General features: G+C 34.6%; 8 protein-coding genes and 1 pseudogene across 14 annotated transcripts; 6 read left to right on the top strand and 3 right to left on the bottom strand.

The window, feature by feature from the left end:
- The first annotated feature begins 9250 nt into the window (after positions 1-9250).
- Positions 9251-32969, top strand: LOC125849217 (rho GTPase-activating protein 7-like). Of its 5 annotated transcripts, none has more exons than XM_049529276.1 (22): positions 9251-9611; positions 13020-13056; positions 16405-16481; positions 20018-20088; positions 20160-20238; positions 20854-20998; positions 21115-21234; positions 21644-21721; positions 22664-22719; positions 22823-22892; positions 23404-23491; positions 24997-25240; positions 25403-25624; positions 26820-27149; positions 27708-27757; positions 28734-28794; positions 28882-28965; positions 29395-29508; positions 29594-29760; positions 30893-30962; positions 31884-32084; positions 32516-32969. In XM_049529276.1, the coding sequence occupies exons 1-22, from the start codon at positions 9558-9560 to the stop codon at positions 32699-32701; spliced, it is 2604 nt and encodes an 867-aa protein (XP_049385233.1). In that variant the 5' UTR covers positions 9251-9557; the 3' UTR covers positions 32702-32969. The 5 variants fall into 5 exon arrangements, with proteins under 5 accessions (XP_049385233.1, XP_049385239.1, XP_049385216.1 ...); XM_049529282.1 differs by having other exon boundaries at positions 9254-9611; positions 32519-32969; XM_049529259.1 differs by having other exon boundaries at positions 9254-9611; positions 29594-29763.
- Positions 32970-34482: 1513 nt separating this feature from the next.
- On the top strand, positions 34483-39468 carry LOC125849325 (uncharacterized). Of its 2 annotated transcripts, XM_049529404.1 has the most exons (3): positions 34483-34631; positions 38297-38957; positions 39050-39468. In XM_049529404.1, the coding sequence occupies exons 2-3, from the start codon at positions 38363-38365 to the stop codon at positions 39190-39192; spliced, it is 738 nt and encodes a 245-aa protein (XP_049385361.1). In that variant the 5' UTR covers positions 34483-34631; positions 38297-38362; the 3' UTR covers positions 39193-39468. The 2 variants fall into 2 exon arrangements, with proteins under 2 accessions (XP_049385361.1, XP_049385355.1); XM_049529398.1 differs by lacking the exon at positions 34483-34631 and having other exon boundaries at positions 38244-38957; positions 39050-39467.
- Positions 39469-42536: 3068 nt separating this feature from the next.
- Positions 42537-48619, top strand: LOC125849271 (non-specific phospholipase C2). Its single transcript, XM_049529329.1, has 5 exons — positions 42537-43099; positions 44217-44547; positions 45298-45621; positions 47846-48025; positions 48184-48619. The coding sequence occupies exons 1-5, from the start codon at positions 42629-42631 to the stop codon at positions 48489-48491; spliced, it is 1614 nt and encodes a 537-aa protein (XP_049385286.1). The 5' UTR covers positions 42537-42628; the 3' UTR covers positions 48492-48619.
- On the bottom strand, positions 48475-54693 carry LOC125849207 (TMV resistance protein N-like). Its single transcript, XM_049529251.1, has 5 exons — positions 54172-54693; positions 52887-53964; positions 51093-51368; positions 48800-50987; positions 48475-48705 (listed from the first exon to the last, which is right to left on the bottom strand). Exons 1-4 carry the CDS (start codon positions 54681-54683, stop codon positions 48933-48935), a joined length of 3921 nt encoding a protein of 1306 aa, XP_049385208.1. The 5' UTR covers positions 54684-54693; the 3' UTR covers positions 48475-48705; positions 48800-48932.
- Positions 54694-55245: 552 nt separating this feature from the next.
- Positions 55246-58264, bottom strand: LOC125849315 (uncharacterized). Its single transcript, XM_049529386.1, has 4 exons — positions 58110-58264; positions 57374-57510; positions 56573-56677; positions 55246-55802 (listed from the first exon to the last, which is right to left on the bottom strand). The coding sequence occupies exons 1-4, from the start codon at positions 58185-58187 to the stop codon at positions 55382-55384; spliced, it is 741 nt and encodes a 246-aa protein (XP_049385343.1). The 5' UTR covers positions 58188-58264; the 3' UTR covers positions 55246-55381.
- Positions 58265-71645: 13381 nt separating this feature from the next.
- On the bottom strand, positions 71646-73452 carry LOC125859632 (uncharacterized; annotated as a pseudogene).
- Positions 73453-83903: 10451 nt separating this feature from the next.
- Positions 83904-89994, top strand: LOC125847629 (signal peptide peptidase-like). Its single transcript, XM_049527271.1, has 12 exons — positions 83904-84018; positions 84460-84558; positions 85969-86084; positions 86172-86323; positions 86435-86520; positions 86846-86973; positions 87819-87869; positions 88368-88454; positions 88567-88636; positions 88790-88926; positions 89043-89120; positions 89746-89994. The coding sequence occupies exons 2-12, from the start codon at positions 84519-84521 to the stop codon at positions 89818-89820; spliced, it is 1020 nt and encodes a 339-aa protein (XP_049383228.1). The 5' UTR covers positions 83904-84018; positions 84460-84518; the 3' UTR covers positions 89821-89994.
- A 2150-nt stretch (positions 89995-92144) lies between these two features.
- Positions 92145-99803, top strand: LOC125853317 (L-ascorbate oxidase-like). 2 transcript variants are annotated; one of them, XM_049532989.1, is made up of 6 exons: positions 92146-92434; positions 93835-93927; positions 94913-95116; positions 96136-96330; positions 97890-98260; positions 99108-99802. In XM_049532989.1, exons 1-6 carry the CDS (start codon positions 92174-92176, stop codon positions 99697-99699), a joined length of 1716 nt encoding a protein of 571 aa, XP_049388946.1. In that variant the 5' UTR covers positions 92146-92173; the 3' UTR covers positions 99700-99802. The 2 variants fall into 2 exon arrangements, with proteins under 2 accessions (XP_049388947.1, XP_049388946.1); XM_049532990.1 differs by lacking the exon at positions 96136-96330 and having other exon boundaries at positions 92145-92434; positions 99108-99803.
- Positions 99804-103254: 3451 nt separating this feature from the next.
- On the top strand, positions 103255-111332 carry LOC125870277 (COP9 signalosome complex subunit 2-like). Its single transcript, XM_049550678.1, has 12 exons — positions 103255-103387; positions 103492-103584; positions 104463-104541; positions 105180-105420; positions 105527-105601; positions 105683-105817; positions 106893-107080; positions 110026-110094; positions 110208-110298; positions 110402-110536; positions 110837-110949; positions 111035-111332. The coding sequence occupies exons 1-12, from the start codon at positions 103378-103380 to the stop codon at positions 111123-111125; spliced, it is 1320 nt and encodes a 439-aa protein (XP_049406635.1). The 5' UTR covers positions 103255-103377; the 3' UTR covers positions 111126-111332.
- Positions 111333-111961: the final 629 nt, after the last annotated feature.

Raw genomic sequence — 111961 nt, 5'->3', positions numbered from 1 at the left:
TTGATCTTTTAACACACCAAATCAAACTTTGGACAGGAAAAAATAGTTTCAACAATATTTTTGCAAGATTAGATTAAAAAAAAACAGCAATTAAAGATTATAGCCCTCCCAAAAAAGGATAAAATATTGATTGAAAATATGAATATGTATATTTTAATGTAATAAAAAAAATTAATTAAAATTTTTATAATGGATATTTAAAATAGTTTCTCTATAAAATAATTTTGATATTAAAAGTACATTGAAGTTTGTCTTTTTTCATAATTTGACTCTTGAAAAAGATTAGTCAAACATGATTTATTTATCAAAAGTACTTTTCAAATGACTTAGCTAAACAATTTTTTATTTTTTATTTTAAAAACACTATTTTGAAAAATTAATTTAAAAAAACGCTTCTAAATTAAGCAGTTTGACTAGCAATGCCAGACAAGACTCTAAAATATTTATTAAAAAAAGGGGAATGGGTTTTAAGATTTAAGGAAGAATCAACCCTTCAAACTTTTCAAATAAACTTAAGTGGATAACGACTTTATGACATTTAATTAGTCAAAATGGACATAAATGATCTACTAAATGCGTAATTAATTGAGCAAGAGTAACAACCAAAGCACAAGTGGATCAATTAATATTTATAAATACTACTTCTGTGCATTTTTATTTGTCACTATCCGGCTTGATATATCCATTAAGAAAATAATTATTGATATTACTATACTATAGTATTATTATTGTTAAAAGTGACAAGTAAAATGAAAATATGTTTTAAAAATAAATGACAAGTAAAAATGAACGGAGAGAGTCATATTATTATAAAAAATCAATAAAACATAAATCTAATTTTATAGTACTAGTTTTTTAAAACAACATTTATATCTAGAAGCAACAGTCTTATAATTCACACACTATTAATGTAATATGGTGGATAGATGTTCCTTTCTTAATTAGAGATTTTGGGTTTGAGCTTCGAAATATAAAAAACATCATGATCCTACAAGATGTAAATTCAAAATAAAGTCCAATAACGTATGTTGGACACCTAATGAAAAAATAACTATTTTTACTCTAAAATACATTATACATATTTATGTAGTAGTAGATCATTTCTTTTTCATTTTTGCGCAAATCTAATGTGATGAGGTTCATCAAGATGTTTAATTAATGTATTTTTGGTCATTGATAGTTAATTTTTTACTCAAAATAGTTATAAAATATATATAAATATTACTGTCATTCAAAATAATAAAACTATAACTAAAGAATATGAATTTTAAACTAAAGATTAACTAACACAAATCATATAATTTCCAAAAAATTGTACACTAATTAAATTAAAAAATAATTTTTAAATATTTTTCTTTAAAAATATCTTTAATAAAGCAGATACGTCGACGGAGACCCGTAATGCACATCATAAATTAATTGCTCATTTGAGTTGGATTTGAGAGGAAAACATACCACAAAGAATAAACCATGAGTCAGATGCCAAACAGCAGTCAATGTCAGTTCCACTTTGTGGACCATAGGGTCCCCCACCCCACCCCACCTCACACTATTTACTCCAATAGTATTAAATTCTTTAAAGGAAAATGGTAAAAAAAAAACTTTCTTTTTTTATAATAAAAATATTTTAATTTTATCATTCTTTATACTTTGTTGATCATTCTCATTCACAAATCGTCTTTATATTTTCTCTTCAAGACTAATGAAGTTTAATATAATGTATAATAGAGGGTATTTCAATTTGGGTTTAGCAAATATCAAAATAATTTTAAATTGTAAAAATGAAACGGATAAACATAAGACCTTATTAACTTTAGGAAAATGAACTAGGCTTACTATACCAGAGCAAGTGAAACTCACTACTCGTCACTCGACATACAATAACAGTATAACATATTCTGTGGAATTTCACAAGTGAGGTCTAAGAAGGATTGAATGTAAGCAAACCTGATTACTACCTCATGAAGATATAAAGACTGTTTTCGAAAAATCATCTGCTCAAGTGTAACAAATTCAAGTGGCAGGTACATAGAAGACTGAGACATTGTCAAAAACATAGCAAGTAACAACATAATGGTAAAATAATCGAAATATCAACACAAACACTACAATAATACTAGTATAATGACACCCAGTGATGTGATTTAGTGGTCAATGAAATAGTTGAAAATTTCGATGTCTTGAGTTCAAAATTCAATGGATACAATAAACACTAAGTAATTCTTTCCTTTTATTCGGACACCACGATCTTCCCATCTACTCGGACACCACAATCAACGACAATGACAAATATATCCCTCTAGACAAAACGAACACTATATTACTAGATGTCTCGTAAAAAAGCCTTAACCCTCTATCTCAATATACATACATAACTCCCTCGAGACAAAACAACACTATAATATTAAACGTCTCGTAACAAACCTTAACCTTCTATCTCAATATGTGTCTTTCACATGGCCAAACGTCTAGTAACATACCATACCCCCCCTCCCCCCACACACCCACCCCATACACACACCTTAAACCACCAAAGCAACTAACGTGGTCTCCACTCTCCCCCTACCCCACTTTCCTCTGTTCACTCACATTTTCCCTCCAATGTCTCTCTCTCTCTCTGCAATGAATATACAGAGCAAGTCACGGCCAAAAGTAGGTAAAAAGCAATCAAATAAATAACAAAAAATTACATAAAATTAGTATCAGTTTCCATAAAATAATTACTTCTCCTAACATGTACTTTACTACTATTACAATCTACGCCACTTAATCAAAAATCCACCCACCCCCGGATGAACAAGAAAACAAAAGTAACAAGACAATACTGTACAGAGGAGCAAATAGCCCTTTCTTTGTGTGTAGCAAAACCCTAAACTTTNGCTTTGCAACTCCTAGTCAAAGTACTAGGACACGGAGTATTATGCGATCAGGGAGTTCATCCAAATCTACCATGAGAAAACACGGTGATGGCCGCCCTGCAAAATCCAATGACCAATCTGTTCAAGATTCAGGCAAAAGTTGTCGTAGTGCATTGACCTCTTCAGGATCATTCGATCACTCTCGAGATCAAAAATCAAAGAAGAAAAGGAAAACTGATGGTTGAAGTGCTGCCCCAAGTGTTCTAAATCGAATTGTTTTTGGTTAAAGAATCTCTTTCTAGCTGCTCTAGAACGCGTTAAACATTCAGCCATGAACTCGAGCACGACATTAGTTTCTCTCTTATGTTTAGTTGTAGAACAAATGTATGAGATTTTTTGCGCCATAGCTTGTGTGCCTTGTTAACAATACATGGATAAGCATAGAATTGTTCTTTTAACACACCAAATCAAACTTTGGACAGGAAAAAATAGTTTCTAACAATATTTTTGCAAGATTAGAAAGAAAAGAAAAACAGCAAATTAAGATTTTAGCCCACCCAAAAAGGGTATAATAATTTCATTTTTAAAAAAATAATTAAAGTTTTTATAATAGATATTTAAAATAGTTTCTTTCTATAAAATAATTTTAATATTAAAAGTACATTGATATTTGTGCTTTTTCATAATTTGACTCTTAAAAAAGATTAGTCAACCACAATTTACTTATCAAAAACACTTTTTAAATAAATTAGTCAAACACAAATTATTTTTTAAAAAAATACACTTTTCTGAAATTTTTTTTTTTTTAAAAAAAACGCTTCTAAAATAAGCAGTTTGATCAACAATGCCAAATAGATTCTAAAATATTTATTAAAAAAAGGGAATGGTTTTTTAGATTTAAGGAAGAATCAACCCTTCAAACTTTTCAAATAAACTTAGGTGGATAACGACTTTATGACATTTAATTAGTCAAAATGGACATAAATGATTTACTAAATGCGTAATTAATTGAGCAAGAGTAACAACCAAAGCACAAGTGGAGCAATTAATATTTATAAATACTACTTCCGTGCATTTTTATTTGCCACTGTCCGACTTGATATATCCATTAAGAAAATAATTATTGATATAGATATTTTACCATACTATAGTATTGTTATTGTTAAAAGTGACAAGTAAAATGAAAATTTATTTTAAGAATAAATGACAAGTAAAAATGAACGGAGGGAGTCATATTATTATAAAACAGTAAAACATAAATCTAATTTTATAGTACTAGTTTTTTAAAACAATATTTTATATGTAGAAGCAACAGTCTTATAATTCACACACTATTAATGTAATATGGTGGATACATGTTTCATTCTTAATTAGAGATTTTGGGTTCGAGCTTCGAAATATAAAAAACTTCATGATCCTACAAGATGTAAATTCAAAATAAAGTCCAATACGTATACTGGACACCTAATGAAAAAATAAACTATTTTCTTTTGAAAGGACGGAGAATAAAAAGAAATGAAAAAAAGTGAAAATCAAAACCTCAAGTGAAATGCAAAATGTTTTTCCATTTCTTTTTGTTTTTGTTTTTAAAGGTATATAAATAGAATAACGAATAAAGTTATTGTCATATTATCTGAAATTCATGAGTTTGAACTATGAAAATAATCTTTTGTAGAAATATAAAACAAAACTATATATAATAAATCTTTATTATTCAACCGTTCTTCAAATCCTAAGCATTCATAACAAAAGTTTAATACATCAAACTGTCCTCTCAATATAAACTAGTTACGAAGACTTCGTATTGTGCACATGTTCAATATTTGTTCACAAATTTATTTTAAAGTGATATTATTTAAATGATATTAAATCATCTCATTAAGTGTAAAATAAATATTTGAAAAATATTATTGATATTGATAATTTTTAAACGGTATTGATTAAATGATTTTAAATTTTACTCTAAAATACATTATACATATTTATGTAGTAGTAGATCATCTCTTTTTTTTTTTGCGCAAATCTAATGTGATGAGGTTCATTAAGATATCTAATTAATGTATTTTTGGTCATTGATAATTGATTTTTTACTCAAAAAAGTTACAAAATATATACAAATATTACTGTCATTCAAAATAATAAAACTAAAGAATATGAATTTAAATTAAAGGTCATAACTAACACGTAACACCCTGACTTTCTGAAACGTCTAAACTTACTCGTATCTCCGTGGAAAGACAAGGAGGGTGGGTAATAAATTAAGAATGATGTGGTATGTCCTATTTTAAGTGTTCAAGTGTTGCATCTCAAGTTTTGAAGTTAGGTAAGTGGCAAAATAAAAGTTGGCGGAAGTTATCGTAAGTTCCTTCTTAAAGATTTCTCTGAAATTTGGGTCAAATGTCTTGGAGGTTTTCTCCCAATCTATAAAGAGTTATGGGGCCCACAAACTATCGAATCGAAGGTCTACGAGTCTAGTTTCCAACGCATCAAACCGTTTGTTCATACGACTTCAGAATAGAGAGATATTCGCGTTTTCGTAGGACTGCGCAAGCAAACACGTGAGGTGGGGCCCTAGGTCGGTGGAAAGTTGTATATATCTTCTTCTTCGAGTTTTTTCTTCATTTTAAGCTAAATATACAGAGAAAACATAGAAATCCATTTCTAGGATCAAGTGAAGTATAGATTTTCTCGAATTAAGTCCTTGACGAAAGTTGTTCTACGCGTTGGGCTCATCATCGTGGTATAATTTGTTTTATCGATTGCGTAGTATATCACACTTTAGTGTTGGGACAACAGGGGTTTGAATATATTTGAAGGTTTTGAGGTGAATTACGAACCTAAGATCGAGGTAAGACCCTTCTTTCATTGACTCTAGCTTTTATAAGCAGCAAATAGCAATTTGTGACGAAAATACATATCTTTTATTGTATTGTCATGGTATCTTTTATTTTGTGTGTTGATTATGGTCCTACCCTGTTGTAGTATCGAGGGAGTTATGAGTAAAAGTCGTTAGCCACGTGAATTTAGCGAAAAATGTATGTTAAGGTTATTCCCTACTTACGACATGTTCCTTAATATACTTGTAGTGTTATTGTTGATTATTAGCTGCTCAAGTTGATCTAATCATAGGGGTGGGCATAAACACCGAAAAACCGAAAAATCGAACCGAACCGAATTATTTTGGTAATTCGGTTTCGGTATTTCGATTTTCGGTTCGGTATTCGGTATATGGTTTTGTATTTTTGGGTATTTCGGTTCGGTATTTCGGTTTACCGAAATATATTAAATTATAATATATATTAATATTATATTAATTATTAATATTTAAAAATAAATATTATAATTTAAAATTAAAAACAAAAGTTTGTCTTTTCAAACTTTTCAACTTTACAAACCCACTTCCCAAAAGGCAAAAATTACCGTTCCCATTTCCCACGTCTAGTCGTCTACAGACTATAGCAGCGTCGACCGTTCTGGCGACCAGCAGCACGCAGTAGTTGCCAATCGACCAACAGGCAGCCGTAGCACAACAACGACAGGTAAATTTCAATGTTATAACAATGCTAAATTTCAATGTTAACGACAATTAATTATTTTGAATCATACAATAATTTGAAAAACATAGTAAAATAAGCAAAAAGAAATAAACATAAATAAAATAAACAAAAAATTACAAAATTTTAAAAAGCCCACTAAGCAGGCCCATAACAAAAAACCGAATTAACAAAAACTGAACCGAAATAATAAAAACCGAACCGAACTGAATTATTTCGGTTCGGTGTTCGGTACACGTTGTACAAGAACCAAAAAAACCGAAAAAAAAACTGAAACCGAACCCGAACCGAAATACCGAATGCCCAGCCCTATCTAATCCTCCCTTGTCGGGATTCTTATTTATTTAGTAGTGTCCCTATGTTGGACACGACTTAGAGGCTATTTGTACAGGTTGCTTATAACTAGATTGCTCGCTTTTAACGATTTGATTGTTATTGTTGCCCTTGAGGCTATTGTGGTTAGCTGCAGGAATGTGATTTATGCCTAGAAGGGCTATGTTTTGCCTACGGGGCCATATGGATAACTAAAAGGGCTATATGTTGCCTAAGGAGCTATATTGATGCCTAGTAGGGCTATGAGTTGCCTACAGGGCTATATTGACGCGTAAGAAGGCTATGCGCTTTCTACATGTCTCTGTTGTTGCCTAAGAGGGCTATGAGTTGTCTATAAGCTATGTTGATACCTAAGAGAACCATGTGCTGCTATGGGGCTATATTAATGCCTAAGAGGGCTATGTGATTGCCTACAGGGCTAAGGGACTATCGATAGGGGTATATAGACTGATTAGCACCTTCTGGGCTTATGGGGGCCTGAGTAGGTGGTCTTGTGTGCTGTTTGTACCTGTTGAGCTTATGGGGGCTCTGTTAGGTTGTTGCTTTATTATTCTTGATAAATTTTGATTTATGAACAGGTCAGTACACTTATCTTATCTTTGATTTATTTATCGGATTATTCCAGTATATTAAGATACTTGATCATAGCCTATTGCCTTTCATACTCTGTACATTATTTTGTACTGACGCCCCATTGCCTGGGGGCGCTGCATTCATGCATGCAGGTCCTGACAGATGACTGAGTAGACCTCCTTAGCAGCAGGATTGACTTCTTTTCCGTTGGCTAGTCCCTTTCCTCCGGAGCTACCAATGTTTGGAGGTTTGTTAGATTTTGTTGTACATATTTTTATGGGTAGGCTGGGGCGGCCCTGTCCCGCCAATCGTTAATACTCTTAGAGGCTTGCAGACTAGTGTGTGGGATTTATAACTACATTATGGCCACGCTGGCCTAGTTTTGTTGGTTTGCTAAAGCTTGCTGGTTGTGTGATGCGTTGTCTTGTTATATGCATGCTTTCAGTTTTGGTATAGAGATCATGGTGGCCTTGACGGCCCAATCAGGACTTCTGTGCTAGTTGACAATTTCTTTATATGAATTCTTGGGAGTAGCTGTAGATCTGTTGACAGGGGCCTTGCCGGCCGAGGGCTTAGTTTTAAGCCGAGATATATTTGTTTGTTTTCTTAATTGCATATGACTGCCATGCGCTGGTAACAAATGGTTCAGCAGGGTTGGCTCGGGCCTGGGTTTTGGCATTAGGAGTTAGTTGCGCCCCCTTGAGTTTGGGGCGTGACATAACACAAATCCTATAGTTTCAAAAAAATTGTACACTAATAAATTTATATTTTTTACTTTTGATTTTAAAAAAAAATTATTTAGGGGTATATATGATTTTTCTAGCAAATTTCAAGGTATATTTTAATTTTTTTCAGACATAATTTTTTTTTTGACTTTTTGATTATCATTATTTGAGTTTCTTATTCTTATTTTAATTTTTCTTTCATTCCTTAGTGTAAAAAAAAAAATTTAAAACTATTTTTTCATGGCTATATTATAATTTAAAAACTATTTTTTTCGGATATATTGTAATTTAGTTTTTGTATTTGAAGAAAAAAATTGGGTCATCTATAATAAATTTTATAAGAATATTAACAAAACTTAAATAAATTTGACCATCAAAATAATAAATCTAAATTAGTCATTGAAACAAAAAAATTTACAAAAAATAATAATATATGTTTGAGGAGGATTAAATATACACATATGGGATTATATTTTTTTAAAAATAATTAAAAAAATTAAACTAAAATTAATTTTTTCACTTCCGTTAGAGGAAAATGGTATATGTGAGTCATTTGTATAACAATAGGTGTGTATATGAGCCACTTTCATAACAAGAGATATATCAGCTCTTAATAACCAAGGTGAGGGATATATCAGACTCTTTCCCTAAATTAATTGCAAATTTAAGTTGGATTTGTGAGGAAAACATACCACAAAGAATAAATCATGAGTCATATGCCAAACAACAGTCAATGTCAGTTCCACTTTGTGGACCATAGGGTCCCCCACGCCACCACACCCCACCTCACACTATTTACTCCAATATTAAATTCTTTAAAGGAAAGCGGTAAAAAAACACCTTAACCCTCTATCTCAATATACATACATAACTCCCTCAAGACAAAACAACACTATAATATTAAACGTCTCGTAATAAACCTTAACCTTTTATCTCAATATGTGTCTTTCACATGGCCAAACGTCTAGTAACATATCATACCCCCCTCCCCCCACACACCCACCCCATACACACACCTTAAACCACCAAAGCAACTAACGTGGTCTCCACTCTCCCCCTACCCCACTTTCCTCTGTTCACTCACATTTTCCCTCCAATGTCTCTCTCTCTCTCTGCAATGAATATACAGAGCAAGTCACGGCCAAAAGTAGGTAAAAAGCAATCAAATAAATAACAAAAAATTACATAAAATTAGTATCAGTTTCCATAAAATAATTACTTCTCCTAACATGTACTTTACTACTATTACAATCTACGCCACTTAATCAAAAATCCACCCACCCCCGGATGAACAAGAAAACAAAAGTAACAAGACAATACTGTACAGAGCAGCAAATAGCCCTTTCTTTGTGTGTAGCAAAACCCTAAACTTTATTTTTTTTCAGATCTCTTCTGATTCATCAGTTATTTGAGTTATTTTCTTGATCTGAGACGACCCTATTTTCTTGATTTTACTGTTTTATGGTGCAATGTTTATGTTCTTTGCTTTAGTTTATTGAACCCCAAGAAGGGAAATGTCTGCTTCACTTGCTGCATTTGAGCGTCCAAGAATTGGTTCTTCTTCTGCGGTAAAGTTCTATTCTTTTTGCTTTTACTTATTTGTCTATAGGAAATATCAGTAAGTTCTGTGTACGCTCTACCGTCCTCGGACCTCACAATGGGTATATTGTTGTTGTTGTAGTATTTGCCTATCTTGTTTTGTTTGTTGGAAATGTAAGAAGTTTGGGAAAAAAAAGGAGAAATTTTGGGGCCATTTGTGATGTCAATGATAGTCAAATGAGCTCTGGACCTCACTTGTGGGATAACAATGGTTATGTTGTTGTTGTATTTGTCTATATTGTTTTGATGGGTTTTGTTTGTTGGAAATGTAAGAAGTTTGAAATAAAGGAGAGATTTTGGGGTCATTGTGATGTCAATGATAGTCAAATGAGGTAGGGGTAAGTTCTCTATATACTCTAAGTCTACCCTCCGGACCTCACTTGTGGGAGTATATTGTTGTTGTTGTTGTATTTGTCTATCTTGTTTTGCTGGGTTTTGTTTGTTGGAAATGTAAGAAGTTTGAAAAAGGAGAAATTTTGGGGTCATTGTGTAGTCAATGATAGTCTAATGAGGAAAAAATTGTTCTTTTGTTGGGGTTGTACTTGTTTAACTCAATATGAAGATTAAGAAAGGGAAAATTTGGGGTCAAATGATTTTCATTCAGAAAGATTAGTTCTTTAATTTGGGTTATACTAGATTTACTCAAGAGATTGTTCTTGGTCAAACTGTGATTAATAGGTAACTATAGCTAAATCTCAGAACTAATTGGGATGGATTACATGAATCTTAAATATCAAGTATGCTCCATTGGGCCATCTCATCTCAGTACTAAAGTAAATTGTCTTTTAAGGCCTAAGGGAAACTAGTGACGAACAAGTGATTTCTTTTTTGCATTTCTTATATGCCAAACACCGGAGAGAGAGAACAGTGTGCGATTCGTTTTTGTTTTTTTAAATTTACACCTTGTCTACATCTGTCTCTTTTTGGTATAGGTATTTTCTATTAGGACTGAAAGTTATGGATTTATACCTCTGTTATCAGCCTGGAAGTCTACTACGTGGTATAGACATCAAAAGCTAACTTATGCCAGGATATTCTTCCATTAATATGTTGGGGTTTTCCACTTTATCCAATGGGAAATTTGGAGTGTGAGCAACGCAATTTTTGTCGTAGTCAGAAATAACTTTTGGTATAGACTTTTTGCATGAAACTTGATATTTGGCAAGTAGAATTTCCATATGCTTGTAGTTTATCTGATGGAGTGTAATTTGTGATGTCAAAGTAGATAGCAGAGTTTCAAAATCTACTTGAAATGCTCTAAATAAACAAACCTTACTGGTAAAGAGACAGGTTTCTTCTATCTGAAATGTTTAGCTCTTTTCTATTTTTGGTGTAAACATGAATATCCTCATGAAGATGAGGATATCCCTAGTATGCTGGAGTCCTTAAGGAGTTCATAGGAAAACAGCAACACTTTTGTATTTCTGATTGTAAGTATTACTGGAATACGNAGATAGCAGAGTTTCAAAATCTACTTGAAATGCTCTAAAAAAACAAACCTTTCTGGTAAAGAGACAGGTTTCTTGTAGATGTGTGCTAGAAAGCAGTGGATGATTCTCAGTAAAGAGTTACACTGTAAGTTGCTTTTAGAGAGAAAATGGGGTTTCCATCATGTGTTGGTTTAGATCCCTAGTGTGCCAAGAAAAGTTTGTATTTGCTTGATTGGTGGTTAGGGGTGTGATTCTAATGGCTGAAACTTGAGGAAAGGGAGGATCACATATATTAGCTGGTGCTTTATGTGTAACACTCCATAGAGGATATGGATCATCCCTTACTACATTGCTAGGTAGAATCATGTTTGTGGTGGGAGATTTTAGGATGGTACTGGATATGATGCACCATGTCGAGTACTGTGAAGTAGGTACTATTTAGTTGGCCTGTCCAAGTGCACTTAAAGTCAACTACAACTAGAAGGCATACCAATCTTGCTACCAACAAATCTTTGACTTTGAATGTGAAAAGTTCCTAATAGGCTAGAGGACTGAAGAGAGGGCACCGGGCATGAGATATTGCTCCAGTAACACTTATGTGGATAGTATGGTGGAAGAGTAATGGAGGTTTTGAAGGGAAATAATTTGATTATGTATACGAGGTGTATCATCAATTTCAATGTCTCTTGGTGTACCTATGCAGCACTCATTCTACTTTGTGGAGAATGCTGTCTTATGGAAGCTTCTCTACTTTTTGGTACCTCTTGTATGCGCTGTAGTCTTAACGCTGTCCTAAAACCATAAAAAGTCCATGTTTTCTATTGTTGGAGGCTTGGAGCTCATCCACTTAGGTTACATATGATCCATGTGTGTCGTTTATAAGTAATTAAATGGTATACCTCTATACCATCTTGTGTATCTCTTCTAGTTGTGAATCTCATTTACCTATTTCGCTACCAAATGCTCCCATCATATGAACATGGATCCCCTTGTCATATATCACCCGTGCTTTCAAAAGATTTGGCTTTGTTACTGGTAGCAAGGACGGATCATTTGACTAGTGATGTGCAGTGCCTTTGCTATTTCTATGACTTTCTTTTTTTTTGAACTTGGTAACTTTGTATTATATCACAAAACAGTACATGGGTCGTACTATAACCTTATATACAAGTNCATATGAACATGGATCCCCTTGTCATATATGACCCGTGCTTTCAAAAGATTTGGCTTTGTTACTGCTAGCAAGGACGGATCATTTGACTAGTGCTGTGCAGTGCCTTTGCTATTTCTATGACCTTCTTGAGAGAAAGGTTTGCGCTCATGAGGGCATTGCAGCAAAACAACTATGGAGATGAGATCTTTTTGTTTCAGCAATTCTGTAGCTGAATTCTTCTTTTGATCACCAAGTTCTTATATCTGTTAATGGTCATTAAGCTAAGTCTTTGGTTGTATGGAGTTGTTCTTAACGGGATTCTATTGTTTCCTTGGTTGTTTATTCATGTTGTTATTCTTTTTCTACTGTTCTTAATTTATTATCATCCTTCGTCTCGTCTTTATTCTTGACAGGATACAATATTTTTTTAATGACCGGGAAATTTCACTGTTTTAGTTTAGAAACTTAGGGATGGTGGACCTAATCCCTCTATCCTCTGAAATGCTAGGGTCTTTCCTCTTGAGGTCACAAATTTCTCTTGTACGTAATGGTTTCATCTAGAAACAAAATGGAGCAAAAGAATTACTTCTGTTTAGATCTAGAATTTCCTACAGTATGAAGAACTTCAAAGTCACTTTGTGGTGTCATTATTGAAGCCTATAAACAAAATATCTCCTTTATTATTCATGTCTCTAACCATATTTTCTCCAAAAAGTTTGTTACATGCAAATGCTTCTAATTTTCCTTTACTTTTTTTCTTGCTCTTAAGATTTTAATTATGTAATAATCTGCAGGTTTTCAAGAGTGGACCACTATTCATCTCTTCCAAAGGTCAGTAGAGATGTTTTTAATTTCCTTAAGACCTTATAATTGGATATTATGGTCCCTGATGATTTGTCATGCTCTAGCTTACACAAGAACTCCGAACATTGTCAAACTTTTACTTGCTAGATTGGTCATGCTCTAGCTTACACAAGTAACTCAGAACATTGTCAAACTTTTACTTGCTAGACTGGACTTTTAGGTTTAATGAAGGGCACGCTTTTTATGTTTACCCCATCTCTTTTGGATCCAATATTGGAAGAACAGTTTGTTGTTAGCAGATAATTAGAAGGATGCTGGTCATGACCATGATAACATTTGAATAATTAATTGATGGGATCAGACATCATAGAACATTAAGATCCAGTGGTCTTTGACCTACTAAGTATTTATACACAACGGTAGAACTACTAATTCCTTGAATGAAAGGATGACGAGAACACAGTTCAATCCAAATTGTAGAAGAGGAAATATATTCTTCTGAGATACACCCATGAGAGCTAATGTTGAAGAATTACTATCTTAAAGGAGAAAAGATTTTGAAAATACTTAGTTGATGAGTTGAAAATATTCTCTCCCAAGATAGTTGCAGGAGTAGTGCTGGCAAAATAAGCCCATATTTTAATGAGTAAAATTTGGGCTTCAATGCATATTTGACCCATAAGAATGTGTTATTATGGGAATTTGAGGGATCATATAGGGTGTGTTTAATATGCAGATGTTTTCTAGTTTTCTCTTGTCTGGTTGACTTAAATGTTTTCCAAATGGACTTATTTTCCTCCAATTTAGGGAAAATTACTTCCCTATATAAAGTAAGAAAAATATTTTCTGGACCTGGACCCGGAGCCGGGACACAACACCGACACGAGACCCAATTTTCTACCCCAACTCAGAACCCTGACACAACCCAGGTCCGACTCCAAACATGACCCAAACTCTGGACTCAACTTGGAAACCGACCCGGGACTTTACCCTCAACCCCAACCTCGGTTTGAAATTTGACTCCCAACCTCGATTCAGGAATTGACCTGAGATCTGACCAGGAACCCGGCTCTCAACCCCAACCCAGGTATCTGTGGGACCCGGCTCTTGATCCAAACCAAGAACAGACCCAAGACTTGACCCGAGACCTGATTTTGACCCCAGCCTGACCAGGGACCCAAAACCCAAACCCGACAGCCAATCCCGACCCAATCCAAACTCCTTGACTACCTATTGCTCTTGTCGGGTAGCATGTCGGTGATGATGGACTATGCTGAATATATATATGGTACACAGTGGTTGATGTTAGTGACAATCAAAGGCATGTCTAGTTGTGCCTTTGAACATAAAAAAATAAGACACTAAAGCATGGGACTATTCCCCTTTAGCACACAAGTGGGTGATATGGTAGAGAAAAGGCAGGACCTTTTAAGGGGCAATGAACACTTTTTGTATAGATAAGAACATGGTTTCTGTTCCAATTTAATTTTTGGTGAATCCATCATGCTCTAGTTAGTGAAGATGATTAGGTACTTTTTTTCTCTGGAGAATTAGTTTTTATGTAGTTCTCTACTTTTATATACCTCCTGTATACCCGGATTTACCCCTGCATATAAATAATATCCTTACCTTATCAAAAATATTCTTGGTTGAGATGTTCTATCAAAAGTTACTAAGATGAGTAGACTATTTTTCTCAAAACATTAAGGATACTAGGGCTCCGAGAAAGATTTGCTTTAGCTGGCTAGCAGCTAGATGTTAGCCTTTTAGTCGAGGACTTAAGGAGCCAAAGGATAACATATGCTAACTCTGCCATCCTCTTGCAGTTGAAGAAGTTATTCACATCTGCATCCTCTTATATTTATATACAAATAAGACCAGGTCGAAAATATGGTCTTCCTTTTTCTTTTTCCCCTATAGTCAAATCTGGTGCCCACCAACTGGCAGTGGATTGGATGGCGTCGTTGGTTTGATTTATCTATTTATTGTCCTTGAGCAGTACTTGTCCACCTTGCTGATACTCTTTGGACTGAAAGTAAAAAGCAAAAACTATTTTATTTTTATATCAAAAAGGAAATAAGAGAAATCAAAAGAATGCCTGAGTACTGTAATTGGCTTAGGGGTTTTGGGTTGGTTATGATTAAGAATTAGGTTCAATGGATGATGGGTAGGAGGATGAAGACAATATGGAAGTCGATAGAAGATGTGTAGTTTCCTCAGTTTGGGAAGAAAAGCTTCCTGATGCTGCTTGATCATAGAAAGCGGAAACATTGGCCTTTTGTGATTAATGAAATATTTACTTGATGAAAAAAAAAAGACCAAAAACCCCATTCATACTTCAGAATGTGTATTTATTAGTAATGAATCCTGAAATAGCTGCTGCATTGAAGGAAATAATAATTTTTTTGGGGATAGGGAACTATAATTAGATACATAATTTTATCTTCTCAATAAAAAGAAAAGCACATTCTCAGTTTCTCACATAAACAAAAATGGGGGTAGGGGGATGAAGAAGGAGAAGAGCAAGTGAAAATAATTGTATTTTGTGAGGAGCAGTGGCGGAGGGAGGATTTTCATCAAGGGGGTTAAAAAAAAAATTAATCACGTAAATAATATCCACAAATAAACGGGTCGAATCGGATATAAACGGGTCGGATTAACCGGTCGAATCAAGAAGAAAGGGGTTTTTTAATATTTGACTTTATAATTAGGGATTAAACTAATAAATCCTAAATTCCCAATCAGCGTTTTAATTTTTTGGAACTATACATTGCTTTCTGATTGCATTATTATTTAAAAAAAAATAAATTAAAACGCTTGAAATATAAGCTGATAAAAGAAATGCCTCTGCCCGGATTCGAACGCGCGACCTCGCGTGCAGTAAAGCAAATTCCTGAACCCCCAACGCCACTGAGCTACGCCTTTGGTGTATGTTCAGGGGGTCCAATAGTATTTATATATACATATATTAAAAATTTAATCTTATATATATAGTGTAATTTTTCGACGAAGGGGGTTCGGATGAACCCCCTTCGTTCAACGTAAATCCGCCCCTGGTGAGGAGGGAAAAATTATTTGGAAGGGAACAATGCCTGCAATGGTTATTCATTCTATTCCCCCATGTGCCTATGATAGATTGGTCTTTTTGACTTACCTTTAATTTAGGCAAAAGTTTGTCCCATGCTCTACAACTTTCTGATTCTCTGTAATTGATAGAATTCTTCTGTTCTTTTATTCATTTCTTCAATCTGAATTTTCTTTTATTATTTAGACTCGTATCCCAACAAAAGAAATTCCAAAGAGCAACTAACTACATGAAGAAGTTCTAAATGTTGGTTGTTGATGGTGTAAAGTGGATTTTTTAACTTCCTGCAGGACTAGGTTGGAAGTCTTGGAAAAAGCGCTGGTTCATCCTTACACGCACATCTTTGGTCTTCTTCAAGCATGATCCGGTTAGTATCTTTTATCCCGATACTGACTTTTATTTAATGGAAAATCACATTGAACTTACTCTTCACTACCCCATTCAAACTTTGTACACAAACAAGTTGTTGAAGTTAGAGCGACTTTTGTCTTATGATGTTCATATCTATGACCATTTGTTACCTACAAGATTCCAATAATTATATACGGTTGGTATGCCATTTAGTGGAGGTCATATTTTGTGTGAAATTATCTGCTTTTATGTACTGCTTCTGTACGGGATGCTCTATTTAGATCAATAAAATGTATTAATGTATAGAAGTTATCAGTTTGGGATTGCAGCGTAGTTGATCAAAGAAATATATATGAACAGTTGGTGTTTCCAGCATTGATGGCGGCACACGATTTATTTAGATCAATCATCAAGAGATGGTTTCTTTTTGTACAAGTTCAAGACAATGTTGATACTTGTTTGATTTATTTCTTCTAAAAGAGTAACAACAAGAAAGTTCATTAATTAATCTAGAGACTACATAACGTGAAGTAGGATTTCATTAATTTAAGGATTTCCAGATCTCTCCATTTTGTATTATTTTTCTTTTTTTTAGCGGCTGAAAAATTAACTATCCTAAGAGGCATCAAGAAGTATCATTTTTTTTAATTGAAAATACTTTGATACTTGACTTAATAGAAAACTCTTGTTAAGAGATGATGGAAATGTCAATTGCATGGCTTCAAGATTTCTTCCTGATTTTGTTTCTTATAGTTGAGGGATAATTATCCTTGCACAAGCTATTAAGGGATATAGTCCTCTTAAAGTTGTAACAGCAAAGCTATAAGGTGACGGCTTTTCCCATGACCTACTTAGAACTACCATTTAGGGGAAAGGTTGAAGATAGAGATTTATGGAATCACCTGACAAGGTGGAAAAAGGTTGGGTGGATTAAATATGCAATATGTCCAAGGGAGAGAATTATTTTTGTGAAATCCATTTTACCTAAAATAATCAACATATTACATGGTTCTTGTTCTGTATGCCAAGCAGTACCAAATAAGTTGGAGAAATTGATATGGCACTTGTGGGGGGATGAAAAAGAGGGGAATAAATATTTTCAGAAAAAGAAGAAGAGGGGGATAAAAAGTATCATTTGGTTGATTAGATGAGGAGATACTTCTTGTGCAATGTAGAGGAGGGGAATAAAAGGTAGCATCTTTGGTTCAACGGAAGACAATAGAGGCCTCAATGAATGGGTGTTGGACTGCTGGGATTCGACAATTGTCAACATTCTGCTTGGCATTATGTAGGCAATAGTTATGAAGATTTTCCTATGAGGAGATTGTATTACCTAGAGGATATAACTCCTTAATGTGGATTAGCATTGATTGGTTGTTCTCAAAAGAGGTAATGAATCCTTTTGGAGTTGGTTCATGGAAGGATATTACGATGGGAAGAGATAATTTTTCACAATACAAGGTATTCAGAATGGATAATGGATAATGGCAGGAGAATTCAATTCGCAAGAATCACCTCTAGAGGATCATTTCCTTTAGGTTTTTAAAATTGGTTTCACAGGGAATCATATCCTCTAGGTGTAGAGTGATAAATAACAGGAATACTATAAAGTTGCCAGTTCCAAAAAAAAAACCAAATAGTAGGAATACTATGATATTTGACTNACTGTTTCACATGGTTACTAGCAAAGGAAGCAGTGCTGACACAAGAGAATATAAATAAGAGGAAGTTCCAACTATGCTCAAGATGCTATTTGTGTGAGGAACAGGCAGAGACAGTCAATCATCTCTTTTTGCATTGCAAATGGCCAGATCAATTATGGAGAATATTCAGCAGCCTTAGAAAGATCACTTGGGTGAAACCAAGAAACATAGTACAACTCCTAAATTGTTGGATCAATATTGGCAATACTACAATTAAGGAGGAGAGAGATGGAGGATTGTCCTAGCTTGTATATGGTGGACAGTGTGGAAAGAAAGGAATCAAAGATGTTTTGAGGGCAAGAAGAACAATTTGCAGAATTTCAAGATGAATTGTATAGCTCTTTATTATTTTTGGTGTAAACAGAAAGTCTTGGTACAGGCAGAAGAACTTTTTGATGTTTTAGACTATTTGGGACAAAGAGCACAGATGGAGTCAGGGTTTGGGCTTGGGACTTCCATGTTGGAGGTCTCAAGTTCGAAATCCCTTGCCAGCGAAAGCAAGGGGTTTGCCTTCTGGGTCGAGCTCGTCGCACCGGGCTTGCCTAGTGCGGGTTACCTCTCCTATGTGGTTTGCGAGCTATTGCATAGGAGCGGGGGTTTTACCCTATGCGCACCCAAAGAGTAGCGGCTGCGGATTTCCCTTGTCATAAAAAAAAAAGTATCATTTGGTTGATTAGATGAGGAGATACTTCTTGTGCGATGTAGAGGAGGGGAATAAAAGGTAGCATCTTTGGTTCAACGGAAGATAATAGAGGCCTCAATGAATGGGTGCTGGACTGCTGGGATTCGACAATTGTCAACATTCTGCTTGGCATTATGTAGGCAATAGTTATGAAGATTTTCCTATGAGGAGATTGTATTACCTAGAGGATATAACTCCTTAATGTGGATTAGCATTGATTGGTTGTTCTCAAAAGAGGTAATGAATCCTTTTGGAGTTGGTTCATGGAAGGATATTACGATGGGAAGAGATAATTTTTCACAATACAAGGTATTCAGAATGGATAATGGATAATGGCAGGAGAATTCAATTCGCAAGAATCACCTCTAGAGGATCATTTCCTTTAGGTTTTTAAAATTGGTTTCACAGGGAATCATATCCTCTAGGTGTAGAGTGATAAATAACAGGAATACTATAAAGTTGCCAGTTCCAAAAAAAAAACCAAATAGTAGGAATACTATGATATTTGACTACTAACGATAAAAGACCAAGGATTACTTCATTAAAAAAAGGAGAGAAAACCAAGGGATCTCGTGGGGCATTACTTCTAGGAGGGCTATACAGGAGGTGGAAGGGATTATGGAACACTGGGAGGAAGGAGGACCAAACTGTGAGGTCTTATTACACTGTGGAAGAAGGAGGAACACTGTGGAGTCCAAAACCTCACAGTTTGGTCCTGCTTCTTTTTCCTTTCTTTCTCGGAATCAAGTGATTCAAGTTCAAATACCAATTCCATCTGAATAGTTCTATTTTAATGTTTTTGTCCTCTCTTGTGGATGTGAGTGACCTTGATGTATTGAATCCATAACATCTCTTTATCATTGTCAATCTATCAAATGGATTTCCAAAAACACGGAGAGCCGAAGAAGTTCGAGATACAATATGCTGAAGGATCACACTTAATTTTGTCAACTAGTAGTCGAGTTTTGATTTTACTCGCATGTCATCTAATTATTTTTTCTATTGATTTGTTCACTTTTAGCTTGTTGAGACTCTCTTAAACTTTTGGTGGTTAGTTACCATGTCTTATTTTGTCTCTGTGTACTTGATTATCAAGTTTCTACTAATTACAAATGTCAAGTTTGAATTTCTGTACATAAATGCTTACAGTTAATGCTCCTCATGTAGAGCACACTTCCTCAGCGAGGTGGTGAAGTGAATCTAACTTTGGGGGGAATTGACTTGAATAATTCAGGGAGGTAATACACACATCATATTCTGGTCATCTAATTTGTGTGTGTCTTTCTGCTAACAACTGCTTGCTGTTCAGTGTTGTTGTCAGAGAAGATAAAAAGCTATTGACTGTACTGTTTCCAGATGGACGCGATGGACGAGCTTTTACACTTAAGGTGCTTCTACCTCTCTATCTCCCCTTGATTGAACCCCCTCCAACCCACCACCACACACACACACACACACCCACCCACCGACACACACATTCTTCTACATTAAAAAATGTTCTCAGAAACTCAGAACTTGTGATGTATCTGAGAAATGACCCAGTTGCTAGCAGAATAGGTCTCTCATCATATCTTTCTATTCATTTGAGTTTTTTATAAGCCTCTTTGGGTAGTTTTGTATCAGTAATTCAGTATGTGTTGTAATCCATACTTCATAATCTGAGCATTGAATTTGCTAATCATAGCAGTGCTGCCGAGACAATATTAAATAATTATTTTTCTGAAACTATTTTTGATGAGGCATCTTTTTTTTCTTTTTAAATTGGTATCCTTTCTTTCTTTTAATCAGTAATTGGTGAGGCATCTTATCTTCTTGTATTGACAAATAACTCATTTTATATGTGTAGAATTGTTCCACTGACAATAAATGTATATGGAATCTCCCTACACCCACACCCAAAAAAAAAGAAGAAGCAATCTTGTTGAATATTTAATATTTATACATGCACCTCAGTCACACGTCAATTGAATTTTCTCTACTAAGCCCCAAGCTTTCTACTGTAGGCAGAGACATCAGAGGATTTGTATGAGTGGAAGACTGCGCTTGAGCATGCTCTTGCACAAGCGCCTAGTGCTGCTTTGGTGATGGGTCAGGATGGCATTTTCCGGAATGACGCTAGTGATTCCTTTGAAGGGTCTTTCCACCAATGTTAGTGCACTCTTTACTGTTATCTGCCAAGACTTATTGAGTTTCATCTTCAATGAGCAGATGAACATTGATCTGTTCAATTTTCATTATTTTTAAGCAGTTTACTTTTCATTCAGGGAAGGATAAACACCCTGTTAAATCTTTTGTTGTTGGGAGACCAATTCTGCTTGCCTTAGAAGATATAGATGGAGGCCCTTCCTTTCTTGAGAAGGCACTGAAATTTCTTGAGAAGTATGGTAAGCCCACCCTTGATCCATTGTGAAGGCCTTTGGTGTAGGTTACACAGTGACATTATTGCGTGACCTTTTTGGTTATTTTAGTATTATTTAATATCATTTAAGCACAACAACCATCTGTCTTTCTGGAATCATAGCTAGTTTTCTTCAATTGCTGTTACATTTATGGTCTAGCTTCCTTTTTATAGTAAGAAAACTTTCTAATTAGGAAGAAAGAAGAATGATCCAAGGACAAATTTTAACTGATGGAAAGGTGGATGATCTTAGAATTACATTGAATTTGTTAAGAAATTCCTCCTCTGCTGTAAGGCGTGTGCATTGTTGTCCTTACTGAAGATGCTGAATGGGTGCCAGAGATAATTAGATTCTGTTTTAATTGAATCTGGCTATAAATTTTCTGTTTTCGCAGGTACCAAGGTCGAAGGTATATTACGGCAGTCTGCAGATGTCGAGGAAGTGGAGCGGAGGGTAAAAGAATATGAAGAAGGTAAATTTTTTGTTTGATGAATGACATCTTCCTTATATTGAAACATTTGGAAGAAAGCTTGTATGTTGTCTGATGCTATTTTTTTTCTTCACATGGGAAGAATTGAAATATCTAATGGCTTGGCATGTTTAGATGGAATATTGTACCCAATGCATCTTGATTCCATAATTCCCGTTGAGAATATTGAATATAGTAGTTCTATAGTCTTAACTTTTGTATATGAGCAAACACAATCTCTCTCTTGTAACATTTGTTTTTCTGCATCTTCTTGAAGCTTTTTAAAATGAATATCCCTTTCTTTATCAAATAAAAATTGTGTTTACTAGTTAGAATCAATTAATCAGATACTATAATTATGCAGTGTTGAATTCTTTCCTAGTTAGAATATGATTTGCAAGCTATTGCATAGGAGCAGGGGTTTTACCCTGTGCGCACCTAAAGGGTAGCGGCTGCGAGTTTCCCTTGTCATAAAAATAAATAAAAAATAAAAAAATGTGTTTGTACTAAAAACAAACTTTTGTTCGTCCTTCATGTCCATTTCTGGTTTCTTGTGGTTAAATGTTGATCCAGATCTAGTTTTAGCCAAGCTTCGCAGAAGTAAAAAAAAAACACTAGCCTGCCGCTTTCCTTTGGTTGAAAACATGCCACAAGAGACAGTCAGAGAGGCTGAAGTTTACTTGTTTTCTTGATACCTTTTTCTTGTTTTATTTCCATGCAATGCTGACTTGCTATAGACATATTAAAGTGTGATTCACTTACTATCCTTTTCTTTCCTTTCTTTTCCTATCCTGTCTTTGGTGTTTTAGAAATATGGTCTGGCTAACTGCTACACTGTCGGAGAACATGAACTAAGAATTTGTAGGGGTTTATTATGTGCCCTCAGCCCTGCTGTTTTAGAATAAACATATTTTCTATTGCTAATCCATGTCAAACTGTTTGAAGGCAAAACTGAATTTGGTCCCGGAGAGGATGCTCATGTAATTGGTGACTGTGTTAAGGTATTGGTCTGATGAACTTATTACTTGTTTGACCCTGTCACCTCATTCTGTTGTTGAATATCTTAATTCTCTTTAATTATGCTTGGAGCTACCTTTTATGCAGCATGTGCTTCGTGAGCTTCCCTCATCTCCTGTTCCTGCTTCCTGCTGTACTGCTCTGTTGGAAGCTTATAGTAAGTAAATTTGCCAACATTTGTTAAGAGATTTTTACAATTATTTCTCAGAGTAGTTAAGTGCTTGTTACTTTGCGGTTATTTCTAACAACCATCACAGCTCCCTTCCTGATGTTTCTAGTAGTTTTTTTTCCACAATTTTGCTTGTTTTCTTATTGTCTACTGTATAGATCCGATGAATAGAGTGCCTTAATAAATAGTTCAAATTTCTTGGGCTTCCAATTATCAAAGGCTAAAGGTTTTGAAGTAGTTAAATTTGAGAAATTTAAGATTTTATTGAAGTTCTTGGAACTTTGAGAGGAACTTAATTCATCTCTTTCTTTGTCAGTCGTATAAAGTCTCAAGATATGAAATTATCTGTTGGTCCATTTGTTGGTCACCAGAACTATTTCTGTTCATTATGGTTACATGTGCTACTTGCTTGTATTTAGTTAACATTCTTCAGTTTAGTCAGGTAAAACTTAAACAAATCAGTTTTCTAACTTCTAGTGTTTCTCTTTTTGGCCCAAAGAAATTGATCGAAAGGAAGCCCGAGTTAATGCTATGCGCTCTGCCATTCTCGAAACATTTCCTGATCCAAATAGGCGCTTATTACAGAGGTATACTCTTTTAGTGATCTGCTGATATGGTTGTGTATTTCTGTTTTGATCCTTTGTTTTTATTTTTTGTTACTATCTTTTATGTGGCCGATGATGTTTTACTAGGTGAAAAGTTGTTTATGATATATAATGGATCTGTTTTGGCAATTGAATGCTTACAATCTCTTTGTTTTATCGGAACAGTTATAGAAAATATGTAATGCTGAGTGGATCGTCTGTAATTCCCTGATTTCTTGGCCAAATAAATCCTTGGAAATCTTACTGATTTGTTAATGTCACAAGAAACAAAAAATTATTTGGATATATCAGTATTGTTTGCTGAGCAATTGTTTCTGCCTGTTGTCCATTAACTTTTTATTGAGACAGACTGTATTTTATCTGGATTTAAAATTGTTATGGTTTGCTGGACAACGGTTTCATTGTCTGTCCATTAATTTTTAGTTAAGACATTAGTTTAATCATTGCCAAAATGTCAAGAAAAATAAATGGAAAAACAAGAAGGATCTACATTTCAGGCCCTTGATTTGCTTCCATATGTTAAATGTGTGTGGGTGGACGAAAAACTTTCTTTCGTATAGCGGTTTTTCATGTAGCACCATATTCGTGTGATGTGATGCACCATTGTAATGATTAATTAATTCTTTTTGTCTAAAATGAACTTCATTTATCTGAAACTTAATTGGAGAAAGTGGGGAACTGAATGAAATTGAATTCTAGAGGAGCAGATGATAGTAAGGTGTCAGAAAGTACAGTTTTATATATTTTCATGAACATCTTTCTGGAGGTTTATAAAATAATAAATATACTAAATTATGGTACAAAACAATAGGCAAAATTAAAGAAAGTACAGTTGTCATCTATACTTCCAAAATTGAATAGGGATTCCTGTGTACTATTGTGAACTGACTGAGGAATCTCTATATTCTTCAAAAGAGCTATTTGATGGTTAAAGCTCATCAGTTGACTATTATTTATCTCAGAAGGACAAAGTTGATCTACTTGATTATCATGTTCTGTTTGTGTTTGGCCTGTTATTGGTGGTAGAAAAATTAATTACCCCAAAACAAAGTGTGGAGTTATACATCCGTGTTGGTCACTACGCAACTATAAACCTGCCCTTTCCCCTTTCTCCAAATGTTTCACCCAATTTATGCACCTCACTGGTTTATGCTGGACTGCCCTCTGTGTCTCTATTTGCAATTATCCTGATGAGAGGTGGTTAATCCCTGGGGTTATTCTGGCCAATCTTAGATATTTCATTTAACTGCCATGTTGTATGTCCATTTTGCAAACTTTTCAAGCAAGAAGATTAGTTATGAGAGGAGACGCTCTTTAAATCCTCAGTTTTATAGTAATACACTTCAGATCTGTACATTGTTTTAGTTTCCTCTGTCTTAATTTGAGGAAGATGAACTTTGTAGGCAAATGTTAATATTTTTTGTTTTTTGTTTAATTAAAAGAAACCTATCATTTTGCCAACCTTACCTGTGAAGTTGCTAGTGCAGAATTCTGAAGATGATGCATACAATTTCTTCACATCATTCTGAAAATCGGATGACACCATCTGCTGTTGCTGCTTGTATGGCACCATTACTTTTAAGGCCTCTTTTAGCTGGCGAATGTGAGTTGGAGGATGATTTTGACTTCAATGGTGACAATTCTGCTCAGCTTCTTGCTGCTGCTAATGCAGCCAATAATGCCCAGGCTATCATTACAACCCTTCTCGAGGAGTATGAGAATATTTTCGATGTAAGTCGCTCAATCCTTGATGAAAAGAAAAACAGTGAAAATCTTTTAAGATTATCTCTTTCATCTTTTTCCCTTGATTTACTTTTGTTGGTTTTAGCTTGGTCAATCCTACAACAATGTGTATCGGTGGATGTGCTTAGCTATTCGTTGTGTTTCTTACAGGATGATAATCTACATAGGTGCTCTATTTCAGCGGATTCTCAAATTGGACATAGTGGGAGTGAAGAATCATCAGATAATGAAAATATGGATATGAAGGACAATGGTTATCATGATGCTGAAAATGAGGTTGACCCAGATACCGATGATGATTGTGATCGCATATTGAGTGGTAAATTAAGCGAAAGCAGTGGTTCCGCTGCCAGTGATCTTTATGATTATAAGGTTCTCTCTTGTTCCCTTCATTCTCATGGCTAAAGATTATGTGTCTTCCATTTGTCGTATTCCTATTTTTCCTTTTTAGTCTTAATAGTCTGTTTGTTACTTGAGCTGGGGGTCTTTCAGAAAACAGCCTTTCTACCTCCATAAGGTAGAGGTAAGGTCTGTATACACTATACACCTACACTCCCCAGACCTCACCTTGTGGGATTACACTGGGTATGTTGTTGTTGTTGTAGTTGTATAGTCTGTTTGTCCAAGCTTTTGAGAAGTCAACAACAACATACCAGTGTAATCCCACTAAGTGGAGTTTGGGGAGAGTGGTTTAACATAGTCAATCCTACAACAATGTGTATCGGTGGACGTGCTTAGCTATTCGTTGTGCTTTCTTACAGGATGATAATCTACATAGGCTACTCAAACCTAACCCCTATCTTGTGAAGGCAGAGATGCTGTTTTCAAAGGACCCCTGTTCCTTCTGAAACAGTACTTACTCCCTTATTACCCAAAGCAGGGGTCAAGACAAAAGGGACAAGAGATTTAGAAGAATGTTCCCCAATAGAACCCAGGGAAACCCCCTTTCTAGAGCCAACAGTCACACCGATCCCGTCTCCACCTACCCCAAGCAACTAAAACCTGTTAATATGGCTACTGTAAATATGGCTTTTAGCACTGCCTTTTTGCTAATGGAATATAACTCTGTTTCCTTTTAAAAAATAATAATTTATCACCAGTTCGGCGATTGTAAAACTGTCCTCTAAATAACTTTTGAAGTTCTCTCTCTCCTATTTTTTTTTCATTTGACAAAAGTCACTTGTTTTTGTGATGACTCAATTTGAGTTGTTATGGAACATAATCTGAGGTTACAACTACATTTTTCTTAGTAGATTAAGTGTCATCATTGATTACTTCTAAACTTCCTGCGAAGTAGTCATGTTATGGGACTATATTTCAAAAGGGTGACAATCTGAACAAAATGTAATGGCAGTGTGTCCATTATTACTCCTTAATCATGTACGCATGAAAAATAACTCCATAATAAGTTGGTAGAAACTCAGAGAAAGTTACTTTGATATTTGTGTCATCTGGCCTTGTAATTGTTAAATTTCTTAGATGGACTATGAGGAATTTAGAACCCCTATAGTCTCTGTGTGCTATGTTCTGTGAGTATTTATTTGCATTGTGTTGATTTTCTGCACAGGGGGTTGGAGGGAATGACTCAGATATTGGATCTCCAAGAGATGGTTGTTTACAAGGAGTGAAATTGAAACCAAAAGTGGACCCTCAGCCACTTGCAGGCTCTAATGTCCCATTGCATGAACAATTGGAAAGACGTGGAAATGAGATAAACGCTTTTCGCGAATTAGCTGTTACTGAGTCTCAGCGATCCATGGGTGAGATACTCTCATCTATGGATCCTGGGCCACCCCTGGGTGTCCCTGTACCTGATTCTGGCATAGAGAAACCGAGTGGCAAGCTAACACCTTCAAACCAGAATGCCAAAAGGTCAACATTTTGGGGGAGAAGCAATGTGAGTGTTAGCATTTATTTGTGAACTTCATTTTCCGATGAATACACTATGTTCTTAGTGCAAAATATGAGGCATTAATTCCATGATTGCAATTAGAATGTTGATTTTTATTGCATAAAGTATTCAGGAGCAGGTACCGTTTTATTCATGCTAGGATTGATGTGAAAAATCCACAGATTTTCTCATGTCTAGAATAGCCTACACTAGATCCTATAAGTTTGAACTGTGACTTCATTTTGATAGAGCTGGTGATTAGGATATGTAAGATGGGTTAGCATACCTGTACTCATTTCTTGTGGACATAATGGTGACAACAGCGTAATGTGCTTGCTGATTAAGATGGGATTGTCATTCATAAACATTATTATCTGTGGAAAACACATCAGTACCCTCGTCATCTGTGAAGAGTTGAGATTAAATTGGATAAGATCATTGAATATATACATCTGCTTCTGTATCTATTATAACAAATATAAATAGGATAACTTGTCTGCTTCAATAGATGTATCATGATTGCTGAATAAGGAATCTAATCCTCTGATTGTTACTTTTGCACAGGGTAGAAGTACTCCATCAACAGAATCAATTGATTCTTCTGGAGAGGAAGAGTAAGGCTTCTTCTCTCTCCTGGTATTTAGAGACTTATTTTAGAATTTGAGTTGATTGAAATGACTCCATCTTGATTGAAGAAGAATTATGAACGGGTGTCTCTATGGTACCAAAAAGGATTTTAAATTCTTTTATATCTAGATGGTTTAATTATCAATAAATTGTATATCTTGTTTTAGGTCAAAGTTGGGAGAAAGACAAGATTCTGTGATGTGGGAGCGGTAGATTGGTGATTGGTCAAGTAGTAATAAATGATAATACCTTAAATAGTTGTGTAGCTGAATTTAGACCAGTCTTTTGTCCTTCAACTAAACTAGTAGAAGGAAGATACTAATAAATAGTCAAGTTCAGGGTGGGGGTGAGGCAAGGTGATTATGACAATGCAAAGTTTTGGTGTGCTCTGAATTAAATGTGCCAAGTTTAGGGAGGTTTTAGGTATTCTTCCTATCAAAAAATTATGATCTCTAATCTAATGAAACAAAAGGAGGGGGACATTGTGCGATTAAAATAATGCTTTTATTTAAATGAAATGTTTGTGCAAGTAGGCATCTTTTTACTTGTTATATCGTGCTATTTGGAAATTGCTGCATTGGTTTGTCAGTGTACCAATGCCATCTGATGTCAGCACCTACTATTTTTGCAAATATGCATATTATGCTTGTATCCTGCTAGCTGACAATTTCTGCATTGATATTTCATTGACTCAATGCTCATCTATTTCTCTGTGCCGTTCAATTTAAATTTTGTTTTCTTTTGATTTGTATCCTCTCTGTAATTCAACACTAGAAGAGACAATGCTTCAGGTAAGTTGGAGTGACACTAAATTTCCTGTTTCAAAGCTTGTTTGTGGGTTATAAACTTTAGAAGATGGCCTCTATGAATGAGTTTTTGGGCAAAGTACATTGTTAGTTTCACCTTGTTTCATCCTTTTGTCATTCGAAGTCTCTAAGATGGGCCTTTTTGACATGTCAACAGGCTTGCTATACAGAGACTTGAGATAACAAAAAATGACTTGCGCCATAGGATTGCGAAGGAGGTATAGATCCCAGTTTGTGTTTTATTTTATAATTCATGAGTTTCATTCTCTTCTTTGCTAAGTCCATTTACTTTTAACCTGTGTTAGGCAAGAGGAAATGCGATTCTACAAGCAAGCCTGGAGAGACGAAAACAAGCTTTGCACGAGCGTCGCTTGGCCCTTGAACAAGATGTATGAGAGTAATTACTCCCTGATAAGACCACAAAGTGTTGTCCATTTAAGCTAATTTATTTATTCTCTCTTTAATAATGTAGCAACTACAAAACTCAATTGCATTGCATGATTCCTTATAACCTATTACTTCTTTTCCTTTCTATATATGCATATCAATTGTAATTTTCAAAAAATCTTTTTTCCCTTATTTTATGTGGTTAGTTGGCTGCTGTTGACTAATATCCCTACTAATCATCTGTTTCTTCTCTACTTTGTCCAAGTTTTCATCTTTTGGTCACAACTGTAAATATAGCTGGTTTTGCTACTCTAGTATGATTCCTAATTCTTCTTAAGATGTGTTCTGCACTTTGTAGGCTGAAGTTTTTGCACTCACAAGTTCACACTTTTTTTTGGTAAATTATTAAACCACATGTAACTTTTATGAAGGTGGCTAGACTACAAGAACAGTTACAAGCTGAGAGAGACTTGAGAGCTGCACTAGAAGTTGGTTTGAGCATGTCTTCTGGACAGTTGTCAGGTTCTCGTGCTATGGATTCCAAGGTTGTAGTGATGATCTAGTAACTGTTGGCATTTTCCTTCCCATTGATTTGCTCTATTTCTAATAAGGCATTTTACTTTTATGAAGACTAGGGCTGAGCTTGAAGAAATAGCCCTTGCGGAAGCAGATGTGGCTAGATTAAAGCAGAAGGTTGCTGAGTTGCACAATCAACTTAATCAGCAACGGCAGCATCATTATGGCTCATTAGCTGATGCTTGTGATCGTTATCAAAATGGGCCAAACCATAATTCTCAGTTGTGAGTGTAATTTCAGTTTTTTTGTACTTTTTCAAGTGTCCTTGTTTCAATTTCAAGTGCTTCTTAGTGGCATGCAAATGCAATAATTGAGAAGATATTGTTGTTTATAACTGACTAGAAGAGAATTCCATTTTGATCATGGGCTGTTCCATTTTATCATGTCAACATGACTATCTAAACTATAAATCAAATTTTAATTCCAGCACCAAGTGTTTCCCAAGCTAATGATATCTTTTCTTATTCCTTGTTATAACCAGAAAACCACTTGAACCATTGCAACTGCTAGTGATGCTGCCAATAATTGATTGTCATGATAGCTCTTGGTAAATCAGTAGGAAAAGGATAAGAAAAAGATTTTTTAGGGCATAAAAATTAAGAACCAATACACCCCACCCTTCCTAGACCCCACTTGTGGGATTGCACTGGGTATGTTGTAGAAATAAAGAATCAATATGTCCCAGTGAGAAATAAAGATGCGGGAGAGTACTATTAAGATGCGCAACATTCTTGTCTTACACAAAGCCCTTATTATATGCATACTTTCCACAGTACCAAGTACTTAATTTTCAATGTGCGACACTAAGCGTAGTGATATATATCATATCTGACAGTCCCTGTATGTGAAAATATAGGATTGCTTCGTACTTGATGATTAGCTTCAATTCTAAATACTCTCAAGTACTGCATTTTGACGTACTTGATGTCATTCTATCGTAGTAAATTTGACTGAGAAGTGCTTGTCTTATAACGTACAGGTCTTAATAAGTTTTAATTATGTAGTCTAGTGGTGGATGTTGTGGGTTTTCAATTTCTAGCTACTCAACACACATTGGGTATGCCATAAGCACAAGCAGACATATGTTTTTTCTAAGATGTACATTTATCTCTGCATTGTTATTTCTTTATCTACATGAAATATTCAAGGCTTTCATATATAGCAGCTGATTTTTTTTTTTCTGTTTTTTTGTTGTACGGCATTCATGTTAAGAGTACACAGATGCACTGTCCCTTTCCAAAGAGAACGACGGAAGTGATCCTAGATGGAGCATTGCATGCACTTTCCGTTTCTTTGAATATTTATATTTTGATTAAGTTCTCTTTACTTACCAAGTGTATTCTCCGTCTGTAGGAAATATTACCAGCAAGATTTTGACACGACACTCGCTTTCTGTAATCATGAAAGAAGACAAAGAAATGAGGTAATTTTGTCCTCCTGTATATATTGGGTTTTATATAAAGCATATAAGTGGTCATGCATTTTGTATTAACAATTTTGGCCTTTACACATTTCTTTTCGAATTATGTCTCCGTGGTAAAAGTCAAACATGCAGCATCCTCTTTGGTTTTGCACATTCTTGGTCATGCTGTCAGTGATGTGTTTTTGAGCTATTAAGTTGCGTATTATTGTATTTTTTTCATACTGTATATCCCTTAATGACTTCTTTCTCTTTCTCCCCTCCCTGTTATGCTGGTCTTTATTCCTTTTTAGTTCTATTGTGTGATCAAGTGCCATTGTCTGAATTGTCAAGACTATGTTTTGTTTTTGTAGTCTTGTGTGGAGAGACTGCTTTTTGTGAATAGATTCCTTTGCCCTTTATCTTACTTTTTATATAATTTGTGAGCTAATTCAAAAGATCTTCTTCCCTTGATTCCTGCTTCAAAAGTTCAATACTTTTACCGCTAAACGTGATGGCTTATCAGAAGAAAAGATGAAAGTGGATTTATGTAAATGAATGCAGTCTTAAACCTCATCCATATCATCCAGGGAGCATGCTATAATTTTTTTCTGAGATTTCAATTCTTGGTTTTTCATTTGGAATTTGCAGAAAACTGAAAGGGTTTTAAGATATTGAAAGAGTTGTTATGACTGAGCTCTACGAACTTGAAACATGTGAATGTTTTTCTGACTAATTTATTTATTCTTGAAAGAAAAGAGAAGTAGATGCAAATTATGATGTTTTAGATGCTGGAAGTTGCGAGATTTTCTTTCATTTATAAAGAAGTTAAATTAAATGCAAACGTTCTAGATTCTAGGCTGTGGAGTTGTAAATTGATTTGTTGATTCTATGTTTGTAGTTTATAGAATTTTCTCATATGGTGATCGTTCCAAAACGATGCAGGAATTGCTGGGATCAGATTTGAGGAATATGAAAGGACAAGTACTGACATCCACCTCTGGTATTAGGCAGCCTGCTCGGAAACAACTCCGAGAGACAAGCTTAAGTGATTCTAAGAGTACTGAAGCATCAACAGGTCGGTCTGTGGGTGAATGCGATGCTGTTGATTCTTCCCCCCTGCATCCCACTTCAAAGGCCACTGAGGTAACAAGTGAAAACTTCATCTTTTTGTTCTCACACAAAAGCATGCATGAGTGGGCACACGAAGGCTCCAACACATCAGCACATATGGATGACCCCACTGATGTAGAGATAATACATCACAATTTTGCTAGATCATTTCTATAGATGGTAGCTTGTGCTCACCTCGACTTGACTGTTCCACACCTCACTAGTATAAGTATCGGGTAATTTTGTTCACCAAGGCTTAGGTAGAGATTTGAACCCTGGTTTCCCATGGTTTACACCCATAAATGCCACTTTAGCCAAATTTGGACCACGATTTGCTTGTATCACTTTTCAATTTCGCCGTATGAGAATAGTAGAAATATACACCATAGAGTTGACACTTCTTTTAAGATGAAGTTAGTACATCTGCTGAAATGTTTTGTGTGGTCTTTTGACCATTATTTTAGCAGGTTATGGATTATACACGACACCCTTCGGCTGCATCTTCCACTTTGGTTGAACTAACAACACGTCTCGACTTCTTCAAGGAAAGACGCTCTCAGCTGATGGAACAACTCCATAACCTTGACCTAAACTATGGATCAACATCTCATCAACCTATGTACAAATCTTCATCTCCTCCATGGAACTAATTGCAAAACGGAAGCTGCAACACTCCCCATCATCTGTATATCCTTTGTGTATTATAGCGTATAGGTTTCTCACGTACTGTATTACTTCGAGGTATCGTTATTGTACTCATCTCTGCCCTTTCTGTTTTGGTTGTATTGTTGTTGTCTCTGTCTTGTTAGTGATCTCATTAATTCTGAAATTCATACTGTAACATAATAAAATGTATATTATTGTGTTGTCTAATAGACAAAGCACCTTTGCTGTGTGCAGTTGGAAATTTTTCATGTATATTTGATGTTAGTAATTTTGTTGAGGTTGTGATTGGTCTGAAGGGTGGATCACAGACATTATTTCTCGGTTATAAAAAAAAGTAATTTTGTCGAGGCATGTCATGTTACTTGGTACTTTGGAGCTCAGGTAATTGTCATAAAACCAATGGAAGCACCAAAATTGAGCTTAAACAAACTATTGTCATACATATTTCGGAAAATTCATGAATTTATACACAAAAATTGAGATAATCTTAAATTTCTATCTGTGATACAAACTTGAAAAAGTGACTGTTATGGTTGGTTACACATTGTAGTAAATTCATGGATTAGTACATACAAAAAATTGAAAATAAGAGAGGTCTGTTTTTGAAAAATTAATGGATTAGTAATTTTCAATTTTTGATTTGGGATACAAACTCCAAAATAAGAGAGGTATGTTTTTGAAAAATTAATGAGTATTATTTGATAGGTCATAATAATGAGCACATAAAATTTGGGCTCAAACATAGTCGATCACATATATTTTAGAAAAGTTATGGTTTTATACACATGAATTATCAAAGATATTTCTGAAATTCTTTTTTGTAACACATAAAGTCCTAAATAGCGTGGTCAATATATTGTCTCCAATGGATCCATAAAATTTAAGCTCAAACAAAGCTGGCCACAACATTACAAAAAATTGAGATAATCTAGAAGTCTTATTTTGTAACACAAACTTCAAAAAAAGTGACGTCCGTCTTTTGAAAACAATGAATATTCATTTAATAAGTCATCATCAATGGAGCAACAATATTTATGAACAAACAGAGACGATCACACAAATTTGGGAAAAATAATTCTCTAATACACTCGAAAAATTGAGATAATCCTAAATTCCTAGTTCGTAACATAAATTTCAAAAAAACGATATGCATCTTTCGAGGTCGTAATCAATGGATGCACAAAATTTAAGCTCAAACATAATCGATCACACATATTCTAAAAAATCATGAATTAATACATACGAAAAATTAAGATAATTCCAAATTCTTAATTTGTGATAAAGGATAATTACTATAAAGTGTATTGAAGTGTGCCAATACAATATATTTTGCTTGTAACATATACAATGTTCTATTCTCTTACACAAATATAATATATATGCTATATTTTGTAAATATACAAACAACATAATACATAAACATGACTCTTAATTTGAATTGAGCGGATAACTATGCCCTTCACTTTGTATGTGCACAAATAGATACTTAAACTTGTATAAATTGAACCAGTAAACATACATATCCTACCTGACATAGTACACATACGACGAATTCGTCTATTTATTTAATTTTATACAAATTTAAGTATTTATTTGTGCATACTCAAAACTAAAGGTAATATGTTATCAACTAATGTCAAGTTAAGAGTCGTACCATGCTATATACAAGCTATTGCTATATTTTGTAAATAGAGGTCAAATTATTGTATTTATGAAAATTTTCCTTTACAAAGTCAGTGGGTAGGACAAGTGTCAAGGAAGTAGAAGCTTCAAAATCTCATCTGAGCGTCACATGTTCCCATAATCACGCCAACAAATTCCAACCAAAGAAATTCTCAAAGAAAACTCCCTTTCCCTTTCTCTCTTTCTGCAACACATGAACTCATTTTTGTGCTAATCAATGAAGGTTTTTAGGTACTTTTCTCTTTCTCTCTCAATTAGAGTGATTCTTGTTTTTCCTTACTTAATCCTCTTTTGGGTATTCAAATTGTAAAGTTTCTTGCTTTATGGTTTACTATTCAGTTTCACTGCAAATTCTGTGTCTTTATAGTAAATGGTATTCAACTTTTATGTTGTGTTATTGAATTTATATGTTATTTTGGGATGTGGGTTTTACTGATTCTTGATTGGCGGTGAGGCGGTGGGTACTGAGAGAAGAGGAGGAGGAGGTAAATGGGGGAAAAAGAAACCTTCTTTTGGGTATTAAAATTGTAAAGTTTCTTGTTTTATGGTTTACTATTCAGTTTCACTGCCAATTCTGTGTCTTTATCGTGAATGGTATTCAACTTTTTTGTTTTTTTGTGTTGTGTTATTGAATTTGTATGTTGTTTTTGGGATGTGGGTTTTACTGACTCTTGATTGGCGGTGAGATGGTGGGTACTGGGAGAAGAGGAGGAGGAGGGAAATGGGAAAAAGAAACCTTCTTTTGGGTATAAAAAATGTTAAGTTTCTTGTTTTATGGTTTATAATTCAGTTTCACTGGAAATTCTGTGTCTTTATAATAATGGTATTCAACTTTTATGTTTTTTTTTGTGTTGTGTTGTAGAATTTGTNAGGAGGAGGAGGGAAATGGGAAAAATAAACCTTCTTTTGGGTATAAAAAACATTAAGTTTCTTGTTTTATGGTTTATAATTCAGTTTCACTGGAAATTCTGTGTCTTTATAATAATGGTATTCAACTTTTATGTTTTTTTTTGTGTTGTGTTGTAGAATTTGTATGCTATTTTGGGATGTGGGTTTTACTGATTCTTGATTGGTGGTGAGGCAGTGAGGTGGTGAGTACTGGGAGAGGAGGAGGAGGGGGGAAATGGAAGAAAGAGTTTTATTTTTTCTTAAATAAATTTAGATAATAGAAATATAAGAACAGAAAGACCCATATAGGCAAATTTTGTTTGTCCTGTACGCAGAGCCAATTCGAACCCATTCCGTGGAAAATTACGTTGTTTATTAATGTTGCTCTGACTCTTCAAACATGTTGATGCGTGCGTGTCGGATAATCCAAAAGTAGTGGTACTACTTGTGTGTAAATTTCTCAAAGTATAGCCAGTTACAAGCCTGGATAAAAGATAAGGGTTGTGGTACTAGTATAATAATAACCTAATTGTGATGATCCTCTAAATGGTGAATACATCAGACGTATCCACTTAAGCAGCAAAGTGGAATGGATATGGAGGGTTCTCTTTTGCCTGTTAGTAGAACAAAAATAGAGTATTCATATTCCTATCCCAAGCAATTTGGATTTAAGCATAGTTGATTGTTTAGTCATTTGACTTGTCAGAAAGTATGTTGTTTTCTTCTTGAATAACCAAGAAAACCGTTGCACCTAGATTTGAAACTCGGTGGATAATTGATCTTCCACTTTATCATTGTCCACTTAAATACACACTAATGAACGGGGGAAGATTCAAACTTGTGACATGCATGTACCACACAACTTGTGCGATACGATCATGTTATTGAATCAAATCCCTAGGGCGCTAGCCAAAAGTAAGTTCTTAAGAAGGTTAAAGTCCTAACCAAGGTATACATTGTTGAGAAAAAAAAAGTAATTTGGTCTTCTCATTACGAATACATTGTTTTCTCACTAGATGTACAGTGCGAAAGCAAGATGTTGAGTCTTCTCATTAGTCATTACGAATACATTGTTTTCTCACTAGATGTACATAGCGAGAAATGTTGAAGAGAAGCCTATGCAACAATTGGATTTCTTGAGGGATAATAGTTGTCTGAATAGCTATTGAGTTAATCTTTCCTCATTGCAGGGAGAATGGTGTAATAAGATGTGAAATAAAAGATGCGTCTTTGGAGCTTCTCAATGTCCTAGAATAGGGTATGCCTTTATCATTCTTTTGGCAAATCTCCAACTAGAAGTTATTTGATCATGTTACCCTTCGGGGTGGCCCAGTGGTTTGGGCTTGCGACTTCCATGTTGGAGGTCTCAAGTTCGAAACCCCTTGCCAGCGAAAGCAAGGGGTTTTGCCTTCTGGGTCGAGCTCGTCTTGGTGCGGGCTACCTCTCCTATGTGGTTTGTGAGCTATTGCATAGGAGTGGGGGTTTTACCCTGTGCGCATCCAAAGGGTAGCGGCTGCGGGTTTCCTTTGCCATAAAAAAAGAGAAGAAGTTCTTTGATCATGTAAAGGCCTCCAAGAGTCTGATGGCAACGTAAATTTATTGCTACGTTCCAGATTAAACTTATTGGCTTTAATGTCACGTTCTTTGCTACAGACCTTGTCACTTATTCTATAGGATGACCACTTTATTATTTGATCTATTATCTTTCTATCTTCCTCTTCGATGGAAACACCTAGTTGGTGTCCCCTTTTTCCTATTCCTCATCACAGAAAATATCTGGGATACAAGCTTTAGAAATTCACCAAGGACCAAGTAGGGGATCTTACCCTACAATGCCCCATTTCTTACTAAGATTATGAGGGTGTTTGGACTGGCTTATTTTTAGGTGTTTTTGGCTTTTAAGCTCTTCTTAATTTTTAGAGGTGTTTGACAAAGTAGCACTTTACTTTAGGCTTAAAAAGTACAAAAAAAGCCAAATGTCAAAAGTAGGTAGCTACCTACTTTTGGCTTTTGACTTTTAAGTCACTTAAAAAAGTGTATCCAAACACCCCCTATATCCCTTTCTACACGAATGTGCGATTTGAATATGTGTGAGATCCGCGCTCCCACGTGTGTGTATAACTTTCATAGGCTAACATTTCTCTATACCTTACCTAGAAAAGATGACTTAAGCAAAACCTCCATCTCTCCGGAGCTGAAATTCACTGGTGGCTACTCACGTTATGCCTGTGCCCCTCCTCCCCCCTACAGGTCTTGTTTTTCTGTTTTGACTGGTTACTGATTGCCAATGAGTTAGGTGGTATTTGGACTCAGTTTCTGACCTCCTAATTTTGTGCACTCTCTTCTTCCAAAGAAACTGACATTTAAACAGTTGTATTCTGTTCTGCAGGAAGGTATATTTTTACACTGTATATGTGCTATGTGCAAAACTGCAAATGCTATGATAGTGTGATTTTAATGCACACAATATAGATAAATTGTCTACGATGAAATGGACAGTACTAGTTATCTAGTGCTTTTGACTTTTAAGATTTCCTTGGTCAACGCAATGGCAAAATATCTTCTTTATACTAGTCTGCTAGAAGGGGACAAATGATGTATTACTAAAATAGTAACAATCTTCACTCTCCAACCAAAGAGATAAAAGGAAGAAAGACAAAAACAAGGTCTCTTTTCCATATGAACAGGAACAACCTCCCCTTTTTTATGAGCTGGTTGACAATATATTGTCTTCTAGTTTGTTATTATAGCTGGTAATTAGCAACCAGGTTCATTCTTTTTGTCTTTTGAACCTCTTATACTGTTTTGTTCAAACTGTTTTGTTATGTGTTACTTGAGCCGGGGGGGGGNAACAACCTCTCTATCTCCACGAGGTAGGGGTAAGGTTTGCACACATTCTACCCTTCCAGACCCCACTTGTGGGAATACACTGGGTATGTTGTTCATTCTTTTTGAAAATTGTAACTAAAAATTATTGCTGCATTTGATGCAATGATGTGTGGATATAGGTCCTCTGATTGTACAAGTTCTGGTGGCTGAAGTTGTGTATCGGCAGTGGCTTCCATCATCTAGCAATGGATTTTTCATTTTTCGGTAATTTCCCGTGGTTCAAACCCCATTCTGCAAATGATATGGCATCAACAGTTGCATCTACTAGCACCCTAATGCAAACACCTAAACAAAATGCTCAGTTTGATGCTAAGTTTTGGAAATGGACTGTGTTTTCAGTCCTTCCTTGGGCTAAAGGAGCTGAGGGTAATATTCAAATGCCAACAACTGTCAACAAGACACTGAAAAGGCAACGTCCGTTTCGTGAAGGTGTAGACTCTCTAGCTCGGACGTCAACCATACGGTTTAGACCATATGTTTCTAAAGTTCCATGGCATACAGGTCCAAGAGCTTTTCTTTCTCAATTTTTCCCTCGATATGGTCATTACTGTGGACCAAACTGGTCAAGTGGAAAAGATGGAGGGTCACCAATTTGGGACAGAAGACCCATTGATTGGTTGGATTTTTGCTGCTATTGTCACGACATGGGCTATGATTCACATGATCAGGCTGAACTTCTCAAGGCAGACCTTGCATTCCTTGAGTGCTTGGAGAAGCCAAACATGAGTACGCGAGGAGATCCTCATTTAGCTCTACTTTACAAGACTATGTGCACATCAGGTGCAATAAATCGCTTCATAAAATTATTCTGTATCTACGTTATTCTCAACTATCGATGACTGATTTGGCAACTCCATTTGTTTTCAATGCAGGCCTCAGGAACATATTGATACCTTACAGACAACAACTTATTACCTTACAATCTAAGCAGCTATCTTTTGGATTTGGATGGCTCGGCGGTATCATGGAACCTGCAAAATGCTTGAAAGATCGCTTCGTATGGTTACAGAAGTAGGCATGTGAACAATCCCGCGCTTTCGTTATGGAAACAGAAGCAGATGCAATCTACATTTTAGAAAGGTGAAGATTGTGATGCAGAACCAGACATTTCTGGCAAGTATATTCCATAATGTCTTAGGATAAGATAGCTGTATATATGATAATTGGAAATCAATGAAACTGTAGGACTCCATTATGATCTAATTAGTGTGTAGCTATTCCACTGCTTGTATATTATTCTCAATTAACTTTGCATCAAGTGTAAATTATTTGCTATTTTATAGTAAAGAATGTTTGGATCTAGTGTATTTTTTTTGAAAAAATTAGACTTGTGGGCAAATCAAATACTAGATGAAAAAATTATATGGGGCAACCAAAAACATAGTAGGTATGATATAGTTCTAGTGACAGCATGGACACTGTCTATAGGAAACAGCATTGTCAATTTATCATTAGTCATCAATTAAGATCATCATCGCTAACCATCATTACTGCTATAATTATCAATCACTTCTACCATTGGGCATCATATTATATATTATTAGCCATCATTATTATTTACCAACATCATTAACTATCACTATCACTCACTATAATGATCAACTGTCATCATCACCATTAGCTATTACTCACATTCCACCATGAGTCAATATTATTTATAATTGGCATTTACAATCATTACTGTTAGCTATCACTTCCACGAATCCACTGTATAATCATTAAGAAATATTTTGTTGATTTTAAGTATTAAATTAATTTTATTTATAATTTTTAAATTAAATGAATTTGATATATTCAAGTATAATCTTAATTATTTAATATTCAAATCTTAATTAATACAACATTTTAACAATTTAGATGTTTATATAAATTTTAATACATATCTTAATATTTAAATATGTATTCAAATTTAATGTTTTAATTTTAACGAAAATTAATAGTCGAATGCCTTCATTTTGTTCTGGAATTCTTTTATTCCAAATAATTCTAATCTATCCTACATGAAATACCAAGAGAGAAAAAATAATATTTCTTTGACTACAATTTCTTTATATTTTCTTAAGCATTTTAATTGTAATAAGTTCTGAATTATTACAATTTTTCTTTTGTGTAGTTCTTGTCCCTTCTTGACTATGTAATAAATCTTGTTAATTGAAATATGATTTTGCACAAATAAAAAATTAGTACTCTGAAAGGCAAAACAAAGTAGAAGATCATGCAAAACATCTCATAGCCTGTGGCCCAATCTTGTCTCTATTACAGGTTAAAAAAACTCTTTTCACTAGGGCGGTTTAAAAATCGAACAGATCGATAAATTAAATTGGAAAAAGTATAATTGCTTTATTGTTATTAAATTATTGGATTGTATAAAAAAAATTTATCGGGTTATCCGATCTTGATTTTTTAATATTAGGTTATAAACTGATAACTCATTAAGACTATAATAGTTTACTACTTTACTCGTACATAAGTATTAAATATTAATCTCACATTATAATTTATTAGTTATTGTCTTTGTCCTTTCGCCTTCAATTCACACTTCACAGTGACTTTAAGTTCACAACTTCACATTATACAAAACATCGAAATCTAAAGCAAGAATCATATTCCTCTTAATCTCTTTTTGTGTTACACTTGTATAGTTCCTTTCATTTTAATTAGTATTTTTTTTTTATGAGAAGTTGTAAAACTACATTATTGTCTTTTCGCATCAAATTATTGGAGAAGTCATATATTTATTTTATAAGCATTTTCTTATTGGTTAAATCGAAAATCAAACCGTTAAATACCAAAATCGATAAATTAAAAATCAATAAAAAATATCTTATTGATTTAGCATAATTAAAAACTGAATAAACCGAACCGATAATATATAAAACTAGACCGAACCGATCAATTCGTACCCTTACTTTTCGCCTCTAAAAAATTTGGCCAAATAAGCTATGAATGTATTTTTCTCAAATATAGTACTTTGTGGATTTTTTTTTTTTTTTTTTAATTTATGAAAGATAACTTCTACTACTCCCTTAAAACATTTATTTGCTATGAAAAATTTGATTAAACACCTATTTTTTTTTAAAAAAAATACTCATTTTTTAAAGAAAATATAACACGTTTAACCTCTCAAAAACTTGGCCAAACAGATCGAGAGTGTAATCATACTTTTTATCCTATAATTCTATATTCAAAACTTGCAAAATGCTATTTCTCCATTCGTTAGTGAGATGCAAGCAATGGCAACCTCCATATGCTCTTTGATGTCACAATAACATTATATTACCCAAAATGAATGACATCAAGTGCACAACGTAAAGATCCAAGTGAGCTTTTCCCTAATATGTCTTTCTCACTAACATGCTAATTTAAATTGGGAGCCCGACTAATTCAGATTCGTGTCGCGTAAGATTTATTTGAGGGAAACGTTTTTTATCAAAGATTTTTTAATTTAAAATTTAATATGACGACTTCTAATTAAAAGAGCAGTAATCTCATCTGCTGCACCATATCTTTTGCTGATTACTTTAAATTATTGGTTATATTAAATTTGTATGATAGTTTTTTTTTTTGGAATTTGACATGGAAGATAATTTTTAAAATTGTCACATTTAAATGCACATGCCCATCCTTTGCCGAAAACCTTGAACCTCCCTAATTATTATCACTAGGTCAAACCATTCCCTTTTAATTAATTTCCCCTACATTAGCCTAATATATATATATAAAAGTAGCATTAAATTGTAGTAGTAAAAATCATTTTGGATTAAAGAATATAGGAGTATTTTTTTTCAAGTTTAGTTCATCTACGTGTTGAGGAGTCTCATGTCAGCTAATAAAAGATGAGTGGTCTCTTTATATAATTTTGGATAATCCTCGCGACCTCATAAACTAGCTTATTTCATTTCTTTACATAATATTAGAGTAGAGCTCATCACAATTTTTGTTTACTAATGTTAGGTGCTCGTATTGAATTGCCCTGGAGTAAATAAAGAAGATTACCTCCTTGATAGGAATTTTCTTTATTTTTGAATTTTAACTTCGGTTCAAAGCCAGAACATCTCTGTCATATTCACCAACTACACCTTTATAATGATAGACAAACATCATATCTTGATCCATCGATAGCAGAGACCTCAAGAAAATAGAGTGAATGACATTAACAATCGTTTTAAAAATAACGTTTTACTAGCCTGACAACTTAAAGCAAAGTCGAAATCCATTGCTGATTAATTAACGACCCACCAAGCTCTAAAAATATTACATCTTTATCCATATACCACACTATTTATAGTGATTACATTAAATAAGATATTTTGTGCTTCCCAATTAACAAAACAACAAAACAAACACACTCCAAATTCCCCACTCAGCGCCCACAACTCTCTATAAATTCCATCAATTCACTCATTTTCACGGACCACTTCTACACCCCCACCCCCAAAATCACACTCACAATGTCACCCAAAACCAAATCGCCGGCGACGAACACCGTCACCGTCGCCGGACTACTAATTCTCCTAATTCTACTATCGAACCACCACCATAACTGGACCGCTGCTGCTGCAACATCCTCCAGTAGCAGCAGTCCAATAAAGACGGTGGTGGTTCTGGTAATGGAGAACAGATCGTTCGACCACATGTTAGGTTGGATGAAGAAGCTGAATCCAGAAATCAATGGCGTCGATGGTTCGGAATCGAATCCGATTTCAACATCGGATCCGAAATCCCGTCGGATTTTCTTCGGAGATCAATCTCATTACGTCGATCCTGATCCTGGACATTCATTTCAAGCCATACGTGAACAGATTTTTGGATCAAATGAAAGTTCAAAAAAACCAGCACCGATGAATGGATTTGCTCAACAAGCTCTTTCAATGGATCCTAATATGCCTGATCAAGTCATGAATGGCTTCCAGCCTGAAATGGTAAGTATTCACTAGGCTATGTTACTCGGACTCTTCGAAAATATAGACGGATGCTTGTCAGAGTGCATTTTCGAAGAATTCGATATGGTGTGACAATATTTTTGAAGAGTCTTTGAGCAGCATAGTCCACTACTACTCTTACTTTAATTTTTTCGAGGGTTAATTCGATTAATTTTGACATTAAATTGGACTAGATAAACTCAATATTTTAAAAGTTAGAAATTCGAAATTATGGAATAATGAATTAAAATGGTTCATTGTTAATTTTTAAAAGTATTTAGGAAAGTACAATTACGAATAATCATTTATATCCTCAAATAGTTATAATGACTCTTTTTTTGTATGGTTGTTATTTGAGTTATAATGACTCTTTTTTGTATGGTTGTTATGTATAGTATATTGTATTGTTTTAGTAAATGACGAGGCCTGAATTTTCATTAAAGGGGTTTCAAAAATGAAGAAGACACATGAATTAACTAAAATAGATCTGACATTAATTACATATATATAAATTATTTAACTATATATAAATAATAGTATAATTTTTTATCGAAGAGGTTCATATGACCTGACCTCAAGGATTCTCGCCCATGATTTCAATTAATACAACATTTGAATAAATTATATAATTTATTATGGTTACATAATGTCATACCTAACAAATTAAAATATGAGATAGAACTATTCTTTTTTTTAAATCTTCGTATTCCAATTTAAGAGTCATTTTTGGGTGGAATCACCAAATGCGGATAAAAAAAAATTAGAACTTTCTAAAAATTGGGTTATATATGAACACGAAAGAGCATAATTTCGAATTGACGTTTGTATTATTATTATTATTATAATTATTATTTTTCAATTTATTGGTTAATAAATATGTTGTGTATGACACTTTCAAGAATGAATTGCTTCCAAATATGTACCAGACAATTGTTTTGTATTGTTCAAATTTCGAAAATGAAATCATTTTTTTTAACGTGAATTTGAATATGAAATCTTCAAATTAAACTCCTATTATGCATGTGGTTTTATATGAGAGGCACAAATTGAACCCGTGATCTTCTGATCACATGATTACCAATTACTTCAAAATTATTAACTGATGTTGTTGTTTCAGGTGTCAGTATACAAAACACTGGTATCGGAATTTGCGGTGTTCGACCGGTGGTTTGCATCGGTGCCGGCGTCGACTCAGCCGAATCGTCTCTACGTTCACTCCGGCACATCTCACGGCGCCACCTCAAACATCGCGTCGCTGTTAGCTAAAGGTTACCCACAGAGAACGATCTTCGAGAATCTCGACGACGCCGGAGTAAATTTTGGAATCTATTATCAGAATATTCCGGCGACTCTGTTTTACCTGAATTTGAGAAAGCTTAAGTACGTCGGAAAATTCCATCCTTATGATCTCACATTCAAAAGTGATGCTAAATCAGGAAAACTACCAGGTATGAATCCCAATTGTGAAAGTTCGTATTTTAATTTATGTGACATTTTTTTTTTTTTGAAATGTGATTTTTGATTAATTTTTTCAGTTAAATAAAATTAAATATACTTAATTTTTTAAAAGATTAAAGGGACAACGGACAAATATACCCCTGAACTATCGTAAATGATATGCAGATACCTTTCATCATATTTTTGGGACATTGGTGCCCCAACCGTTCAAAAACTGGAGCGTGTATACCCTTCACTCTAACGAAAGACTAACTAGGGACACGTGGTGCAATCTTATCCGTCGAGTCGGCGGATAAGATACTCGACGAATAAGATTATGACACGTGTTTGTTCGTTAGTATAAAGGGTATATATGTTCTAGTTTTTGGACAATAGGGGCATCAATGTCTCAAAAGTATGACATATGGTATCTGCATATCATTTATGATAGTTCAGAGATATATTTGGCCTTTTTCCCAAAATTAAATATTGTATGAAAATGTTACTATAAGTTAGCAAATTTCCTCGTATTAATATGTTTAAAAATATTGATTAAAATGTATATAGTTTCGGTCTTTTCACGTAATACAGATAATATTTTCACATTGAACATGCATTTTTAAGGGTTGGCAAGAATAATAATATCAATTATAAATTTTGTTAAAATATGAAATATTGGTTGGTAAATATGAAATGATTTTCGTGAAACTAATAATATTACTCGAAAAATTTATGATTAAACGAGGACTTCTTATTACCAGGATATGTTGTGGTAGAGCAGCGATACATGGACTCAAAATTAATTCCGGCTAACGATGATCATCCATCACATGATGTTTATCAAGGACAAATGTTCGTAAAGGAGGTGTACGAAACTCTAAGGGCAAGCCCACAGTGGAACCAAACCCTTTTCGTGATTACCTATGATGAGCACGGTGGGTTCTTCGATCACGTCCCTACACCTGTCACCGGGGTCCCTAGCCCGGATGGAATCGTAGGACCCGACCCGTTTGATTTCAAGTTCGATAGATTGGGGGTTCGAGTACCTACTATTATGATCTCTCCTTGGATTGAAAAAGGCACAGGTACGATCGCTTATTTTAATTTGTTTATCTAATTTTAACTTGATATGAAAATTTTAAAAATATAAATTTGTTTTCTTAAACTAATGATATGTGTAATACACCAAAATGTGTTTTGATCTCATATGAACTATGATTTTACTCATGTTATGTGAAAGTTGAGATTCAAGAGACATTCGTTATGAAATTGACTAAAAAAAAAGTAAAACAAACAAATTTAAATCGAGGGAGTAAAATTTATTGTGTTTACTGTCTTTTCCCTTCTATTTTATATAAAACCATTATTAATTTTTTTATACTATAAGATCATTTGTAATATGGTTGGTCGTACTAAATAGAATTAATAACATGAATAATAAGATAACAAAATTGTGGCAAGTAAGTTAGCTCTAGTGGTTGAGTATCTCTAGTCTCTGCCAGTAATTTCGTCCACGTTGAAGAATAAACGAAAATATTATAAATCCTCCTAATAAAATGAGGTGGGAAAAACGACTATACTATAATATGTTAAATTATATTGATGAAAATATTTTACCTCAACTCTAACTCAATAATTCAAAAAGAAGAAAAATATTAGAAATTTATAAACAAATACCTAATTAATAATTTTGGACTTTTAGATCTCATTGCATTATCAGAATAAAATATTAGCACTAAAATACACTACTAGAATATTGATTTTCTTAATTTACTTTTTTATAAACAGAATATTTAATCAATTTCCACTAAAAGAAGAGATAATTAGTCAAAAAGTGCACAATCCCGCCGTATTGTTAGTATGACATTTGAAGTCACTTGTTCCCATTTACATAATCCAACGTCTAAGTACTTTTAAGTTATTTTTTTTTCTTAATCATCTGATTTCAAGATTGGATTAATTAATTTAAATTCGTATTGGTAGGTTTTATGTTAGTAAAAAGAAAAAAATATTAGAAATTTTTCGATTTTCAAAATTCAAATCTGAAACTTGATTTCTTATGAAAGTGAAATAATCTTATTCATATGATCAAACATTTTCATCGAACCTTTTTGTAATAGTGTATAGATTATATAGGAAAAATTCTTTTGGCCAGAATGGTATTTTACCTATGTTATTTTATTTTTTTGAATATTTTTACTTTTTTAACTTTAAATACCTTTTAATTAAAAAATAGAAAAAAGATTAGTTTATTTTACAATAAAAAAATATTATACACTTTCTAAATTTTCTGACCAAATTTTCTGGCCATTTAGCATTACCCGATTATATATACTCAATATTTGGCAATAAATGAATGCTTATCTATGTGTCAACAAGTCACATTATCACTTGTTAGATAGCTCTACTTCACAAACTTTTATTAATGGTTTTGGACCCCAAAAAATAAAAATAAAAACTTCTATTAATGGAGTGTGAAATGCTTTTAATGAATCCAAAGTTAATTAATGTGCCCCTACATCCCACCTCTTGTGATGTTAACATGTGAAGACACAAATGATGAATTATTTAGGAAAAAGATGTGTGCAAAAGTAGACATTTTCACACTAGAAAGAGGACAACAATGTTGGTTTTGCCTCCACTTATCATTTTTTTAAATTTTATATTTCATGTCCCATCAATTTTATTAATGTCTATTTCTTCTTATAATTTGAAAAGAAGAAAAATAACTTCTTTGATTCCTTGGGTGTAAAAATGACATTTCTTCCTTGTATTTTCTTGAGGTATATCTTAACTGAGACATAAATTAGTACAATCAACTTTTTTATAACAATATCGTTTATTTCAACGTTTATTATAGCTAGTGAAAATTATTATTAAAAAATATATAATATAAATAAAATATCAAGTACATAGAAAACATATATAATTTGTTATAATGAAATGTAGTTAAAAGAGAAATATGAATCTACTTTATAGTTGTCACAATTGGTATATACATATATCAATTAGTTGCTTTGTAATTTTAATCATTGTTTGTTAGAAAGAAATAAAAAGACATTAATAATCTCTTTGACTTATGTCACACATAAATTTAAAAGCCAACATAAATAATTTCTTTGACTTATGTCACACATAACTAAAACCAACACAAATAATTTATTTGACTTATGTCACACATAACTAAAAACCAACACAAATACCTTTTCCTAGGGCGCGATCCTTCTCCGAACCTTGCTAATGCGGGATGCTACACATAAAAACTAACTCGAATTTGTAAATATGACAAACTATTTTATTTTTTTGCAGTTGTTCATGGTCCTAATGGCTCTCCGTTTCCAACGTCGGAATATGAACATTCATCAATTCCAGCAACAGTGAAGAAGATCTTTGATTTGCCATCACCTTTTCTTACTAAAAGAGATGCATGGGCTGGCACTTTTGAACACATTCTACATATTAGAAAGGAGCCTAGAACTGATTGCCCTGGTTAGTCACACTCTTCCTCGGAAAATTATATAGTCTACAGAGGTTACATGTTAGCTATACGAGTGTACATTTAGTTTTGCACACCCTTCGTCAAATTCCTGGTTCTATTGATGGTCTATGTTCTGTGTTCAACCTAACTTTGTGTACACTCTCCACAGAAAAACTTCCAACTCCAACAAAGATAAGAAAGGGAGAAGCAAATGAAGATAAAAACATAAGTGAATTCCAGGAAGAACTAGTGCAACTCGCCGCGGTTCTAAAAGGAGATCATCTCCTAACAAGTTATCCAGAAAAGATAGGCAAAGGAATGACTGTAAGAGAAGGGAAAGCTTACATGGAAGACGCGGTTAAACGCTTCTTTGAAGCTGGATTTGCTGCCAAGAAAATTGGTGTTGATGAAGAACAAATTATACAAATGAGGCCTTCACTCACTACAAGATCATCATCTCCTAATTTGCACCCTTAAGATATATGTAATCAAATGAAATAATGTACAAATATATCATACTCAAATATGGTATTATTGAAGCCATATTATGATGTAATTATATGGTTCAAAGGTGCAATATAATCAAAATTATTTGAGCTCGATCATTGGATTACTGGAAATAGTCTATGTTTGATCCATTTTCTTTGTCATCTGAGACGACTTACTAAGAGTTCCAGAGGCTTTCATTCATCTGCAATTTGTTTTTCGAGGCAGGTACTTGTTAGTAAATGTTGAATCTGATTATATATCGAAATGAAATGTAAAAAAAAGGAAGTATAGCATACCTAAGTTCTTTCGCGAATCTGTTTTTCAGACAGAGGAAATGAAACATGTGAGCTTCATAGGCAGTGTCACCATTTCTGTTCTCAAAGTACCTTCAAAGGCATCTTCATCTACCAACGATACTCAGTGATATCGTTATATCTGTGATACATCATTGCAACTGGCTTCATTGGTGACGGAGTCATGATGTTCACTATTGTTATATCTACTGCTCCTGATCCCAATGTAACGTTCTGTTGGTTCATCGTTATTTTCCCTCATCTGTAACAAGGTCTCAACAAGCTCAGGCTCATCTTTATACAACAAACGACATCCAGACTTCTTCAGTTCTCCAGAAAAACATAATGTAATGAGCCCATAGTCATTCGGTGTTTTCCCATTTGCATTAGATGTATTCCATAAGCTCGAAAAAGGTACCAAGAAATAATGAAGAGTAGGTTCAGCATCACATTCTGAATGATCAGATGATTCTGTCTCACATTCCGAATAATCAGAGTATGCTACATCACGTTTTGAACCGCGGGATAAGTTTAGTTTCAAGGTCATCCACGACAGCCCATCATCACATAACGGAATCAAGTGAGCTGTGATGTTAATTAGTTCACTAGAGTAACATACAGCAAATCCCAAGAAGTTATCCGGCACATACCAATTTTCAGGCAAATTGACAGATACAACACTTGCATCCATTCCTTGATGGTGGAACCAACTTGGGATCTTCTTCTCTGGATGATCAATCGTAAACACTCTAATTAGTGATAAGGAATCTGAAGCAGAGATATCATGCTTCAACGAAACGATCCTCTGAGACAAGGAACGTGGAAATGAACTATTCGAATTTAGATCACACATTACACTGTCTAACATGTGAATCTCTGATTCCACTTTCATGCTTCCGATGATCTTAGGATAACTTTCTAAACTAGAGCAACCCCATGTCCAGATACATTCAAGGGAATCGATGCATATACCTGGAAACCTCTTAAGGCGTTTACAGTTAGTCAAGAATAAGTTAGTGAGCTTTTCGAAAAATCCCAGGGAATGATGAACCTCTTCAAGACTCGTACAATCTATCAGATGCAAAAAATACAAATCAGGCATCAACATGAAGTCTGGCAACTCTTTAAGCCTCATGCAATTTGATACGTTCAAGTATTGAAGACCACCAAGTTGAGCTATGCTACGAGGCAAATGTTCAAAGTTATTTCCATCAAGATGCAAATTTTTCAAAGAGGATAAGGATCCAATGTCTTGTGGAAGTCCTCCATCTATTAGATTGCAACAACTGAGATCCAAAACTTCCAATGAGCGTAATCCGTTGTTCACCTGAGGGAACTCTTTAAGGTTAGGACAATCTGATAAGTGCAAGAGTCGAAGATCACCAAGTTGAGCTATGCTTCGAGGCAAATGTTCAAAACTATTTCCAGTGAGATACAACTTTTTCAAAGAGGATAATGATCCAATATCTTCCGGAAGTCCTCCATCTATTAGATTGCAGTAACCAAGATGCAAATCTTCCAATGAGTGTAACCCTTCATTCACTCGAGGGAACACAAAGAACACTCCATCTTTGAGGCCTACTTCTGAAGATTGTTTTGCAAAACTCAAGAACCTAAGCTTGTTCAAACGGACGATAGAAGATGGAGGTCGTGAAATTAGAGTGTATGTGGCATCAAGCTTCTCCAAGTTTAATAAATCACCTATCTCTTCTGGCAAGCTTTCAAGTTTCAAGCAGTACGACACATTTATCTCCACCAAGCTTTTCATCATGCAAATACTGTTCGGAAGAGATACAAGTTTTTTCATGAATTTTAAGTTCAGCTTGGTAATGTGAGTTAGGTACTGAATAGATGATGGTAGTTCCCTTATCCCAGACCTTTTCATCTTAATCTTCAACTCCGGCTTCATTCTTCCGAGGATTTCTGGAAATGTCTCTAAATTGTAGCAACTATGCAGATACAGATATTCAAGAGATTCCCCGCTAACACATGGAAACCTCTTTAGGAGTGTACAAGAACACAAATATAACAAATTGAGTTTTCTTGAACATCCGAGGGAATGGTGAATCTCTTCAAGATTACTACAATGTGATAGATTCAAATACTCCAAATTTGGCATCCCCGTGAAATCTGGTGTTCGCATCAGGTTTGTAGAGTAGCTGAGATCTAGCATCCTTAGAGACGGCAAATGCTGTTTAGAACACAGAAAGTATTCTTTTCATATCTTAAAACTCACTAACATGTTAAGATGTCTATCTATTAGAAAGAAAATGAAAATGCAATTTAGCTAGTGTACCTTTGTTCCAGTCCATAAATGACGCAACGCCAAACTGAACCGAAGATTAAGATGAACAAGCCTTTTGGGTTCAAAATTTTCTGGCAATGACTCCCAAGGATAGTGATAAAAGGCAAGCCAACGCAAGCTGTTGGGAAGGTACTCAATGGAATCAACATGTGTATGAAAGTCACGGATGTATAATATTCTAAGCCTTCTCATATTCTTCATGGCTTTTTCGCTAAAGGATAGTTTTTGAATATATTGTAGCCAGATTGCTTCCATTGCTTTTGTCCCCTGATAAAAGGATTATTAGTCTACAAAGTATAACTTCGAATGCTTGTATAAAATCTGCATGCCAGTATAACTACTTTCTCACTTCTCGCAATGTCAAATTTTGTCATGTTTTGTATTGTTTATTATTGCACTTGAAGTTCTTGAAGAGCCACAACAACAACATTCCCAGTGGGGTGAGGGTAGAGTGTAGAATGTACGCTGACCTTACCACTACCTTAGAGGTTGAGAGGCTGCTTCCGATAGACTCTCAGCTCAAGAAAAGACAGCCCAAAGCAGTATAGAGAAAGCAATAACAAAAATGAAGATAGTCATGAACAAATCATCCTAAATAGTAGTCATAACAAAATAAAAAGATAATCGAGGTGTAAAATAAAACCACAGATAAAAACCAAACCCAAAGGACAAGAAACTACAAGAGTAATACTACGATTTATAGTATGGCTAATAGTATAGAAGAATAAGTGAGACAACACCCAACTATCCGACTAACCTCCTACCCTAATATGTGTCCTTCATAACATCCTATCTAAGGTTATGTTCTCAATAAGCTGAAGTTGCATCATGTCTTGTCTAATCACCTCTCCCCAATACTTCTTCACCTACCTCTAAAGGTGTATAATATTAGTTTGGTCTTTCTGAAGAAATGTGTTACTTAAGAGAGATACTGTGTGAGACTATAAGTATAGAGAGGTCAAGAAGTTCATTTATGAACAAGAAGTTGATACCATAGCTATAGTACATAAAGTAAATAAGAAGTGTGCAGAGAAGATAATAAAATGAGTGGCCTCTGGATGTAGATGGACAACAAACTATACTAATACCAGATGCAGGATTGTGATATTATGGAATCCTAATGTCGTTAGTTATGATATACTTACTTTACATGAACAATTTATATGTGTTCTACTTAATCAGCCAGTCTACAAACTTCAACAACATAGCAGATCATGGAACAAAAATGGAAGTTGTGTGGGGCGTCAAGTTGAAATATGTGAAGCATGGGTTGAAAGTGCTCAATAATGTTGAAGCAAAAGTCATAAGAGATTAAGCGGAAACTATTCGACATTCAGAACCAAATTAATGAGGGATGGTAATAACCATAACATGATGGAAGCTGAGAGAAGGAGCTTAGAACATAGTTCAAAAAATGGGCTATAATTGAGGAAAGTATAGCAAGACAGAAATCAAGGTACCAATGGCTCAAACTTGGAGACTCTCACTCTAGTTTTTCTTTGCTAATAAGAAAAATAGGATTGCTCAGAATCTATGTTGCTCGGACTCTTCAAAAATGTCATCAGGTGAGTGTCGGATCATTCAAAAGTAGTGCATTTTTGGAGGATCCAACATGGGTGCGGCAGCAATTTTGGAGAGTCCGAGCAACTTAGCTCAGAATACTATTCAGGTCTTACTGGATACAAATGGCCACACTAGACTAATTTGTGGCTTAATAACATAAGATAAATGGATTTTGAATGAAAACTGGAAATATAATAGTATTGCATTGTTTAGTTTACTTACTGTATCGTTGACCATCACTTCTTCAAAATCTTCATCGTCCCATAATCTGCTAGCTTCTCCCGAATATTTTTGCATTTTCACCACATATTTACCCATCTCTTGTATCAAGTCATGCATTTGAATCGTATTATTTTCAGAAATGAACACGAGAGATTTGTCAATTAGGACACGCAACCCGATATTTGCTCCAGAATAACAGCTCTCAAGAATTTGCATGATGTGATCTTTTACTTTCCCTCGAAAGAAACATGCTATATCTAGAAATATATCTTGTTGTATGGTCTCCAGTCTATCATAGCTAATTCTAAGCTTCTCAACGATTTCCGAATTGGAGTTGTTTTTCATTTCCTCTATAGCACTTCTCCACTCAGTTATGTCCCTCTTATGTAAGAAAGAACCCCACACTTTCAGGGCTAAAGGAAGGCCTTTAGCATGACGTACAACCTCCAACGAAAGCTTCTCAAAACGTTCATCGGGATCTTCTTCTTTGAAAGCATATTGATTGAACAATTTAATAGCGTGACAGTCAACTAGTGTAGACACTTCATATACTACATCATTCTTCCCAATCAAATGCTTATCTCTAGTTGTTGCAATAATTCGACTTCCGTCACCAAACCAACTAGGATTCCCTGCTAGGTAATCCAAATGGTCTCTGTGATCTATGTCATCAAGCACAACTAAAACCTTCTTAAAAGGAAGTCTACGAGCTATCATGTGCTTTCCGTCCTCCTTATTATTCACGTAATTATCTTTTTCCCTTAACAGCTCCGAGAGAAGGATATTTTGCAAAGAATGCATTCCACATTTGTTTTCTTTAATATCCTCAATGAAACAAGAAGCTTCAAACTGATACGAGAGTGTGTCAAAAATTGCCCTTGCTATTGTCGTTTTACCAATCCCCCCCATGCCCCAGATCCCCACAATACGAACATCATTGATTTCAAGCTTTAGTTGGGATTTCACTTCCTCTAAATGAATGTTTATTCCCACAACATCTCGCAAATAAGATACTGAAGTCTTGCATAATTTGGACGAAACTTGGTTAACAATTAGTTGAATATTCTCTGATTCAACCCTACATAAATAAGAAGATTAATTGTAGATAAGAATAAGAAATTCAAGTATTTCATACTATATATAAGTGAGCATAAAGATGATACACTTGAACTAATTTGTATATGACTCGTAGGATGTGTGTGTCTATTTATTATACACACGAAAAGACTATTGAGGTCAAGTTAAAGAGCACGTTTATGTATTATGTCAATTTTATTGTACTCACCCTTGGCGTATGTCATGTCCTTTCAGATCTGCTGCCTCACATAGAGCAGTTCTCCATCTTTTCACCTTCTGCATTCCTTCAACATCATCCTTAAACTGCAATTCATATTTGGCAAAAGATTCTGCAAAACTATCACTTTGGTATCGAACATGTGATGGATCCACATCATAGAAGACCGGTATGACTGTTTTTCCATTTTCATCTTTGTAGCATTCCATGATCTTCACTAGTTCATTCAAGCACCACCTTGATGTAGCATAATTCTTTGAGAAAACTATGAGGGCAACTTGAGACTCCTTGATAGCTTTCAAGAGTTCTTCTGAGATAGAATCGCCGTGCTCTAGCCTTTTATCATCTTGAAAGGTCAATATTCCCTTGTTTTTCAAACCTTGGTACAAGTGACTCGTAAAGGTTTTGCGAGTATCTTTACCTCTAAAACTTAAAAACACATCATACTTCCATCGAAGAGAGTATTGTGAATTACTCACAAAAGAAGAAGAAGAAGATGCCATGGATTTAGTAAATTTGAGCTGATGAACAAAGAATTGTACAGTTATGTGATGTGCTTTTAAAAGAACTAAATTATTGGTATTGAACCAGTCAACTGATACATTTTTTTTTTTATTTTTTATTTGTGCAAGTGGAAAATGAAAACAAAAGTGGGTCCACAAATAGAAGGGATTGTGACTTTTCTAAAATTTTAGAAGAATAAGCTTTCTATCATTTTACCTTTTATCACCTCTTTTGCTCTCAAGAACATTAACAATTACAACTTTGATTCCAGAACTTGCCATTCAAAGTTGTAGCTGGAACGTGTTCATATATTCAATAGAATTGACAAAAACATTTCAGAAGTACAAAAACAATACTGTTAAGAGTCGAAAAGCTACGCAGAACAAACTCAATATAGCAACACAAACACCAGAAATGCTAAATCCTCCAGTCATGTTATACCTCATTCCAACCATGGAAGAATCAAACGAAAATAGTCACCTAACAATGTACATATAATGGTGGAAATAAGAGACCTTGCTTCCCATTTGGCATAATTTTTTCTCTGAGAGATATTAACAGGCATAAAATGGTTCATGCCATCTAGTAAACTCATCATCTAAACGGTGGGCACTACTCTACAAATGGAAGGAACTAGAGATATTGTACAGTGGTGATTCACTATGTCATGATCTTCAAGGTTAGAGATGGAGCAAACTCATATCCGACCCAGCCTCACTAAATGCGACTGGTGCTTTTCAGCAGCTGCCTTATCAGCAGCTTCACGCTTGAGTGCCCTCTTTGCACGCCGACCAACAGTTCCTTTAGGAACAGCAGTCTCATTCTTCGTAGTCTGGCGTGATGATCCAGCACCTGAGTCATGGGAGTTTGGTGGATGAGCAGGACTTGCTTCTTGCCTTCCTGCCCTGACATAACCATTATCGCCCCATCTCCTGTTGCCTATGCGGAGACTTGGTGAACTAGTAAAATGGTCGTCTTCTAGCTCTTCATCATCCTCATAATATGCATAGAGGAAATCCATGTAATCATCGACTTCTTGTTTTTCCTCCACAAAGGGTTTGAACCATGATGCTCTCAGTAGAAGGCAGACACTCTCCTCAAACATGTAGTCCTGGATACTGTTGAAACAATGTATCATTTCTTAGGATAAAAATAACCAACCACAACTATGGGGATGTTTTCAAGAGCAAAACAACACAAAATAAACAAGGAAAAGACGATGCCAGACAAGATTTTGGTCCTCAATGCAACCCGATAACATGCTTTTGACAAACAAACCCTATTCTTCCAAGGACAATATAGATCTCTATTGCAAGGAATCTATCAAGAATTACCTATTTAGGTGACGTCAAATTAGATATTCAGAGGTCAATTGGATGCATCTCTAGGAACTTAGTAATACCAACAATGGTCAGAATCTTTAGAAGTCAGCTTGTGGCATATACATAACATGGAATTTGCAATAAAATCAAGTAGTGCTGAGGATCTCTCTAGATCAAATTCTTTATACTGCCCTTTCCAGGTTGCACCACAATTGACAAAAAAAAAAAGAGACAACATTAACCACAGCCCACCTTTACTGGTCTAGTTTACCAAGGCAATAAATACAGCTCCACGACCTCTTACAAAAATCAACCGGATAATTAATTAGATCATTATGTTAGTGAAGTGAATAAGACAATCATAAATAACCTGTCAACATAACAAACAGATCAAGAAAAGAAGTCAAAAATACTTAAATCCCTCCTCAGAGAATTATGCACATGGTTTTATACTTACTAGTAAAAGTGCAACTAAGGATGTACATTAAATACCACATATGCCACATTATTAGCATCATCTTGAATCACATTTACTAAAAGAAAGTTAAACCAAAATAATCAGCTACCTTCCATCAAGGGAGCGATGGATGTGGAGAAATTCAAATGGATGTTTACACTGAGGGCATGTTGGTTCCTTTTTGTAGGTTGCCCACCGAAGGATGCATGTCACACTGCACCAAAGTAAGGTTCAGTCAAGCTGAAAATAACAATGCATAATCGTTTGAAAGCTAACAAAACTAGCACAGATCAATGCAATTGATGCACAAAAGTCAATCATAAATGATAACTAAAACGAATCCCGCAAGAGCAATAAATAGGCTATTATTAATACAACTAATGAAACAAAAAATTCTTCCGGGTGAGAAGATTGAGCATAGAATTGCCACACGTAGCGAATTTCCTTTCTTTCCTTCTTGTATTCACCCAACATAGAAAAGCAAAAATTCCCCTGCAGCAATAAAACAGAATAATGCCAACAAAGTTTATTCCTTCTTCACCCCGCTGATGGAGAGGTGCTTCTGAGGGATTCGATATCACTGGCATGTGAGTTTCTTTTCTTTATAGTTCATTTGCCATTTATTTACAGTCATATTGATAACCTATAACAAAAAAACGACAAGCTATCTTTCTTGATAGTTCGGAACCAAATGTAAGTGATTTGTTCACCTAAATAGTAAACTGGATGAATCCTATCAGAGGCATGCGGATCATATTGCAGGAGATAACGAACAAGACGTAGGATAATTAGCTCGGAACCAACTTTAAGTGATCGAAATTATCCAAAACAGTAAATTGGATATAATTCTATCATGGGAGTGATGATCAAAATGGCAGTAAATAATTGGAGATTGGTTCTATGTACATACCAGTAAGCATGCTCGCAACCTTTTACAAGAGCAGTTTCTTGGAGCACTATCTTATTCAAACATATGGCACAGACACCATGATAATTGTTCTCACAATCAACTTGGTACCTTTCCTCAGAATTGCTCTTCATTTCAGTCTGAAACAAAAATCCACATCAATCAGCTTAACCTGTATCGTCTAATCAAATAACACAGCAGTAAGCCTGTACAACCGAAAGATTATATTCAATTCGTCAAATGATGAAAAGCAACGCTACACAGGCCATAATCATGTACCAGGATGGGAACAAGAAGAAAAATTACCCTAAAGACTTAACTGGAGAGGCAACTTTACAAGTTAAGCCAAGAAATGGAGTTAATAATATGTACAAATAAAGTATCTTGAACCCATTAAGCAGCAAAAAAAAAAAAAAACTAGGGTTCAAAATCCACAAACCTAAAATCTTGAATTTGTCTCTAAAATCAAATCCAGCTAACACCCAAATCAATTAAACCTCTATAAAAACACTAAACAAGAAAAAACTACAGCAAACACATATTACTTTCAATGAAAGCCAATTAATCGCAACTCTTAAACAACATTCAAGATACAAGATTGTTTCCAAGGCTCGAACCCATCACCTCTTGATCATTTAACATTAACTCTACCAGTTATAAGGCAAAGAAACTGAATTAATATGTATAAATTTGCAACAGGATAGATAGATCTTGAATGTTGAAGAAAACCCATAATTACCTGTTCTCCAATAGACAGGTCCTGAATGTTGTTCAAGAGTTCTTGCCCCTCAATCTCAAGCTCGACAAGGGTAGACATGGCCTAAAGATGGAAAAAAGAGAGGATAAAGGTAGTATACACCAATGTTTATATAGGGCTCACCCACCCGCCGCCTTCACCCTATGCCGCGTTAAAAGAGAGGGAAAAAGAATGACATTTTGAAATATTCTGGATTACTCATGTATAGATAGATGACTTTATTAAAATCGATGAGAAAAAATGATCTAGTGTTTTTATTTCTAATTTCGAGGATATGATTCTAGATAGGAGGAGGTTGATGGCACGTTAAGGGTAGAAAATTTTAGCTTTTGGGTTGACTTTGGTCAACATTCGAGGTTTCGAATGCTTTGATAGAAATTTCAAGAGTTTCATTGGATTTGGGAGATGAATTTTAGGCCTAGGTGAGATTTTAGTTGAATTTTTAGAGGTCTTGAGCTTGATTTGACATTTTTAAGTGTTATGTTCATTTCTTGTGATTTTCACGAGTTCTGGGTCAAGGAAACCTCAGATTCGTGTTTTGATGGTTCCATTGAGTTCGAAATGTCGAGTGTAGTCAAATTTCACATATGATTTGTGTGTACGGGATTCTGAACGAATTCTGAGGGTCATTTCAATGTTTTTGTGTTGACTGATTTTACTGAGGTCTGGGTTCTGATGCATATTGCAATCGCGAGAGAGGGCTCACTTTGGCTAGGCTTGCGATAGCGAGGTCTGATTCGCTTTTGCGAAGGTTTAATTTTCTTTGACCTTTGTGATCGCGAAGGGCCTATTCACGATCGCGACCTTTGCAAAAGTGAAGGTTGAAATTATTTTTGGGGTTCGTTTTTCCAAAACAGTGGTTTTTTATTCATCAGAGGAGGATTTGGACCTATAAATTTTAGGGTTTAAGCTCCATTCTTCATTTTTGACCTTGCTAAAACCCTTGGAGGCGATTTTTGAAGAGATTTCTTATGCTAAATCATTTGGGTAAAGCTTTTATGACCCTAAAACTTCATTTTCCTTTGATTATATATGATTTTTAACATCAAAACTTGAGATTTTGATTGGCAAATGACAAGATTTTTCAAGAACTTGAGTTTTAAACTAAAATTGAGATTGTGAACTGATTGTAATTTCTTTTTTCGAAATGGTTTTCACCAACAAATTCCAAATGACTTAGGTAACATCATCAAGTAAAGATTTTTGGATTCAAACATCATTTTCGGAATTGAGTTTTTAAGTTGATTAACCCTTTTTTTTTTCAAAATATATAAGTTGAGAATTGTTAATTCCGGAATCTTATTGTAATTAATTGATTGAAATAGATTTTGTGGCTTTGGACGTCGTTCAGAAGAGGAAAATACAAGTCTTGAATTGATTAGTTGATCAAATTAAAGCAAGTGATCTCCTAAACCTTGTAATCTAGTAGAATTTGTATATTTTCCTTCATTGTGTATGTTGGGGAGTAATGTGAGTGGAGTGATGAATTTTTTGTTCTATTTAATTAATCTTAATGAACAAAATGAGGGTTCATGAAAAAACATCATTATATTTATTGTTGATAATGATGTTTTGTGAATTGCCTTATTGTGGCCCTATTGTGAATTACTTGCAAAAGAAGAAGATGATGTCATGAACAAAGAATTGTGTTGTTAGAATGTGGTTGATTTGGGACTTCAAATAAGATCTGATTTTTATGAAAATGGGTCTACTCTAGTAGGAAAATAATTAGGGAAAAAGTTCTAAAAAATACTTCAACTTTGGCCAAAATTGTTGTTACGATACCAAATTTTATGGATGACCTTTTATCCCCTGCACTATTTAATAGTGTATTTTAAAGGTATATATGTGCCCACGTGGACACATTACTATTTATAATGATGCAATATTTATGATGCTACTGGTGCTTTTCAACAATTGTCTTATAGTAGAGCTTCACGCTTGAGTGCCCTCTTTGCACACTGACCAACAATTTCTTTAGGAACAACAGTCTCTTTCTTCTTAGTCTGGCGTGATGATCCAACACCTGAGTCCTAGGAGTTTGGTCGATGAGCAGGCCTTGCTTCTTGCCTTCCTGCCCTGACATAACCATTATCACCTCATCTCCTATTGCCTATGCAGAAGGCTTGGTGAAGTAGTAAAACGGAAGTCTTCTAGCTTTTTGTCATCCTCATAATACGCATAGAGGTAATCCATGTCATCATCGACTTCTTGTTTTTCCTCCATAATCAAGGGTTTGAACCATGATGCTCTCAAAAAAAGGCAGACGCTCTCCTGAAACATGTAGTCCTGGATACTGTCATTTCTTAGGATAAAAATAACCAACCACTACTATGGGGATATTCAAAATCAAAACTACAGGAAATCAACAAGGAGAATACGACACCAGACAAAATTTTGGTCCTCAACACAACCCGATAACATGCTTTTGACAAACAAACCCTATTCTTCTAAGGAAAATATAGATCTACCATTGCAAGGAATCTATCAAGAATTACCTATTTAGGTGACTTCTAATTAGATATTCAGTGGACAATTAGATGCATGTCTAGGAACTTATTAACACCAACAATGATCAGAATCTTTAGAAGTTAGCATGTGGCATATATAGAACACGGAATTTGCAATAAATTCAAGTAGTGCTGAGGATCTCTCTAGATCATATTCTTTATAATCTTCCCTGCCCTTTCCAGGTTGCACCACAATTGACCAAAAAAAAAAAAGAACTGACAAGCTTGCTAAAGATGGATTCTGCATTTTGGAGATCTACTTTTTCTCCTTAAAAGCATTTACATTGTGTTCTTACAACCATGACATTTATGGTCGCCTAAATTTTAGTATTTACATTTTGAATAACTACTATGCTCTATGCCTCTACGGTTTTTATTTACCACAATATGTTTTTTATTTAAGTTAAGTGTCATGTCCCGCCACTTTGCTAGTCAAATTTTGCATATGGATAGGAGCAGAAAAATCTAGAGTTGTGGAGAGGCCTATGGAGAACTCTAGAACCCCTTAGATATTTTAAGAAGGCTTTGGAATATCCTAGAATAGGTAGAGAATTCTAGAGAGGAACCAAGGTGTAAATACTTTAGGGACTTGTAAAGTAATTATTAATTGCACTTTTGCCCTAGGTTGTAGTATAAATAGATAGGGCATCCATTTGCAAAGCATCACTCAAGTTGTAAGCATTCCACAAAGCAATACAAAAGCCTTCTTCCAAAGTTCTCCAAAATCTTTCTAAGTCTTTCTTTGCATTCTCTTAGCAATATAGCTTCAAAAGGCTTACTTAAGCTTACAAGAGCGTGAAAGAGTAGTGAGTAAGTTGTCGAGTGCCGCATGGAACATTAGTGAGACTCTAAGTCCGTGATAACGTGGTGTCAGAGCAAAGGTTTGTACTAAGGGAATGACTAACGAAAGAGACGTAAACGCCTTAGCACCACCGACGTCTGTCCAGATGGTGGAAAGAAGAACCGTAAGGGAAAGAAGCACCAAAAGAGTAATAAGGAAATGTTGCTCGACCCCACACCAAGTGAGGCACTAACATCTCACCCAACTTCGACCACCGAAGCAAGTGACGATAAACTTGGCGATGAGGCCATCGACATCATTGTCAGAGAGGAATGGGTCGTAAGGGTTGAAACGAGGCAGGCCGTGGAGATATTAGATCGGCGTTTGAATGTGGCAGATGGCAAGTTCAAGACTCTCGAGGACTTCACCCTTGAGAAGATTGACAACCTCCGCAAGGAGTTGGAAGGACGCCAGTGTGCTGAGTTCGAAATGAATGAATCCATCGTTTCCTTGGAGTGTCGGCTCATGAAGGCGTTAAGCACAATTGATACCATAAAGGCCGAGATGAAAGCACTCAAGGAGGGCGTGGAAGCTGGAGGATCAACGTCGTCCGACCATAATAGGGAGGCTAGGGTCGAGGCTCATAAGCCATCTATGTTCAAAGATGTCTGTGACGCCAAAAGGTGGAGAACTTCTTATGGCACTTAGAGAATTACTTCAAGTGTAGTCGGGTGAAGAACGACGAGAACAAGATCAACATTGTCGTGTTGTATCTTTCGTAAATGGTCATGTTATGGTGGAGACTCAAAGAGGTCGAGATAGGGAAGGGCACGTGCACCATCAATACTTGGGAGTAATTCTGAGAAGAGTTCAAGAAAGCCTTCTTCCCTAACAACGTCATTTATAAGGTTAAACGCAAGTTTAGGGAATTGAAGCAAACAAGTAGCATTCAGGCGTGCACCATCAATACTTGGGAGCAATTCCGAGAAGAGTTCAAGAAAGCCTTTTTCCCTAACAATTTCATCTATGAGGTTAAACGCAAGTTTAGGGAATTGAAGCAAACGGGTAGCATTCAAGCGTATGTGAAGGAGTTCACCACTCTCACGCTTCAAATTCCCAACCTCACGGATGAAGACATGTTGTTCCATTTCATGGACGGACTGCAAAATTGGGCCAAGACGGAGTTGGAGCGGTGACAAGTCAAGACCATCGATGAGGCCATCACCCAAGCCGAATCTTTGACCGACTTTAAGCATGACCGACATGAAAATGCGAAAGGCAAGGATGCAAGGAGTAGTCGTGCTAAAGGTAGGGGGATCGTGGCCGAGGAAAAGATCAACAAGCACATCCTAAGTAACACGACTCCTACAAGTCGGACGACAAGATGTTTGGGCGTCAAAACTACACAGAGAGAAAGGCCCAGACCACCAAGGGAGATAGTTGTTACATATGCGTGGACCGCATGGCTATTCCAGGTGCCTTTAGATGAAGAACCTTAGTGCTATCCTACTTGAGTGAAAGGAGAAGAATGCACAAGAGCAGGGGTAGGACGCGGGCACGACGCAGTTAGGCATGGTTGGACTATGCGAGGCTATAACAGACAGAGAAGCCGGGAGAATTCAGCACGCAGTTGTAACACTCCAGAAACTAGTAGGCTAAACTAGAGCTTAACATAAGGGTTAGAGTCGTAAACGTACCTCCCCGTACCTAAAAATATAGGGTTTCGTGTTAGAACATCAAGGTACGACCCTCAAGGACCAACCATAGGTCCTTGAGGGAGACCCTTACAAACTGCCTCGGCAGTGAACAACGGAGGGCACCCACGCCTTGTGGGTCAAACCACACTCATGGGTCAAGACCCTGGAAACTAAGTCTATGAACCCAGACCATGCTTCACCAAAATGGGCCATGGGTCTAACCACGGTTCGTCAGTAAGGAGTCGTGGGTCAGGGTCCCAGAAACAGGTTAGATACACCCACCCACAGTTCACCATCACGCCACGTGGGTCCATCCACGAACCGTGGTCGTGGGGTCGTGGGTGGTCACCTGTAGACTGTTTTGAGGAATTAGTTAGGGGTAATTTGGGGTTTTTCAGAATTAATTAGTTATTAAGTGACGTCGTTGTACACTAAATTAGACTAACTATATAATGATTTTAGACCCTCAAATTAAGTCATCTTCCTCGTAATTTCAAAATCCCAAATCAAAACCAACTTTTCCCCAAAATTCTCTCTCTAGAACTTCAAGGAAGAAGAAAAAGAAGGAAGTTGGAGCTAGGGTTTGAAGGAGCAAGTCTTTCTACTCAAATTCTTTGGAGATTCATAGCTAAGGTATGGTAGTCCTTCATCCATGGATAGTCTTCATCCATGGAGTCCCTCCAAACTCAATTTCAAATATAGTAATTACCCAAAAGCTAGGGTTTAACTCCAAGTCATGCATTTCTTTCAAAAATGATTCTAATGATTTAATTACAATATATTATGATTGAATTGATGATTTATTATGGTTTTTATGTTGGAATCCCCAAGAATCCATGAAATTCCCATATTTCCAATTTAAGACTTGTGATGTGGGTGGATTGATGAAAGAAAGATATTATGAGATTATGCTTGTAGTAATTGAGTTATTTGAATCATGTTATTATCCATGTCTAATGTAGTAATTCTAGATGTGTTGATTTGATATGAGTTTTGACCTTTGAAAAGGCAAGATATGATAGTATGCATGTTTTATGAAGGTTATGTATATGTTTTAGGAACACTTTGAGAGTGAAGTGTCCATGATTATAAAAATATTGTTGTGTTGATTGAAATGATATTCTCATGAACACATAATGAACATAATGTGAAAGGTTTTCTCACATAATGTAGATTCTAGGTTGAAAGGCAATTCTCACCTACTTGAATCTAATGTTATATGTAGACATGGATGGTAAAAGGTTATTCTCACACATAATATAATAAGTTATCCTAATGAAGCATGTTATGACTTAATAAGTACTCTGTGGGATAAATGCTTAGCACCGAGTGGATATTGACTATGAGATGGAAGCTCTTCCGTGAGAAAGGTCGGGTTTCTAGAAGCAATCTCTTGAGATGGAAGCTCCCCCGCTAAAAAGGGCGGGTTCTTAGTAACAATCTCATTATCCCATAACTATATGCCTTCGTAGGATATTTAGCTAGTGGATCCACCTAAAATCTAACAAATGATGGTCTTAGACAAGTAGGACAACCCTTTTCGGTGTGGATAACACCGGATTCCATGTTAAGCTCACATGGTCTATGTCGGTTAAGGCTTATTTCCACTATGAACAAGAATATGAATTATGAACTATGGTTACTCAAAAAGCTTTACTTAGCATGGGTGGGATTATGGGATCTTATTCATGCATTGCACAAGTATGCTTTGAGGGTACTTATGGTATGTTTCTCTTATGATATGATGATCTATATAATGAATATGCTTATGACTTATGCTTTTCCATTATCTTCCAAATGATGGTTTAACTTAGTAAATTGCATGCGTTCAACTAAAATGTTCCTTTTAGCATGTTTTCAAGGTTTTTATGCATGGCTATCATACTTAGTGCATTTTTTTTACTAACCCATATTTTCCTACATTTTCCCCAACTGTAGGGTCCGGTTCTCAAGGTGGTCCCCATTGTGGCTAAAGCTTGGATTTGATCATTTCTCCTAGTTGGTTGGTGAGTCCTCATGATTCGAGGACAGATACTTTTACTTAGTAGTTTCATTCTCGTATTTCCTTTTTGGACTAAGTTGTAGGGGTTGTGTACATATTTGATTCAGGTATTGTAATAGATAGCTATATTGAGACAAGTCTAGACTTCCGCTTTGCTTTTATGAAAAACTTCTTAAGACTTGAAATGTGTTTTACTTTGCATTGTTCTATACTTATGTTATGATATGCTAAGTGACTTACATAGTGCCTTTGGGGGTAATATGTGCCTTGTAACATCTAGGGGGTACCCCTGGGTCGTGACAACAGTATATAGACGTCTTCATCAATGAACGACCAACTCGAGCCATGGTAGACTCCATGGCCGAAACTAACATCATGACCAAGACGGCGGCAACAAGGTTGGGGCTAAGCTACATTCCAAGCAACACCCACCTCAAGACGGTCAATGCACCACCGACTCCCGTGTGCGGAGTCTCCCAATAAGTGAGCATCACGTTGGGGAAGTGGCAAGGTATGACCAACTTTACTGTGGCTTCTTTAGATATCTTTGACATTATTCTTGGGTAAGAGTTCTTCCAAAGGTGCCATACGATGATTGATCCCTACATCCAAAGACTTATGTTCATGTAGTGGGAAGGTTCATATATGTTACCTTTAGTCAAGGTGCCGAAGAAAGAAGGACGTGCCCATTTGTCGGCCATGCAGATTGTGAAGGGCCTGAAGAAAGGGGAGCCGACGTTCATAGCCACCATTGCAAGCTAAGGAGAAGACAATGGTGCAAAGAGTCCTTGCCATCGGTCATACAGAAGGTCCTTGAAGAAAATAGGGACGTGATGCCGGATGAGTTGCTAAAAACTCTACCTCCTAGGCGCGAGGTAGATCACAAGATTGAGTTGGAGGTTGGAGTCAAGCCACCCGCACATGCACCCTATCGCATGGCTCCACTCGAGTTAGAGGAGGTAAGGAAGCAACTGAAAGAGCTCCTCGAGGCCGGTCATATCCGCCCGTCCAAAGCACCTTATGGCGCGCCGGTTCTATTTCAAAAGAAGAATGACGGATCATTGCGCTTATGCATTGACTACCGGGTGCTCAACAAGGTAACCATTAAAAACAAATACTTTATCCCGCTTATTGCTGATTTGTTTGATAGACTTGGGAAGGACAAGTACTTCACCAATGTGGATCTTCGAAAAGGCTACTACCAGGTGCGCATTGCGGGAGGGGGGGATGAGCCAAAAACAGCTTGTGTGACGAGATATGGAGCCTATGAGTGGTTAGTGATGCCATTCGGTTTAACCAACACACCCGCCACCTTTTACACGTTGATGAACAAGATATTTCATCCTTACATGGATCAATTCTTGGTAGTGTACTTGGATGACATAGTCATCTATAGTAACACCTTAGAGGAGCACGTGGAGCACTTGAAGAAGGTTTTCCAAGTCTTACGGGAGAACCAGCTCTACATTAAGCCGGAGAAGTGTGAGTTCGCCTAACACGAGGTGTACTTCTTGGGACATATCATCACCAAAGATGAACTACGGATGGACGAGGCCAAGATCCAAGCGATCCAATAGTGGAATATGCCCACAAAGGTGACTGAGCTACGATCATTCTTTGGACTTGCGAACTATTATCGCAGGTTCATAAGTGGCTACTCCACAAAGGCCACTCTGTTGACCGAATTGTTGAAAAAGAATAAGTCGTGGGTTTGGAGCGAGGAGTGCCGAAAAGCATTTAAAGGTCTCAAGGCCGCAGTAACAGAAGAACCGAACTTGACGTTGCCTGACTTCTCAAAGACTTTCGAGGTGCATACGGATGCTTCAAATTTTGCCATTGAGGGAGTCTTTATGCAAGATAGGCACCTAATAGTATTTGAGAGCTGCAAACTTAACGAGACCGAACGATACATTGCCTACGCACATGGAGACACTACTTACTAGGCTCCAAGTTCGTAAACAAGACGGACGACGTGGCCACTAGCTACTTCCAGTCGCAGAAGAATATCACCCCGAAGCAGGCTAGGTGGAAAGATTTTCTAGCTGAATTTGACTATGAATTGGAGTTCAAGCCGGGAAGAGGCAACGTAGTGGCCGACACACTGAGTAGGAAGGCCGAGCCTGTTGCCATCACTACAGCCCATTATGACATTCAAGATGCGATTAAAGATGGCATGCAACACGATCCGAAGGCAAAAAAACTTATGGAGTTGGCCGCCCAAGCCAAGACAAGACGCTTTTGGGTGGAAGATGGCATGTTGCTCATATTCTATCGGAGGGTTTATGAACCCAAGTTCGGGTCTATCAGGTAGCGAATCATTAAGGAGAGCCACGATACGTTGTAGGCTAGGCATCCGGGGCAGCGACACACGAGGGCGTTGATCGAGGCAATCTATTACTAGTCACGCATGCGGGATGACATCGAGTGCTATGTGCAGACCTGCCTTGTGTTCTAACAAGACAAAGTGGAGCAAAGACAACCAGGAGGGTTACTCGAGCCACTACCTGTAGCATAACAACCATGGGAGAGAGTGACTTCATCACTTCCTTACTTAAGTCCAACGAGTATGGAAACATCATGGTCGTGGTGGATAGATTCTTAAAGTATGCTACTTTCATGCCCAACACAGTTGGTTGCACCGCAAAGGAGGCTGCTCGATTGTTCTTCAATAATGTGGTGAAATATTGGGGGCTGCCAAGACATATCACTAGCGATCGAGACCCTCGTTTTACCGAGAACTTTATGAGGGAGCTATTCGAGATACTTGACATGGAGCTTCACTTCTCCACAAGTTTTCACCCGCAAACCGAAGGCCAGACCGAGCGTGTCAATGCCCTACTAGAGTGCTATGTAAGGCATTATGTTAGTGTTCACCAGAAAGATTGGGCCGGGCTCCTAGACATGGTGCAATTTTCTTACAATTTGCAAAAGAGTGAGTCCACCGGGCACACACCATTTGAGTTGGCGACGGGCCAACAACCCCAAACTCTGCATTCTTTACTGGCCGTTTTCTAGGGAAAGAGTTTGGAAGCCTACCATATTTCCAAGGGATGGAAGGAACAACTCGACACTGCCAAGTCCTACTTGGACAAAGCAACAAAGAAGATGAAGAAATTTGTCGACCGCAAGCATCGTCCCACGGACTACAAAGTAGGCGACATGGTCTTGGTAAAATTCAACCCGAGACTGTTTAAAGTACTAAGGGGCGTTCATCAGAACTTAGTGCAAAAGTATGAGGGTCCGTTTAAGATCCTTGCCTAAGGTAGGCAAAATCTCTTATAAGGTGGAGTTTCCTCCACACTTCAAAATCCATCCAGTCTTTCATGCAAGCGTCATCAAGCTATACCATGAGGACAATGAGGATCCTAGCCAGAACCAATCACGACGAGCACCCATAACTGTCACCACCTCGCATGACCGAGAGATCGATTCTATCATAGACTATCAAGCAAAACGAAAGCGAGGTCAGCAAACCAATGCCATGTTCCTTGTTCATTGAAAGAACAAACTCTGGATGAGGCCACATGGGAGAGATATGAAGACTTGTGGTAATTTAAGGACCAAATCCAGGAGTTCTTACAACAATAACAATGTGTCGCGGTGGTTGTATTAATAGGTGGGGAAAGTGTCATGCCCCGCCACTTTGCCAGTCAAATTTTGCATCCGGATAGGAGCGGAAGAATCTAGAGTTGTGAGAGGCTTATGGAGAACTCTAGAACCCCTTAGATATTTCAAGAAGGCTTTGGAATATCCTAGAATATGTAGAGAATTCTAGAGAGGAACCAAAGTGTAAATATTTTAGAAACTTGTAAACTAATATTAATTGCACTTTTACCCTTAGGTTGTAGTATAAATAGATGGGACATTCATTTGCAAAGCATCACTCAAGTTGTAAGCATTCCACAAATCAATACAAAAGCCTTCTTCCAAAGTTATCTAAAATATTTCTAAGTCTTTGTTTGCATTCTCTTAGCGATCTAGCTTCAAAAGGCTTACATGAGCTTACAAGAGCGTGAAAGAGTCATGAGTAAGTTGTCCAGTGCCGCACTAAACATTAGTGAGACTCTAAGTCCGTGATAACGTGGTATCAGAGCAAAGGTTTGTACTAAGAGAATGGCTAACGAATGAGATTGAAAACTAACTTGCACCAATAATTAGCATACACATAATGTATAATGATGTGGAACTTGAGATTGAGGGTCATGAAACAGAGTTAATAATGTATCTTCAAACGATAAACCTAAAATCATGAATAAATTTGGCAAATAAATTAAACACTAAACAAGAATGTTGAAGAAAATTCATTATTATCTCTTCTCTAAAATACGTGTCTTGAAGGTCCTTCAAGATCTCAAGTTCCACAACATTAGACATTATGTAAAGCTAATTTCAGATATAAATTTATCTGATGGATCTTCAATGAATGTTTGTATAGAGATTCTGGAGAATTATTCCCACAGAGGATCTTGAACGAAGCTGATGGGAGTTTGAAAATTAACATACATGAATCTATATATAGGGCTCACCAACCCTTAAAAGAGAGGGAAAAATAATGGTAGTTTGAATTTAATTTTTGATTCTCTATACTCATTTGGCGTATTTTAATTTATCTCTGATTGAGATTATGATTTTAGATAGAAGGTAGGTTAGTAGGTAGTGTAATATTATCTTGCTTCGGGGGGTGGCTGGTGATTGTGATGATGAATTAGTTTTTATTTTTCTATTTTATCATTGTATTCCGTTGATAATATATCTTAGTATGTTGTTTATGGTGTTTCGATTATCACATGATTTATTGTCGTTTTGGTTCCTCTTTGGTAGATGTTTGCATTGTTTCCTTGTTATTTATTATATTTTCTTTATTGTTTCCTTCTTTATATCGAGATTTGTTGCACCTGAGCCGAGAATCTATCGGAAATAGTCTCTCTACCTTCGTGAGGTAGTGTCGTAATGGTAAGATTTGCGCACATTCTAGCCTTTTATCATCTTGAAAGGTCAACATTCCCTTGTTTCTCAGACCTTGATGACCCTTAAAGGTTTTACGAGTATTTTCATCTCTAAAATTTAAAAAGACATCGTATTTCCATCGAGGACAATATTGTGCAAATGAAAAAAATATGTCATGGATTCAATAAATTTGTTGAAATTTGAGTTGATGAACAAAGAACTAGAGTAAGTTCCAGTTTGGATGGGCTTTTAAGTTGGTCAAACTGACTTAAAAGTCATTTTTTGACTTGTGAGAGTGTTTGACAATTATAAGAACAACTTAAAATAAGTCAAAAGTGACTACAAATAAGTCAAAAGTTAAAAGTAGGGTGACCCCTACTCTCTTATTTTAACTTAAAAGTCATTCTACTTTGACCAAGTATATTATTGTTTTACCCTTAATTCTTTTAAACAACTCCCAAATTCTTTCATGTGATCTATTCAAATTATACATTTTTGGAATTTAAAATAAGTTGCACATTTAAAATTAACTTAAATATTAAGTTATTGAATTGAATTAAAATATAAATTAATTTTTTTAAAATTTTTCTTAGAAATAAAAACCTTAGATTAATCAACTTTTATTATGTTAACAATTTTAAGGGTATTTCAGACATTTTGATAAAAAAAAATGTTTAACAACACTAATTTGCCAAATACATCAACAACTTTTTTTCAACTGCAACTCTTTTATCTAAACACATAACTACTTATTTTTAAAATAATTTTCAACACTTTAAAAAGTTACTTTTTTAAGTCAATTCAAACAGGCTCTTAATAAATACATAATTTTCTGAGTTTCATATCTAAACTATCACCAAATGTTTATGGATATACATCTCAATCAACAACCATGCACTTTTTCTATCTAAATGATGGTGATATTTCTTGTAAAAACAAAGATTTGTGTGTTTCTATAAATATTTGGTGATAATTAAGGTAGGAGAAGTAAACACCTGATAGTTTTGATAGAAAGCAAATAATTCTCATATTAGCTACCCATTTTTTATTAACGCGCCAAAATCAGAAAGTATTTGGGACTTGAAATAAGAATATTTTTCTATTAAGATAGGTCTACTTTTAAAAAGAACAAGACTTATTGCTATTGAACCAGTCAACTGATACATATTGGTGCAGATGGAAAATGAAAACAGAAGTGAATCCAGAAATAACTTTTCTCAAACTTTTGGAATAGAAGAATCAACAACTATACTATACTGATATTCCTGTGCTCCAAGTTTTCTATCACTTAAGTTTGTCTGTCGCAGAACAAACTCAATATCGCAACACAATTACTAGTAATGCTAAATCCTACAATCATTTTATACCTCAATTGAACCATGTACATAAAATGGTGGAAATAAGAGTCCTTGCTTCCCCATTGGCATAATTTTTTCTCTGAGAGATATTAACAGGCATGAAATGGTTCATGCCATTTAGTAAACTCATCATCTAAACGGTGGGCACTATTCTACAAATGGAAGGAACTACATACTGTCAGTTATGTCATGATCTTCATTCATTAGAGATGGAGCAAACTCATTAGAGATGCTGCTTTTCAGCAGCCGCCTTATCAGCAGTTTCACGCTTAGGAACAACAATCTCTTTCTTCTTAGTCTGGCGTGATGATCCAGAACCTGAGTCCTGGGAGTTTGGTCGATGAGCAGGCCTCGCTTCTTTCCTTCCTGTCCTGACATAACCATTATCGCCCCATCTCCTGTTGCCTATGCAGAAGACTTGGTGAACTAGTAAAACATAAGTCTTCTAGTTTTTCGTCATCCTCATAATACGCATAAAGGTAATCCATGTCATCATCAACTTTTTGTTTCTCCTCCACAATCAAGGGTTTGAACCATGATGCTCTCAGGAGAAGGCAGACACTCTCCTCGAACATGTAGTCTTGAATACTGTTGAAACATTGTGTCATTTCTCAGAATAAAAAACAACAAACCACAACTATGGGGATGCTCAAGAATTACCTATTTAGATGACTTCTAATTAGATATTCAGTGGTCAACTGGATGCATCTCTAGGAAGTTATAATCCTTAGAAGTCAGCTGAGGATCTGCATATATAGAACACGAAATTTGCAATAAATTCAAGTAGTGTTGAGGATCTCTCTAGATCAAATTCTTTATAAGCTTCCCTGCCCTTTCCAGGTTGCACCACAATTGACCAAAAAAAAACCAAAACATTTCCCACCCACCTTTACTGAACTAGTTTAGCAAGACGATAATAATTAATTAGATAATTATGTTAGTGAAGTGAATAAGACAATCATATAATAACTATCAGATCAAGAAAAGAAGTAGCAAATACTTTTTTTCCTCCTCGGAGAATTATGCACGTGGTTTCATACTTGCTAGTGCAACTGCAACTAAGGATGTACATTAAATACCACATTATTAGCATCTTCATGAATCACATTACTAAAGAAAGTTAAACCAAAATAATTAGTTACCTTCCATCAAGTGAGCGATGGATGTGGAGAAATTCAAATGGATGTTTACACTGAGAGCAATGTTAACCTCTGTTCTATTTTCAAGTAGCGCCTATAAATAACAGGTTCAGTCTAGCTGAACACAACAATTCATAGTCGTTTGAAACCTAATAAAACTAACACAGATCAATGCAATTGATGCACAAAAGTCAATCATAAATGATAAATAAAATGAATCCCCCAAGATCAATAAAAAGGCTATTAATACAACCACTGAAACAAGAGTAGATTGAGCATAGAATCTCAAGATGTAGTATATTTCCTTCTTTTCCTTCTTGTGTTCACCCAACATAGAAAAGCAAAAATTCCCCTGCAGCAATAAAACTGAACAATGCCAACAAAATTTGTTCCTTCTTCACTCCGCTGATGGAGAGGTGCTTCAGAGGGAATCGGTATCACTGGCATGTAAGTTTCTTTTTCTTTTTGTAGTTCATTTGGCATTTATTTACTATCATATTGATAACCTAATAACAAAAATATGACGAGCTATCTTTCTTGATAGTTCGATCCAAACCAAATGTGCAAGTGATTTGTTCACCTATATACTAAACTGGATAAATCCTCTCAGAGGCATGCTGATCATATTGCAAGAGATAACTAACAAGACGAAGGATAACCAGTTCAGAACCAACTTTAAGTGGTTGAAATTATCCAAAACAGTAAATTGGACATAATAGCATGGGAGTGATGATCAAAATGGCAGTAAATATATGGAGATTGGTTCTATATACGTACTAGTAAGCATGCTCGCAACCTTTTACAAGAGCAGTTTCTTGGAGCACTATCTTATTCAAACATATGGCACAGACACCATGATGATTGTCCTCACAATCGACTTGGTGCATTTCCTCACAACCTCAATTAGCTTAACATGTATCGTCTAATCAAATAACACAGTAGTAAGCCTGTACAACGGAAAAATTATATTCTATTCGTTAAATGATGACAAGCAACGGGACACGGGCCAAAATTATGTACCAAGATGGAAACAGGAAGAAAAATTATTGGCATTAACGAAATTCAAGTATCTAATAAGGATAAGATACTTATCTCTCATTATAAGGACTGACCATGAAATCTAAATCAATGGCGCCAAAAGATAGTTAAATCAAGAATCTTTAAGATAGTTTACAGATTTTTGTCATTAGAAAATTCATAAAATCTACCCAAGGATGTGGCCTAGTGATCAAATCCCAGGTTGTGCTAAAACCATAGTTACAAGTGAAAAAGAAGAACAAAACTGCTTCATCAGCCTAACAAAAAATAACAAGGGCGTCTATCATTGAAGCAGTATCTTCTATGTATCTCTGGTTAACCCAAAAGCAGAAAAGTCTAAATCAGTTCAACTTAATCCTCTGAACTGAACTGCTAAGTCTTCAAAACATTTGGAATTCCTCTCTTTCCAAATTGTCCACCAAATGCAAGTCAGGACAATCCTCCATCTATCTCTGTGTCAATCCTGTACCTGCTTCTTCCCAGCTGAGTAAGACCTCAATAATCTGTCTTGGCATTGCCCAACCAATACCTCTAAGGCTAATGAAGATCTTCCATAGCATCTCTGCGATCCTACAATTAAGGAATAGATGGCTGACTGTCTCAATTTCTTCACCACACATGTAGCACTTTGAGCATAGGTTGAAATTTCTCTTGCTAAGGTTGTCATGTGTCAACACCCCTTCCCAGGCTAACAACCAGCTGAAACATGCTACTCGATAGGGTATTTTAACTCTCTATTGAGAAGCTTATAAGCTGAACTAACTATGAAGCACCATCCACTGTCCATTTTCCACCAAAGTCTATACTACTAATTAAACTTCAATTAATCTATCATTCCATCTATTAAACAACAATAAATCATAAGACCTGATCAATTAGGGTGTAGCCACAATACAAATTACAAGTTCAGTAGAGTAGCTTTAGCTCAACCCCTTTATTTGTATTATTAAGAAAATGAGTTGAAAATGTTTCTTCCCGTAACCAAACTATCACGAGACCAAATTCTAGCATAAGGGGAAATTTCTTCAAAACTGACAAGTGCACTACAATGCAGTCAGACGCACGAAAAAAGGTCGTAGAACATGAACGAGAAGTGAAACAAAATACTGACAAGAAAAATAAAACGAATGTTAGCTCATAAAATTACCGAGACCTATCTAGATTAAATTTTTTTAATTGGCATCTTCCCAACTCTTTCCTGCACCTCCTCTTTCTTCTCCTTCTCTATAACTTAAGGAAGCAAATATCACTTTGCCTACCAGGGGAGGAAGGGAAAAAGGGAAGAACCAAAGTAAACTCAACTCTAAACAATACGAAACAAACAAGAAATCACTGAAGGGAAACTCATTCAATCACTGTGTACTACAAGCATCTAGGACTATCAGTTCACCAAGCATCCCAAAAACGCCAGATGAATCATCAAAGACAGCATTCACTTATAACCATTGCATCAATTGTTTAGAAAGGCAAAATTTGCATTAGTATGATAAAGCAAAACATCCTTTTCTGGGTAAAAGCACTGTAAACTTTCTTTTTGACTGGTAAAAGAATAGTATTCTAAATCCGCACTCCACTAAACTATTCAGAGACACTGGTGATACCAAACAATCCATCACAACCACACAACACACATGACACAAGTAAGTGCACATTAGATGGGTACTTATTTATATTTGAGAAATTTAAAAGCATAATCTATACTCAGTAAAATGCAATTGATTATCATATATGTACTAGCCTAGCTAATGTTTCCTTACAATTTTTTTTTAAAAATATCCCATATCATGCATTTTCAATCCTCTATCTTTAGCATGCTTAAAAAAACTGCTACCTTCCGATATATGTAAACTCATTGATCTTAAGCTCCTTGTCTAGTCAAATACTTCCATATAACACAAAACAACCATGAATAAACCTTATTGTTCGAGTGTTTTTGGTTTGTTGGTCCGTTTATTATTGGATCTATTTTTATATTACCCCTCTTAAGTATTTTCTGTGTTCTTCTTTAGCCACATCAATATACACACATCATACATGCATTAAACTTTAAAGAAGGCAAATAGTAGACAATGGAGATACCCCATGCAGTATCTTGAACAATATTAAAGATCTATCTATTCAAGAAACTGAGTTAATATGTTATATTGAACCCATTAAGTGCAAAAAACAAAACTAGGGTTCTAAACCCAGAAACCTAAATACTTAAATTTGTCTCTAAAATCAAATCAATTAAAGCTCTGTAAAATACGTAATGAAAAAAGACCCATGAATTGTACCTTTATCCTTTTCTTCACCATCTTATTAAGGCCATGTCTACCGTTGTAGAACTTGAATAAATAATGTATCGCATAAACCTAAAATCTTGAATGTTTGGCTCTAAAAACAAATAAATTAATTTTGAAAACCATTATTACCTCTTCTCCATATGGTTGTGAAGCTCGACAACATTAGACATGGCCTCTAAAGATGGAGAAGAAAGGGATAGAGGCAGTATACTAAATTTCACAGAGGATCTTGAAATTAACAGACACCAATGTTTATATAGGGTTCTATGCTGCCTTAAGAAAAGAGAGGGAAAGACAATGCTATATTAGGAAAGTAACAAATTAAGAAAAAATTTTAATCACTAAACCCACATACATAGTTGTTTGTTAAAGAAAACATCTCAAGTTTAAGAATATACATAAATTTTATCTAATTAAATATCACATAAAGTCATGAGTACGAAATAAATTATGTGGGGACGAGATTTGCTGCAACAAGAAATTTGATGGAGAGAAGGAGATAGAGAAAATATTAAGGTTTGGACTTTGGAGTGATCCTTGGATTCCTAATTCGATCGGTTTTAATCTCATACAATGACATACACAAATAAATTCACTGTTGAGGGTAAATGACCTTATAGATCAATACCATCATATATTGAATATTCAAGATCTTTATCACCATATTTGCCCAAATGATATAAACTTTATATTGTTTATCCCAATATCTAGTACCGAAAATTTTGATAAAAGTTATATGGCATTATACAAATTCAGAAAAGTATGAGGTAAGATTTGGTTATCATCTACCGAAAAGTCTAGCTAATAGTATTGACCCTAGAACTGAAAGACCTTAAGCTAGTGGTTAGTCTTTCCCAAAATCTTTTTGGACTATTTTATGGTCATTTCAAATAAAAATAAAAAATACAAGCATTTCCTTTGCCTCTGCCTCGGTTCTACTTAATATAGCATAGAACTGTCTGCGGTCACCACTAGTGTGAGGGTCACTACGAGCACCACCTCAAGCTCCCTAAGCTTCATCCTTGGTGCCCTTGGCACTACCTCTAGTACTCTGAGAAGTACATCGTGTCGTTGTAGCTAATGTAAAACGAGTAGCCTATGATTTAGACTGGACAATAGAAGAAACACGTCTAGGGCAATCCTTTGTTTTGTGCCCAAACTCCTTACAAACAAAATAACCACGGGGACTAGAACTGTATTGAGAGTAACAAGAAGAGTCTGCACACCCTCTTTGACTTGAGGATCCACTATGCGTAACCAGAAGAGTCTGCACACCCTCTTTGACTTGAGGATCCACTATGTGTACCCTAACCGTTTTGACTAGGACTAGATCCACTAACACCATCTGAACTTTGAATGGCGGCCTGCACTAGTCTACCCTGATAACCTTGTGAGCCCTAACCTGAATAGTCTCTACCTCTGGATAAATTATCGTTGAACTGACCCTGGCGACGAAATATCTTGGTACCGATACCCTATCTAGCATGTTGAATACTCCAAATTATCATGCATGGTCAATAATACTCTGGAACGTACCAGATAACACAAGAGAAATTGTGGCCTCATGAAGATAACTAGCGAGCCTATTTACCAACTTATGAATCCACTCAAACTTTGTCAAAATACTTGACATGGCATAGCAAGACAACTCATACAAATGAGCCTCATACTCAGAAGCTGATAAGGAGCCATGTTTCAATCTGTCAAACTCATCCCTACACTGATCTCGAAAACGGTAGGGCACAACCCTTTTGAGGAACACCTTATTAGATTGCTCTCATCCCATAGCAGGAGAAACATTAGGCTTACAAGTAAGAACCGATCTCCATCACTCCTTGGACACTCTTGAAAACTGATAAGAAGTGTAAGATGCCCCATGAGCCTCTAGAATACCCCGGTTGAACAACCGGTCCTAACACTCAATTAAGAGATCATAAGCCTTCTCTCTAACTATACCATCAAACTTGAGAGGTGTCAATCCAACAAATCTCTCAAAACTCTTCTGCTCAGCAACAAATATGGCCGCACTAGAAGAATTAGATGGAGATATGAATCTTGGAGGTGCAATAGAAGGCACTGAAGAAGGACAAGAGTCTGAAATCCCACATTAGGCCCCAGAACTAGATGTGTAGCACCAACTGTAATAAGAGAACCTGAAGTACCTAGAAGAACATCAAAAGAAGAGACAATATCTGATCTAGCAAACATCATAGTACTGTCTGGAATCGAAGGAGGTTGGGCTGCCTCACCTCAGTCTGCTGCTCAATAACATCATCTTGCTCAAGTACGGTTCAAGCAATGCCTCTCTAGCTCGTCCTCGAGCAAGTGTTGCCCCTCTCACTCAGCCATGACCTCTAACTCCACCACGTCCCCTGTCTCACCCACGAACCGGGGCTCTAGCAGCAGGTATGACCTCGCCCTCTGAAGTATTGGCTCCATTCCTCAGTATCTACATAGAGAGAATAAATTAGAGGTATACAACACTTGATATGAATAATTAAAGGAATCAAATGAAAGAAATCTATCCTACTAGGTATCTTGTAGCCTCTCGAAGATAAGTATGAATGTTTATGTATCGATCCACAAAACTCTACTAGACATCCTGCTCTTTAGCTTATTAAATTGGTGAATCTAGCACTCTGATACCAATTTTTCACCACCTAAAAAATGAGGTCATGAAGGTACACACCCCGAAAATCTCAAAATGGTGTGTAAGTCAAAAAAATCACACATACGAGACTCTCAAAGGGAAGACAGGGCGTAGACAATAGAAAAACAATAAGGAATATCCTAAAACTAGGTATCATAAGTATAAAGAGCATCTAATACATTTCTAGAATCTGAACTACATCTCAAGTCTTCAAAAAATAAGTTAAAAGACTTTTAAATGATAGATGGAGACTAATGATGTTTCAGAAAGCATGATCTCACCACAACTCCGAAAGAGAGAACTCCGTTGGATCCAATCAACTGCAACAAGGCTCACTTTGACTAAGATTTGCATCAAAAGGATAACAGAAGAATGAGTGAGTAAAATCCACATGTACTCAGTAGGTTGGACCAACTGAGTATAAACAACTAAACAATCTTAAGAAATAAACTATGAACGTTTTCACTTGCACACATAAAAGTATCATTTCGACATCGGTGCTGCCAATTTATATAGAACGGCGTGAATAAAGTAAAAACATAAGAGTACAGTTAATAATTAAATCAACACACAAACAAGTCACAGGACACAACCAGATTTGCTAATGTGATGAAGATGATAGAATGATGTGGTTGTACCAAGATCGTCGTACAACATATCGTATACACCTTGTCGAGCCTCTAGATTCTAGACAAGGACCCATGGAAGACTCGCAGGCCATATAACAATCTCAATATTTCAATGTACCATCAACTTACTACCTAAGCATGGTCAAAGATATAAGTAAGGTATCACATTTTCTTTCTAAAAAAATGTATTTGTCCACTTTCTCATATTTTCATGAATAATGATACACTGCATGAGGATGAATGCTTCACAATACATATAACACAAGGACATAATCAGCTCATCAAGGATTTCAAATAGAATCAAGTTTCAAAATTCAACAGGTCATAGAGCATGTTCTCAAAGGATAAGGATAGTGGAGGAAACCATTTAAAACCAACTTTTTACCACTTAGAAAACATTTTTGTTCATTTTTAATGTGGTTTGAAAATCAACACAAATCCCTACTCGGGCATCTCCATATCAAATATAAAGATAAGTCACATAGCCCCCCTCTCGGGCAATTACTCAAATGTCACATAATTCCCACAACAATTACATATATCACACAAGCCTCCACAAAGGCTAAGCAATACAAATAGGCATCATACGGATTAAACACATGAATATCAATACTTACCTGCCTCTAAAGCATAACTACAACTCATTTCACAGTTAACTTCCTAAGAACATGTTAATTACTTATCTTAGTCTAAAAGAGGGATAGTCAAACCTACCTCAAGACCGAAACTTCACCCGAAAATCTCTATCGGAGTAAATTCTCAACCACACGCTAACTGAAACGATCCTCAACTATCAAGAATGGAAAGAGTCCAATGATATCCATATTAATAGGATATCAAATCGGAGGTAAAATAGTCTAAAAATCACTTCAGAAATCGAAAGAGTAAAATCATATTTTTAGTTGAAAATCAAGTTCTACATGTCAAGAGAAGTTCGTGGTTGAAAACCCATTAAAAACAAGAAAGAATCGAACTCGAAATCAAGAAATTACTCATTTTTCAATAAATCCCATCATCCACATTTAAAATCTTGATTTTTAAGTACTTTGGAAGATGAAATTCGAAGAATATGATACAAAATTGATAAAGAGACTTACCCACACAAGTTTTTTTCAAGAAAATGCTTCCAAAGTCTCTCTCCCAAGTTCCTAATATGAAAAGAATGGAGAAGAAATTTGAATTGGAAGAAAGGGGGGGGGGGGGGTGATTTTAGCCATTAAATGAATGTTTGACCGTGTTGACCGCGGTTAACATCAGCAAAATAATTCTCTAACTTATTAAAGTCTCCAAACAGGCCCTCGAGATTTATTCGGGACCCAATAAAAATAAACTAAATATACTACCCCACTAAATTCTATATTTCAAACTCAATGAAATCGTCAAATTTCTGAAAAAGAGCGTTAATAGAAATACCCTCTAAGACCTCTCTTTAGGCCTAAAGCTCAACTTCTCGCCTAAACATCCAACTCTCAACCTAAGGCGTTGAAAACCTTACGAACCACTATCCTAGCTCAAACTCGACGTTCCGAACGCGATGAAACTGACGGAATTCCCATCTGACACTCAGAACTCAAAATGTTGACCGAAGTCAACCCTATCAAGAATTCTCAACTCAAAAGAGGTGAAATCACCAAAAACACACTCGATCGCATCGAAGACTACACCAATCGTTCCCGAAACACAAACTAAGCATGAAAACGCTACGAAAAAGGGTAGAAAGGTCATTTCACACATAAAAGCAAAATCACAAGAAATAGGACATTACACCTTTTAGTCGTGATCTGGTCTCTACCGTGACATCAATATCTCTGACTTAAAAGAGCAGAGTTTAGGATTTCAAAAAAGTCAACAAAAAATATATTAAAATATTAATATGTCATAAATAAAGTCGTTATATATGTTAGGTGGACTAAAATTTTATGGACAAATGCATCTAAAAGCATTTCTAGACAAACATTTGGTCTAATCAACGTCTAGATATGTTTCACTAATCATTGAATAATAGGTCATGTAGAATATTCACATTCTCAATAGTTCAAATATAAAACTCAATTAAATAGAATAATTTAAATGTATTTTTGACTCTTAACTCGTACTTTTACGATAGGTTCTATACTTTCTAAAAGTAGTTTTGCCTTTCAAATATTTATATATGATCAAGAAATATATAAAATTTCTATTATGTTTTATTCATATTTAATAATAATAATAATAATAATAATAATAATAATAATAATAATAATAATAATAAAGCATTGCTTTGAGATTAATTCAAATGAAGTAATATTATAATAAATATGTAAGGGCAACCAACTTTTTTTTTTGTCCTTGAAGTATTACCTCATTCTGATTTTAGTCCAAATATTATTTAACTAAGCCTATTAGACCTTTAATTAATATAAATGTGTGATTTGATTTCCAATATTATGAGAGGTTAAAAACTTAGCAAAATCACATATCAAAAAACAAATATACAAAAAGTGAAATAAAAAATGAATAAAAGTAGAGGAGATCTTAATCAACCTTTACATAATTATTACGATGACTAATTTTTTGAGGCATAAATTCATAAAACCGCTGGTCACCATAAATCTATTTCCTCTTCTTTTCTTTAATGATCTAATGCATTTCACACTTATTTTGCTTAGCTTTCTAATTTTTTTCACTTGAGAATATTTGTACAAAAATCTCATCTTGTTCCTTTCTTATAAAAAAATGATTTGGGTTTGAGATTAATAAAATAGATCTAAGTTAAATATGTGAACATGTTGGCCTAGTAAAAATTCCCTATGTTTGCTGGTTTTTTAGTTATTTAAAAATTTCCTAGGCTTGCTTGTCTTTTTTTAGTTATTTTATTTTTAATTCGGTTAAGTTTTTAACATATGTTAGTATTAAGGATCAAAATCACACAATATATTAATTAAAGGTCTAATGAGTAGGGGTGTTCACGGGTTGGTTTGGGTCGGTTATTGGTCAAAACCAAAACCAAACCAACTTAATCGGTTTTAAAATTATCAAAACCAAACCAAACCTAATACAATATATATTTATTGGTTTGGTTGTTATCGTTTTCGGTTCGGTTTGATTCGGTTATTAACCATATACATAAAATTAAAAGAAATAATTTATTCAAAACGTGAAAAAAGTGACTATAATCCATTCAAAACAAAATAGTTAGAATGACTGATATTACAAAACTTTCTATCATTGAATTTACTATGAATAAAGCTTCAAAATTCACTAGTTTTGTCCTAGAAGGAAGAGACATTGACATTTTTAGTCCCACAAGGAATTGTCATAGACACTCGTATACATGAAACCAATAAGATAGATGTTCTTACCTTGAACAATTTTACTTTCATAAGTGAATTATAAATAATTTTTGATGAATACATATATAAGATTTTTAAAATTGTTTATAAAATAGTATATTATGTATGTATAATAATAAAATTTATGTGTATTATTTATCGATTTGGTTCGATTATTTCTTCGGTTTTTTTCGAACAAAACCATAACCAAACCAAATACTATCAATTTTTTAAAAATCTAAAACCAAACCAAATCAAACTCTAAATAAAATCGGTTCATTTAATCGGTTTGGTTCGATTTTTCGGTTTGAATCAATTTTTATCCAAACCGTGAACACCTCTACTAATGAGTCTAGTTAAATAACACGAGATCTAAAATTAGGATAAGATAATAATTCTAAATTATTTGGGATTGAAGCATTACTGGTGTAAGATTTGATTCATACAATATAATTAAATGACTTAATATATTGATAACTCCTTTAATTTGCCAATAAATTTCATTTAAACTATTGTTTATTTCAATTGAGTTTATGAACATACGGAAAAGTATTCCTATTAGATAGATTTTCAGTTCAAGTATTTTTTACGCATACTCTCAAGTATTTATTGAGTAGTTAACCACATAAAACATATAATCTTCTCTAATATTATACATGATGCTCAATTGAAACATGCTTAAAATTTGACGATGGTGCATATAATTAAAGAATGTCAGATGTTTTAAGCGGTTAACTTTTTTAACATATGTTAGTATTAAGGATCAAAATCACACAATATATTAATTAAAGGTCTAATGAGTAATGAGTCTAGTTAAATAACACAAGATCTAAAATTAGGATAAGATAATAATTCTAAATTATTTGGGATTGTAGCGTTACTGATGTAAGATTTGATTCATACAATATAATTAAATGACTTAATATATTGATAACTCCTTTAATTTGCCAATAAATTTCATTTAAACTATTGTTTATTTCAATTGAGTATATGAATATACGGAAAAGTATTCCTATTAGATAGATTTTCGATTCAAGTATTTTTTACGCATATTTTTAAGTATTTATCGAGTAGTTAACCACAGAAAACATATAATCTTCTCTAATATTATACATGATGCTCAATTGAAACATGCTTAAAATTTGACGATAGTGCATATAATTAAAGAATATCAGATGTTTTAAGCGGTTAACTTTTTTACACAATCAATACTAGAGAATAACCGTAAAAGTTTCAAAGTATAATTCAAGTGTCTAAGGAATGAAATTTACCATAAATTTGGAAAGAGTTCCACGTGGCATAATTTCTCAAGAGGTTGACGTGGCGATATCCTATTGGATGAAACAACCCATCTCAACGTGCTTCTCCCAATGACTATATTTTGACCCAAACCTTAAAACCCTATTTTGATTTATTATTTTTTTCCAAATATATATAAATAAAAGGAAAAAAAATCCAAAAAGGTTACAAAAATTCTCTCTTGTTGAAAAATCTCATCTTGATCTGTCTACTCGGAGATCAGCAATTTTACTTCTGTTTGTAAGGTAAAAATGAATTAAAAACCTTATGATATATGTGTTTTGACTTAATGTTTTGATTTGGGGTTCTTTGTTTTTCCCAAAAAAACAATCTTTTATGCTTTTTATAGGATTGGGTTTTTGTTGAGAATTTGGATTTTTTGAAATATTCAATTAATTGTTTTTTTTATGTGTGTTAGTGGTAAATTCATGTAGTCAAGAGATTTGGGGTTCTTTTTTTTTTTTTTTCTCCCAATTGATTTGTTTGTATGTTAAGAGGCAAATTTATTTATATCCCAGAATTGGGTTTTTGTTGAAATGTGTAGAAAGACAGAATCTTGATAAATTTGGTGAGAAATATTGCTAAAGATTGCATCTTTTTTTTTTTTTAACATTAACGTTTTAGGATCTGAAAAGATGTAATGTTGATTATTGTTACTGATACTTTTTTTTTGGGGCTTGTTGCAGCTTATCTCTGTTGCTGTGGGAAGAAAACCAAGTGTTTTCTGAGTTAGTAGTCTGTGAGGATGATGAATAGTGAACGATTAGCAAATGTTGCTTTAGCAGGTTTGGTTTCCCTGTTCGATTTAATTCATGCACGTTTCTTATGGTAGCTGGATTACATAGTAAAATGAGTTTATCTTGTGCAATTCAATTCATGAATGTTTCTTTTGGTAATTTATAGTATAGTGAGTTTGATTTGTTTTGTGATAACTTGGAATTTGGAAATGAGGAATCCATATGCAGGATATGAGATGAGCAACAGTGTCGATTGAGATTATCTTGATAAATCTTTAGAACTTGTGATTCTTAAGTTTCTTCTTTGATTATGAAGAATGGATTTATGAGTGTTTGGACATGTATCCTTTAGATTTGTGGTGAAAATAGATGCTACAACTGTATATGTATGATTCTTTTGTGTTTGTTATTGCTATTATATTTTTCTCACTTCAGATGTGTTGTAAAACAGAACAGTTCCTTTATTCCTCTGCTTTACTTTTATCCCTTATGCTTGTCAAAGTTAAGACCAAATATCCTACTCTATAGCTGCCATAATATTTTGTTGCTCATTGTAAGAGATCAAACCTCTGGAAATTCTCATTGGCTTCACATTAGTGTCTTTCTTAAGTTTGATGATTTTAATACAATGTTCGATCAAATGGTGTGATGATTTGGGCCCACAGGCATCATTTTATGTATTTATGCTTCTGAAGTAGGCATTGGCTTATTTTCAAGGGGCCTATGGGACCTTCCTTGTTACTCTTGAACTTCAATGCATGTCCAGCAAAATGTACTTTGCTAGGTTAACTGGTGTTTGGCCCTTGCTGATGCCAACTAGTTTGGGTATAAGGCCTAGTTGATTGATTGATTGATATGCTGCTGTTTAGCACCCTCCCTAGTTGGCCATTTCCCTTCAAATATCACAATCTTTTGTGGATTCTTGTTGTTGGTGTTCTCTGCAATCGACTTTCCTTGTTAGTTTTGACCTGTTGGAATTGGGGGATTAGCTGATAGCCTGATAATCTTAGCTAGGTACTTTCATCAAGTCAGTTAGAGTACATGCTGATATAGTGTTGTGATGGCTGTTCAAACGTTTCCTCTCGTTCTGTTGCCTGTTGGGTGTCGCTCATTACCTAGTTTCCGGTATTTTAATAGGTCCAACTTTGTGGGTGTACATTGATGAATTTGTATTGAAGGGGCTTTAAGATTTTTCCTTAGTGTTGGATGCTTCGATCAATCAAATAGCCTCCTGTTAGGACAGTTCAGTCAACACACCTTAGGGAGCTCTATTGCTGTTGTCCCTTTTCATTTTTTCTCTCCTTTCCCCAATGCATCATCTTTATGATTAGAAAAAGTTTCTGGTTGTGTGTGGTCTGTGGAGAGGAGAAAAGGCTGCTGGTTATTCCATATCTCTTTCTAGATTTTATGTTTTTGAATTACCTTGAGAACTCTTGTTTTTTTGGTTGTGAATTTCAGGTTTGAGTTTGGCCCCACTAGTTGTGAATGTGGACCCAAATTTAAATGTCGTGCTAACGGCTTGTCTGACTGTTTTTGTGGGCTGCTACCGTTCTGTTAAGCCAACTCCACCTTCGGTATGTTCCCGGACTCTTAAGTTGCAGTCTCACTTTTATTTGTTATCTGTTTTGATGCTTCTTAAACTTTTCTGTTCTACTTTGCAGGAGACAATGTCTAAGGAACATGCAATGAGATTCCCCTTGGTTGGAAGTGCAATGCTCTTGTCGTTGTTCTTGCTTTTTAAGTTCCTCTCAAAAGACCTGGTTAATGCTGTATTGACGTGCTACTTTTTTGTACTTGGCATTGCTGCTTTTTCGTATGTTCTTTCCGTATGGATCATTCTACTATGCTTAATATATTCTTATGCAATTTTCTAAGTAGTTTCGTTATATGTTTTAATATCATCCCTTTCTTTGAGGCTTTGCAGTGCAACACTGTTACCTTCTATCAAACGATTCTTGCCGGAAAAGTGGAATGAAGATCTCGTAATATGGCACTTCCCATATTTCCGCTGTATGGACCACCTCTTTTTTTTTTCTTTTTAAATGAAGTAATATGATTTCATTGATAGCACCAGATGCATAGACAAAAATAATGGACCGCCTCTTTTTCTCTAGTGAAATACTAGTTGGTGACCGGCTTTTTTTCCCCGAAAGATTCGGAATCTTGCTTTGCTCACTATGGATTTTCTTCTTCCCCCCACCCTTGTAAATCATTAATTAATGGCATTTCCCTACATACCACACTGGGTGGTACACCTTCACGTCTTTGACTGGAATTTGTTGGTTTTCTGCCTTCTCTTTTCTCTGGAGATGATGTTTATTTGTTTCTTTCTCAGCTTTGGAGTTTGAGTTCACAAGGTCCCAGATTGTTGCTGCAATTCCTGGAACCATGTTCTGTGTATGGTATGCTAAACAGAAGCATTGGCTGGCTAACAATGTATTGGGCCTTGCATTTTCTATTCAGGTTTGTCTGCACAACTAGCGTAGTTACATTATCTGTTGCTTTAAGATCCTGAAACAACCTTCTGGCATCATCTTTTCTCCTTCTGCTGGTTGGACACTGAATTGAATGTTTGTTTCTGTTAACAAAGCTTGTCACATTGTTCTTTCTGAAAGAAAAAAAGCTTGTCACACTGTTGCAGCCAGTTATGTTACTATAGTGTGTCTCTCTCTCTGTCTGATGAACTGTAGATCTTGTTTTGCTTATTTGAAGTTGAAATAGTGATTTTTGATTGATCTGGCTTCATTTTATGCATAAGATTTTCTTAGAGTTAGCACCCAAGGGTGTGGCCTAGTGGTCAATGAAGTGGGTGAGACCTATGAGGTCTCAGGTTCAAATCCCTCCAAAGACAAAAAAATATGCTAGCATCAATCATTTCTCTAGGATCAGGTTCGTGACATGAATGTGCACTCTCTCTGTCTCTCTGTTTCTCTCTCTGTCTCCATTTGATGTCTGTGAACTATCGAAATCCAATTAGTTTAGCCCACTCCTTTTGATTTTTACTTCAAGATACGTCATATAGATTGGTAGTTCAACGTATATTCATTACTACAGTTCACCTGTCTATGAGTCCTTTATTTCCAAAAGTGTCCTTGATATCCTTTGAAGAAACTCATAGCCCATAGGTCTACATAGCTTATAGCTACCATTTGGATCCGCAATGGCACATCCTGGCTTACTTTCTCCACTGAATATTGATGTCTGCCAGTTTATAGTTAGATAAAAAGTTCAAGGTGGCCATGCCACTACTTTCCTTGTATAACTGAAGTATTGAATGATGGACTTTGTTTTGCTGTTTAAACTTGCAGGGGATTGAAATGCTTTCACTTGGATCATTTAAGACTGGTGCCATACTATTGGTAAGGAGAGAGGTTTTACTTTAATATGTACTCCCCCATCTCAAATTAAGTGTCACTTTAGCAAAAATCACGTCCATTAAGAAAAATAAATACAATGTGTAGTTATTCCTTGATTTTATAAATGTTTCTTGAGAATTGGACACTTTAAGAAGAAGGGTATAGTTGAAAAAAACACACAATTTTTTTGGTCTTGAATTCCTAAGAGGATGCTTACTTTGGGACTGAAGGAGTAATAATTTGTTGTGCATAGTTCAGAGGTGTCATTCTGTTTATTCCTATTGGGCTCAAACTGCACAACTAAATAGGTGAAGTGGAACCTTTAATGAGTCATCTCCTAAATGTGCATTACATAAACACATCCTTTTTCCCGTGTACAATACATAGTGGATCAAGAAATAAATAAAGTTTCCTTAGGTTTATGTGACATTAGTTCTGGGACTTTCTCTATGCATCAAATTACCGTCTTTGTGCTGAATGAATCCTTGTTCTTAACTGCAGGCTGGACTTTTTGTATATGACATCTTCTGGGTCTTTTTTACCCCAGTGATGGTTAGTGTTGCTAAGTCTTTTGATGCTCCTATCAAGGTGCGTATAGTGATTTTCTTCATCTAGCTTTTCTTCCAATTTGTCAATGCTGACCTTTTTCGACCTTTTTTTCTGTGTGTAATTAGAATTTGCTTTTCGTTTCCTTTTGCAGCTTTTGTTCCCCACTTCGGATTTGAAACGTCCCTTTTCAATGTTGGGTCTCGGAGATATTGTAATTCCTGGTATAACATCCTTCTTACCATAAAGACCCGTTGCTTTTAAGTGACCTGTCTACAAAAGCCAATATATGAATTTGCGATGGACCTTATCCACCGCTGAACTTACCTCCCATTATTTAGTTTTTGTCATAAACTAGTAATTATCCTGTTGTTCAGGCATTTTTGTGGCTTTGGCACTCCGCTTTGATGTCTCCAGAGGGAAGGGGCCTCAATACTTTAAAAGTGCATTTTCGGGATATGCAGTTGGTGTGATTTCAACCATTATTGTGATGAACTGGTTTCAAGCTGCACAGGTTGGTGTCCCAGAAAAGCTTGTTTCTTTTATTCTGTAGCGGGACTACAGTGCCCTTGTTTTTCAACCTTCTCGATATTCTCTAACCTTGCACTTTGCTTACTCCTTTTGTTCCAGCCCGCGTTGTTGTATATTGTTCCAGCTGTAATTGGATTTTTGGCCGTGCACTGCATTTGGAATGGGGATGTGAAGCAGGTAAACTTTTCTTTTAATAATTTAATCTATAACTTCCTCGCTCATTTGCGTCTGTCTTACTGTATATGGGCCTTGAATGTTTGTTTACTCTTTTTACTCTAAATTGTTGTGTATTCACAAGGGATTATCAGTATTCAGTACTCAGTGTTTCGGTCAAAAAATATAATAGTACGTCATTTTAGGCGAAGCATGTCTTGTCGGTCAATTTCTCCTAGTGACATCGTCTAGGATTAGGTAAGTAGTAGGGATTGTCATAATTGTGCAGTTTCTCCTCTCATTTTTTACGTCTTTTGATAAAGGTAGTGTCCGAGGAAACTTGAGCACACCTCATTTCTGTCATGTACCTGCTGTCTCCCACTGGCACATGTGCTGAATAAGTTTGCCAGGCAGTGCCTCCTCTAGGATTTGAACTCTGTTTCCCCACGGTTTTCATCCCATTTCATTGACTGCTACTACGCCATGATGTGGCCTCCTCTCATATACATGCCTTTAAGCAAAGACTAATCTCTAATCTTGTTTTATTTCCTCCTCATAAGAGCAACACTAGATGGGGATTTTCTAAACCTTTATAACATTACATTTTTCATTCAAGCTGAACTGTGTTCTTGGTTTTTTGATTGAACAGTTGTTGGAGTTCGATGAATCGAAAACACAGAGCACTGAAGAAGTCGCCGCGGAAGAGAGCAAGAAAGTGGAGTGAGGCTTTAAGAAGAGTTACAGTAGGATATATGACCTTCCAACTGGAGATATTGTTGGTTAGGAAAAAAGACTTTTTTTGTTTTGTACTTAGATTATTGTTAGTGAAATATTGATGAGATTGGCTTCATATGTTATTTACCCAAAAATTAACATTTCAATTGTCAATCTTAATATTCCCCCTACTCCATGAGATTTGAAGTGGTTAATCTTTGCAATGATGAGGTAGTGATTACAAATTTATGACCTTTAATCACTATACCTTGTGGTGTTTTTAGTCATGGAAGATGTTGGTACGTAAGGTCTGTGTACATCTTGTTCTCTCCTAATTCCACGTGTTACTGAGTATGTTATTGTTGTTGGTCCGGGATCTTCAGCCCTTTCCCGAATTGGTACCAACAACAACAACATTCCCAGTGAAATTCCACTAAATGAGGTCTAAGGAGGGTAGAGTGTGTGCAAACTTTACTACTATCCGAATTGGTCCATACAACAACATACCCAGTGAAATATTACTACATGAGGTCTAAAGTGGGTAGAGTGTATGTAGACTTTACCACTATCCAAATTGGTCCATACAACAACATACTCGGTGAAATTCTAGTAAATGAGGTCTAAGGAGGGTATAGTACTGTACGCAAACTTTACCACTATCCGAATTGGTCCATACAACAACATCATATCCAGTGAAATCTAACTAAATGAGGTCTAGAGATGGTAAAGTGTACGCAAACCTTACCACCATCCGAGTCGATCCATATTGTATATAATTTGAAAGTTAGGTCAATTCCCCTAATATCTTCAAAGGTGGATTGTTTATACAAGTGTTAAAAGTTTGGGATAACAATATTTATACAAAACTCCTTTTTTTTTTTTCTTTTACAATAATATTAAAAACTTGATATACAATACTAAACATCTAGTATACAAACATTATTAATTATTGAAAGTTAAAGAACAAAATTTATTAATTTTTGACAAAACAAATTCAGACGCTTAAGGCAATGTTCATATATAAATCAGCAAAATTTCAACCTAGCAAATAAATTATAGAAATAACGATTCTAAAAAATGAATAAATATTATACTTCATCCCTTACAATGCCATTGTTTCCTAAATTTAGCAGATACTATTTTATGTATCGAACTGCCTTGCGACAAACTTTAAATAAAATAAAAGGGTTACTAATGAACCTTGTGTCGTAGACTCGTAGGGATGTACATGCATATTTTTCTCATTTTTTTCAACTTGATTAGAAAAATGATTATCATACTTAATAATAATATTATAATTAGAATAAAGTACTAATTAATAATTAATATGGGCTATTTGTTAGGGTTTGTGAGTTCTATTTTCTTTAAGGGTGTGTTTGGCATGACTTTCTTCATATCAAATACACATTTTTGTATTACCTTGTATGATAAATATTAATTTTTATTGCTCCAATTAATTTCGTGACGATAATTCTCTTGAAGGCAAAGTAACAAAAAAGTTGTGAATTATGTTCTTTATACCAAATTAATGGCATAAAATTCCTTCATATCTACTAATGTACTATAACGAATTTATTCTTTTTACAGTGTTACATTTAAGCTATCATGTAAGGCCAAATTCATTTAAAAATTACAAAAAAAAGGTAAAAGAGATGAAAATACATACAAAAATTAGAACCACATAGTACGAATGAGTAACGTGTAGGAATATATGCATCATGTAACGTGATTGTGGTGTGGTGGGTGGGGCGGTTCGGATTTCAGGTTTGAGTTTTTAAGAATAGAAAAAAATCTTGTTTGGAAGCGTCCTTTCTAAAAATAAAACTTACAATGCATGAATTCAAATTTAGTTGAATTTCAACACAAATATTATAAGAGGTAGAGAGCTAGGTTGTGTCCAATATAAGAGTACCCTCGGCTCTTCGGCCAATTAACACCTCGTGAACAATAACAATAATAATAATAATAATATATTCAGTATAATTTCACAAATAGATTCTAAAAAAAAGAAGATGATTTGTACCCAGATCTTATTCCCGCTTTATGAAGATATATAAACAGTGGCAGAGCTAAAAAATTGGTGAAGAGTGTACAAATTAAATATACACCCATAATAATTAAAATTTAACCTTTGTACACCATATAATTTTTTGGCGAAGGATGTACACGTACTGGACCACCTTTCGCCTAAAGTGGCTCCGTCCTTATATATAGAGAGGCTAGCACCAGTTATTTTCGATAGAGCCTCAACTCAAATTGTCTTTGGCCAAATACCTATACACAAAAAATGTTATAAATTTAAGACAACTTATTAGTTGTCTATATATATCTCTCCCTTTGTTAGTTTAATAATAATAAAAAAGATGTCTTCATTATTAGGAATCTTCTTGTTCTTGTACTTGTTTTTATTGTTGTCATCAATTTCAGCCAAAAATAGGGAGTATAAATGGAAAGTTGAGTACATGCATTGGTGTCCAGATGGTGTGGATGGTGTTGTGATATCTATCAATGGACAATTTCCTGGTCCAACAATTAGAGCAATTGTTGGTGACACCATTTTTGTTCACCTTACCAATAATCTTCCTACTGAAGGATTAGTCATTCATTGGCATGGAATCTCACAGGTAGGATAAGGTCTGCGTACACACGTTTTATTGAATTTGTTGTTGTTGGTAGTGTAAGTGGTGAAGTCAGAGATTTCAGTAAGAGTGTTTCGATTTTATGTATATATTATATATAAAGTAATAATTTTGACATGTATACTTAATTTTTTGATTAAGGGTGTGTTTAGTATGAAGGAAAATGTTTTTCAATATTTCTTAAAAAATAAATAAATTTTTTTTAGTGTTCGAGGTAAGCAAGAAAACACTATATCAAGAATGATTTTGTGTAATCTAACAATATATTATTGGGTGAGAGGATGTTAGATGGGGGCGGGGAGTGGGGGTTAGGGGTGGCGGCGAGTGGGATGATCAAGGAATGGAGGGTTAGGGACATTGATCAGTGGGTGAAGAGGAGACACTGAATTTGAAATGTCACTTATAAAACTTATTTTTTTATGTTCATGAGAAAAATCATTTTGCTCGTTTCTAAGTAACTTGTTTTCATATTAACTTATACATTAATAGTGTTAAGAAGATTCTTACACTACTAGTGTAACTTAACTAGCTATGATAAGCTAAGTCAGTTAGTACTAATTTTTTTGTTAATGTGGACTTGTTCAACAATAATATTTGGTTCATAAGTAAGTGTTTTTCTTGGGAGAGTTAAAGGAGAATGGAATGAATAATGAGATAATATATATAGCTAATTATAATTATTACTATAATTAGAAACAAAAAAAAAATCGCAATGAAAAATTTGTGTTGTAAAACATAATTTTCTCATTTTATTCCTATCGAACTAATTCACTAAAAAAATTCATGATGAAAAACAAAATTCTCATTGAAATACTAGAAAACTTTCTAATTTTTCTGATTATTTTATTTTTTTCTCATCAATTAAATAAAAATATACGTGGAAATAGCCGCTTCATAATTTTTTAGGGAAAAACTTCAGTGGAAAATAGTGATTTCTTGGTAGTGTATATTGAGTTATTTACTTTTTCTTTAATAATGAGAATTGAAAGTGCATGAGATCTTCTTTTCTTTTCTTTTCCTTCTTTTACTCCCTTTTCAATTTTCCTAAAAAAATAACTTGCATTATTTATATTAATTAGAAACAAAGGCCTTTTTTGCCATGAATTAGTGAGAAATTTTTGTTATAAAATAGAATTATTTTACCAAATCAACTCACTGAAAATTAATAAGGCAGGAAACAATTTTTTGTTGAAATACTAGAAAGCTTCTTAATTTTTCTGTATGAAAATACCCGTACTATTTTTTCTTTTCTCACTAATTCAATTATAATATATGTGGTAATAGCCACCAAAGCATTTTCTAGTGAAAGATTTCAATGAAAAAATAGTGATTTTTTTAGTAGCGTTGACATTTGTTTCTTACCATTTTTGTTTTTGTAATTATAGATTGGAACACCATGGGCTGATGGAGCTGCATTGATCTCCCAATGCCCCATTAATCCTGGAGAAACATTCCTATACAAGTTTAAAGTTGACAAGGTAATTTCACTCTTTAGAAAAAATGAATTTATTATTCCAAAATATTTGACATTTTAATTTTAGAATAAGAAGCATTTATTGTGATACTTTTAGTGAAATGTTAATTAAGTGAAGCATGAGTATTGAAACAACGATAAAGTTGTCTCCATTTGATCTAGTTCAATTTGTGGAAGTAACCATTAATTAATACTTGCTTGTATTAGGCAGACTGTCTACATCACACCCTTTAAAGTGGATCTTTCTCTGACCCTGCATGAAACCTTATAGCAACGATAAAATAAATTCCCTGTAACTTATAAGTCAAAGTTTAAACAGTGAAAGCAATCACTAATATTTACATTAGAATAAAATATTTACATCATGTACTTTGAAATGAGCCTTTTCCTAAACATGCGTGAACACATGATGCTTTGTGCATCAGTCTTTCCTCTATCTACTTTTGCAATATGAACACAATATCTATCCAACTAAAAATTACATTTTTTAAAAATAAATATGCATTGTTAGTTTATTTTTTTTAATACAATAGGCAGGGACATATTTCTATCATGGACGCTATGGGATGCATGCAAAGATCAGGAAGACTATATTGGAGCAACGATAAAGTTTTCTCTATTTGATCTAGTTCGAGTCGTGAAAACAATCATTAATAATTGATTGCTTAATTAGGTAGACTGTCTATATCACACCCCTTGAGGTAAACCTTTCTCAGCACCCTTCATGAAACCTTATAGCAACGATTAAGTAGTCTCCATGTAACTGTCAAAGTTGAGCCATGAAAGCAACCACTAATATTTACATTAGAATAAGCTATTTACATCGCGTGCTTTGAAATGATCCCATTCATAAACCTGCACGAACACATTATGCTTTGTACATCAACTTTTCCTTTCTCTACTTTTGCAATATGAACACAATATCTATCAAACTAAAATTACATTTTTTTATAATATAAATGTGTTGGTTAATCAATTAAGTACAATAGGCAGGGACATATTTCTACCATGGACACTATGGGATGCAAAGATCAGCAGGACTATATGGTTCACTCATAGTGGAAGATGAAAAAGAGGCATTCCATTATGATGAAGAATTCAATTTGTTACTTAGTGATTGGTGGCATAAAAGTTCTCATGACCAACAAATTGATCTTTCTTCTAAGCCTTTTCGTTGGATTGGTGAACCACAGGTAGGTACCTCCAACAATATCTAGCTCCCCTTTTTCCACTATTCTATTTTGTTGTTTTTTCGTACGTGTCTGGTATTCGTATGGGAGTCTGACTAATCAGAATTCACGTAATGAAGGATAGGTTTTCTCTTATACTCAAAGTTCGAATCTGAAACCTGTGATTCAAGATGAAGGGATCTCAATCATCTCACCACAACTTATATTGTTAATTATTGACACAATTAATAAAAGTTTAAAACAATCCTTTTTTTCTTATAATATGGTTTTGCAATTTCAATTATAATCATGAATTATAGTAAAACTTTTTATTTAATTTTTATATATGATAATTACAAATATAAAAATAAAAGAAAATCAAGATTTATCCTTGTACTTGTTAATAAAGTCACGTGTGGGCCTCTAGTGCTAATGAACACAATTTGACACCAATTGATATGAAAATTAGGATGGATAGTTGATAAGGGCATATATGTCAAAAGTTAAGCGATATTATTTATTAACGAAGGATAAATCTAGATCTTTTTACAAAGTACAAGAATAATCTAAACCTTTTTCCTTTCGCTACAGTTTACCCAAACTTCCAATTATTCAAAAGAGAGCTTTAATTTTCCAATCGATCAATGAATTTTGTTTTATTTTTTGAGAAATTGATAATCATATATTGCGAAGAATCTTAGTAGCTTAGTGGATTGACTATCTAAACTTTCACTTTTTGTTGGTGAGAGTTCGATTTCTGCAATAATTCTATCCCCCTAATAAAGGGATGAAAAGATAATTTTTTATAAAATAGTAGGTAGTTTTTCTATTATATTTTTCGTCACAATATCATTAGTCTTCCTTTTTGAATCTTCTAACTAATTAAATAAATATATGATCGAAAGAGCACTTTTTTTACACAAAAAAAAAATACAATTTCTGAAAATCAAATATAGTAATTAACAATATCCATTATTTAAAAGAATTATTGCAACCACTTTTCTTATTATTTTTTTTTTTTTGTTATTGTTAAATTAAATCAGACTTTATTGATGAATGGAAGAGGTCAATTCAATTGTTCTCTTGCGGCGCAATTTAGCAAATTTCCCATTCACCAGTGCAAGTTAAGAGGGGATGAACAGTACGCACCCCAAATTTTCAATGTTCATCCAAACAAGACTTATAGGCTTAGAGTGGCTAGCACAACTGCATTGGCATCACTCAACTTGGCCATTGAGGTAAGCCACAAAATTAATATAACTTTATTTATCTTTTGTCATATCAAAATAATTATTCTTTTTTCACTTTTTATAAAGTTATTTTTCTTTAATTTGCAATCTTAACAGTAATGTCATGAGTCAATTCTTTGGCTTTTTTTTCATGAAAATGATGTCAGAATCAATTTACATGTATTTCAAATTACAATTGTTAGTTTTTTTTTCTAAGTGTAATGACTTTTGTGTAACGTTAGCATATTTACTTTTTTTCCATTTAGAGTTTTAGGTTTGGGATCGTTTAATAGTATGGGGAATAGAGTTATTGAAATTAGTTGAGACTTGAGACTAGGGTTTAGAGTTGGTGGTTACTCCTCTATATCCAAGGTACAAAATTGAATTTATTTTACGATTGAAATGTTGATTCACTCGTTGATATAGTAAGTCAACTTACGTGCATTTCAATCGATTTTTTCCCATTGTAAGGCGAGCTTTTGAAGCGGAGGTTGAGTTTATTGAGAATTGAGACCATATTGGTAGGGTTTGGAGTTGATAGTTACTTCTCTATTTTAAAGGTATAAAATTGAATCTGTTTTATGATTGAAATGCTGATTCATTTGTTGAATAAGTGAGTCAACTTATGTGCACATCAATCATTTTTTTTCCAATTAGGAGCATTTGAGAGGTCAGGAATTAAAAATAAAATACAAAAACAACTAATTAAGTCAACACCTATTTATTGTGGATATTGGCCTAGATGTTTGAATCTATTCCATCGCAAACAATTAAATATACTACTGCAAAAATTTTCATTGATTTTGTTGTTATTGCTCTTATATGTCACTACACTTAAACAACTAAGATTTCCTAACATTTTCTATCTATCTTTAAAAGTAGGACGAGTGAGTCAGCTCCTCTCCGGTGAAGGTTTATGTGATCAGATAATAAAAAAAGTTGACTCATTTTTATTTGAAATTAAATAAAATTACAAGTGAACATCAACATTTAAAATTTGTACCACTTCTTAGATTTGGTACTTACGCAAGAATCACACAACTCTTCTTTATATCCTCTCAAACTTTTTAAAAAGAGAATTTGATAGATTAACATAATTGGTGCAAAGTTGAAAACTACATAGCTTTAGAAAAGTTGAGTAGTTTGGAAATAGGGACCTTTGTGCCCACCAAATAAAAGTTAGAAAAAGTAGAAAATAAAATTCATGATCAAACGAGTCCTAAAATAACAAAAATTTAAAATTACATTGGAGTTCTTATTTTATCATGATTCTTTTAAATGCTTAGAAAGTACTTTAAACTATAAAATTACAATTTATATAAATTTAGGGAGATATGTAATACTTGCATTAAGCCAATGTGTATACTTGATATTTTACATTTTTCCTAGAAGTGATCTGGTATTCATTTAAGAGTCCGAAATATTCCACTTTAAGAGAAGGGGAGGGGAGGAGGGAGGTAAGAGGATGTAATAATTGTATGATAATCAATTACACTGTTGATGTATATAAGTTAAATTTTATTGCTTAATACTTATGCTACTTATGTTGATATTTTATGTCTATATAGGGTCACAAAATGATGGTGGTTGAAGCAGACGGAAACTATATTCAACCATTTTTTGTGGAAAATATGGATATTTATTCAGGTGAAAGCTATTCAATTCTCTTCAAAACTGATCAAGATCCATCAAACAACTATTGGATTTCAATTAGTGTAAGAGGAAGAGAACCAAAAACACCACAAGGCCTTACCATATTGAACTACATTCCTAATTTTGCTTCAAAAATCCCAAATTCACCACCACCTTTGGCACCTCTTTGGAATGATTATAACTATAGCAAAGCCTTCTCTAACAAAATTTTTGGCTTGATGGGGTTGTCTCCTAAGCCTCCTACTCGACAAAATCGTCGTATTTTGCTTCTCAATACGCAAAATAGGTACTTTCTTTGATGATATTTGATTGAACATGAAATTTGAAAAATATAATGAAAGTATTAAAACATTATCTATGGAATCAAGTGGGATCTACATGCTCAAACTATAAAGCTTTTCTTATTGAGTAATTTAACTTGTATATAACAATATTTACATTTAGCTATTCTTTTAAAAAGTTATAACGAAAAAGATATACCTAGTACATGCTATAATATGTTAAAATACATTGCTAGGATACTTTTTTTTTTCTGATTATTATTATTTGTATATATAAGTTAAATTCCAAAAATAACTACAGTAATCATCCATAAAAAAATGGGATTATAGTAACCTAGCTAGAAAATAAGGTAGGCTAACAGCTACTTATAACATATTAAATTACATTGATAGTATAAAAATTTCTAATAATTAATGCCAATAGATATGTGTTAAATCTTGTATCACTTATTTGAGTTGAAGTATATATAGACATACAATATAAAAACAATAATTTCCAAATAATCACATTTTGTTACTTATTAGGACTTATATATAAGTCATAACAAGTGGATTTGTAAGAACATTATTAATGGGTAACAATGATGAAATAGGTTAAACTACATAGCTAGTATAAAACAAAATTACGTTATCAATGTATATAACTTAAAAATTATATTTGCTATTTATATATATCCCTTACTTGGAATTGTTTTTTTTTCTTGGATAAAACACATGAAAATATTTTTGTTGATAAGTGATCATAATATATAAGACTTGGATATGAAAATGATCTTAAATGTTAAATTATTAGATATGTAATATTACTTATTACTCATTTATTTATTTATTAATTATGTTTTGTAACAACAGGATTGAAGGTTACACAAGATGGTCAATCAACAACATTTCCTTAGTCTTTCCAACTACACCCTATTTAGGATCAATCAAACATGGCATAAACAATGCATTTGACACTAAATCTCCACCAAACACCTTCTCAAAAAACTACAACATCATGAAACCACCACCAAACCCTAATTCAACATATGGAAATAGGGTTTACATGTTGAAATTCAACACTACTATTGACATAATCCTTCAAAATGCAAATGCCTTAGGTGAAAATGTAAGTGAAATTCACCCTTGGCATTTACATGGACATAATTTTTGGGTATTAGGATATGGAGATGGAAAGTTTGATCATAAAAAAGAAGTTGAGAAATTCAATTTGAAGAATCCACCATTGAGGAATACTGTTGTGATATTTCCATATGGATGGACAGCTATAAGATTTGTGGCAAATAATCCTGGGGTATGGGCTTTTCATTGTCATATTGAACCTCATTTGCATATGGGCATGGGAGTTGTCTTTGCTGAAGGTGTTCATCTTGTTAAGAATGTGCCTAATGAAGCACTTAATTGTGGTTTGACTAGGAAAATGTTTGTGAAAGACAAGCATTAATAGTTGTAGTTAATGTAAATGTTGTCTTCATGATACTGATTTTACTTGTGGTTTGTAATATTATGATTACCTTATCAATAACAAAATTCGTGATACTGACTTTTCTTGTAGTTTGTAATATTGCTGTTATTTTTCTGAAAATTCATATTAGATTAAGTCTATTAATGGTTGTAGTTAATGTTGTCTTTGTGACACTGACTTCCCTTGTAGTTTGTAATATTATGGTTACCTTCCTATCGGCAAAAAAATATTTTTACTGTCCACAAGAAATTCAGATTATAGATTAAGTTCCATTAATAGTTGTAGTTATTGTTGTCACTGTGATGCTGACTTTCCTTATAGTTTGTAATATTACGGTTACCTACTTGTTGATAAAGAAATTATTAAAGTGTCCACAAATTTTTTTTAGATTAAATTAAGTTTCATTAATAGTTGTGGTTAATGTTGTCTTCGTGACGTTGACTTTCCTTGTGGTTTGTAATATTACAGTTACTTTCTTATGGACATTGAAATTTTACTGTCCACGAGAAATTCAAATTATATTAAGTTCAAGATATATGTTTAGCCTAGACAAATAATGTTAATGGTCTAATTATGTTCCATTGATTTGGACTAGAAATAATGAGACAATTTTGTTAAGCCCAAGATGTCATTTTCTTCGGGAGATTTAGTTTGATGTTACATGTCAAATGACGTGGTATGTCAAGTCAAATAAAAGAGTCAAACATAATTATTCATTTGTCAAAATGACATAACATATATGTCTAATCAAATAAAAAATTAATAAAAATATATCATATGTATAAATGACATGTTTCCGCCAATTAAATATCGTTATATCAACTTCAACTTGATTGGTCGAAAAAATTTATGTTTTTGTTGAAGAGAGTCTCACTTTTGGTTTGACTGGGAAAAAGTTGTGTGTGTTTTCAAGAACAAATGGTTGTAGTGTAAATGTTTTTTTTTTCTTTTCAAATTAGATAATAAGAGTGTTTTAAATTTATTTACTTGTTTTTTAAAAAGGTGATTTTATTACATTATTTCGATGCTTGTCTTCATAACTTTTTTTTTCCTGATTTGTAGTATTACTCACAATTATCTTCCTTATTTCAATTTTCTTATAATAAAACTCTGAAATATTTCTAAATAAAACAACATAACCCTTTTGTATTTTTACTAATGATATTACAACTTTCTTAGTTTCAAAACCATTTCAAGTTGTCTTAATATTACATTATTGGTGTATAACTAATTGAATGTTTATGATATTTTCAAGAAGACAAAAGTTTATAAAGAATAACTTTAATCAATTTCGATTGATTTTTTTAAAAAAAAAATTAAGTGCGTAGGGGGGTGGGGGCATTGTTCTTGATTTTAGAGAGGATATCTCAGCATCGACTTTTTATGTTGATCAACTTACTATCTATGTACCAAATGTAACTCATCATTTACTTACTAGTACTAGTTATTAATATGCATCTTCATTAAATTTCGATTATATATTCCATCATTGATATACTTAGTAAAAGAAATCGAAATCGAAAATATCTCAAAAAATATGTAACAAATATTTTGAAAAGGCAATTAATTGAAAAAAGAAAAATCACCGAGAATTCATTATTCCATCATTAATAAATATAGCTTCACTGAAATTATATTTCATACTATTAAAAAACTTAATTATACATAGTTGAGATATATTACAAAATGTAAATTATAGATCCCCAAGATAATTTTTAAGAAAAGCTACCTTAATTGGCAAGCATGATTAGTCTATGAAGAATCTCAGGTATTTATAAAAACCCTATTGAATTTGTATATATTTTTGTATTTGTATACGTATTAATAATTTTGTTATTATATTGTACATATCTATACATAATTGTGTATGTACAAAATTCTATTTCTAGTGTTTGGTTCTATATTTTTATTTATTTTTGGTTGTATATTTTTTTCCGATATATTATCATCTACAATACTTAGTACAAATCAACTGCATAATTTCAACACTTATAAATAATTACTTATTTATCTATATTAATAGTTTGTATACAATATTAATTGTATGTAATATGCTATTTGTATAAACCCAAACTTATAAATATATATATATATAAACAGTAAAATATACAAATGAAAGTCATCATGACAAATGAAACTATAACAATGGAGCATAACTAGATAAATTATAGCTAAGAAGGATTATTAAATTTCATCTATTAGCTATTTATGAAACTTTCTCTAATTTTTACAATACAAGGCCAAGGATATTTCGAATAATTTCCCAAATTTTTGAACTATGTCTAATATATTCTCTAATAAAAATTTAAATATTCTTAATAATATTTTAGTCACGTGTCTAAATATATACAATTCACAAGTTAAAAATAATATTATCACCATTGCAGATTTGACACACACCTTAAGAAATAATAAATAATAAGAGTACTTATTACTATATTACCCTTTAAATATATTAAAATTAATGATTTGAAGAATGTATTAGATATTGAATAATATTTAATAACAAGAGTAAAATAGACATAAAAATGTAAATTATCTCATGATTTTCAAAACTCGACATGTATTATTGGACAAATATATTAGATAAATTGATTTTCAAAGCGAGACAAGTAGATTTGTCAAAATGGGCTCAGCCTACGGGGCCAGTCCAACCCAACCCGTTATTAGGGTAGAGTTAAAATAAGATTTTTCAAGCTCATTTAAAACTAGGGCTTATAAGTCCGTCCCATATAAGCCCTTGACCCTTGAGGCTTGATCGAGGCCGGACTGAGGTTGGCCCATGAGTCAAAACTATTTATTTAATGGTAGCTTACAAAAATCTCTCTAGTGTATGAGCTAATTACTTAAAGACACACTATGTTGTAAGATTACGAATCTTATCAAATTTTGGTATGTCCAAAAACATGTATTTCGGGATACATAGACTCAAAATTAGGTTAATTTGTTCTAGATACACTATATCCTTGTGAATTCCTACGTATCTAGGATACATAGACAAATCCCGCACCTTCACCTTCCTTCCATCTCACTCACCACTCTCTTATCTCACTCGCGTATCTGGGATGCATCACACTAGATACATATATCTAGTATCCTAGATACATGCTAATCACAATAGATTTTTTGCTAATGTTATTGAAACAACACTATTATTTGTCATATTTAATTTGAAAATCTTTTCATCTTCTTAATGTTATATAATTTTAAGTTTGAAAATAAAAAAAATAAAAAAGAAAAGAAGGGCTAGACGCCCCAACTTGCGGTCCTTCTAGGGTTGGACATTTTCAAGCCGTTCCAAATGAAGGGCCAGCACGCCCTAGCCTATCAAATTCCCTAACCTGTGAGGCTTTGACCAGGTGGGGCTGGGCTGGGCTGACCCTTTTTGACAACTCTAAAGACAAGTATTATTGGATAACTATTTTTAATATAATAAACAAATAAAAAAATGACTATTTTAGTTAATTAATTAATTATCTGAACTTTCAACTCGGTGATAAACTATTTAATTTCCTTCCTAGTTATAAAAGAGCTAAAATTTCAGCTGGCTAAAAAAAAAACCCTTCAGTACTAAACTTTTTCGATACTAAATAAACGGACGCTTAAATTCTATATTTTTCTTTGTTCTTCAATCGTCTCTTTCATCTGAAATCAGCTATGGGTTCTGGTAAGTCTATACGATTTCTCATCAAATTCGATAATTTTTTGGTTAATTTTTGGTTTCGTTTTGTGTATTTGGTTCGATTTTTGTGAATATTTTGTATGTTGCAGATGCGGATATGGAGGATTATGGATTCGAGTATTCGGACGAGGAGCAGGAAGAACAAGATGTTGATATAGAGAATCAGTACTACAATTCCAAAGGTTTTTTAACTTTTAATTTTGAGAATTTTTGAATGTTTGTAAGTAGGTAATGTATTTGAGCTCGTGTTTGGCCATAGATTTTGGATATTCGAGTTCCGCACCCTAGGTCACATATCAGGTTCAAAGTCCATTAGAGACAAACACTCAGGGCGGAGCCAGCCTTCTGTTAGGGGATTCGGCGGAAAATATTACTATTTATGTATGGTTAAAATTATTATATATATATATATATTAGATGTTGAACTCTCTTCGGTTAATTCGTGTGTTTAGTTGTTCAGATTTCGAATCCCTTATTAAAAATCCTAGCTCCGTCACTGCAAACTGCAAACACTAGGTGATTTTTTCCTATTTGTTCTGGCTTTAGTGGATAGGAGTACCTGTTGTTGGTGGGAGGTGCCAGAATTTTGTGGAATTAGTCCAGCTCTGTGCAAGCTGGCTCAGACACAATGTTATGAAAATAAAATAGTTCCAGTTTCAAAAACTGGTCAGACCATTTTTAGGAGAAATTTCACTTTTGATTCACAAAAATTCAATTTTTTTCCAAGTAAAATGCTTGTCTAAATGCAATTTCAAGTTCCAAAAATCACAAGCTTCAAAAACTCAAAATTTCAAGTTTCGAGTTTAAACTTCAAAATCTATGGCCAAACGGGAACTGAGAATTCTTGGTGATTTTCACTATATCATTCTGCATTCTGAGGTTAGGTTCAGGTTTTTGTTTCCTTTGTTCAAGTTGTGCATCTTCTTGTAATTTTTAGTATTGTTACCTAGAGATGTTCTTTCTATTTGTATTGATCCAGTTGTGTTTCACTATAGCTACCTCTCTTTATGAATATATATCATCAAAAGGGAGTAATATTCTGCAATGATGTCATGCATAGGTATGGTCGAAACTGATCCCAAAGGAGCACTTGAGGGTTTTGCTGAAGTAGTACATATGGAACCTGAGAAGGCAGAGTGGTAAGGAGTTGAAACTTGAAAGTGTTTATTTGCAGTCTTCAATAGTGCTTTTATAAAAGCTTACTGCTTGTGTAGGTTTTGTGACTATTAATATGACCTGAAAGTCAAAATCATTTACCTCGGTTAACAAAAAGAGTTCAGAATCAATTAGCAGGCCTCTTTTTTTTAAGGTTTAAAAGCTCGTTGGATACTGGACTTTCCCTCTTATCTTTCTTCACTTAGATACCAAGCTTGCTTCTCATCATCTAGTAAAACTAAATTCGTGACGTGTACCTATAACATAAACCTCTCTTTCTTCTATCCATTCCCGTTCTCATTTCTTGTGCGTATATGATTGAACAAATTTCAAATCACTAATGAAGATGGAGCTCTTTCGTTTATTTTTAACTCGATTTTTTCATCTTCTGGCATGTGGTTTTCTATCCTCTTCTCTGAATTGGAATTGCAAATTTGTTTATTATATCCCTTATCCAAAATTTTTAGTTATAGTTTAAGTTTGTAATGTGAAAAAGACGTAAGCCTCTTATCCAGGTCTCATGCTTTATGCTTTCAACTAATGAGTTTCCTAAAGCTTTTAAGAATTTTAGAGCTACAATTTGCTATTGTGTTGCTTTTATCAACTATATCATTATCGCCAGGGGATTTAAAGCTTTAAAGCAAACTGTTAAGCTTTACTATAAGCTAGGGAAGTTCAAGGAAATGATGGATTCTTATAGAGAAATGCTTACCTACATAAAATCAGCAGTGACACGGAACTATAGTGAGAAGTGTATAAACGGTATCATGGATTTTGTTTCTGGATCAGCTAGTCAGAACTTCGGCCTTCTGCAAGAGTTCTACCAGACAACACTGAAAGCCCTTGAAGAGGCTAAGAATGAGGTTAGGCTGTGTAACTTTTGAGGCATACAGGAGTCTGTTTGTAAGTTTCTCTCTAAGTTCATGTGTCTTTTCGTTAAGGTCTCACGATCCCCTATTTCTTTCACAGAGGTTGTGGTTCAAGACGAATCTAAAGCTTTGCAAGATTTGGTTTGACATGGGGGAATATGGACGAATGAGCAAGGTATCTTCCTTGCTCATTAGAAGCATCTATAGCTATTATTTTGCTATGGTTTTAATGAACATAACTTGACAACTTTGTTAGATTTTGAAAGAGCTCCACAAATCTTGTAAAAAAGAAGATGGCACTGATGATGAGAAGAAAGGGACACAATTGTTGGAGGTATATGCAATTGAGATTCAAATGTATACAGAGACAAAAAACAACAAAAAACTGAAGGTATATTAATACCTTTTCTTCCCATTCACTTGATGATACACTCTTTTGAGCAGAGTTGCTTGTCATTTCCTTCATTTTGGCCTTTTTTTTTGCATTCAGATGCTAATTCCGTTACTTCTCTGTCTAAGTTTCTTCTTGGTTTTTGTTGTCTCTTTTATTCCTAAAGCATGCTATTTCTAGAATCTCACATCTTTCGGAAACAGAAGCACCACTCAAAAGATAATAGTACATTCCAAAGGTAGTGAATAGTGATTGAGACTCTTTGTAACACATCATTTGCTTTGATTTTTCCAATCTTTTCCTGAAAATAGTGAGAATCTATTAAATTCCTCCAATTTTGTTTCCCTAGACGTAGGCATGCTCTAGGGAAGACCTAAACTTTTAGATTTTTTATCTTTCAATTCAAGTTTAAAAACAAGCATGCATAGGTTGAAGTGAAACCTAAACTTTCTGTCCAGTAAGTATTGCACCAAAAGAAAACAAAAATTAGCCACTTTAAATGTTGTCCAAAGATTGCTATTTGGCTTTTCCACTTGGCAAAATAACATTGCAAACTACTCACCTTTTATATAATATATATATTGTCCAAAGCTACATGAGCCCAAAAGTGTGGATTTCTGAAGGACTCTAAGCGACATTATCAGAGCATCATATATGTGTTGAAATCCAGGAACTTTTGGAATCTCTCTCTCTCCCTCTCTTTCTTTCTCTGTCTCTATCTCTCTATACTTGCAGAGAGAGACACTTAAATGATTTGTTTTTATTACATGCAGAGTATATATTTGTATGTTGATCAGAATTCTTAAACTTTCTGATATTTATTCTTGCATTAATATCTAGAGAACATGTATTCCGTAGTATCACATCTCAACGGTATACTTGGTGTTAGAACTTGCTTGGCATGTCATTTAAGCTATGTTGCTCGGATCCTCCAAAATGCCGCCGCACTGATATTGGATCCTCCACGATCTGATACACTCCTGTTGTTTTCTTTTTGGAGGTTCTAGGCAGCATAGCGTGAAGTGATAAGTTGTTTTTCTCAATACCTAATTCATGAAAAATATGAGTGATTCAGGAACTGTACAACAAAGCACTTTCAGTCAAATCGGCTATTCCTCATCCAAGAATAATGGGAATCATTCGTGAATGCGGAGGTAAAATGCATATGGCAGAGAGAAAGTGGGCAGAGGCAGCTACAGACTTCTTTGAAGCTTTCAAGAACTATGATGAAGCTGGGAATCATAGGCGTATCCAGTGCCTCAAGTATGTGTGCAGTTCATCATGTGTGTGCATCATATGCATTGGTTGTGTGTGCATATATTTGTTTCTCTTGGCATTTCCACTTTCTTCTTGCGAAGGATACAAGCAGTTTTTAACTGACCATTAACTATGTATTCAAGCTAGGGATGGCAACGGGGCGGGTTATAGTGTTTGTTGGGCACTGTGGGTTAGAGCTTTTGAGGAGGCGGGGCGGGTACGTGGGTTGGGTTTTTTTCTTTTGAAACTTAAATTAAAGGGTAAATGTGTTAAGAATTTCTATACATAATTGGAATAGGAAAAACCCTTTGAATATATCAAAATTATTCTGGGAAACAGTGGTGGGGTGGGGGTGGGCAGGAAGTGAAACACAGTCTTGTTCAAAGTAAGTTACTGGTTTCCTTAGAGGAGTCAATTGTTTTAACGCGTGCCATATCATTAACTCATACATAATTATTAATTTCACTCCTCTCTAGTTCAACAAACTTTAATGACTCTTGTATAATTAATACACAATTAATCAAATCTATGTATAAAAGGAAAGGCAAAGATGGAAGAGGACTTAAAGCGCGGATCAGTTAATGAACTATATATATTCTACAACTTGGCTTTCAAATGAAGATAATATATATATATATATATATATATTGGTAACTAGTACATTTCTTTTAATTAAAATAATTAGTAAATTATGCGAGGTGGGTTCATGCAGAGCAGGCCATAGTCTTTGCGGGTTTATGTTGGTTCGCCCCGCCCCGCCCCATTTGCCATCCCTAGTTCAAGCTTCCCATATATATATATATATATATATTGGTAACTGGTACATTTCTTTTAATTAAAATAATTAGTAAATTATGCGAGGTGGGTTCATGCAGAGCAGGCCGTAGTCTTTGCGGGTTTATGCTGGTTCGCCCCACCCCTTCCCCGCCCCGCCCCATTTGCCATCCCTAGTTCAAGCTTCCCAGACTGTAGTTCGTTACTTAATCACTAACAGTTAACTTTATAATGTGATAGAGCCCTAACCTGGAGTTTATGGCCTTGTAAACTGAATGTTCTATAAACTTTTATCATTGTTGTTGAACCATTTTCTCACATTTCTTGCACTATGTTTGCTGCAACAAATGGAAGAGGAGTGCATTAGCAAAGGGGAAGTCACTGATCTTACTTTCACTATGTGATGTTTTAACATTGACCTCTTATAGTTTGCTTAACATGAGACAATAAACGACTACTAAGCCTCAATCCCAAGCTAGTTGGGGTTGGCCCTATGAATCGTCACTATCCGTTTTGCTCCAATTAGACCCATCTTTTTCGAACATCAAAAATTTTGTTCTCTAACCTTAAAAGTTCTCCACATTTCTACTGACATACTAATTTCCCTACAATAGTATATTTACTCCTTGAAAATATTGGACTAATGGAAGTGTTAACAAGACTAAGCATTCATCTCAGCTTGTGCTCTTTCCTATATGGATCTTTTCTCTTCCATTGTTCTCTTTTTGACACAATGAGGAAAATTTGCTTCCTCCTTCCCCTTCAAATTTGGGAGGGTTGCATATTTCTCGACTTTTACCTTTTTATTTTCTAATCAAGTGAAGGAAACAGTTTTCACCACTCACTTTTTTTTTAGCTACCATATTTATGATCAAACCAACCAAAAGAGTGTCAAATGTTTCCATCATGTTGCTCCTCAAGCTTGTAGTTTCTTATCCTGAAGTGGCAGTGTACCTCATGTACCTCTTGATGTTGGTTTTGTGAAATATGTTGCAGTTTGCTCAGAGGATATGTATGTGATCTAAACAGGGTGTTGTAGACTTGCAGTACATCTGGGGATATGAACATCTCTGCACGAAATTGAACTTTGCCTTCATTAGGGGGTGAAATTGAGGATCATAACTATTTAATGATGCCTCAATCAATCTCAAAATCTTATATATAAAGACAGTTATTAGATAGTACGTTAGAAGTAGATTTTAAGGAAGTTCATTATGAACTCAGAGCAAACATGTTAACACGCACAACACTTTTAGATAGTACTTTAGTATAGAATTTAAGGAAGTTCATTAATGAATTCAATGCAAACACACACAATACTTTTACATAGTACTTTAGAAGTAGAATTTAAGGAAGTTCGTTAATGAATTCAATGCAAATATGCAAACACACACAACACTTAAGTTTATGTCAGGATGCATCTGTCCACTACTTGGAGAAAATTGGCAAACTGTTCTCTCAAGTACCAATGTCTGAATAACTATGATGAAATTAAGAAATGCGTACTAGCATTATTGGCTTCATAAATTGGAGCTCATGAAGATGAGGGTGGCAGATTTTGCGTTCTCATGTAGGCCAGTCAAGTGTTGAAGTTGCCAAACACTTTACTGTGAAGTTATTTTTGTGGAGAGGAGGTGCTGTTTAATCTGGTGTGAAACAGAATGAAGTTACTTTCCCTATTAGATCTTTTCAAAAAGGTTTCTTGGTAGACTTTTAGGTTTTTGGAGTGTTATTTTAATTTGAAGGCTCCTCAATGAGATGCCGTTTCCTTGTTCAGCCCGTGTATGCTCCACTTGTTATGTGGTATGTGAAATAATCAATGTGGCGGTGTGCTTCTGGTCACTAACAGCATATTTCTGCACCCTTTTTGGTGGTTTGTTCCATCTCTTACACTTCAAATCCATTTCTTGATGTATCTTAACATGTGTTCTCACTACATTTTTGCTGAATGGATGCATGCTTTGCACATGTTGGAAACTTAGAGTTTTGTTACTTGCATGTAAATAAAGGTTTAAGTCGTTCCATATCAATTTCTGTGATTTGGCACTAGGTGATTGTTTCGAGCATTCACCTTCTACCAGAAGATTACAATATGTGAATCCCAATGCTATCTATACCCTTGCAAACCTCTGCTTTCCTAATGTTGCACTATGTTTGGTTCCTTTAACTTTTAACAGGTACTTGGTCCTGGCAAATATGCTGATGGAGTCTGAAGTTAACCCTTTTGATGGCCAAGAAGCTAAACCGTAAGTATACTAAGAAGTTTTTGTTTGCAAGATTCAAAATCAGCAACTTGTCATTCTTATATGACTGGACTTCAGCTGCATTGTGTCTGTGCATGACTGTTTATACTTTTCAGTTACAAAAATGACCCTGAGATCTTGGCCATGACAAACCTTATCGCAGCATATCAACGAAATGAGATCTTAGAGTTCGAGAAAATTATTAAGGTAGTCATTCTGTGAACTTCAATATTTTGCCTGTTGATCCTACAGTCTGTAGTTGGTCTCTTCTTTGATCATTTTGAATGTGCTTTTCTTGAAATTTTAACAGAGTAATAGACGGACAATAATGGATGACCCTTTCATTCGGAATTACATTGAAGATCTTTTAAGGAAGGTCAGAACACAGGTTTTACTGAAGCTCATCAAGCCTTACACAAGAATCCGGATTCCCTTCATATCCAAGGTGATAACTCAGTCTTCTTTTCTTCCTTTTTCCCTTTCTTAATTTTTCTGTGATGACCGTTGTCTCTATCTATCCATTCTCTGCTTTATCCATCGCCTCTTCATTTTTCTTAATTCTGTTTTGAGGGGCGGAGTGTGAGTGGATCAAATTCTATCAGCTGGCTTTGTTTTAATGGCATAAATATTGTATAAGAGAATGTGTTCATACTTGGAAGATACATACATACTCATCACTACTGATCTCCCCGAGGGTCGTAGCTACCACTTCCTCATTAGTTTTCTCATATTACTCGACGTACAGGAGCTGAATGTGCCAGAAAAAGATGTTGAGGACTTGTTGGTCTCACTAATCTTGGATAACCGGATTGATGGCCACATTGATCAAGTGAACGGGCTGCTAGAGTGTCGCGACAGGTCAGTTTCATAACCCCTCAACGTACCATTGCTAATTTGCTTAACGCACACTAACTTGTTTTACATGACGCGTTTTTGCACACAGATCAAAAGGGATGAAGAAGTACACTGCCATTGATAAATGGAACACACAGCTAAGGTCCCTCTACCAAACTGTTGGCAACAAAGTATGTTGAGGTTTATATAAACCTATACTCATAAGTCATACACAGTTTTGTTTCATTAATTTTAGTTTATATATTTGTTGTTTGTAGTAATTTTGATTTTTATTTCTAAGAATGAACTTAAATTTGTTTGAAAAAAGTTTGAAGGTGACTTATTAATCTTGTTAACTTCATGTACAATTACTCTTGTTATTAAATAGTAATGACTTATAATTAATAGAGGTGATAATAGTAAATTATTCTTTTATTTGTTAATTATATTTTAAAAGATATGTCGAGTTAAACATAGACGAGTAAAGATAGACAGAGGGAATGTATGAATAATATAAAGTATATTCCATCATGTTTGTGGAGTATTAACTTCTTGGGTTTCCTTTTTCTTATTTCTCTTTCACATATTTATTATTATCCTTTTAAGTGAAGTGGTGAGCACATTAACAAAAAGATCAATGAACTCATATATAAGGTCGATAGTGGGATGGATAGGCTTCTTCCACCGTTTATTAAAAGTCTCAAATTTATTTCTTTTATATAGTGTCTTTTTTTTTGGGGGGGAGGGGGGGTTTAAAGAGCGATTTCTTTATAAATTGGTGTTACGTGGATGAGTCAAAATTAATCAAGATTTTAATATGAATATTTAATATCGAATACATAAAAAAGCAGCAACAAACAAACAAAGGAATGAAGCTTCCTTGGTCGCAGCAAATTTTGACAAGCAACTAGAAAGCGGTTCAATCATTGAGGTGACCAAACGTTTATTTTAATATATATATTTCATTCACTTTATAAGATATATTGTAAAGATTTTCATATATTATATAAATAGAAAAACAATATAATCTAACATG

The sequence above is a fragment of the Solanum stenotomum genome, chromosome 1 (genome assembly GCF_019186545.1).
Source record: "Solanum stenotomum isolate F172 chromosome 1, ASM1918654v1, whole genome shotgun sequence".
Taxonomy (NCBI): domain Eukaryota; kingdom Viridiplantae; phylum Streptophyta; class Magnoliopsida; order Solanales; family Solanaceae; genus Solanum; species Solanum stenotomum.
Note: the sequence above shows the minus strand (reverse complement) of the source record. Positions and strands in the feature narration are given on the sequence as shown.

Bases quoted from the DNA above. Each gene is read 5' to 3' on its own strand.
- LOC125849217 (XM_049529259.1), top strand. From the start codon at position 9,558: ATGTCTGCTTCACTTGCTGCATTTGAGCGTCCAAGAATTGGTTCTTCT. The intron at 30,963-31,883 runs GTAATTTTGTCC...AAAACGATGCAG, and splicing joins AAAGAAGACAAAGAAATGAG to GAATTGCTGGGATCAGATTT. The intron at 32,085-32,515 runs GTAACAAGTGAA...CCATTATTTTAG, and splicing joins CCACTTCAAAGGCCACTGAG to CAGGTTATGGATTATACACG.
- LOC125849325 (XM_049529404.1), top strand. From the start codon at position 38,363: ATGGATTTTTCATTTTTCGGTAATTTCCCGTGGTTCAAACCCCATTCT. The intron at 38,958-39,049 runs GTGCAATAAATC...TTTTCAATGCAG, and splicing joins CAAGACTATGTGCACATCAG to GCCTCAGGAACATATTGATA.
- LOC125849271 (XM_049529329.1), top strand. From the start codon at position 42,629: ATGTCACCCAAAACCAAATCGCCGGCGACGAACACCGTCACCGTCGCC. The intron at 45,622-47,845 runs GTACGATCGCTT...ATTTTTTTGCAG, and splicing joins TTGGATTGAAAAAGGCACAG to TTGTTCATGGTCCTAATGGC. The intron at 48,026-48,183 runs GTTAGTCACACT...CACTCTCCACAG, and splicing joins GCCTAGAACTGATTGCCCTG to AAAAACTTCCAACTCCAACA.
- LOC125849207 (XM_049529251.1), bottom strand. From the start codon at position 54,683: ATGGCATCTTCTTCTTCTTCTTTTGTGAGTAATTCACAATACTCTCTT. The intron at 53,965-54,171 runs GTGAGTACAATA...TTATTTATGTAG, and splicing joins GGACATGACATACGCCAAGG to GGTTGAATCAGAGAATATTC. The intron at 50,988-51,092 runs GTACACTAGCTA...TGTTCTAAACAG, and splicing joins ATTTATGGACTGGAACAAAG to CATTTGCCGTCTCTAAGGAT.
- LOC125849315 (XM_049529386.1), bottom strand. From the start codon at position 58,187: ATGTCTACCCTTGTCGAGCTTGAGATTGAGGGGCAAGAACTCTTGAAC. The intron at 57,511-58,109 runs GTAATTATGGGT...TTTTTGTTTCAG, and splicing joins ACCTGTCTATTGGAGAACAG to ACTGAAATGAAGAGCAATTC. The intron at 56,678-57,373 runs GTATGTACATAG...ACTTTGGTGCAG, and splicing joins GGTTGCGAGCATGCTTACTG to TGTGACATGCATCCTTCGGT.
- LOC125847629 (XM_049527271.1), top strand. From the start codon at position 84,519: ATGATGAATAGTGAACGATTAGCAAATGTTGCTTTAGCAG. The intron at 86,521-86,845 runs GTATGGACCACC...TTTCTTTCTCAG, and splicing joins GCACTTCCCATATTTCCGCT to CTTTGGAGTTTGAGTTCACA. The intron at 87,870-88,367 runs GTAAGGAGAGAG...TCTTAACTGCAG, and splicing joins AGACTGGTGCCATACTATTG to GCTGGACTTTTTGTATATGA.
- LOC125853317 (XM_049532989.1), top strand. From the start codon at position 92,174: ATGTCTTCATTATTAGGAATCTTCTTGTTCTTGTACTTGTTTTTATTG. The intron at 93,928-94,912 runs GTAATTTCACTC...TAAGTACAATAG, and splicing joins ACAAGTTTAAAGTTGACAAG to GCAGGGACATATTTCTACCA. The intron at 96,331-97,889 runs GTAAGCCACAAA...ATGTCTATATAG, and splicing joins CACTCAACTTGGCCATTGAG to GGTCACAAAATGATGGTGGT.
- LOC125870277 (XM_049550678.1), top strand. The intron at 107,081-110,025 runs GTATGTGTGCAG...AACTTTTAACAG, and splicing joins AGGCGTATCCAGTGCCTCAA to GTACTTGGTCCTGGCAAATA. The intron at 110,537-110,836 runs GTGATAACTCAG...CTCGACGTACAG, and splicing joins GGATTCCCTTCATATCCAAG to GAGCTGAATGTGCCAGAAAA.